At 29.1% G+C, this 144,179-nt stretch overlaps 2 protein-coding genes across 5 annotated transcripts; one reads left to right on the top strand and one right to left on the bottom strand.

Annotated features, from left to right (window-relative positions):
* The first annotated feature begins 73,737 nt into the window (after nt 1-73,737).
* On the top strand, nt 73,738-118,332 carry Nup54 (nuclear pore complex protein Nup54). 2 transcript variants are annotated; one of them, XM_087159341.1, is made up of 11 exons: nt 73,738-74,034; nt 107,514-107,614; nt 107,706-107,924; nt 108,049-108,120; nt 109,852-110,057; nt 110,141-110,328; nt 111,489-111,685; nt 113,393-113,541; nt 114,030-114,257; nt 116,667-116,774; nt 118,147-118,332. In XM_087159341.1, the coding sequence occupies exons 2-11, from the start codon at nt 107,557-107,559 to the stop codon at nt 118,261-118,263; spliced, it is 1,542 nt and encodes a 513-aa protein (XP_087015467.1). In that variant the 5' UTR covers nt 73,738-74,034; nt 107,514-107,556; the 3' UTR covers nt 118,264-118,332. The 2 variants fall into 2 exon arrangements, with proteins under 2 accessions (XP_087015467.1, XP_087015464.1); XM_087159338.1 differs by lacking the exon at nt 73,738-74,034 and adding an exon at nt 105,778-105,907.
* Nucleotides 118,333-120,537: 2,205 nt separating this feature from the next.
* Nucleotides 120,538-143,922, bottom strand: LOC107454734 (transcription factor YY2). Of its 3 annotated transcripts, none has more exons than XM_043042024.3 (7): nt 143,633-143,920; nt 139,186-139,293; nt 129,870-130,120; nt 128,768-129,040; nt 126,201-126,409; nt 123,632-123,746; nt 120,538-120,850 (listed from the first exon to the last, which is right to left on the bottom strand). In XM_043042024.3, the coding sequence occupies exons 1-7, from the start codon at nt 143,697-143,699 to the stop codon at nt 120,629-120,631; spliced, it is 1,245 nt and encodes a 414-aa protein (XP_042897958.2). In that variant the 5' UTR covers nt 143,700-143,920; the 3' UTR covers nt 120,538-120,628. The 3 variants fall into 3 exon arrangements, with proteins under 3 accessions (XP_042897958.2, XP_087015450.1, XP_015927500.1); XM_087159324.1 differs by having other exon boundaries at nt 129,870-130,126; nt 143,633-143,914; XM_016072014.4 differs by lacking the exons at nt 120,538-120,850; nt 123,632-123,746; nt 126,201-126,409; ... (1 more) ...; nt 129,870-130,120; nt 139,186-139,293 and adding an exon at nt 140,034-143,482 and having other exon boundaries at nt 143,633-143,922.
* Nucleotides 143,923-144,179: the final 257 nt, after the last annotated feature.

Below are 144,179 nucleotides of genomic sequence, written 5' to 3'. Positions count from 1 at the left end.
ATTTTCATTAATGCTTATTTCTGCTGATTTTATTAGTACTGGCTTTGATTATTATAATTATGTAAATAACAATAAAATAATGTTATAAACAATTGACACAATGTACGATAAGCATATAAGTGACATTTTTAAAAATGATAAATATTATTTACAATCGATCATAATAGTAAGGAATTTTCATTAATGCTTATTTCTGCTGATTTTATTAGTACTGGCTTTGATTATTATAATTATGTAAATAACAATAAAATAATCTTATAAGCAATTGACACAATGTACGATAAGCATATAAGTGACATTTTTAAAAATGATAAATATTTATTGCAGTCGATCATAATAGTAAGGAATTTTCATTAATGCTTATTTCTGCTGATTTTATTAGTACTGGCTTTGATAAATATTTTTTCTGTCGATCATATTATTACAGACTTTTATGAAGATTTATTCTGCTCGATTAGTACAAAATTTTATGAATATTCATTTATATCTATCATGTTAGTTTATTTTAACTTTATGAAAACATGCCATTTCTTGCCATTTTCATTCATTTATGAGACTAGTACACGGAGAAAAAAATTCTGATAAAATTACCGTGCAGTATAATAATGACATTTCTGCTAAAATGAAACATAATTCTGTCATTAAAAGATACTATATATGGTATTTAATCCATTCATTTGATAATTTTTCCGTTCATATAGTAACAGTTTATCAGAAATTCCGGTTTTCAAAATTCTAGTGTTTATTACCAAACACTTAATAAACATTACCAAACATTAAATACAAAACTGAGAAGTAAATTCAGCCGAATAAATGATTTTTATGCCATGCTCTAAGGTATCATGACAAAACTACCAAATTTTACGAAATTTAATCACAAATAGAAGGAACTATATGTTATTGTTAATTTTTCCAAAATCATTGCCAAAGTGTTCCCGGCATAAAATACCGAAACCTTTTGGTATTCAAAAAAGTCAAATAATAAAACAAGATAATATTCAAACTGTTAACATTGAGAAATATCGTTTATTGATTGTTTTCACCTTATACGGTTAAAGAACCAGAATTTTATTCACACCTTCCTCATCCGAGCCTTACGAAACCCTAGTTATTTGCAGTTGAGTACGTACTGTAGCCAAGAGAGTTAATCTGACAAGATCAGGACCGGTTGAATGGGGGTTCGAATCCTAGCCTTTACGCCACAAAAATCTTCCATTCCCTTAACGCATGCAGAATTTCCAGTGTCCGGCACTTGTCAATTGACTCTGGACTGACTATTGGAATAAGGAACTCTCATTCACACATATATGGCAGTATCATTGCCCATTACCTAACGAAAACCCTAACTCCAATGCCCAGTAAAATATCCTTCTTAGGGTTCTGAAACCATGTTAATTGAAAACGGTGACCGAACCGTGAATTTTCTAACCATACCAATTTTAAACGGTTTTAAAACCATAAGGGTAAAGAAATGTTCTTAATCGTAAACTTTACGGCTAATTGGATGGACAGACTACTGCCGGTTATTTTACTGTACTTTTAGAATGAAAATTCTAACAGTATATTTAAAATATTACACAGTTTCGAACAGTTCAAAACAATAAATTAGAACTTTTAACAATATATGAATAAAAAAAGATCTTAATTTCTCGAATAAGTTGAAAATATGTGTAATATTTCTTTCACTATAAGAATTTTCTTTTCTAAAAAATTAGTGATAACTTGTTAACTAAAAACATTTATCGATAACAAACTTATTTTACACAAATATCATCGTACAACACTCAATATTTTATATTTCTATTTGAGTTCTTGTCCTGTGTAGCCACTTCTGAAACAAGACTACAAAACTCCTTTTAATGTGTTTATTTATTATTCCATCAACATTTTGTATAATTCAAACAATCTGTCAACTCTTTAGTTAAGAGATAAAGAACCTATCTTTTCCTTATTTTTATGAGTAAATGCTTTATGATGCTTTTTGAATGCAATCCTTGTTTGTTGTGTAAAACTCATAACCCGCATGGATTATTGCTATTCGATACCTGGAATTTTGTGACCTCGTTCCACTAAACATAAACACATAGGAAGGTTAGATATAGAACCCTGACAGCCGGCGAGTAAAGTTCAAATTCAGGGACATATTTAAGAGAACTAAAAAGGTGCCGGTTGACTTTATTTTGGTCGCAGGTTTTGATATCCTTATTAAAAAACATAATAAGGATATCAACTTACCTGAATTTTCTAATCTGAATTGTCTTAAGAAATAATTTAAGTAACATTAAAAAAAAATAGTTATATGTTAAGCATGTATTTAGATTCATTTTGTCAGGTTGTCTTAAGTAATAGTTAAAGTAAAGTTTTAAAAAAAATTAGTTATGCGTTTAGGCATATATTTTGATTAATTTCGTTAAATTGTTTTGAATAATAATTTAAGTTAGGTTAAAAGATTAGCTATGTGTTAAGCACATATTTAGATTCATTTAGTTAGGTTGTTCTTGTCGTTTGACAAGTGCAGAAAAGTACAAATTTAGTTAGGTTGCCTTAAGAAATAACTTAAGTAGTGTTAAATTGATACGTTAAGAATTTATTCAGAATAATTTTGTATTTTTTTTTTTAGAAATGAAGGCCTAATTATGAAGGAATTATTTCGATTTATTTTTAATCGTTTGTAAAACGACTGGACTGATGATTTTCAACTCCGACTACTAATTTTCAACTCCGTAGCCCTGTAATTTTGAACCCAATCCAGAAGACAAGGGAACTCCTGGATCAAGTATTGGGAAAAATTTGTCTTCATGGAGTACTTTTTGATGGAACTAACCCGTATTTGCTTTACATAAAGAGGAAAAGCACGAAAACACCAGACGTCAAGGGTACTCCATGATCAGTCACAGAAGATATTTCACGTCAGCACTGTGGTCAGTGTGAGCGGAATTCGTGTCGACCAGTCATTGCTGGTATTCGAAACCAGGTCACCTAGAAAGGCTCAGATTATAAAGAGAAGCCTTATTTTCAAGTAGTCACGAAAGGGCCGGGCGGCTGGTATAGCCTGGTCAGTAGGGAACTGGGCCCATGTTCAAGAGTTCGTGGGTTCGATCCCAGCCGGCCGAAGACTCCCCGTGTGACTGATGCACGTTAAATCTGTCGAGTCGCGAAGTCCTCCATGTTCTCATAACAGACTCCCCGTGTGACTGATGCACGTTAAATCTGTCGAGTCGCGAAGTCCTGCATGTTCTCATAACAAATTAAAACCTCTGGGGGTACTGATCCAGGAGTTTCCATTCATGTTTGAAATAACATGTTTCTGTGTGTTGTGTTCCGATCTATCTTCTGAAAACTAAAGTATTTGTCAGGAATTAATAAGCAACAGTTTGATGAAAAAATGTAACTTTTGGAGAAAGTGTGGTTTATCATTATACAGCATCAAGCTCTTTACTTATTCTTTAATTATGTGTGAAAATTCTTTTTTTTCTCATTTTATTAAAAGTAATGTATCCTTGAACAAATATGAATTATTTAAATATTATATTATGTTTATTTTGTTTTTATCTACTATAAAATATGAATGAAAATTTTAAAATGCTCATGCAACGAGAAAGTAGTTCGTCCAATTTAAAGTACCACTGCCCGGTATAACCTACACTGATGTTTTTTAAGAGTAAGTTCCACTGCCCAGTATACTAGATTGTACTACATGCTATAGTAGCACCACCTATTGATCTGCACAGATAGATCGCATATTGGAACAATAGAGAAATTTTACTCTCTTCTCTCCTTGGTGTCTTAAAATGTAAAGTTTAAAAATTTATAAAATAATATAAACGTACTTCTGGATAATATAATATGGATATTCAACAAGAAATGAAAAGGAGAAAAAAAATTTAATTTAAATACTTAGAGTTGACTTATAAGAATCAACGAAAAAAAAATCAGCAGTACTATAAGTACAGTTAATTCTCTATTTATATCCTTATAGCATTGATAAAAACTATAATGAACTTCAAAAGGCACATAAAACCATTTTCACTGAATCGGAATTTCATATTGAAGATAAACATTATGAACTAAAACTAGTACATTTTGTTATACACACACTAGTACATTTAATAAACGGTGGTTTTTGTGCACAATTAGAAAACGCGAATCAGATAAAAAAAATTAACCAGCATTTAAAGAAAAATAAAATCCTATAATCTAAGAAGAAGAGCCGTGATGACTCAGGGGATAGAGCGTTCGCCCTCCAACAAGGCGCACCGAGTTCGGATCCCAGAGATGGCAGGTCGATACGAATTCCGCATCCAGCTTGCACCAACCACAGTGCTGACGTGAAATATCCTCTGTGGTAGACGGATCATGGCTTAGAGTCCCTTTGCAATCCGGCTAACCGTGGGAGTTTCTCCTGGTCTTCCTCTCCATATAACGCAAATGCGGGTCAGTTCCATCAAAAAAGATCCTCCCCGAAGGCTAAATTTCTCCCAATACTTGATCCAGGTGTTCTCTTGTCTTCTGGATTGAGTTCAGTATTACAAGGCTACTCAGTTGAACATTAGTAGTTGTAAACCCAAAATTGGGTCGTCTGTTCAACGACGATTATAATACAAAATGAAATCTAGGAAGAAGTCAGCAATAAGATAAATAGAGCAATAAAGAAAATGAAATCGAAGAGTCTTGAACGTTTGAAAGTATATATTCCACCCCCAAGTATTTCAATCAATCCAATCTCAAAAATGAAAAAATATGCCTCATTTCTTGATTCGCACGACGCATCTGCTGATAAATAAAGCAGTATGGCAACAAGTGAATCATTCGCCAGGTTGAGGTTGCTTGTGCGTCAAATAAAATAAAAAATCGCCAAGCAGACATCCGGCTTTGTGAAAGTACTTATAGAGAAGTAACAACATTAATAAAAAGAAGTAGGTAAAAATCACTCAGGTAAATAGATCATCAAAGATAGAGCAGCGGACAGCCTGAACCCACCCATGGTCGAGCGAGCGCCCTCACGGACAGGTGTGACCAACCTTTTTTTGTCTGCACTCCCACGCAAACTGCTAAATTCGACGGTCATGGGCGGCCAAATCGGATGGCGACTTTTTTCAAAATCAATGAGTTGGATCAGAGAAAGGTTTCTGACAATATTTTGAAATCGCGACGAAAATTAAAATAATTACGAGTCGTTATTTTAGGTGAAACAGTCGAAAAGGAAAGGAAAATTCACTAATGTATAAGAAAATATGTGTGTTACTTTGGGTTTTTTTTAAATTTATTTCTTTATATATATATATATATATATATATATATATATATATATATATATATATATATATATATATATATATATATATATATATATATATATATATATATATATATATATATATATATATATATATATATATATATATATATATATATATATATATAAATGAAGTAAACGTTACACGAATGTGACAGCAGTTTAGTAAACAATATAGTGGAGTATAGAGCAAAATTAATGGTTGCTACCAGTCGATATTCGACTAAATATAACAAATGCCGATTAAATAATTGTCTGTCAATGGCCACCCTATGACCATTTTCTCCATTAAAAAAGAGTCGTATTTTTAAAATTCGATTTCTGAAGAACTATTTGACCGATTTCACTTAAATTTTGTATTTTGCCGTGTAAAGTTATGTTCTTTAAAATGGTAAAAAAAAAAAAAGAATTTCGCCGCTATTATTAAAAAAATACAATAAAAAGTAAAAAATATTTACTGAAAGTTATTTTTTGAGTGGAGTTATCTTGTATAAACGAATTTTATAAATGTGTGCAATGTTCTGCAATTCGCTGAAAAAGTTCTCGAGATAGGCCGAAATACGCAAAACGTAAAATTAGCATTAAGGGTTCCAAACTTTGGACCACTCATCTGACCAAACTATTGGGAATATATTTTCTAGATTATGGCTACTTCCTATATTTACACTTATTGTAAAGTGTGTTTTTTCGTGTAAGATTTCGTAACTTAAAATATCGTCTGCTCTAATTAATCAGCATATTTGAGGTCACCCTCTCGAACTTTTAAGAACGTGAGGATGCGATCATTAGATCAAAAGCTATTTAGGGTGGTCTCTTTTATTTGAATTTTGCGCACTGTATATTGTATTATATTTTTTTAAAATTAAATATGAAACTGTGAATATTTTACAACATTGTGAAATTTAGTTTATTTCAAGCGTGTTTCTTAAAATATTTCTCCATTTTAGAAATTAACCTTGTAATGGTTACCATATTTTGAAAATGTCTTAAATTATTAATATTAAAATTTTTTAATTGTTTGAAATTTTCAATTTTTGAAAAAATAGTTCGAAATTGAAAAAGTGGTGACTTAAGAAAGCTATAGCTGTACACTGACTAGTGTCAAAATGTTCTAATTTTGACCTACACTGTGGAGTCTTTCTATAATGAATTTCATGGGCTCTTATTGTAAAATTTGCAATAAAGAAATTTAATTACTGAGAGGTTTGAGATATTTGCTCCCATTTCTTACTAACGTTGCAATCAATTCCAAAATTCTAATTTTTAATATCAACTTTTCGTAAAAATTTATAAAATCAAAAAGATAAACGTCTGAAAGGGTCCAAAAATGACGAAAATTGAAAAAGTAAACGTCGTAATTTTAAATTTTAAATTCATTACAAATTTAGCTATTAGTTATTTATTTATTTTTCATAAGTTCTTATTAAATTTAGTAAAAAATAATTAACTAGAAAGTAAATTTAAGCATATAAATCGTTTCCATTCCTTGCTCAAAGGTTTTTCTCTTTCCAATGAGCTGCACAATCGGTCTTGCCGATAAGCAGACCTAGTGCGTTCTCCAGAGGTGGTATCCACTCTTTCAGGACCACCACAATGGGTGAGATACCGTTGGTCATGTTAATTTGGACGTCTAGTTTCTGCCACACTAGATGGCAGCACCGAGACTCTATTTGGATGCTAAAGTGCACTAGGAATTTAATTTTGCCGGAAATGCCAAGAGCCAATAAGGCACTCCAGGGATCTTTTACATGCCGCATAATCATACGACATGGCCGCTGAGGATTTTCTGCATCCCGAAAATCCGGTGTCTTGGCCGGGGATCGAATCCGCAAACTTTGGCTCAGAAGGCCGATGACAAACCAACTGCGCCAACCAGCCACTTTGCTCAAAGGTATTATGACAGAATTTTCAATTTTATCACATTCAGTAAATTTCCTCCGCATTTTAAAAAATCCTATCTTATAGTAAATTTTATCAAAATCATTACCAAAGCGCTTCAGTAAATATTGTCTAGCTATTTAATATCTCCTTAGAGCCAGAAGCATAGTAAATTTTAGCATATGCTGGTAGCTTTTACCATACTCTTTTACTTTGTATAGAACTAAAAAATAATTCTCAAGAAAAAGTCACTGTATAATAGAAAAATGTCAAAGAACTTTGATCTTTAATGTGTAGGTTTTATATCTCTAAGTGGCTAGAAATGTGATTAGGGCATTATTTTAATTTGTGTTGATTTACTTTTGAGAGCCAGCTTTCACTATTATTCTAGTACTAATGAAAACGACCCGAAGAAATCGATTAGATGTGACCAACGATCTTTCTTTGCAAGTACTACTCTGTGTATCTAAGAAAAGTGCAGAGCGAAAAAAATAACATTTACAGGCATACTATTAAACAAGAAGTGACTAATAGCACACTTGTTCTCTATATAATTTTTTTTTTCTTTTTGAAATTGAAGAAAATTTTTTTTCGCATAAATAATTAGGTTATTAACATAAAAAGTAAACTATGAAAGCATTGAAAAATCAAAATCTCCTATGCTTTTTGTTGTTTCATTTTTAAAACGTGTTTCGAAATAATCAAAAGTTAAAAAATTATATTATCTATCAGTTTTAATTTTTTTAAGGAGGTTATGTGCTTCCAAACCATACACTGAGAAAAAAAATATGGTCAAAGCTGCCAGAATATCGTAAAATTTACCATGTTTTTGACTGTATGGGAATACCAAAATCATCGATAATGAATGATAATTCAAATGCTGAAGCTCTTTGGTAAAGAATTTTGCAAAATTAGCCATAAAATATGATTTTAATGGTATGAATGGTATAAAATATGGTATGGTTCATAAAATATGGTGTTGTAAAATTTGGTAAACGTGGTACTTTTATCACGATATCTTAGAGAATGGCATAAAAACGATTTATTTGGCTAAATTTAATTTTCAGTTTTGTATTTTGCTTCTAATTGTGTAAGAATTTTGAAAACCAGAATAACTGGAAATTCCAACCAAAATTTGCTAAATGAATGGTTTAAATACCATTTATTTCGGTTTTATTAATCAGATTTATTTTTTTATCGGGAATGTCATTATTATACAGTCCAGTAATTTTACCAAAATTTTTAGAATTACAGAATTCGAATTACTGAATAATGAAGAAGGGGGAATGAGTCAAAATAAATAGGGGTCAACTGTAGCAGTCAGTGGAGAACATGTGATTGTTCTGAAAATGGTGCTCGTTAATTTCGCGGGGGGAAAAAATACCCATAAAATTTACAATAAAACAATCCGACGAATTTTAGTAGAAACGGAATTATAGATTTCAGTTATGCATGATCCATTAGTAAATTTTTGTATAAGTTGTTTTCCCAGTTTTTAAAAGAAACGTAGTTTAAAAGAAATCACCATTTAATAAGACGATTTTAAAACTACAGAGCACAAATTAGCTGTCAAATTAATTACAAAATTTAAAAAAAAATAATATGCATTGAAAACATAAGAATAAATCAGCAACCGAAAAAATATAACCTTAAGTAAAAAAATCCTCCTCACGGGATGATGATAAAAAATATAACTTACAATGAGATTTAATCTGTTTCATTTTCAGGAAATATATACATATATAATATAAAAGAAATATAATAATAATTTAAAAGAAATTAGTCTCATAATATTTTCAAGTCATTTTCAAATGAAAGCTTATAAAATCATTTCAATCTACACCAGGAAGTCTACAAAAAATCATTTAAAACGAAAATTTCTCTTTAACCTAAATTTGTAAATGGTAATTCATAAGCATGGCAAAGAGCTTTTTTTGTAAAGTAAGAACTAAATGATATATTTAAAATAATTGATAATAGGGATTCTTGGAAACAATTATTTCATGCTTGACTCTAACTTAAATGTTAAATGAATTTGAAACAGGCTTGATATTAAAGTAAATGTTTAAATCAAATAATTACGGTTACGACTTCCGTATACTCAAGCAGTCATAGAATTCCCAAAGTATTATTTAACTTCCATGGTTTGGCAAAGGTGGTAGAAAAGAGAAGCCAGTTTTCCGTTGTTCTGAAGAATAATAGAACTATTAACCCCGTTTAATGTACTTAAGGTTTGCAGACTTTGGGCACTTCTTAATGTTTCCATATCAATTTCCTTTGGTCATTTTTTTTGTGAAGAGAAAAAAAATGCCTGACTTAATGTTTATATTAGAAAGTCGAAGACCTTTTGAAGGAAATTTAGTGCTTGCTTTAGGGAAGTTCAAGCAACACCTTAAGTATTTTTTCTATTTCAATCCCTTTTTATTCAAATTTCTGAAACTCACTTTTTTTACAATAGGGTTAATGCAAGCTGATGTTACTTTTTATAATTGATTAAGAAAAGAATTCAAAATTTTAAGAGCATTTAAAATATTAATTCCAATGGAAAAACGCGCAAAGCAGCAGTGAATCCAAAAGGAATTGAAACATAAGAAACAATGATATATAAAAAAATGGATAACTATGACAACCAAAGCTGACGTCTTGAGGGGGTAACAGCTCCGGAAGTCATAAAAGCAAAACCTTTCCCATCGAGAGACCAAGACAAAAGTCTAAAATTCCTTTATTTGTACCCCAAAGATTTTGCCAAAGCCTAGGAAAAGAATATAATATAATATAATATAATATAATATAATATAATATAATATAATATAATATAATATAATATAATATAATATAATATAATATAATATAATATAATGTAATATAATGTAATATAATATAATATAATATAATATAATATAATATAATATAATATAATATAATATAATATAATATAATATAATATAATATAATATAATATAATATAATATAATATAATATAATATAATATAATATAATATAATATAATATAATATAATATAATTTAATATAATTTAATATAATTTAATATAATATAATATAATATAATATAATATAATATAATATAATATAATATAATATAATATAATATAATATAATATAATATAATATAATATAATATAATATAATATAATATAGTATAATATAATTATAATATAGAGATATAAATAAATACATAATATAATAGACTTTTGTCTTGCTCTCTCGTTAGAAAAAGTTTTGCTTTTATGACTTCCGGAGCTGGTATCCCCTGAAGACGTCAGCTTTGGCTGTCATATTTATCCATTTTTTTTCATATTTCATTGTTTCTTTTATTATTAATTTGTTTTTATAAAAATGTTAATCAGATACTCTGTGAGTACTTCGTGAAAATTACACTGGGAAATTTTTTTTTGTTTCCGTTGCATGAGATTTTTTGCATACATTAGATATTTTGTATCGCTAGTTTCAAATCAGCAATCGGTTTCTTTCTCCAAGTTGAAACTTTTTAATGAAATTTTTAGTCTATTTTTGATTGAAATATGCAAGTTTCAAATTGTGAGTGTGAATGTTGCAACGAACTTTAAGGACCATTAGGGCACATCAGAATTAAAATCGCAAAGGAACCCATGCCAGAAAATGTCGTCATACGCTACTAGAGGAACTTCCTTATTATGAACTGTTCCTATGCAATTCACTTCATGTAATTATGAACAGTTCAGTGTAGAGAAGTGCTCCGAGACGCTTGGGACGAAATTTCGGGACATGGTTTCCCTTGTAGTTTTAATTCTGATGATGTGCTCGAACTCTCCCAGAAGTTCGTCACACCATTTGCAGGATCCTCAATATATAACATTTTTAAACTTATTTCGACAAAAAAAAAGGATTAAAAATGTCATTTAAAAATTGTCGTTGCTTTAGGGGCAAAACTAGTTTCTGATTTGGAATCCCCATTCTCGAATTAAGCATTTTTATAAATGAAACAAAAAAAAATTTCATCTCGAAGTTCAGATTCTATTGGACAAGTAAAAAATATAGTAAATAGCACTGCTTTTGTTGTCCTATAAGCGAAAAAAAATGTGGTAAATATTTATTTATTTTCCTAGATGTTGGTATGTTACTGGAAAAAAATCTTCTTTTCTTTTAATTACTTAAATAGTAGCAACAGCTAAATTTCATGAAATTACTATTAAGTATTGCGTTTAAATATAAAGCTATCTGCTTAAAGAAAAAAATGCATGGTCAAAACCAATGATAAGACTTACCATGTTTTTGGCTGAACATTAAAAACTACGGTAATTTTTGACGAAGTGCCTAGATTAATGATTGGTTAAATTAACTATAAAATATGGGTTTATAATATTTGACAGAATTTGGTAGATGTGGCAAAATTTAGTAATTTTATCATGATACTTTAGAGCAGTGTTTCTCAAAGTGTGATACGCGTACCCCCAGGGGCACAGAAACAATTTGGCGGGGGTACGCGTTCTTATGCGAAATATCTTGCAACAAGTGAAAATTTCAAAAAATTTTATTTAAAAACAAAGCTAGCCATGAAAATTTACGATTACGTATTTTTCTATTGGCTATTTCTTATAGAGTTAACAGTTAATAACTAAAATATGTTAATAAAAATAAAAATATTTTTAAAAAAACAACGGGTCACTTTCTCTCACCCCCTTTTTTTTTTTTTTTTTTTTTTTTTTTTTTTGAATCATTTAATGTTAAATCAATGTAAAAAGATTCTGGTAAACAGAATTTGCATTAAAATTCCGATGTCACTTTTCAAAATTTTGATCCTTCCATTATTCTTGACGGAAAGATTCGTGTGGAAGGAGAGTTCTTTAAAAATTCACATATTTCAAATTTGTAACGAATATATTAAATGTATTTTGCCACCCCAATAAAGTTCTTTAAAGTTTTAATAAATTTGTCACATATTTATATAATTTTTTTTTGCTGAATTAACTTTTCATAGCCGTAGATTATTTCTAATATGATTTTTTTTAAAAATCAAGTTTAATCCAAGCAAAGAAGAAAAAAAAACGTTTGCAAAAAGTGGGTCTTAAAGAAAAAGAACCAATCAATATCGGTCACCGACTCATTAGGTTTAATGAAAATTAGGCTAATAAGTCATTAGAGTCTACCGACCACTGGCTACTAACTGAAAATTTAAATTTTCAGGTCCATCAGAGCATAGCATGTAAGCCATTTAATCGGCTAAATTTAATTTTATGTTTTGAAATTTTTTATTAAATGTGTGGTAATTATAGTAGCCTTAGTGGTAATAAGTTTTAAAATCTAAAACTTTCGGTCACAGATTTATCTTTATCAAAAAATATTATTACGATATTTTTTTCTACTAGAAAAACAAGATAATTTCTGTTTGTCAGTTATTATAATTTTTAAAGAATTTCTTTCAATAATTATGAATACAAATGTAAGATTTCTAATTACTTATCAATTAAAGTTTCGTGTATTTTTTTAACTAAGTACATATTTTTTTTATCAATAACAGTAAATCTGTTGTGATGGAATTGCCTATTAGTGATTTATTTTGTATAAAATAATGGAAATTTCCAATCATCTAACCTTCAGGCGTCATGTAAGGTTTGTTTGCGTTGGTAGAGTTTATTATTTAAAATCGATCATAATAGAAATGGTAGAGTATTTTCATTGAAAATAGCTTGCTTTTTTGTATACTATTTACTATTTTTATGTAAAAAAAAATTCCTTCCCATAAAATAGGGCCAAAAATTATTTGTTTCAGTAATGGTATTTCTAACATAATAGAAATGGAATAAATCACATTTGATGACGAAATGAAAGGGAGATTTAGTTAAGTTATCTTATTAAAAAAATTTATATGAATGAATTGAGAAAAGTGGGTTTAATTTCTTTTAATTGCGGCCATTTTTAATTATGCTGATTTATAAAAAGCATTTGATCAAAACTTCATTTTAAAACAACATTTTAATGGCACTATTTTTAAAAGAAATGCAAATAACAATAATTATATAAGTTTTTTAAATGGCGTTTTGGCATAAAAGTAACATTGCAAGCTCGGTGATGACTAATTTAACAATGTCTTACAATTAAAAAAAAAAGAAGCTAGTTTTTTAAAGTTTGCATAACTTAAATTACAATTCATTAATTTCAACACAATCCAGTTTTTTTCTCACATAAAACGGTACTTCAATGTAATTTTTTTTCGATATTCTAATAAAAATAAAAATAAATGTTATAATATGTTGCACGAAGTATATCCTACATTGTCATTTTAAATATTTGGTAGCTGTTGCTAGAATTGTTTTCATTTTTTCGAAATTTATCGTTGAAAAAAGTAACAATATTTTTCGCGCATTGTTCAAAAACGAGAATGTTTTTACGATATCATGTTATGCAAAATATACATGATGTGAAGTGAATCACTTAGACGTGTGCATCAGAGAAACAAAGTAAAAATCATCTGCGAGAGGTAATTCATTACAATAGGAATAACATGGAATCCAAAATTATGGACAAAGTAATTAATACGAGGTTGCTCATCGCCTACCAAGAGGTAATTGATTCGATTCCCAGAGGTGGCTGGTTGATTCAAATTCTGTTCCCCCGACTTTAGCAAACCACAGTGCTGACGTAAAATATCCTCAGTGGTAGGCGGATCATGGGTTACAATCCTCTTGCCATCGAACTGACAGTGGAAGATTTGATGTGTTTCTCGCCGTGAAACAAATAATAAATCCAAGTTAAGTAAATAACGTAGACGAGAAAGAATTATACTTAAATTAATTCGGTGTGCGATACGGCCCTGTATTTAATTAACTTATTCGGAGAAACTTAGCTCAATTTTAACGCGCCATTTTGCTTATAAGCAATCAGCTGGCGTTGAAGTCGTAGGTCATATTTTTGGATACACGTGATCTTCTTCTTGAAGTGCAAGTACCCAATTAAAAATGTGTAAAGTATAAACACTTTATTTCAGTTCATTTCAAACTAAGCCTTGTCTATTAACTTTATTGCTGTTGACGTACTGCCTGTTTAGGCAGAAGGGGTGCGATTGTTCTTGGCCAAGAATCTATGGCCAAGAATTTGACTTCTGCCACACCATACGTCACACCCGTTTATACGTCGGACTCATTCATACATATCCATTCATTCATCCACAGATCGTAATTTTGACCTGAATCAGAGAACGATCGATGTCCAATCCAGTACCCCCAGAGGTATTGATTTGTTATGGGAACATGGAGGACTTTTGTGACTCGACAGATTTAATGTGCATCAGTCACTTTACTACGCGGAGAGTCTTCGGCCGGCAGGGTTCGAACCCACGAACTCTCGGACATAGGCCCAGTGCCCTACTGACCAGGCTATCCCCGCCCTATTAACTTTATTAAAACATCTAATTGCATTTAAATAATTATTTAATTACATTAAATTCCAGTTCAACAGCCTGAATAGATTTGGACGTTAAATTTACATAACAGATAAAGTGAAGATTTTTCTTTTTTAAGGCTTTTTCTGTCTTTTTTTTTTTCCTTTGCATTTTCTTTCGGGGGCTTTTTTCCGATGCTTTTTTTTCTGTGTTTCTTATTTTCCTGGGCAAATCGGTTTCGAATAAAACTTTAAATGATCAAGCGGAATACAGGTGAACACTACAACAATGTCAGACTGATTCTTGATTTTTTTTTTCTTCCAAAGGATGTAACAAAAACAGTAAAATGATCTAATAGCAATTTGCCTTGACACGAATACCCACAAATAGGGAAAATTTCGAAATAATTCAGTTTACAGCTCATTGCCCCGTTAGAGACGATTATCTTTAAGGGTCGGTCCTTGATGCAAAGGAAACATTAAAATATCTCTTGAAAAGAAAACTCTTGCAAAGAGCAACAGCAACCGTTGGAGCAATTCATTGCGCTCAATTAGATTACGCGTCGGGCAGTTAAAGTCAATGTCTCCTTGTTTTATTTATTTTTTTCACTTATTATTTTTTTTTACGAATGCAGAATTGTCGTGAAACGGACGTCTTAGACGTAAATCATGCCCTTTTTATGAGATAAGGAGAAAAGTGTGCGTGTGATACAGTTTTCGAGGAAAAGTAAAGGTATTAAAGGAGTAAATTGGACTGCTGAAAGTGTATCATGGACACATGAAAGTGATAAAATGATCTATAACTTTCATTCTTTTCTTTTTATAGAAAGTGAGGATTATTTTTTTGGATTTTTTTGGTTTTTTCTTCTTTTCTTCAATCATTCTTTTTTTCGATTTTCCGCTTCAAAATCTAGCATTGGAAGGAAGAAAACAATATTTTAAAATCGTATTATATTTATTTTAAGATTTAAAAAGAAACTTCTCAATTTGTCTCAAGTTAATTGCATTAGGAAATAAAACAACCTATAAAATTAGGAATATCAAATAAAGTAAAATGAAATAAAGTTAAATGGAGTTAATTAAAATAAGTGAAGTAAAATAAATCTATATATATATTTCTCTTACACGCCGACAAAAAAAAGCCTCATTACAACTCCCCGAATGGCAACGCTGGTAAATCGACCAATGATTGCCGCTAAAAATGTCACATGCCAAATCTGGCTGAGGTGACTATAGCGCTTTTAAAAACGGAAACTGATATAACCTTAAGCTAGGCAGAAGTGAGTGTCTTTGTCGATAGATCTCTATTTTAGAATTTTGTCGAAAGCGCTTTTTTTTTCACGAATTTATATATTACGAATTTATTTGGCGATTTTTGATTTATATCACAAATTTATTTGTTTTATTATTGTTATTAGTTATTCATTGAAAAATGAGTCTCAGTCGTGCTGTTACGCTTCAAGATTTTATACTATAGCACATTTCTAATAGGTTTAACGAATTACATGTCATTTATTTGAATTCAAATTTATTTTAATGACTTTGTATTTACTAAAAACTTTTTTTTTTTAAAAAAAAGTTGTTATATGGATTTGAATGATTGTTTTGAATTATTAGAATTTTTTTTATTTGCAATGTACCTAAGTTAGTAGCGAGCGAAGGAGCTTGGTTTGTGAAGCAAACCATATAAGAGTGCGTAGCAATTTTCGGGGGTTGGCGAGCGTTAGCGAGCAGGGGGCGCAGCCCACTAGTATAACAAATAACTGTAATAAAAAGTAAAAATAAATGGATAAAACTAAATAAAAGAATAAAATAAAATAATTAAAATAAAAATAATCGAAATAAAAACAATAAAAATAATTTAAATAAAATTAAATCAAAATACATCTACTAATATTTAATTGGTTTATTTTGAAATAGAAAACAAAATTTTATAAATTGATTCACTTTCTTAATAAAGGAAAACATAAGCATAAATTAATTTTTTTTTTAAATTTCAAAAGAATAAAGCATTATTTATATGAATTAATAAAACAAAGAATCATTCAAAAAGATTAAAAATAGTTTTTTCTCATTATTTATTATAGTATAATATTTTATGTAAAACTTGCTCTGCGGTAAACTTTTATAGTTATCTCTATTAAGCTAGACAATACGAAACTTATAAAAAGAAATAATCAGTTTTATGTTTCCGTTTCTTATTTCGATAAAGTTAATTGCTTGGCAGAATAAAATCAACTTCTAGACATATGTACATACAACAAAGATTTTTTCCCCATTTGATAAACTAAAACTTTTGTAAGATTATTTGACGACCATTGTGGTAGTCAAACAATACCTTTTACGGCTGCTGATCTTTTCATATCTAGCAGATATTATTCTTTATCCATTTTTAATCAGTTTTTGTGACTACTACTTTTTTCTCTCAGCACTAAAATATTTTCATGATAATGAAGTTCAATAAACTGAAAAGAACTGATACATAAATAATAAAAAAGGCATGATACTTTACTTTTCATATTATTTGGACAAAAAATAATGTCTGAGCGAACAATGAATCCTTAAATTTATTTCCAGAGAAATGAAATACAATAAAAGCTTTAAAATGTACGCTTTTCAAATGTATTAAAAAGGAGAAAATTAAACAATGATTCCTTGAATTCACCTCGAGAATATTAAATCATGATAAAAGATTTTACTATGTTTTTCAAGTAGTTTTAAAAGGAGAAAATGATTCTATTTTCTTTCGTAAGTTACTTTCATAATAAATATTTATTTTGAAAGTAATAAACGATGCATTTTTTTATTTCAGGTCTAACAAGAATAGAATAATTTTCTCTATTTTAGACCACTTTAAGAAGTAGTTTATAAAATTCTGTTTTTAATTTTATTTTGTTCTTTTTACGTTTAGTCTGTTTTTTAATGATATAGAAAATCTTGCAAAATTTCGATTAATGATAAAATGGAGCTTATAAATTGAGCTTGCAGCATTTAGAAAGAAAAGGTGCAATTGTTATTCTTCCAGGTCAGAGAGAAACAGAATAATTTTTTCTGTTTTAAAGTACTTGAACGACGTAATTTTTAAATTATTTTTTTTTTTTAATTTTGTCTTGCTCTTTTTAGGTATGGTCTGTTACTTAGTTATTTAGGAAAACTTGCAAAATGTCGATTTATGATGAGTGAATAAATAAAGTTTACAGAATGGGGAAAGTAGTCTTGCTAGTCGTTAAGCTATCAAAATTTTGAATAACGATAAAATAGAGACTTTCTTAATTTAATGTTTTGGAGATAAAAAAAAACTCTGTCGCACTTAATGCTATCACTAGTTTAAGAGTATGCTTCTTTTCATATATTGATTGATTAATTGAATGTACAGTACATTGTGCCAAACCAGAAGAAGGTTTTAAATTTAATTTTTGAGAAAATAGAGATTTCTCTACGTAAGATCATATTTTAGTCTTATTTGATTCTATTAAAGTCTTCAAATTTAACAGATTAAAATATGTTAACGTACTAAGCAAAACGTTTAAGTGTTTTCAGAGCACACTATAAAAAATACCTTGTCAAATTACTGTATAAAGTACCGGAAAAATCTGGTGCATCAGCCGTAACATACTGCAGTATTTATTAAATTAATGTGATTCAGCGATTTTATGATAATTATCACTGGGAAAATTGCGCTATATCATATTTTTGGGCTCCCTAACAAATTTCAGTAAAATGAATTTTACAGTAAAAAGTACCGGCCCCCTGAGTTCCGTTTATTTGATCAGTAATTTTTTCAAGCATAGAAGAAGATTCAAACACTGCCAAAAAAACGTAATGCCACTCAGAGTGCCAGTTCAAATTTATTTATTTTTAAGTGCAGCGATATTCATTTTTTATTTTTCTTAAATTCTACTAAAAAAACTGATTCTTGTGTAACACCTATAATGCATCTATCGAAAATGACATTTGAGCATTTCATAAAATCAAGATTTCAATGGACGATATTCAAAATTTACTAAAAACTTTCAGAAAGTTTTTTAAAAAAAAAATTTCGAAATTTAATACTTAAAATGTTTAGTGCTCATATAAAAATTAACTTGCAATATTTTGTAAATTATTTATGGAAAGAAGCTTAGTTAACTTTTAAATTTTGTTGAATGAGTATTGGTTGTTTTTCATTTTGCAGCTGAGAGTCTATTATCGGTCGGTCATCAGTTCATCACTATTTGAGAAGTAGAGGAAAATAACATCGAAGAAAATAAGACTTATCTTTCTAATACACTATATCATAGTTCTATGAGTTATATAATTGGGTAATTCATTTGATTGTTTCCTTGTTTCCTAAAAAAAAAACTTTTAGGAAATATTTCTAAAACATAGATACATTTTGAAAAAACTGAAAAGATTTGTAGAAGGTTTTTACCTTCATTATATCAGATACAATTTAAGCTGAACCACATCAGTAAGATAAGGCAAAAGCCATATTGACATAGTGAAAAAAATTATTTTAAGCAATGTATGTCATTGTGTTATGAAAACTGCATCAGATAGTTCAAGAAAACATTGTTTTCATTTTATCAAAATAATTTAATAGAAAAACTAACAATTTGTCACGTTTTACAGTTGAGGTAAAATAAAGATGGAATATGACCCAATTCTGTTCTCGGTGACAACTAGAAAGACTCTGGAATCTTTTTTTTTTTTTTACCAAGATATAAAACTAAAAAACAAATTTTTTTTTTAAAAACTTTTTAATTTTTTTCTTGCTCAGTAATTTTTACTTAAAAATTTAATTCAAAACATATGAATTTTCAGCTTTTTAATCATAAGTAATATGGCAGTGATAATTAGGTTTCTCACAAACTTTTTAAAATGAGGCAATTTTAGTATGTCTTAAGATTTCTTACCAATCGAAACAATCGAAAACAGCATTTTAAAATTCATATAGGAAATATTGGTTTTGGCCTTATACAGCTATACTGATAAAAAAAAACATGGTTCAAAATATCAGAATATGGTAAAATTTACTGTGTTTCTGGCTCTATGGGAGCATCAAAAAGCTCGGTAATTTTTCATTCAAAGCTCAGTAGCGGTTAGGTAATAATTTTGGTGAAAATTAACCATAAAATAAAGTTTCATAATATGTGATAAAATTTGGCAAATGTAGTAAAATTTGGTAGTTTTATCATGATACTTAAGAGCGCGACATATTTATTTACATTTCAGTTTTGTATTTTTGACTAAATGTGTGGTAATAAGAACTAGAATTTTGAAAACTGAAAATTCCGGTATCGTTACTATATGAACGAAAAAATTATCAAACGAATGGTTTAAATACCTTATGTTTTGGTTATTAATACCATAATTATGTTTTTTTTACTACGGTAATTTTAACAGATATTTTGACCCTGTGTGGATCCAACGCTTATTGAACTTTTTCTCGTATAAATAAAAAAATCTGTCCCAAATATGAAATATTGCTTTTAATATTTAAACCGTAGTATATGTTTCTTATCTTTAGAATCAAGAAAAAGCACTAATTTCAACAACTGCCGTGGCAACATATACCACCCACTTGCAAATGTCAAAAAGGGCCAGATGGGAACGCTTACGTCATTTTGGTATCAGATTTTAATCTGAAGCACGCGGTTGAAGGACTCAAGTGGCAGTAAAAACAGCCTTCCTGTTCAATTATACACAGCGTTGAAGAAGATATCGGAAATCATGGGGAACTGTGAAAGATAACATAGGAACGATAGATGGTGCTTCTGGCAGGACAAACACCGTCTGGGATATTTTTTGAAAATAAAAAGGAAAAAGACTTAACAATAGCAGGTACTTGAAATGCATGTCTGAAATCTTAAAAAGTTTTGCTTTCACACAATGAACTCCCGAAAACTGGTTTAGTAAATGAACAGTTTCCAGAAATATGTCTTGTTCAGTGATAATAAAACAAATTTTTGTTTAAGAACTGACTTTACGAGGCAGAATATATACTCAATTCAAATTACGATACCCTAATAAAGCTTAAAGCAATTTTGTAAAATACAAAAAATTATAGATTTTTATTTAATAAATTATTTATTTATTTTCTCCTAATGACGTGTCAAGAGATATTTATTAAAACCACTTTGAAGAACTCCCAAGTACGTTAAGATGATTTTACCATACAAATATTTTCTACAACTTTGTACTTTGCAAACTTTGAATATGCTTTTTTTTCCTCGAAATATCATTGCAAATATGAAGCTCAATCTAGAATATCTCGGTCGATCACAAAAAATTTTGAAAAACATCGCGATTTTAAATTTTTTTCATAAAGCATTAATCATTGCTCTTTCATGAAATGAAAAGTTCTATTTTTTTAATTTAAGTTTACCAACCTTTCCAGCAAATTATATCATTTCAATACTTTATTGGGTTTCATTAACCAGACGACCAAAAAAATAAAGAAAGAAATAAAAAAATAAAAAAATATGAAAACGAACCAGAAAAGAAAAATCTGTAATATTCTTTAGACATTATATGATGGTAAGAACGATCATCCAATAGACACAAAATCGAAGTATTCTCATATAAAAATTAGGGAAGATCTTGTTATCAAAACCCCATGAACTCTTAAATCAGATGCAAAAAGGGAAGTATTATTTCTTATACAGTACAGAACCCGTTATCCGGAAATCAGAAAACCGGAAAACCGAAAAACCGGAACGAAATTCGATACATTTTCTCGCCATTTTTGAAAAAAAAAATTTTTTCCTCATAAGATTTTACGATTTTTCTTTCTTTTTTTAAAGATGTTTACCTTACCATCATTTTGGAAATAATCATTAGTGTATTACTTCATCGTTTTTTCTTATTTTTAAGATTATTTCCAATTTTTTTTTTTTAGTTGGGCTTAACAATAAAAAAAACGGCTTTTTGTAGCGATTCAGAAAACCGGAAAAATCAGTTATCCGGAATAGCGATGGTCCCGACCGTTCCGGATAATCGGTTCCATACTGTAATTCGTTCAAACAATTGGTCGAGGGATTTTCCCTTCTCTTATGCTTGCTTAAGGGAAATAATTTAAATGTTAATTCTAGCACATTTTAATCTAAGCTAAAAGGCCAGATATGAATAATAAAGTGTGAAAAGGTGTTTAATTTTGAAAAATAAATTAAGACGGAGAATTTGGATAAAGGAATAACAAAGAATGATTTGTTAAAACTTTTATTCTAACAAAGAAGATAAATTATTAAATAAATAAATAAAATAAGACGTTAAGCATTTTTCTGTTACGAAAATAACGAATTCTGGGCCACTATCCTTTACGTAATTCGTTTTTACAGACAACTTAGGAGAAAAACACAGTTGATAATATTTTTCTCCTTAAGTTCAACACTCATTCACACTATACATTAACGTTTCCTATTTTTTTCCTCGGCTGTCTTAAAGCCTTGTCATGGCTGTCACCCAATTAATACCTCTTCTTTTTTTTTTTTTTTTTTTTGAACGGAAACGATTGAACCATTAAGAACTATCACATTGCAAATTGTAATTAGAAAGGCAGCCACGGAAATTCCTCATCACCCTCTGAGAGAAGTATAAAAAAAATGGAACCGTTATTTCAACCTTTCAATGAATCCTTTCATTTAGGCTATAAAAGGCACCCTTTACTATAAATAGCCTGACCCTAAACATGCCACAGTTGATGTAAAGAGCAGTATAATTGTTTGTAATGAACGATCATTTCAGAGATTAATCCAGGCTATATGTGACATTTAATAGCCAAGTGATGCGGCTATTTTCATGGTCATATTTCAACACCGAGTTCACGTGCAGTAGGAATCTGGCATTGTGTGTTTGTAGAGAAAGAGCAGGGTCAGCGTTTAGCACACTATTACCACTCCTCATTAAATTCGAATTTATAGCTTGTTGCAAGTGGTTCCGGAAATACGCCGAGGAATGTAACGATTGTTTCTAAAATGCTTTATTTTTAAGTCATTTGAGTTTTAATTGCATATAATGTAGCTGATTTGAGAAATTTAATCCCCATTTAACGGAAGAACACCTTCCGTCAGCATTTTAAATATTAAATGAAAATTTATTAGTGGAATGCATATTAAACCTCTGAGCTTTTACCTTTTATGTTTCAACGGGACTTTAAATACGACTAATATTATTCTATATACACTGTAAAAAATTCTGGATCAAATTATGATGAAAAGTACCAGCACACAGGGTATCGGTACTTTTTACTGTATAATTCAGTTTTACCTGAACATGTTACGGTACAAAAAATCTGATGTACCGTAATGTTTTCAGCTATAATTACAGTAAAATCACTGAGTCACTCTCTTTAAATGAATATTACTGCAAAAATCACTGAGTCACTCACATTAAATAAATATTAATGTAAAAATTACGCCATAATATTTTATGGTAAAAATGGTTTTTACTGTAAAATGGATTTTATGGATGGTGCTCCTAAAGTGCCGGTACTTCATCCCGTAATTTAATCTGAAGTTTTTTACAATGTAGCTTTGAAATGGAGCAAAATACCCCATTGGAATTCGTCCGTTCCCAGTAATATGTTTTTCCTTTTATCATTACTAGTTGACACAACACATGATTATTTGTAGTTAAACATCTCCAAGTTTTTGAGGTTTCGTTTCGAGGACACCCTTTTATGATTCCTCAATTTCTTTTCTCAATTATCAGCGTTCTAACTCGATCAGTTTTGTTTTGCCAGTAAATCTTTTGTATTTTTTTATTGATTCATCAACATTTTCTACTAGTTAATAAAAGGATTGAATGTTTCGCTTTAATTAAAATTTAGAAATGTGGTAAGTCCCAAATTAAAAATTTCATGACAAATTTCAAAATAATAGAGAATATTAAAGTAACACTCAAGTAGTTACTCAGTGTAAAATAGACATAACTTAATGAGACAAAAAAGTTTCGTACAGTTTTTGATAATTTTTTAATAATTTGGTAAATGAAGGATTAAATAGTGTCAGAAAATGCGATTTTCATTTAGAAATATGTAGCTGAGAAGAAAGAAAATTCACAAATGCTGGAAACCCTATTTTTGAAAGAAATACAATTAATTAAATTTAATTAGTTTCTTAGTTATTTTTAATTATTATGTAAAAAAATTATAAACATTAATTTTTGACATAGTGTAGAATATTTTCAAAGTATATTTTATCTCATTTTGGTCAGGAAACAAAATCTACATGATTGAAATAATGAGATAATTTATATGTTATAAAGCTGTCCAAAGCTTTGATTGAATCAAATTTCCTACCTTACTTTAAATTTTTCATTGTAATCAAAAACTTCAACTAACGCAATGGAAACCAAATTTTCTAATACTATCAATTATTCGTTAATGTTTAATTAATTTATCAATAAATGAATTCATTTTACGATATCTTTATAATTTCTTTTTTTATTTAATTTCTGTTTCCTTGTAGTATCCATTTTATATTCCCTCTACTTTAAATTTTTTCTGTAATTCCATTACCACTACTAAATTTTTATGTTCAAACCATTTTAACATGTTTCTGTTAATTCGTAAACAGTATGAAATCTTAATTATTATTATTTTTAATTTGTTTCTTGTAAATATATTTTATGTTCACTCTGTTTTGACATTTTTCTGCTAATTTATAAACAGTATAAAATTCCCATTATTCTTCTTTAAATTTTTGATTCTTTCAAATATCTATTTGTGTTCAGTATATTTCATTAGTTTATGAAAATATGCATGAAATCATTATTATTTTTATCTCTTTTTATGTTTCTTTTGATTATTTATTTTATAATTAATCTACCTTGATATTTTTCTGTTTTAATCCACGAAACCCTTCATTATTCTTATTTTAATTTCATTTTCTTTTGAGTACCGTCATGTGGGGCTACTTAGTGCTGCGGGGGCTACTTTGTGCAATTCGAATTTGGCACTTTTCAAGTACTGCTATTCAGTATTATGTTTTTTTCACGTTAAAAATGTGTGGAATTTGAAGATAGAAGTCTCCTCTATTACTACAAAATATTTTTCGAATTTTAAAACAATCTCAGAGTGTGTTTTGTTTATCCAATGTCAACAACTTTCCGAGAACGTCGAACGTCGAAAAGTGTGCTTGGAAACTTTAGCTGTGAAATGCCAAGACGTTGATAAAACAATTGTCGTAAGTGCAAAATTTTTTATTTATATATTAATAAACAACTATATCATGCTATCGTTAAAAAATTTTGAAAATTAATAACGAATAAACGGAAAATGAAAAAAAATGCACTGTGAGGCTACTTTGTGGAAAGTTTCATTCGTTTATTCTTCGACAGAAAAATGGTCAAACGTTATAAAAAAAATACCTGGAACGAGAAACTACCGTGATTACACTTTAGAAAAACGGCAACAATGTTTGCAAGCAGTTGCTGGTGGTATGTCGATTGCAGAAGCTTCTCGGAAGTACAAAATCCACAGAAATACTATCTCTAATAAAATTAACAAGAAACACTTGAAATGTGCTGGTAAACTATTATTTTTCTTCTACAAAGATTTTTCAATGAATTAATCAAACGATTTAACACATAAAAATATATTTTAAGGACATCAGGTGATTTTGACAGAAACTGAAGAGCAAGTTCTGTCATGTTCATTCAAGCATGTTATGTTCAAATTTATCAATATTATAAATGTTAATGAATATGTAATAATTATTATTTTTGAAATTTCGTCTATTTCAATGTTCAAAAATTTATATGGTTTCCTTTTGTTTAAACTCAAATGTTTTGAAATAAACATTCTTTTTAAGAAAAAACTCTTTATGAAAAATAGTTTTTTAACGCTGAAAATTATTTTCAAACTAAGATCTTTACATATCTTGATTTTTTTGTTATTAAAAATGTCAACAATTAACTTTTTTAACAATTTTATATCAATATTTTACTAAAAACATGATTATTAAACTGAATTCCTATCGCTGCATTGCGCAAGGTATGTTTTGCCTTATTATTTGTAAATATTACATACAAATAATGCCAATATTGATCAAATTCACTCGTCTGAGTCCAGTTATGAATATAATATCGATAAATTTTACTAAAGTTTGTATTAACATAGTTTTTTTGCATGTCAAAGTTCAAAAACTGCGAAATCCTGCACAAAGTAGCCCCACATGACGGTATCTATTTCATGTTTAGTCTATTTTAAATTTGTTAATCCATGAAATTTTCCTAATTCTATTTTAGTTTCTGATAATCACAACTACCATTTTTCATGTTCAACTCATTTAAATATTTTTTTGTTTGTTGTTATAATGATTTTTTTTAAAAGTTATTTCAACGTCAAGTTTTAACCTCTGTATACATCACCACTACTAGGTTAGCCTTGAGAAGACCAACTACATTCTTTTGATGTTTCTCAATTTTCCGATTGCATATTCCAAATTGTAAAACAAAAAACATTTCATAAATTCATTTTTTTAAAGATACTTATTTCATCATGAGTTTATGCTGTTCTGCAGTAATAGCTGTTTCTATTTGAATAGTTTAAAAGGCAATAACATAAACGGTCTATTGTTGTATATAATGACAATGGCACTCTATTAAAAGCTTATGCATGCTTCCCTTTATTATTTCTGCATCTTTTTCAATTGAATGAAAATCTTATTCAATAACAAATTAGTAGATCATATTGTATTGTCTTAAAACATTTATTTTGATAAAATTGATTTATACTACATCACAATTTGAATTTTGAAATTCATTGTTCCCTTTTCGCTTTATATTTTAGAATTTACTAATTGTTTCGAATAAGTAAAGCTGTTTTTAATTTTATTATTTAAATCAGGAATCCCCTTACTAAATTCTCCTGCTTTCTCCGTTCTCCGACACTCCTGATTACTTCTTACTCATCCATTATTTTTCTTTTTCTTAAAAGTTGTTATTTTAGAAATAAATAATTTTGTTATTTAAATATAAAATTATTATAATTTATGCAAAAATATTTCGTTATTATGTTAATCGTAATGAAATAAACGATAAGCTGGATTTGAAAAATATTATATTCAAAAATAAAATTTAAACTACGGAATTCAGAATGTTTGACACAATAAAAAGAAATAAATATGAAGTAATTCTTCTCGTTATCGGTATATAGCAATAACCTTTACATCATTATTAAGTTCAAATTGGAAGCTGTTTTTCTCTCTTTTGAATTAAGTTAATTTTTCATGTATTTTTGAAAATTTGAATATAAATGTTGAGATTCAAATCTGGCAACATCTAATCTTCATCTCTCTTTTTTTCAATGCTTGGCATCAACTCAATCTTATAAAATGAAGGTTTCAGAGTATGTACCAGTCCACCATCGTTAGTTGTAAAATACTAATGACCATTAAAGTCATTGCCATTTTTTATTCCTCAAAATTTGAGTAAGTATGCCAATCATTAATGACGTCATCGCAACGAAACACTTTTCTTATTAATTATAACTTCAAATTTAGCAGTTCGAATATGAGCATCTCCAAATTATTATTAGTAGTACCTTTAAACCAGCAAGACATATTGAAAGAAATTAACTTTATAGATTTTGTTTCATTTTCAACGATCGAACTAAGGGACGCCCAAATCCATGGGACATCCAAATCCAAAATTTGAGTTAAAAAAGGCATTCATTAATGACGTCATCACAAATAAACAATTTCCTTATACCTGTTAATTATAAATGTCAAATTTAGCAGTTCGAGTGTGAGACATCTTCACATTTTTATCAGTAATACCTTTTTACAAGCAAGGCAGATCGTAAGAAATAAACTTAATATATTTCGTTTCATTTTCAAGGGTCGGACTAAGGGACCCTGGAACATCCAAACCCCCACCCATGAAACATTTACATTTTTAAAATCCAAGTGTCTGCGTAGTTCCAAACTGACAGTTAAGACCATAGGGAAAATCCTTATTTGCATTGGTCTACCCAAGTCTATACGAGATATAATACTGCCAAAAATAACGCCAACTAATAAATAACTTGATTTTTTTAATTACTTTGCTTTTTTGACGTAATCGCATGAGACTTCAGCTCTCCAAAACTTAAAACAAACCAAGAATTTCAATCCGAGATAATCAATTCTTTAAAGCATATGAGTCTATTTTGTAGTTTAAAAGGAACCTATATTTTTGTCGTTGCTCAAATGGAATACTAGGAGATTAAAAGCCCTGTGTACTTAGCAATATCTACGCAGTTTAAAATTTTTCAAGAAAGACGTATTTCTAATGTACCAAATATTTCCGTGTGGTTACACTGTGCAAACAACGAATGTGAACACGTGATTTATTCCGGCAAACACCATAAAACCCAGCTATCCAAACAATGTTTCCAATTTTAATTTGGCTGCTAACTTTTATTGTCTGTTCACGTGTTCTCTGACTAATAAGGCTGAGATTTATAGAAAGTTTAAATACCGCAAACAAAAACCATATTCATTAGAGGCTTTAATCTACCGCTTGCATCAGAACCTTCATTTCTCTTTAGTTATCGGCTTTGCTAATTGGGAAAATTAAATTTAATCTCTCTTTAAAGGTCACACAGATACAAATCTCATCACTTTCCATCGCCTTGTGGTTAATCATTATAGCGTGTAGCTTAAAGGTGCGACAGTGCGTGTTAGAATTATGGCCGTCTCGGTTCGCAGCTGGAAATACAATCGTTACCTTCCAAATTGTTGATTGAATAGCAAATATTTTACTTCTTCATCATTTGAGAACGAAGGCTAATAACTCCTCAAATGTAGAATTACTCGTGTTTGCGTTCGTCAACAATATTTATGGTTCCCGTATCTTCTTTTTTTTTTCAACAATGAAATTGAGAGAATTCGTTTGAAAAAAAACATGTTGTAAATATATGCGTTGTATAATGTTTTGACAAATCATGCGAGAAATGCATACGTATGCTCATTTTTAAAAATTACTCGGGTAGAAAATTTTTTTCTGGACACTTAAAACGTCTCTAGTGTTCAGCTATACATAAACTCTGCATCTTTTTTTTTATAATTATTATTTTTTTTAATGAAAGTTATTAAAATCACCTTTCAGAAAATTCCTCTTAAACTTGTCTTCAGAAAGTTTGAATGAAAAATTTTTTCCATAGTTCCGGGGTACTTCTTTTGAGTTAAATGCTCCGTAAGTTTTGAAATACCGAAGACATCGGATTCGGTGCCTTTATTTCAGGAGATGGGCTCGTTTATTGAATTAGACTCATGATAAAATTTTCATAAACCTTTTTACTACTTTATTGCAAGTCATTATTTACTTAATCATTACTTTATTATTTACTTAATCATTACTTTATTATATTTATTCTTTTATTATTATCATTACTTAATTACTTGACTATTTGGTTCGCGGTTATTAAGTATAAATATTTAAAATTTATAAAGAGTAAAAAATTAGAGACCTGCTACTTCTGGATGGCGCTTTTTTTTCTCTGAAGGAAGAAATTGAAGATGAAAATTTGTTGACATGGTGGAAAATTACTTCTTTTCCTAATTTAGCTCTAACAGCTAGAAAAGGCTGTAGTGGCTCAGGGAATAGAGCGCTCGTCTTCAAATGATGTGACCCAGAAATGACCCGGCTGATGAAAAATATTCTTAGTGGTAGATGGATCTGGGTCGCCTTGTCGCCAGGCTAACCATGGGAGGTTTTCTTCTACATGTAGAGCAAATGTGGATTAATTCCATCAAAAAGTCCTCCTCGAAGGCAAATTTCTCCCAATAGTTGATCCAAGAGTTCCCTTGTCTTCTGGATTGGGTTCAAAATTACAAGGCTGCGGAGTTGAACAAGTGTAGTTGTTAAGTCAAAATTGAGACGGCTGTCCAACGACGGGTATAAAATAAAAGAAAAATACTGTGCATCACGGAGAGTGTTTTAGAAAAAAGAAGATGTAATTTAACGCCGGATTCTGCAGACTAGATACTTTTTTTAAAACGATATAGAAGACAAAAATGGAAGAAAATGTATAAGCCATTTGAATACTCTATACCAGTGTTTCCCAAAGTGTGGCACGCGTACCCCCAGGGGTACGGGAACAGTTCAGCGGGGGTACGCGTTTTTTTGCTAAATACCTTACAATAAACAAAAATTGCAAAATTTTTTATTTAAAATACAGATAGCCATGAAATTTCATGATTACGTATTTTTCCATTGGCTACTTTTTACAGAGTTAACAGTTATTAATTAGTGGTATCAACAGCTAGTCGCGATTTTTAACTTTTGTGCAATTTTTTTATAGTTAGAAATAAATTCATTTTTTTTATTCGTTCATATTTTTATTAGTTATTTTATTTATTATTTTTTTATTATAAATTCATTTTTTATTATTTAGTTTTTTTATCAGTTTTTTTATTAGCGTTATGAAAAATTTAGAAAGGGTACACTAAAGTCATAAGTTTGGGAAACACTGCTCTATACCACTACGCGCATCACTGTCAGTTATGAATATAAATGACCCCTCATTCAACTTGATAAACATTAAACATGAGCGAGCTAAGTATTACAAGTAATTATCTTATTCTTATATTAAATAGCGAGCTTTTTGTAAATATAAGGAACTTTTTATCCTTGACAAACTGCAACAGAAAAAAACCCGAATGAAGTCAGTCGTCTATAGTTACTGCTTTTAATTAATAATTAACTATTTAGTGTTACTACTTTTAATTTTTGAGTAGATTAAAATGAAACAAATAATAAAAAGGTGATGTGGTAATCGAGGCTTTGCAGACATGATCTGTTGCCGGGCATTCTCTACACCAGTGATTCTCAACCACTGTGCCGCGGCACTTTCGTGTGCCGCCAAATTCTTGAAATGTGCCGCCAAATATTAGAAATGGTACAATAAAAATTATAATGCTTTTTTTTATTATGGGTAAAGTTTAAATTAAAGAAAAGGTATAGATATGTATATTTATACTTTTTATAATTTTTTCACTCTTTAATCGCGTGAACATCTTTGTCGGCGATTGTCTTGTCTCTAAAAATCTTAAAATAAGATGGAAGTGTTTAAATTGTATATAACGCACAATTTTAAAAAATGTTGTAAGAGCTAATCAAAGTAAGCTATGCAATTAATAAACAAATTAACAAAGTATAACTAAAAAGAAAAACAAATATATGAAAAACAAATTAACAAAGGATAACTAACAAAAATTAAGCTAACTATTAATAATTAGCAAAAAAACTAGTTAACAAGAAATCACGAAAAAATAACAGTTAATGTAAAAAAAACTAACCGTTAATAACTATAGAAAACAAGCTAACAATTAATAACTAGCAAAAAAATAAATAACTGTTACAAAAAAATAAATAACTAATAAAATATTGGTCGAAAGAAATAATTAATCCCTTAATAAATGTGCTTTTGTAGTACATATTATTTTATTTCACATTCAAAATTATTATCACAAACAATTTAACGCAGTGTAAAATAGGTAATTAAACAACTTTTAATCTAATTTTTTTTCATAATGTGCCGTCAAATTTCGAAATCGTTAAAAGTGTGCCGCAACAAAAAAATGGTTGAGAATCACTGCTCTACACTGATAATCTTTTTTTTGAGGTTGAAGACCATTATCGTACTTACCATATCGCTGATGAATTTAACACGCATCCTAATGTATATCACTATTTATTTAAAAATTTATGAATATTCAAATCAACGAATAACTTAAATGATTTAAACATGTTTTGATTTATATCTCTTCGGTTTTTACCGGTAGAGTCTACGACTCTATTCATTTAGCCAAGACATCCAATCGACAACATGGATTTAAAAATTTTTTCATTAAATAAAATTATTTTTATTCCACTTTTTAGAGGCATCTAACATAATCTCTTAGCAAGAAGTTCGCCAGTGGCATCGAACGCCCCGACACGCCACTGGTTTTTATTCCAATCGTTAGATTAATAACTGCGTCAAGCGGGCGATTTGTATCATCTTGGCCAATTCAGTCACAAACTCTAATCTATTTCGAAGTGTGTTGCTCTAAACAAGCTTTGTTTATTTTTCACAAACAAAATAGGTAGGCCAAAACATAACGACAAGTAATTAATTCCTTTAAAAAGCTCTTTAACACCAACTGAAGTAGACTCAAACCGCTTATTACGACCAACGCAAAATGGCAGAGAATGCATACTGATTTGAGACCACAAGACATTTTTTATTACTTAAAAAACAGCCCCACTTTGACAAACATTTCCTGATTAGGTTTGATCTAACACCAAAAATGGCTGCGCAACAAATCTCCACGGGCACAGTGACAAAAATGACCGCAAGTGATTCACTTGACCTTGCTGCTAATGTCACCTCTGACTCTCCAAAGAATACGCCCAAGGTTAACATGGCTACATAAGGCACGACATCTTGTTTTGTTTTTTTAGATATGTGTTGCGTCAAGCCCATTCGACAAACAACGCGTAAATGATGAGCATTGTTCTTTTGGAAAATCCATCTTACTCTTTGACTCGTGAGCTGAGGTTTAATGAGATTCCTTTCTCAATGGAATAAAGAAACTGGAATTTTGATTATTGTTTTGGAACGCAATTAAAAACCACTTAATGAATTTTGAGATGCGTTTTTAATGGAAGATTAGTACACACAATAGCGTTAAGAGAAGTGCGTATGCCTGGGGCAAATTTTTCGAATGCCCTTACAGGAGAGTATAATTAATTACTAATCAGCAAAAAAAAAAAAATAATAATAATGAAATAATTCACTAAAAAAATTAAAAACATTATTATCAAAATCTAAATGTATCAAAAATATAAATACATCAAAATGGAAATTATTTTTCAGTAAGATATATATTATTTCTAACAAAATATGCGTTTATTTTTCTTAAATGTTAAGAATATTTAAATTCTGATTATCGGAAATCACTACTCTGTAAATTATATTTTGTTCTACATATAATATTTCGGTTGAATTTAATATTTTATATTTGTTAAAAATTTGATTTAATAACAAAAATAATCGTTCAAGTTTTAGTATCTTCTTTAGTCGTCGAATGGACACCTAATTTGGCTGGATACATAAGGCAGTTCCATTACCACATTCGCCATCCCCTTATATACGTCACTTAGGGGCCGTTCAAAAAGTACGTACATCCCGAAAGGGGGGGAGGGGATTTGCTATTATGTACGGTTTTGTACGATGGGGAGGGGGGGAGGTATTATACAAAGTACGTACTTTATAAACATACACCAAATTTAAATTTGACTTTATCCTACACCCTCCTTAAGTAAATATTTAATTTTATTTAAAACATAATTATTTTAATTTTTATGAAAAAGGGGGGTATACTAATAAAATGTACGTACTCTAAGGGGGGGGGGAGTAAGACCTTATGTACGGTAATGTACGAAGGGGGGGGAGGGGTTTAAAATTTCTCCATTTTTGTGTACGTACTTTTTGAACGGCCCCTTAGTACAAACTTAAGCTGCTGGAAAAAAAAATCCTGTTTTTAATTATTTCTAATTAATCTTGTGCTCAAAGCCATCGCTAGACTGAGAGAGGCCTTGGACAAAACCTCTTTGGGGGGGGGGGATATTCGATTTAGATTTGCAAATAAGTCTTTTTTTCCGTTTTAAATTTAATTCTTAAGAGCACAACATTGTTTTCTTAAAATGTATTTTATTTCACTTAGTTAACAATTTTTATTTAAGATTTATCTTCAAAATGTATTCAATCTTTACAAATTTTAAGTAATATTTAACACTTTAAAATATAGTAATGAAGCTGAATTTTGGAATAAAATAAAAAAAAATTATTCCAAAATAATAATTAGTGTCTGAGTAACTGATATTTATGCAATTCTTCCCAGGATAACCGCCGTAGCTCAGGGGATAGAGCTCTCGCCTCCCCATGAGATGACGTTCGAATCACAGCGGTGGCGGCTGGTTGATTCGAATTCTGCTTCCGGCTTGCATCGATCATAGTGCTGCTGTAAAATATCCCCCGTGATGATAGATGGATCATGAATTAGAACTTCCTTGTCATCGGGCTAACCGAGGGAGATTTTCAGGGTTTTCCTTTCCATTAAACACAAACGCAGGTTAGCTCCATGGAAAAAGCCCTCCATGAAGGCTAAATTCTCTCAATGCTTGATCCATGAGTTCTTTTGTTATCTTTGTTGGTTTCAAAAGCACATAAGTATCTACTACTGCCGAAATCTTCATAAATACTGCAATGAATTTACCTCCATCATATAAACGGAAACATACTTTCATTAACTAATGGAGTAAACTACCATCAAAATTATGGTTGCAATTCATTCGCATATTTTATGTCACCTAATTATATTTTTCAATCAAGTTTACATTCTTCGTTTGTTATTTTTTTTAAGTTATCCAATGAATGATTAAAAAAATCATTATTGAAACAAATTATTTCATTTTTAAAAGATTAAGATTTTAAACAATATTTAGATTAAAATATTATTAGTACAGATATTGGTAAGGAATAATTTTTATATATTTGCCTACTAAATTTTTTTGCAAGTAAATTAAGTCCATTCTTATAATATAATAAATTTAATTTTATTAATATAATAAAAGATAGTAAATAGGTAATAAACTGTAAATTTAGTGTAACCCTTTATAACAATTTTGTCACCGCATTAAAAATATTTAAATGTGCAGATTATTGAAAAAAACTTGATAAATAAAATACATCAAAAAATTGCTATGCTTAATTATGCGTTTCCTTTACGTCCTGTTGTTAAATTACATTCTCTCACATAATTTGTTTAAGACTTTTTAAATCAGTTCAGTGACTAATTGAAATGTTAATTTTATTTATACATAAACAAAATAATTTCATTGGGAAATTAAAAGTTTAATTTGTTCTAAATAAATGACAAAATGTATTTGCAAGATTATGAAGAACTAAAAGAAAATTTTAATCGAAAAATCAGCTTAATTGGATTCTTAATCATAAGTTGAGGAAAAAGAAAACTGAATTGGTATTTCGCTAAATATAGACGCTAATGAAACCAAGAAATAGATTAAACCTCATTAATTCGTTTTCCCCACAAGCAGGCTGCAGTTTATTGACTGAGTAAGATAATTGGAATAAAAATGATGTTTAATTCAATTAATATAAAAACGAGCACACGTGGTTAATTTTGACGACCACAAAAATAAATTGTTGGTTGTAAAAAAAGAAACAACGGGAGCAGTAAACGCAATTATTGTATTTCCTTGGAATAAATGTATTACGGACAAAATAGATGGTAATTTCTGTACGCAAATAGAACATTTTACGATTTGTTATAGTATCTTGATAAGTGGGCACGTGTATCAACTTAGGATTATAGACGTGAACTAAGAAAAAAATTCAATTGTTACAATGTAATACGTAATAAAATAGGATTAGGAAAAAAATTGAGAAAATTAAATTTAATTGGATATTTGTATAGAATGCTATTCTTAGAAACATTTGTTCTCAAATAATAGGATTCCAAGTTAAGTTAATTTGATTTTGCAAGAATAAAATTATTTTATTTTTTAAATAAGTACGTGAACTAAAGTGGAATTAAAAAAAAGGTAATTACTTTATCATTTTGCTGTAGCAATATTCATGGTTTTAAAAAATAGTTTCCTTTAATCCATTTATTACCTTATTAATTTGCAGGCTGTTGTCGTACCTGCCATACAAAACCATTTACCCTTGTCTTTGTAGAAATAATTATAATAATGAATGGTGAAATATACTCACGTTTAGGCATTTAAATATTTTATTATAAATTTTTTTGTTGTTTACTCCATCATTTGCTACACAAAAAATAGTTTTGAACAAATATGCCCATGGAATTCCTTTTTATTAAGGTTTAGGAACTAAGGAATTAAAATGCTTTATATATATTACCAACTTCGCCGTTGATTAGATGCCATTTTTCAGCTTTAAATAGTTTTAAAGTAATATATAGAATTTCTTCATACTAAAGTTTAGGTATTGAACATTTTTATTCTTTTTCTTCTGTTTACAAATTTTGTTGTGGCTTGCACGTCATTTGCAAAGCAAAAACGGTTTTAAAGTTAAGTATAGAATTATTTATTGTAAGGTTTAGCCATTAAAATGTTTTATTACAAATTTCTCGATTGAGAGAGAAGTAAAAATAGTTTTTTAATATACAGAATTTCTATAACATTTATCTACTTAAAAAGTCAATAAAATTTACAAAATAAAATAAATAAGTTGTAAGAACTGAGTTCCTATAACAAGGGTGATTGTGGACCCAACTCTAAAATCCTGAAAATTTCTTGAGTAAAATCATTAATGACGCATTTCAAAAAATTAATGTCTTTATAAATTTAAATCATTGATCTTTTCACAACATGCTAATAACTAAATAAATTATATGCAGCATAATTTGAATTAATAGTTTTATATAAGTCTAATCACATTTATTATTCTACCAGAAAAAATATTTACAAATGAAAGAGATGCCAAGTATAAATTCGAATTCTAATATTTTTAAATGAAATATACAAGAATTTTTATACATAAATGTGGTCAATGATTTCTAGAAACTTCTGAACCTTGTATTTCTGAAAATTTCCGCATCGCAATTCGAAAAATCCGGAATTCCGGATTTTTTCCGAAGCACAATCATCTATGCTATAACTAACATAGTTAGAGAGTAACTACGTAAGAGTAACTTGGACCGATTGTCTGACCTCAAGAACCAAAATTTTCCGAAAAGAAACAAATCAAACATTTCCTGGCAAACTTAATATGAATCATTGACAAGATATTTTAATCCAGCAGAATCTCAAATTTAAAAACATGTATTCATTTTTCTTTTAAAATTGATTTTAACTAATTATAATATCTATGACAGGTAAAAAATTATCGTTTAATTAGAATATATTTTGCAAAATAATTAGATTTTAAAAATTACGACAGCTGTACTTGGACTTTTATCAAATCATTTATGCTATTATATGCCAAAACAAACTGTTAATTTTCTGATAAAACATTAGTTTTCTTTCTAAGAAGTTATTTATAGTAAAATTTCTAGTAAACGAACTAAAGAGAAAATTATATTTTAATAATTAACGAAAGGAATCAGCTGATAAATAAATCTAATAAATTAGGCGTAATATCGTGTTTTGCTTTTTGGTTGAAGAAAAAAACGAAACTTAACGTAGCTAAATGCTGTTACCATAGCAACAAAGAAATTTCTTCAATGGGTACTATTTATTCACCTTCTAATTTTTTTCTATTGTCATAATTTAAATAACAATAAAATTGAAAATAAAACATTAACAACAGAATTAAATAAATATAAAAATATGCAACTGCAAGTGAAGAGCTTCCAACTCAGAATAAGAAGGTGAAATTTGAGAGATACCTCGCCAAATGTGGTAACCGTCTCAGCTACCTTTTTTTTGTTGCTATCTGTATTTCGAACAATTTTGTAGTTGTTGTCGTAACGCTCTAACCAACACCTCCTAGAAAGAACAGGAATCAGCACGGGTTACCATAAATATCCCTTAGTAGTCCAAACGTAATGACATATTTTGTATTTTCAACCATTGCGCAGATTAGTACCCCTAACGTAATGACATCTTTCTTATTTTTCGTCTACTGCGCAGTTAACCTCGTCACATCGGACTACTAAATTGATCCGTGCTGAGGCCTTTCTACTTCTAGGAGGTGTTGCTCTAACTCAGCAAGTTGCAGGGACTCTAGAAAAAAGAAATAAATTGCCATTTTATTATTCATCTTAACATCGTCATAACGACTTTTTGATTTCAGTATTCATCTACAATTGTGCGTTAATTGATAACCTAAAGTTATGTTTTTTTTTAATATTGTGTTAATTTACTTCCGTTTAATCTCGGATAGCAATATTGTCTCTAGTATTTATTTTGATTGCTTCATATGAGAACGTCTATATGCGCTTAATTTTTGCTGATTTATTTTTAGAAAGTTATTGCATTTATCTTCAGATCATCTGTCGCAATTCTTTTACTTTGATAATATTCAATCTTATGATTATATCATTTGTATATGATTGTTAACTTAAACATAAACTGTGAAAAATAAGTAAAGACGACATGTTTTACTTATATCTCTCTTGTATGAAAGCTTCTTTTATCATGTAATTACTTAAAATTTTATTCTTTCAACATTTGCTGCTCACACGCAGCTGCCGTTTCTTTATCTTATCTAGCTAGAACATCCTAATTAGAAGAATTTTATTGCATACATAGTAGAAACAAATTTTGTAAATAAATTTATATCTTCTGATTTTCAACTTTTCTGTTTTCATTCTACGTAAAAAAAAATCCAATTATTGCATTCGTAATTTTCTTATGAGATACCAGGAAAATTATATTAAAAATGCATTTTTTTTATTATGGGTTTTAAAAATATCCACTTTTAGTCAGTACTTTTTTTGTAACTTCTGAACATTACGAGGGTTGCTATTTATATGTCTGGCCTAATAATGAAAAAACAAACATGTAGGATCGAAATTGGCTTTATTGTTTTTCAAAATATTGTCCATGATGATCAATACACTTATGCATGCGTTTGAACCAATTTTCAAAGCACTTTTTCCAGTCCGATTGAGGTAACTCCAAAACATGAATTTTGAATGCATCAACCGCTTCTTCGGGGGTCGAAAATCGTTGTCCACGTAATTTATTTTTGATGTGTGGGAATAAGAAGTCATTGGGTGCCAAATCAGGGCTGCACGGCGGATGACCCATCAGTTCGATCTTTCGCTCCGTCAGATATGCCTTTGTTTGAGTCGATGCGCGAGAGCTCGCATTGCCATAATGAAGAATGATTCGCCTGTAACTGTTCTTCTGCTTTTTTGGAATTTCTCCGATGACTTCAGGCAAACAAATGGTCGTGTACCATTCAGAATTGACCGTCCTGCGTTGCTCTAACGCCACTGTTGCCACATGGCCGTTAATGCCGAAGAAACAGACAATCATTTGTTTCGATGTGCTTCTTCCTCGAACAACTTTTGTTGGTTTTGCCTCGTCTTGGAAGACCCATCATACAGTTGATTGCTCGGCTCATATGCATAGACCCATGATTCGTCACATGTGTAGATGTTATACAAAGCCTTTGATGTATCTTGAACGTATTTTTCCAACATTTCCTTGCAGCAATCGACACGAGTCTTTTTTGAGCGTTTGTCAGATTATGCGGGATCCAACGCGAACTAATTTTTTTTCGCTCAAATGTTCATGCAATATTTTATTGATGCTAGTCATGCTAATGTCCAAAGACGCCTCTATCTCACGGTATGTCATGACGATCTTGCTTTATCAGTTCAAGCACAGCATTGATCTTTTCTGGCACAACAATGGATTTTGGACCACCTGCACGGGATTCGTCCTGGATCGAACATCGACCACGATTAAATTCGTTATACCAATTTTTTACAGTGCTGTAGGATGGCGCTTTATCGCTGAATAAAGAATTAAGTTCATCGAAGCACTCTTGTCTTGACAATCCACGTCGAAAGTTATGAAAAATAATGGCACGAAAATGTTCACGATTTAATTCCATTTTTTGAAAGAGAAAACTTGCTGTTGCCAAGGCCAGAAATATAAATAGCAACCCTCGTATACTACTATGGACGATTCCATCGTAATAGATAAAAAGTGGCATTATTTTGTAAAAAAATGCATAAAAAAAACTGAAGAATGTTTACATTTAGTTCGTGAGTTGGAAGAGCAGGAAAATGCATTGACAATTTATAGAAGAAATTATTAAAATAATTATTAAAATGATGCTGTTGCAAACAAACAGAAATACTTCAAAACAATACGTATTTAATCCCATAAATGGTGTATTTCATTTTATAGGAATTCAGAAATATTATTTTTATAAAATTTAATAGTTGCCATTAAATAAAGGGAAAGAACATTTTCCCTGTAATACATCAACATCTAAGGGGAAAAACTGACATCATTTGTCACATGTGTGGGTATCAGTGATCTTCTTTTTCTTGAAGTGCAAGTACCCAATTAAATCACTAGTTTGAGATAAATTTTTGTGAGGAAAGCGGACGACCAAACAGCATCAGACAGATATTTTTGTAATAATCTTATAACATTGGTGAGAAATAGGCCTTATAATAACTATTATACTAACTGACCTTTATAACTAAACTTAACTATTTCTACTACTTATTAACTTTGCTACTAATTATACTAGTTCAACTTTATTTAACTTTATAGTAATCAAGTCTTAATTTGCATTTCATTACCATTGGATACGTTTTTAAGGCTAGTGTCTTCTTATGTAAAAATATAAGAACTTGTGTTCATATTACATCTTTTCTAAGAATAAGATCAAAATTAATTTTCGTTTAATTCCCTGTGTCAAATAATTCCTAACCTAAAACATACCTCATATGTCTTATTTTAAGCAAAATCATATTTAAATAAAAAAATATTCTTAAATTTTCCCATTTATAGATACGTCTGTTTAAAAAATTATTCTTTTTCGCACCTAAAAAATCTTTTTTTTTAATAAATTATTCCTTTTAATTTTTTTAGAGTTACTAATTCCTGAGTACACTTTTTAAGTAAATTTAAGACATATTTTTATATAAAATAAGAATAAATTTTTTTTTTCTACACTTTAACATTAGAAGACAACGTGCTATTGTCAGTTCCAAAAATATATTATCGTCCGTTAATGATGCAAGATTTCCCGTTCGGCAATTCACTTGCCACAGTCTGATATAATGATTTGTTTATAACTGTTTTCCAGGCAATTTTATGCTTTAAAAGCATTGATATCTTGGACAGTTCGTAAACTGTATATTCAGAGTCTGCAGGCACAGAGGAATAAAAATTCTTTTCAAGTCGTCTGTCATCACAGGTAAGAAATGCATGAAAATGCCATTTTGTTTAAGTGGTAAAAAAAACGATTTATCGAACAATGAATAATGCATTAGCCATTGTGAAAACAACCGCAATTGCTGGCCGAACGGATTGGACGAGGTCTGATGCATTAACACAATAGTGGTAAACAATAAAAGAATCGTTTTGCTTTCTGGAATGAGTATGAATTCTATAGAAACTTGGGCGGAGAGACCCACCACCACCTGCTGGCAGAGTTCAAAGCGAAACCAAATAATAATAAAAAAGAACAAGAGAAATGTTAAATATTACATATTTTGATTCAGTAACTGACAGACATGCTTTCGTATTTAATACAATAGATGTGGATTTTGTTCTGATTAATTCATTTGTATTCTTTGGAATGTTTATTTTGCACTGTTCTTTCATTCACTTAGCAGATTAACAACATGATAAATAACAATAATTAACATGCCTCTAATAACACGCATTGTAATAGTTAAAGTAATAGATTTCGACATAACTTTTTATACAAATTGTAGTGATAGTTCCACACAAAAATCCATCATTATAGTAATATGGTAGCGGGCACACAATTTGTCATGGTCTGTCTAAAATTTGTCATAAGTTCACAATAAAACTTTCTCATGGTTCTAATTCATATTTTTCCGATGGTTGAGGTAGTTAATGATAGAATGAAAAAGCGCCATAGTAAAAAAATACTCCAAACTAAACAAATTCTGAAGAAGTATCGAACAACTGATGTTTGTGTTTGATAAAGCATTTTGCAATCAGCTATACAAGAAACTAATTTTTATCAAACAAACGGATAATTCGGTATAAAATTGAAACAATCTTTTACTTTACGTACATATTGTATACCCCTCTTTTTTTTAATGAAAAAAATTGATTATACTACCAGCAGCAGTATAATTGTCATTGTTCCGCTAAGAAGTTTGAAGCTTTTAGTTCCCAATAGTTTGAATGAAAAATTGACACTTTATTGCTCTGCCATTTAGTACATATGGAATTTGCTTTTAATGCACATCACTTTAATTAACCCTCACCTTGAATGGCGACTAAAGTATTGACTAGTTCTCGAATATGTAGCATATGTTTTATGTTTCGAGTATGTTTTATAGCAATTATTAATTTTCTCAGGAAATTAGTTCAAAATTTAAATTTCTACAAGTTTAATAAAAAAGGTATTCGCGTTGTGAGTTCTAATTAGGTAGGTCAGATATGCATCGTTACATCAGTTTTATGACTTACTGGGGGACTAAGCTCCTGTGCTTGCAGCTCACCAATCCAGATGATTTCTTAGCAATAATTGTTTTTTTCTTGGCAGGAAACAGTTTTTTCTACGAAAATTGAAATTATTCACTTAAAATACACTCATGGACAAAAAAATTAGCGCACCAAGAAACGAAATTTTACATACGTAATGACTACTTTGATGTAAGTAAATGATTAGAAAATAAAAGAAAAACGATAATCTTTGATTTTCTAATCATTTATTCACATCAAAGTAGTCATTACGTATGTAAAATTTCGTTTCTTGGTGCGCTAATTTCTTTGTCCATGAGTGTATTTGAACTAAAAAGAATTCTGTTAGCTTACAACTGTGCCCCTAGGTCCAAATATTTCACTTATTATTTGATTAAGATCTAATAGTGAACGTAAGACAATATTTCAAAGTAATCATTTTCTTTTAAATAACATTTAAAATTAAAAGTTTATTGTTATAACAAATTTGGTGAGTTGGTTCGCTTACCAAACTGACGGATTCTTTAAATATAATATTTTCAGGCTTTCCAATGTGCATGAAGCTGATCATTAAGTTCTGAATCATTTAATGAATATCTTTCACTGTAATTTTTATCATTATTAATGTACTTTTGCTCAAAAAATAATCTATCTATCTATATTATATAAAACCCTAATACGTACGTATGTATGTATGTATCAATAAAATCAATGATATTTCTTTTCTCGCGCTGGCAACAGTTTTCATTTTTAATTGATTGGATTCGGCGCGCAAGAGCACGTAGTGAGCAACCAGATAACAATAACCAGAGTGAGCATTATCAGGTTGTTCAATTCAGATTCATGCACTAAAAACATGACAATATTTAATTTAAACTCAATTAGGAATTAATTAGTTGAAGTGATATTTTTCTACTGGGAGCTACCTAAACGTCTAAAAAACGTTTAAGTGTTTGTATTGAATGCATTGAATTTTTTTATATTTCGCGTTTATTTATGCATTGAATTTTCACGCTTTAAAATGCAGAATATTAGTGAAGCAATATTTGATAATTTATTTTGCTAATATGTTTCTTATTTAGCTAATGTTTTGATTTTTTCACCATGTACAATCTAAATAGCTAATATACTTTTTTTAAAAGCCAATAGGAACATTGGTAGAATTCTTCTACATAAGTGCAATACTATGTCTTTGATGATAAAATACTATGTCTTTGATGATAAAATACTATGTCTTTGATGATAAAATACTATGTCTTTGATGATAATATATTATGTCTTTGTGCTAGAACATTGTGTTCATTGGCGAGCCATGGTTCACGGCGTGAACCTTATAGGATTGCGTAGCAATTCTCGGGGGTTGGCGAGCGTTAGCGAGCAGGGGGCGGAGCCTCCTAGTAATTATAAAACGGTTAATAAGATTAGCCACCTATTTAAATAACCTTATCGTAAAATGTAGCGTAGAAATACGTTATGATAATACTAATAAAATATCTCTTAGTTTTAAACCCTTAATATAGAAAACAATCAAAATCAAAAAGGCAATAATAGCAGTGCAGATAAATACCGTTTTATCTGTACTAGTATTATTACGTATTGCTATTATTACCAAAATTATGGATGCTGAAATATTTATAGGAAAATAACAGTTTTATGAACTTTATTGATTTTCTGCTGATGACAACCAAAGTAATATGCAAATTAAAGTAAGAAAAATGGATCCTAATTTGCGATTTTCCATCCAATAAAAATGCACTGACAACCATGGAAAACTGTGTTAGACCATTATGTTTTTATGTGATATAGAGAATTTAGTAAACAATCAAAATCAAGAATGTAATAATAGCAGTATTTTTACCAAAATTAGGGATACTTAAATACTTATAGAGAAATAATACTTCTGGAATTTCATTAATTTCATGCTGAGGCATGAAAACCAAAACAATATGTAAATCAAAGTGAGAAAACTGGATTCTACCATGTGATTTTCCGTCGAATAAAAATGCACCGACAACAATGAAAAACTGCGTTTACGTTCTTATGTTATGTATATATAATTATAGTGTACGTTCTTATGTTATATTTTCGCACCAAATGCTTATGGCAAAAAATACTGTAATACAAAAAGCAAATATGATATTAATAGATCGATATCCCCATTTTTATATCCAAAAACGCATTTAACTACAAATAAATAAATATCGTATATTCGACAATTCATTTGTTTCAAGTCCGGTGTCAGATTGCATAATGCATTATAGGAAAACCCCGAGCAATGCTGGTTGCAGTTAGTGTTAATGACTTAACCTAGATTAGTCAGCATTATAAAAAGAAAGGCTTCTCATTTCTTTTATGGTAGGAGAGCTTTTAGAAGAGTGACAGTATTTAAAACCTGTGATCCGCTGGCCTGCATCTTAATAGGTGTCTTAAGAAAAGGTCAGTAAGCCACTTCCGAGTTGATGGATGCCGCTTTTTCCTTTGTCTCAACATCAACCTATTAATTTGCGCGGAATTTTAAATAATTAGAAAGAAAGAAAAAAATTCTTTTCCCTTCACAGTTGCGTGTAATTATGCGAAAGTTGATAAGACAAAAACAAACTCATTAGTTACGGCGAATTCAGACTTTGTATTTATTATCCATACTTTTTTCTTATTTTTGCGCGTGCGAAAAATATCGCGAGAACAGACTCTTTGACTCTGTTGGATAATAATAAAAGCGTGCAAAATTTGAAGAAAGGAAAAAAATCTCATCTGGGCTAAATGACAAGTTCGTTTCTAAAGAATGCAAAATTATCAATTAACCTTATCACGGGATTACTAATCTTGATTTTCGTTTCCTTGATATTTTTGTATTTAACAAACTTATGATTCCTTAGAGCTTATGATTTTGAATCTTCGCAGGCAAAAAAAAACTTGGCAGAAATAAAAATGTTAAAATAAAATAACAACGTTAAATTATTTCAGAGGGGTCTTTTATTATTTCATAGGGGTCTTTCAATACATAATTCCTCACTTCTGAAAGCCACTAATGAGTATACATAAAATATAAAAAGAATTAACAAATTTATAAAACGTGAAGACTATAATATTGAAAAAAAATATTAAGTTGTTTGTTTTAAGGAATGAAATTGCAAAAAGGAAAAAAATTAGATCCATTTCAATAATATAATAGAAATTACGGGATCCTAATTTGAAAATATTTAAACGGCCCAGTAAAAAGTATTGCTCGGGTCCTCGCAAATTCTAATGACTTTTCTGTTCTATCAATCCACAATGAACTGTAAAAGCTGTGGAAGACTAAATTGTATAAGTAAAAGTGGCGTTCATCAAATCAAAAGAAAAGAAACAGCGAAATGTCTACGATGAAATTAACCATACTATATAAAGAAAAAAATTATTTCCCAGGTAGCTTAACATCGGAATATCTTTTGTAGAGGCTAGAAAAATGTAATAAGATTACAGATTGATTTTATCAAAGCTACCTGCCTTCAGCTATATGGGATGACACTCAAAATGGTATTTTTAGATAAATAAAGCGTATTTGTCTCACTTTCCAGTTCAGAAAAAGCCTTTTAGATACGGTTTTTAACATTAAGAGATAACCATTGTAAAGCTCATAAGCTACTTAAAGTAAACTCGTGTTTTGATTCGCCCTCTTAGAACCTAAAACTTGTTTAAGCTTCGATAAGTTTTGTAAAGCGGCATTTTTCCTGTCGGGTATTTTTTTGCTCAAGAAATCTGTGGGAAAATGTCAAAAAGTTTAAAAAAGATTTGAGTGAGACTGATGTGGTCATTTATTATTCATTTATTATTCTGTATTCGTTGTTCGAGAATGCAAATATTTTATTGATGCGAGACCAAAATTATAATAAAAATAAACATTTAAAAAAATAAGATTTAAAAAAAAAATTTATTTATAAATTTGAGTTTGAACTGAGTGATAGAAAAGTAAATGAAAAATGTTGGTATTTATTGTTTGAGGGGTAAAAAAAAATGTCTGCTATTGCTTTTGACAACATGTTTACTTCTCTTTGATTATCGGGTTGTTTCGAATGACGCTTAAACAAGCTAAGCTTGTCACCCATTGGTCTTTTGCGAATTAAGTCAGAAAGGTATGTCATTCGTATGACCAGAGAGCACCGCGAAGGTGAAAATACGTCATAGCTCAGAACCCCATTGAAAGATGGCAGCATCACTCATTCGAGACATGGATCTGAAAGGGTAGAGAATATTCTTCACAGATCCCTGTGTACCCATGGTACTGCTCAGTACTCTTTGTATAGGATATCCACAGATTTTACGAGCATATATATCGAATGCACTCACCCTACAGACCTCAGCCCGATTTATAACCTCTGGGTTACCCTTGATTTAGGTAAAACTGTTCTTTCACAAATGTTAATAAGTAAAAAATACAAAACTAACTAAACAACCAATGTTATAACTACACTTGCATACTTTTACCATTGACAAAAACGTAATAAGTAGTACAAGTTTATACTATATGTTTATATATAGCTTAAAAAAAAAGTCGGGGATGATACAGGTTTTCAGTAAAAGAAATTATGTTTTAAAAGGAAAACGTATTTTTAAATTTTTCATTTCTTAACTATTCGACAGATTCCCATTGAATTATAGATTTTGTCACTTTAGAATGAAAAAGTTTAAAGTAATGTTAAAATTTATATTACAATTTTAAATTCTTTTTTTTTCAACTATTACTAAATTGAATAATAATGTAGTCCTAAAAACCAATATTTTACGTAAAGTTATTTCTTGATTTAAAAATTCAATTATTTTTTTATTTTATTTACATTAATATTATCAGAGATTATGAAGAAATATGCAAAATGTGAAATAAATATTAATGGGGACAAAGTTTCCGAACGCTGCAGTGGCTCAACTATCCACTGTAAAACTACTGTAGTGGCTACTACTGTATGAACTACTGTACTGTATAAACTACTGTAGTGGCTAAACCATACTTTCCTAATTTAATGAATAAAAATGCAAATTCGTCTAAAACAAAGAAGGTGTGTTTATTCCGAGAAGTACGCCTTTTTTGTGTATTTGTAATTATAAATATCATTTGAGCTAAATTTACTTATTTATTAAGTAATAAATATTAGGTCAATTTTTTGTTCATCTGTTTTTTGTTTAATTTTAGTTTATGAAATGAGTTTTCTTTAACCTGATTGGCTAAATTTAAAGTTTGTAAGTATTTTTAAAACTTTTTCAAAACTTCAACAATAACTTTAAAAAATATTAAAAAATACTTAAAACAATAAAATTTTAAGTTTGGTAACTCGATCAATAAAGCACATTACAATTAATAAAATGAAGCAAAACATGTTCAAAGATATTAATTAGTTACTTATTTTAACATGCAGCATATTTATTTTACATTATTTTTATCCTCTCTTGAATAAGAAATTCTAAATGAACTTACTAACATTAAAATTTAGATAGATGAAAATAGTCGTTTCATTTCATTGCACTATTTTGAAAAGTCACAAAAAAAAGTGCTTTGAATTGAAGCGAAAAGATTTTGCTGTGATACGAAATCTAGTAGTACATTTTTACATGAGTCAAAAAACAAAAATGCGGAAATGAAATTGTACAAGGAGATGCAGCACTGGCTTTGTATGATGCGTTATAATGAGCAAACAAGTAAAAAAAATATATATATATGTAATCCACAAAACATTGAATTTCATATGTAATTGCAGATTACAACTCAGGGATGGTTTACCTTTAAGGAGAATATTTACTCAAGTGGAAAATAATAAGCGGCAATCGACCTGGTAATTATACATTACAAAATGGAAGCAATGATAGAAGTGTATTATAAATTTTATTATGAATTACTAAAAACATGCATGTTGAAAATATGATTCTCTTATGAGTTATACGAAAATTAGAACCGAATTTTTAATAAGCGAAAAATAATTGATGGTTTAAATTTTATTGCAAATTTAAAAATGCACGATGTAAATTCATTTTTTTAATGTGAATATTAAACTTTAAAACATGAATATTGAGCCGTTATGGCTCAGGGGACAGAGCGTTCGCCTTCCAATGAGGTGGGCCGGGTTCGAATCCCAACGATGGCTGATCGATGCGAATTTCGGATCCGTGGCTTGCAGTGACCACAGTGTTGGCCTAAAATATCCTCAGTGGAAGTCAGATCATGGGTTAGAGTCCCCTTGCCGTCAGGCTAGCCGTGTGAGGTCTTCGTGGTTTTCCTCCCCATGTAACGCAAATGCGGGTTAGTTCCATCAAAAAGTTCTTCACGAAGGCAAATTTCTCCCTATACTTGATACGGGAGTTCCCTTGTCTTCTGGATTGGGTTCAAAATTACAAGGCAAAATTGAGTCGGCTGTTCAACGAGGGTTATAAAATAAAATAAAACATATGCATATTAAACTTCTTGGCTAGCAATTTTACATAGAAACTATGTCGTGTCTCTGGTTATTATTTGGTAATCCAAAATCGTAAAGTAAATTATATTATTTTAATGATGCGCAAAGCTTTTGCAATATTCTATACCTCACTGGCTTTCATAAATTAAGAAAGTTCAATGATGAGTTAACTTCTCACTTGTCAACTATGTGCCAAAAAATTTAAGTTGCAACAAATAACTTAAAAATAGTTTAAATGTTATCTTTTATTAAAAACATGCATGTCAAATTGATTTTTTAATGTAATATATGGAAATTAAAAAGAAATTTTTAAAAAGATAAATTTTTGTGTAAAATATTAAAAACACACATATATGTAAAAACGATTTTTAATGTAACAAACGAATATTAAAAACGAATTTTCTATATGCTGAAAATAAATAAAATTTCATTTCTTCATACATTTTAATAGATTTCATCCAAAATACGTATAATATATATTAAAAATCTAGTAAAAATTCGATATTCTAAATTATATAAAATTGCACATATGTAGTAGCTTTTTTTTTATACATTCTTTTGTGGTCTCATTTTCTAAATGGTACATGGTCACTATAGCTCAATGGGTTCGAGTATTAATTTTATATTCCTTCTTGTAAAATTTTTCACAATAACATGGTGTTTAGAATTTGTCATCTATTCATATGTGGATGGTGGTTTTTCAGTACGATTTTGGAAAGAGAGAGGGCGGAGAATTTTTAAAAAACTTGTAATTTTGCATCAGAAAGGGTTACAAATGTCAACACTTGTTGTCAATGTCACTAGTTGTCAACAAATATCACTTTTTTGTCAAAAAATGTCGAAATTGATTTGAAAATAAGTTTTGAAAAAATATAAGCATAGGAAGTTAGAACTGTAAAAAAAAAACGTTAATGTATGAACCCATAATTCAAATTAGCTTAAGGTTTATTATGAAAAAGTAGCAAAAGTTTAAAAGATGGCAGCAAATATTTTTTGTTTTTTATTTTATGCTTCATCTTTATTAAGACAACAACAACAAAAAGTACGCAAAAATGTAAACCTATAACTGAAAGATACCGTTAATGTGTTGAATACCTAAAATCCAGAATTCACATTGATATTTTTTGATTAATTTTGAAAAAGTAGTAAAAACTAAAAAAAAAAAAAAAAAAATCGCGACAAGTAAAAGTTTTTGTTTTATTCTTATTGCAAAACTAAGAATAAAAAAGTTTAACGTTCTCTTTAACCCAAAAAATGAAATATCATAAAAGTAATAATAATTAAAAATCAAAATTAGACAAAAATGGATTTTGTACAAAATTGACTTTTACTTTTTTAAAATCTTAAACCATCTATATTTTTAAAGTTATTAAATAAAAAAAGAAAAGAAAATTCAAAAACTTAAAATACTCTGATAACAAAACAAGAACACTAGTTTCGCTCATTTCTCAACTCATCTTAAACCATCCATATTTTTAAAGTTATTAAATAAAAAAAGAAAAGAAATTCAAAAACTTAAATACTCTGATAATAAAACAAGAACACTAGTTTCGCTCATTTCTTAACTCATCTTAAACCATCCATATTTTTAAAGTAATTAAATAAAAAAAGAAAGGAAAATTCAAAAACTTAAAAAACTCTGATAACGAAACAAGAACACTAGTTTCGCTCATTTCTCAACTCATCTTAAACCATCTATATTTTTAAAGTTATTAAATAAAAAAAGAAAAGAAATTCAAAAACTTAAATACTCTGATAACAAAACAAGAACACTAGTTTCGCTCATTTCTCAACTCATCTTAAACCATACATATTTTTAAAGTAATTAAATAAAAAAAGAAAGGAAAATTCAAAAACTTAAAAAACTCTGATAACAAAACAAGAACGCTAGTTTCGCTCATTTCTCAACATACACTGCACAACTTCGTAAACTTAATAGTTACGCTGGCTAAAAAAAATTTTTGCCGAATTTATTATTATTCACGGTTACTTAAATATCTTAACTCGACATCGCCAGTTTCCGATGCCGCTCGCCAATTTACCTATTAGAACCGCCATTACATTTTCTTCCCTCTTTGACCTCGTTCTATTAACCAGTTTATCTAATTCTAGCCGCCAAATCTCTTTACAGAAATTGCCCTTCTTAATCAACAAAAGATGGGTTGGAATGCGAGGAACAGTAATTTCTTCTTAAGGGGGATTATGACACATAATTCAGAGCGGTGGCTTGAATACCCTTACAACGAACCTTTAAAACTCAGATAAAAAGAAAATGCCACTCAGATTAGGCTTAGTTAGAAAGTGAGTTAGTCCAAAAATAGTTCAAGGATTTTTGGTGGAATTTGATTTAAAAAAAAATAATAATTTTTACATTAAGGAGCATTAACGTGCTCAAAAAATAAAATTACCATTCTCCGTGTCAAAGTAACTTAGTTTACCATTATTGGTGCTTTATAATTCCTTTTACTTTTTAAATTGAGAATAAATTTTACATGAAAAAAATTAATGTATTTTTTTAAATAATGATTTTTATAAATTTTTTAAAAAAATTATAAAAATCAGTTTGAATCTCTTAAATTGTGAGGAGTCTGCAAAAACCCTTGAAATTTTTGGGGTGTAGGGCTCAGCTCCAACGTCAGCTCCTACCTTTCTAATTCCATCCTTTTTATCGTCGAATATAAGTTTCTCAATCTTAAATTATGAAGGTTCTTAAACTTATTTCCCTTGAAAGGGTGAATAACAGCTCAGTACAAAATTTTCAATCGATTCTTTTCTCAAGGTAAAGAAAAGTGATCACCTCTAACCTCGAATAAAGCGTCGGTGATAAAATTACAGTTCTCATCCCCACTAAAATGTATTGCTTTTAGTTGGGAAACACCCTCTTCCTCTTGAACTTTCAACTTATTCAATGTACAAAGTGTCATAAAAGAGATAAAAGGTCAAAAGGAAGAAAAGGTTAAGAATTTTTAAAAACAACATCCAAAACAGGTATAGATACTTCAGAGACTGCTCAATTCATTTAGGAATCAACAATGTTTGGTAACTTTTAACTTTATTTTCATATAATAATAAAAAATAAGTTAGAGTGATACACTACGAATTAGTTTACACTTACAGTTATCAAATTTAAGTTAAAAATTATAACATTAAGTGTTGATCCTGATATACACCCGAAGCCCGATATTTGAATATTTCAGTAGAATTTTTTATGTGGAATTAGAAATTTTTTCCATAGAATTAACAATAGAGTCATATTTTTTTTTTTTAATTTAGGAGCTTTAATGGCACAGTCACCAGTTTTTATTGTTGAAATTTGTCTATAAACTAAAAAGAAATCTTTTAGTGGCTTGATTTTTGTTTTATTATTAAATTAATAGTATTTTGACTTATAAAACTATTAAATTAACTTTAAATAATTAAATTAGTTTTAAATTATTAAATTTATTTTGCATTACTGAAGTAAGTTAAAATTATTAAATTATTTTACATTATTAAATTAATTTTAAATTATTATATTAATAGCTATTTGAAAAGAGCTATTAGGCTAAATAAAGTACACATTTTTTTCATAGCCCCTTAAATGTATGTTAAATTTCTTAATTTTTTTTTCAAATTAATGCATACAGTAAAATACTGATTAAATTATTATATTACTATCAAATTAATATTAGTTAAAATTGTTGAATTAATATTGGTTAAAATTGTTGAATTAATATCAGTTAAAATTATTAAATTAATAAATTAGTTTTTAAATATTAAATTTATTTTGCATTAATAAATTAGTTTTAAGTTTTTAAATTTATTTTACATTATTAAATCAAGTTAAAATTATCAAATTAATTTTGCATTATTAAATTAGTTTTAAATCATTATATTATTAGGCTAAATAAATTATGCACTATTTCTCATAGCCCCTTAAATGTATGCTGAATTCCATTAAATTATTTTAAATAAATAAATACATACAACAATACTGGTTAAAATATTAAATAACTATTCAATTAATATCAGTTAAAATTAATAAATTAATTTTCAATTAGTTTTAAAATATTAAATTTATTTTACATTATTAAATGAGTTTTAAGTTCGTAAATTTATTTTAAATAATTTAAATTAATGAAAAAATTATTAAATTAGTCTTACATTATTAAATTAACTTTAAATTATTATATTAATAGCGTTTTGAGTAGAGTTATTAGGATAAATATGGTGCGCACTTTCTCCTAGTCACTGAAATGTATGTTGAATTCCATTAAAGTATTTTTAAATAAATGAATACATACAATGAAATACCGATTTGAAAAAAAATTACCATTTAATTAATATTAGTTAAAATTATTAAATTAATATTAAATTAGTTTTAAATTTTCAAATTTATTTCGCATTATTAAATTAGTTTAAAATTATTAAATTAATATTACATTGTTAAATTATTTTTGCATTGTAAAATTAATTTTATTTTATTAAATTAATTTTAAATTATTATATTAATAGCGCTTTTAGAAGAATTATTAGGCTAAACAAAATGCGCACTATTTCTCATTAATATGTATGTTGAATATCACACACAAAAAAATTCAAAATAAATAAATAGTTACTATAAAATACTGATTCAAAACAAATTTCAATACATACAACTACTAGAAACAATGTCTAGTTGTTTATTTAGTTAATAGCTAGTTGAATTTCTTGTTCTTTCCAGAAATGTTTTTGATCGTTTATTAAAAACATAAAAACCATTTCAATCTATGAAGAATATTTGTTTGATTTCACTTGTATTAAAAGAATAATATAAAAATTATGATACATGAGATTTTAATGAAAATTTTAATTTCGGTATAATGAAAAATGAGCACACTTAAAAATACCGTAGAGATACGCAAATACGAGAATACTTTTATTTACGCTCAAAGCATTTCATAATCGAAACTGTAATCGCTTTATCTTTGAGTGTAAAATTTTAAGAGGAAAAATGAATTGAGAGAACCTGCAAGAAATATGTCAAGGTTGCACTGAAAATTACTCACTATAAATTTTATTTCGATTAAGCATTGATAACGGAAGGCCATAAAATCTGATTTCATTTTATCAAGTCTCCAACCGTAAACCGATTACATTATCTTCAATAAAATCAACTGTAGAAGTTTAGAAGAAAATATCACGTTTTATAAGCTGGATCACGACGAAAAGTTCAGATCAGCTATGTTATAATTTTGATAGAAAGTTAACTATTTTTTTAAGAATTTTTTCAAGTTTTCATAATTTTGGGAAAGAGTTTTTTGTAAAAGGTTTTTGTACCAGGGGTTTCGATCATACCTCAAGTTTGATGGGGTCACCCTCTTCCCCCGGTAGCCGAAAACCTCCAGCACTACAGATTATTTTTCATCTAAGTTTCTCTTTTATTTTTGAAAAGCTAACAAACAAATGGAGAAAAAATGCTTAGACTCCTAACGTCTTTACACTTGTTTCTAATAAAAATTAAAAAGCTGAATTGAGAGAACAAAAGTAAATAAGATCGAAAATAAAAAAAACAACTCCAGAAGCATTTAGGGGATCTCTCTGGTTACAAACAATAAAAAGAACAAACAAACAAAGATAACAAAATTAAAAGTGAAAAAAAGAATCCTAAGAAAATTATCAAACAGCAGCGGTCGTCATAGCAACGCATGCAATGATGACGCATGTGCACTGTTTACTATTACTCTTGAACACAGTTGAAAAGTGTGATGACGTACAAATAAGGTGCGCAAGCCATCAAACCCAAAACAACACCCATTTAAAAATAATTTTGTGTTACTTAATTAAATATGGGATTATTCCATTTTTTTAGTATTGTATAAAATTCAACTTAAATTTTAACATTTAAAGTTATGCATAGTTTTTTAAGGAACTTATATCTTCACATTTTGCTACATGTATGTTAGATTAAACAGAATTTTTATAATAATAATCTTCGTCTAACTGCATTCAAGTAGCAGACAATTTTGGATTTATGGATAAGATAGTGGTGCATAGTTACTCTGTAAATTCTGCTACAAATATTAATAATTCTGCTAAATTTTAAACAAAATATGAAACATTATTCATTTAAAATATGAAATATTTTTAAAGCTAGTATTTTTTTATTTGAGCACAAAGCCAATTATTTCAATATTAGTTACATTATTACAATATTAGTTGTATCTAGTGTGACATTATTTTCAAAAGACAAAATTAACATTGTCAAAAAGCCAATTCTCAAGTATGATCAGTGGTACTCAGATGTGTGCGAGAATGCCTTACAGTGGCGTACGCAGAATTTTTTCAAGGGGGGTGTTCATAATTTTCTGAAACTACTAAGAGAAATTCGAGTCTGTAATAAAGCACTATTATTTCCCTAATTTAGACAGCTAGATAATTTTGACTTTTTATTTAAACAACATTGTTTAGTTAAATTTTGATTTGATTTTTTAAGTTTAAGAACATAATGTAATATTTTCTGAATAAAGTCCAATGTAGTAACACTTTGAGGGCCACTTTCACATTCATCAGATTTTGTTATGCTAGAAACGTTTTCTTCAACGGAAGTATCACATTTCTGTACAACAGAAAAACTTACATTGGTATTAGATGCTGTCACCTCACTAAGTTCAAGTCGTGATTTTTTCTCAAAGTAATTAAAAATTGTTAAATTCTTGCTTTTTGACATCTTAAAGATCCAAGAACAGCAAATATATATATATATATATATATATATATATATATATATATATATATATATATATATATATATATATATATATATATATATATATATATATATATATCACGTGATTTTGGTTTCAAAAGTACAACCCTATTATAGTAAATGTTTTTTCTGTATTCTGAGAAATACCATGTAAAAAAAAAGTAGACATAAGGCACATAAAAATATATAGTCTTAAAAAATAATACCTCGCATATTTTTTACTATTTTTATTTTTGCCATTTTGTCTGAGCTCAAGGGGGGCGTTTAAACCCCTAAACCCCTCCCTTGCGTACGCCACTGATGCCTTATACAAACTATCGTTAGTTAAATATCCCTGAAAAATGGATATTATCACTGAAAGGAACAAATAAAAACCTATGTATATGGATAAGAAAAATTTCATATTGAAAATTGACATATCGATCTAGAAAAACGGATGGGAGCCATTTGTCTCCTCTTGATTTTGTCGCTCTATAATTCTAAAAATAACTTACCGAAAGTATTGAGTTTTTCTGGCTTTTCATAATGTGATCCAATTTAAGTGCTTATTTATTTAATCATTCATGTGTTGGGCTTATAGAAACGTATATATAGGACTTTATACCTAGGAATGGCGGGAAGGGCCAGAGTGTTCCTTTGTGTGTTTTGGTGGGCATCCCATGATCTATCTACGGTAGCTTTGGGTAAGGGATACCCTTTGTTATATAGTGAAACCTCTCGGGAGCGACTATTCTCTGTTCCGCAGTAAAATGGTCGTTAATGGAGGTTTGTCGTTCTAAGGGGTTACCTCCATGATTTCAAAATGTTATCGAAAGTGCATGATATTTTGCAAACTATTCTAATTTTAGTCAGTGTCATTTTCTTGGTGCAGAAATGCCACTCGTGTTGGCATCTTAAAAACCGTATCGATGAATAAAACTTATCGTCAATAATAATGAACCCTAATTAAGAGTAAAGACAAATTTACCAGTTATGAATCATAGAATTATTTTAAATAAATACACAATTATGTCTTTTGTTTAAGTTTACATTTAATTTTATATCAGAACAATCTGGTAAGGGCCGAACTGGCCTCTTCAGTTGTTCTAGGTATACAGCAATGTTTAGTCTTTCTAGTGTTAATAAAACTCTAATTCCATACTTTAAGTTCACATTTTGTTCTAATTCCAGTAGAAATTATTGTAAAAAAAAAACTAGTTTAGGTTATGACATTTAAAACTTATTTAATCAGAAATTACTATTTTCGAATTATTATTGCATTATATTTTTTAAGCTGCTGTTTATCTTTATCGATTTTAATGATTCTTTTCTTGTGTCCCTTAAGAGCATATTCTGTGTCATTTTTCTTCTAGCTAGAAGTTATTAAAATACTATTTCGTATATACCAATTTTAATAAACTAAGTATGTAAAAGAAAAATATACATGTACTCAGCTTTCAAAAGACGGAAAAATGCTGAAATCTGAAAAGTTGCTTTAACAAGCGTTGAAGTATACCCCAAGAAACAAACTTCACCGAAAATGCAAAACTTTTGAAAACATGCGTCGACATTGATTGAAGAACCTTAATGAAGAAACTAGTTCCTCGGTTTTGTTTATTTACAAAAGCAAACCTTCCTTTTAAACGAGAGTAAAGAATGTCAACAATCTGTTTTCTTTTGCTATCTAAAAAAAGAGTTGACCAACAAAAATCACCATTTAGTAGGGTTTGGGAGCCTGACCCACTTCTGGGAGCATCTGTGTTTATGTTTTCATTCCAATTTCAGTGTCATGATCAAATGCATGAACCGTAATCGAGACTATTGGCCCCCGAGACATTAGCAACATTCTTTTTGACCTCGAACAATTTAATTCTGTTTCTATTCTTTTATTTATTTTTCTATTATTATTTTCTTTCTTTCTCTCAAATCATCAGCACGCGCCTCCAGTCACGTGAAATGTGTTAATGTCTTCCGGTTCTGGGAATTAAGAAGAGCCGACAGACACTAAAAAATTCCCCGTCAGCAACTTTATTACAAGCATTTTATTCAAAGCCAATAGCCGATGGAAGAAGTAATTAACATCTGACGGTCAGACAGGCATTTAAATTCAAATTAGACAGCTACTTGACTGAATTTTGATATCTTCAAATATGAGTATATAATAACAGCTGTCCGTAGTTTCTTAAAATACAAGATTAATTCCTATTATTATCTAAGACTGATCAACTTACTCCTAAAAATATTATGTGAATTGCTAGGTAGACTGAGCACCCCGTTCGCTGCCACCCACCAACCCCGATGATTGCTTGGCAATAATTGTTTCTTGGTATAAATAGTTTTTTTTCTACGAAAGTTGAAATTATTGTCTTTAGGGGTCCTTTTCGTTTTAGGGAGCTCGTGAAAAGTATCCTAAAAATGTAGACCTTCAGCAACTTTTATTTTATTTTATCTATTTTATATACATAAAAATTAAATAAAAATTAAATAAAATAAAAGTAATAAATAAAATAAAAATTTTAAAAAAATAGTTGAATTTCCGTACACCCATTTGTATAATAGCAAACCCAGCTGTTGTCTTGAGTGTAGGGTTTCCCAATTTTCTTTGGTTATGAAATGATCGACCTTTTTTTGATTTAATTTCGATCTCCTTATAAGTAAATTTTATAAGGAGAATTGCGAATATATTAACTAATAAAGGACTAATGTATTTCGAAATTTTTGAATGAGAGAATTTTTCATCGTTTAAGTTTGTTTTTATGTTCGACAGTTTAATTCGCAGTCCTGAAGTTTAATCTAGTCTAGCTAATTAAATCTATTTTTGGTGTATGTGCACAAGTAGAATTATGGTTTTCGTTGAAATGATAACACTGCAAAAAAAAACTGCCATAAACGTTAAACGGAGCTATCAGGGAAATATCTTTCTTATTAAAGCATTTAATTATTTTATTTTGATTTGAAAAACGCGATAAAGAATACAAATTCATTTTATTTTTATATAAATGCAATTTATTTTTTTTTATAATTTGTCATTGTCATTTTTTTATAATACATTGATATCAGAAAAATTATATTTTCTAAAAAATATTGCCAGTTCTTTTGCATTTTTATTTTACTTTAAATACAATAATTTGGAAATCAAAACATTAAATAAATAAAAGATTATTTATACTTAAACTTAAACTTTAAATGTAACTTAAAATTTCATAAAAAATACTTAAAAAAGTCCAAACTCTCGGAACCCTTTTAACTCTCCCACTAAACCCTAGGGCTCCGCGAAACACCATTGGGAACCACAGGTCTAGTGTCCTTTTAACTGTACACTCAAGTAAAGGATATTTACGTAAAAGGTTTTACGTTAGGTTTAAGTAACGAAACCAAAAACAGAGGGGTGACCATTCCCCCAAAATCAAAAATAATTTTCCATATACGAAAACAATTTAAATGTCCATAAAAGACAAAACTAACATAATAAAAACCATCGTCTTACATAGCATAATACTTTTTTCATAGATTGAAGAGGCATGGTATACAAATTTTTTTAAGAAGTAGTAAGTGTTAGCAATTGTGAATGAATTTTACTGTAAAAATCTGATTTATTTGGGAAATATATTTAACGGATTTATTTAAGTAGAACACTGAGGAACTCAACAAACAGTTTTCGTATTGTCCATTCTCATTATAATTAAAGCACTGACTATAAATGTGCTTTGCCAAAAACAATAGTGCATTTAAAGCCGCGATGGCTCAGTGGGTAGAGCGTTCGCCTTCCAATGAGGCGAACCGGGTTCGAATCCCAGTTGATACGAATTTCGCATCCGGCTTGCACCGACCACAGTGCTGACGTGTATTATCCTCAGTGGTTAACGGATCATGGGTTAGAGTCCCCTTGCCGTCAGGCTAACCATGGGAGGTTCTCGTGGTCTTCCTCTCCATGTAACGCAAATGCGGGTTAGCTTCATCAAAAAGTCCTGCACGAAAGAAAGTTTCTCCCTATAATCGATCCAGGAACTCCCTTGTCTTCTGGATTGGGTTCAAAATTACAAGGCTACGAAGTTGAACATTAGTAGTCGTAAACTCATAAAATTGGGTCGGCTGATCAACGACGGTTATAAAAAAAAAATAGTCCAATTAAACTATTGATTATATATGTGCGTTTATTATTTGCTTTTTTGTGCTTGTGAGGTTGTGTATTGAAGATAAAATGAATTAGACAAAAAAATATACCATCAAAAAAGATGTTTAAAAAAAAATCAACTTATATATCAAACAATATTCCATTAAATTATCCAGACATGAAACTTGAAAAAAATATTTAAATATTAATTGTAAGTGGTAATTTTATGTTAACTTGCCCCCTAACTGTTACTCCTGTGTACCAATGAACGAGCTTAGATCGTTATTCAAAAAAAAAAAAAATCTATTCATTCCAATATTTTCTCACAACAATTTCGGAGAATGAATGAGAAAATACAGTGAATTCGCGATAACTCGAATCTGATAGGACTGACGAAAAACTTCGACATATCGGAAGTTCGACTTACCGTTAGTTTCGGTTTTGGTCTTTCAAAATATTGTCGAATTATTTAATTAATGCTTATTAATTACAAATCTTCTAAATGCTTACAATATTTAAGATCATTTTTTTGACAAGCCATTTACGATAAGACTGTTTGAAGCACTTTATGATATCCTGGTCCATCGGCTGCAACTTTGCTGTTGTGTTTGGCGGGAGAAACTGCAAGTTTGCTGCTTTCAAATTAGGTAGATCACTATGCGCTGTGCATTTATCCATAAAAAGTATCACTTTTCTTTTTTTTAGCGAAGAATTTACGATCCAATTTTCTTACATAGTCTTCAAATAAAAATGATATCATCCAAAACTTTTTGCTAGACTGTTAATCCAAAGGATACGTTTTTACATTCTTGAAACATCGGGGATTTCGGTATTTTCCGATAACAAGTAAGGGCAATTTCTCTGTCCCAGACGCATTTCCTTCAACTAGGACAGTCTACCGTTCCTTGCTCATTTTATCCCCTGAGCATTTTTCATCCTTAAACATCATAGTCTTATTTGGAAGACATTTAAAAAATAAACCCATATCATCAATATTGAAAACATCATTTTAACTGTATCCTTGAAGTAAATTTGGTAACGTTTCATTTAACCACTGCTCACATACTTCAAGAGGGACAGCTTTAGCTCCTACATGAAGAGTGCGAAAGACATTGCGTGTGTTGCAAAGGAAGGGGCAAGATATCAGCTCCTAGGTTTTTTTTCTTGCTTTAAAAGATCCAAAAAAAAATCGAGTTAAAGGGAGTAAAGTTCGAGTAATCGAGAATAATTAACATGAAATTGAGGATAAAAGGGTCGGGACCCCTTAAAAAAATCGAGTTATAGTAATATTCGAGTTATCGTACTTCGAGTTATAGCGAATTGACTGTATTTTCAAATCAAATGTTTTAAAGCAATGTTTAAGTACACCTACATTTATATTTGCACATCCGGATTAATATTAAAGAAAAATAGCCAGACATCATAGCTTTTCAACCGGGCACTGAACTCTTTCATCTGGCCGGTATGGGCTACGACCTGCCTGTCACCTAACCGCACCTGCACCGAGATTACAGTTCTCTCTGGTTTCCCACAAACCGTACTCTTCCTGCTGGGCGGGGAGGCTTCCGATTTCAAATCAAATCTTAAAATCGGTTTCTCTTGTCAAACCTTTTATCCGCCTATAAAAAAATGATAATAGTTATTAAAGCCTGTGTTGAAGAGGCATTAGTTTATGCGAGATTGACTTAAAACTTCCTTAGAAATGGCGCAAAAAACGTAATTCAGTTCACCTTGATACTTTTTTTGAGAAATGTGCTAGTGAAAGTGGTCATTTTCTATGAATAAGTCGTAAAGGAGAAGTATACATTAAGGACTTCGGATAAAGTAATTTCATCATTTCTATGAAGTGAAAGTAATTTGTGTCTAAATTATGGTTTAACATACTAACTATACTTTAAACAGAATTGATTTACGTTTGTTCTTTTGATTGATTCTTGGAAAACACTTAACACGAGTGCAGGGATGCAGAATATAGAAAAATGTAGGAATCAATGAAAAATTATTTTTAAAGTATTCAATTTCTATCTTCTTTATTTCTTTAATCACATAATCACTGCAAATCATATTGACTTTTGCAACTATTTAGAACAGTGGTTACCAACTGGCGGCCCGCGGACCTCATCCAGCCCGCGAAGTCTTTTTTTGTGGCCCGCGAACCAAAATATATTAGCTGTCATTTTTTGCGGTCAATTTTCGTAGAAAATCTATATGGGTTTTAAACACTTTTAAGTTTTATATCTTAACAATTTGATATCTGTTGCAGATTAACTATTTAATACATAGATGCACATTAAAGTTATTGTAGGAAGAATTTTTTAATATGAAATTAAATATTTTTAAAGATCTTCTTATTTATTTTAATTTTGTAATTCAACACTTTTGTTAAATATCTGACAATATTTATTAAAAATCTGACAGTAATATTTAATGCTCATTCAGACATAAAAGAGTCCTATATAAAATTTTGATAAAGTTGCGGCCCGTCATTTGACTGGTGTTTTTAATTGCGGCCCCCGGCCTCATGTAAGTTGGAAACCCCTAATTTAGAAAGTCACATATAGGCTTAAAAAAATCACCTTCAAGTAAGCATCCGTTATAGTTTTCATCAATAAGTGCAAGTTATATCGCTATCTATCGATCTCCTCAAGTTATATCGCTATCTATCTTCTCTAAAGACAAATCACCCTTCTATTTACAGACGTACTTAAAAAATTTTTAAATAGAATTTACTCAAAGTTTCATAAATTTAAGAACGGATAAAAGGATCCTGCCTTTTTAAAAAACGTAGTTTTCAAAATTTTTCGTTATGTTTTACTTTATTCAAAGTTATAAAGCCTAAAATCTCAAAATAAAAAATAGGTACCTAATGTAGGAAAACGTTTAAACTATAAAAGAAAAGATTGAATAGCGAGATAGAAAAAGAAACAAATAATAATGAATAAAATAAAAGGCCTCATGGATCGTAAATATCTTTCTTATCATCATCAATCTCAACTGGGTTTGAATTTAATTGATTCTTGAAAAAGCAATCATATTTCTCATAAAGCATTCTCATCATTTTGTTTTCGACGTTAAGTTCATGAAAATTTTTCTTTCTTTAAACATCCTAAATACAATAAATCTCTGAATGACGTCAAATGTTTCATAAAAGTTTGTTATTATGGTAAGCAAATGAGCTTTTTAATGATATTGATTTCCTAGAACGTTTCCATAAAGAATAGCTTTTGTGGAAATAAATTTGGTCATGATTTATACGAGGTAAATAAATTAAATGTTTTAAGTCATTTTTCAAGAGAAATATTATTATTGGGGTATTTAATATTCATAAAATCAAAATAAGGAAATAAAAATTTGTCAAAAATATGTGTTTCAGAACTTATGAAAATAGTTAGAAGTTTTTTAATAATTAAACGTTAGTAAAAGTTAGACGTTTGTAATAGTTAGAAGTTTGTTAATTATTATAGTTTTAAGATAGACTGTTAGATAGTTTTTTTTTTCTTTTCGTGTTATTATCCTAATGAAAACATTTTTAAAATGTAAGAATTTCTGTTTATTTTTCATAGAAATCAGTTTACATTTTCTCCTTAGAAATTCAACGCAATTTAAAGCTACGCTTCCTCCGGGATTTATAGTTGTTATAGTAATAATAAAATTTATAATTGTTAAGGAGGAGACCTATTGTTCTTTACATCTCCTATACAATTCAATCCTTCTTTTCCTTTTTGTTTACGCAACATACTGAACTAATGTTATTTTATGATGCCGTTTCATTGCTGTTACACATTGAGAATATAACTTCGCGTTAGTTTGGCGCAGTATAGCCGGGTAATGGGGGCAAGATTCATAATATTAACTTGTTTTGTATGATTATCAATTATTTAAAAACCGTGATGGCTCAGAAGATAGAGTGCTAGCCTCCCAATATGGTGCCAGTGTTTAAATCTCAGCTATGTTTACTCGATACGAATTCCAACCTTGGCTCGCACCAACCACAATGCTGATGTAAAAATATCCTCAGGGGTAGACGGATCATGGGTTTGAGTCCGTGATAGGCGTTTTTCTCTTCATGTAACGCAAATGCGCGTTAGTTCCATCAAAAGTTCACCACGATGGCGAATTTCACTAATACTTAATCCAGGAGTTCCCTTGTTTTCTAGATTGGGTTCAAAATTACAAGGCTACGGAGTTGAACATAATAGTAAACTTTAAAAAAATGGGTTGGCTGTTCAACGACGGTTATAAAATCCTTATTTTAAAGAGAAATTCAACAAAGATTTCGTGGCAAGTACTAAAAAGCAATTTGAAATAATTTCCTGTATTCAATTATAAATAGACATACGCTTTATTTAATTTATTTATAATATTTTTTAAGATAATTTAACATTTTTGAAATCGAGATATCTGAAGCAAATATGACTCTAATTTTTTTTTGTGGTCATTAATTTTTTTTTTCATAAATTTTTTTCATTAATTTAATTTTTTTTGAACAAGGTTCTAAGCAATATAATTATTGAGTTTCCTTCTTAAAAGCTAAACCATTTCTTTCAAAGCTTATCAATGAAAACATTTTAAACTAAAGAACTTTTAGCAACTAAAAACTCTCCAGCAGCTGAAATGCTTTATTTGAGCCGAAAATTCTGATGAAAAAAGCTACTAGTTAGCTACTAAATATGTTGACTGTTTACATAGAAAAAAACAATCGCTTGCATTTAAACTTTTTAAATACTTAGATATGTTTATTTATTTTATATTAAATTTTATTTTGATCATATTTTTAATTGCTTGTAGGAATTCTTGGAGAAAAAAACAATTTTAAAATCAAACAATTCTTAAGAAAATCCTTTTATTTATTTTTAAGCTAGCTTTATTTCACATTTTTTAAAACTTTAATTATCACCAGGAAACTGAATTCTAATTGTCTGAAATAAATCGGTATTTAGTAAAATTTAGAAGTTTTCCCCAGTTGATGTAAAATTTTAAAATCAAATAATTTTATTATTTCTAATTTTATTATTTCTAATTTTATTTTATTTTTCATTTACTTTGCTTAATTTATCTTAGAACTTTTTAGATGAACTGGTTTCCTATGATCTAACATAAGTGCTTGTGATATTCAGTGTAACGTACTAGTTTTCTTCAAAAAGATGTACGATTTTAAAATCTAACGAATTTTATTTGATTATTATTTTTTTGTAACTTACTTCATGTGAACTTTTTTGTTTCCAAAAAGTGCTTTCCCATAGTAAAAAATGAATGTCTGTAGCATTCAACTATGTAATATTTTCCCTAAGAAAATGTTTCAACACCACCTGTTATTTTTAAATCCCCCTGAATAAATTAAACATGTTTCTAATTACATGATTGTATAGAGAAAAATTCAAATAAAAGAAATCAGTTCTACAAGAAGTGAAATAAACCATATTCCCATTGAATTCCTTTATTTATGCTTGTACACTTTGGGAAGAAGAGAAAAAACACTGTGAGGTAAAATCAGAATAACTAAACAGTAATCCTTTCAATAAATCTATCATTGAAATCTATGGGCGGTGAATTGTGTTCATAGTTTTACTAAAATGCTAAAGGAAGTTTTGAGATAAATTAGCATTACCTGACTGTGTAACCCTATTTTATCCTGCAGAGAGAGAGAGAGAAAGAAAAGAAAAATCTAGAAAATCGGGCGCCAGCCGACGTGTCTTTCTTTTTGCATAGAATTTATTTCGTCTATTTCGACATAAAAATTGAGGAGCTCCATTGATGGCATTGAAACTAGTCCATAAAACTATAATAGAAAAATCTGCTTTTACAGGATTTTTTTTTTCTTTTAAGAATAAAGATAATAGCTATGTTTATTGTTATTTTACATAAGTCTTTAAATTTCTTTTTTATTCGAATGTGGCTCCTACTGACATATGTTTTCTCGAGTATAGACTTCATTTTGACAAAACATTGTCTAGTCATTGATGACGTGGAAATTATTCCGTAATAAAATAGGGAAAAATGCTTTTAAAATTTCTTATATAGTTTTTCTGTTTTAGGATAAAGGAAAAAACCATGGCCATTGGTACATTTTATAAATTGGTACATTTACTGTTAGCTTAAACTTGGCACAAACCTAAATTAATTTTTCTTGAACATAAACCTTGTTTTGTATAAAAATTTACGAGCTTGTCTATCATTTGTAACTTTTTTTTAACAAGAAAAACGAATATTTAAATAAAAGAAAACATTTTCTAACCTTTAAAAAAAAAAAAAAAAAAAAAAGCATTGAAGTTTTACATGACCAGAAACTTGCTTTAACCCTTTTGTACAAACAATTAAGATATACTTTCTAAAACTTAGACATATAATGCTAAAAATTGCCTAAGTTTAATTTCATAAAATATTAGCCTCAATTATCATTAGATGCGCATAGTTTAGAGAAATTCATATAATCTCGTGACATCTAATTATAAATTTTCATCGATGTTATTTAAACAGCATAAATAAAATTTAAATATGACTCCTTTTTTTAAAAAAAAAAAGAAACTGTTAAAAAAGAAAAAAATTCGTTGTCTAACAAGAAATGGTAAATGGCACAAAATAACGCTCTGAAGGTCAATTGGGCAGTACTTCTTTTAAACTTAATCACAGGGCGATAAGTTTGTCGTTTAATGATCAAAACTGACACCTCCGATAATGAGGTTTTGGGCGACAGACTGTCAAATTACAAAAATTCAAATGACGAAAAACTAATTGTGACACACGTCAGCATTTAGGCGAAGAAAATTGATTGATCAAATATGAATTTGTGACAAATATCAGCTTGAACTGATGCTAAATAGTTCTTTCGCCAAAATTCTAGACTAAATAATTCGAAGATTCTTTTAATGGCTCTGACGCAAAAATTCTAGACTGAATAACTTAATGCTTTTTTTAAGACCCTCACGCCGAAAATTCTAGATTAAATAACTCGAATGTATTTTAACACACCTAGCGCCAAAACTTTCCAAGATAACTTGAATATTTTCCAGTGGCTATCACGCCGAAAATTCTTGACTAAATTATTTGTATATTTCACAATGCTCTTGAGCAAAATTTCGAGATTAAATAAATTTAAGATTTTTAATGGCTTTCGAGCAGCTTTTCTAAACTAAATAACTCAAACGTTTTTCTCAGGCCCTTGAGCCAAAACTTCCAAATTGAATAACTCTAATGTTCTTTAATGCCTCTAACGCCAATTTTCAAGCTAGATAACTCGAATGTTTTTTCAGTAAGCTATTGAGCTGAAAATCATTACTAAATTGAATGTCTTTCAGTGCTCTTGCGCAAAATTTCTATAAAAAAAATCATTCATTCGGAAGCTTTTCAATGGCTTTTGCGCCAAAAATTGTACACTTAATGACTCATTCTGCTTCTGAAGTTTTTCGGTCAGTATACATTGTAAAAATAAAATAAATCTTCTTGTCGACCAATCATGATGCAGATAAAAATAAATATATTGCAATCTCAGATGTCTGAAGGAAAGCATAGTATTGCCCAATCTCTAAGTTTTATTCAAGGTTTTATTGCGGTTTTTTACATCTGTGCTTTAAGGCTTTATCACGCAAAGGTTTAAAAAGGGGAAAAACACTTTTTTAATAAATAATATAAGAATCATTTCATTCAAACATAAAACATAAGAAGGAACAACATTATTGTATAAAATTTTTGTCTAAAACATTTAACCAAGTGATTTCCTGGGCAAGAATCCTTGCAAATTTATTTAAATTGCGTCTATTTTGTAGCAACAATCTATAACCTTTTATTGCTCACGAGTCACATAGTTTTAAAAGAAAACATTTGTAGATTCTTGTTGAATGTCATGATAGGTGTTGTGTATTTTTTGTCATATTTTCTGTGATTTTAGGAAGTTAATATACACCATTTAATAACTTCAAAACACAAGATAATATATAGGCGTCTTTGAGGTGAATATAGTTGGCGACCTCAGGTTCAAATCAAGTCACGACTGAAAAATATTATTTGTAACTTTGTGTTAAATACACCTGAGATGGCAGCCTTAATAATCAGGTAGCAATTTTTTTTTTCAAATTAAAAAGAAATGTAAATAGCCAATTCACAGGCCCTTTGAGGTTCAACAAAATCCTCTCTTACTGTTTATGATGATTTTATATGCAAATTTTAGCAAATATGACCTCATCACAAGACTGACGAAACACTTTTTTTTAAAAAATAAAGCATTTATAATAAAAGTTCAGTACAATTAACCTGTTTCAGGTGCGGTTTACTTGGGTTTCTCTATTTTTCCACTCATGAAAGGTATTTTTTTTTAATAAAAAAAGAAATACAAAAGTTTTTCAAACAACCAATAAAAGTATTTAATTAAAAAGAAAGAAAAATAGTGAAACGCAAACAGGAAATTGAGTTAAGAACCGGATACACTTTCTTCCACCAATCCTTACTGAAAAAGGACAATAATAGTAATTTAAAAATTAAAAAAGGAACATAATTTAGCGGAAATATGTCGTAACTATTACCAGCTCTTCACACTATACCAGCGATATCTATTCAGGCATATCCAATTACGATTATATGATTTATTTATTTTTTAGATGGACAATGCCTGTTCGTGAGATTGTGCCATACTTGTTGACGTAGTTTTCGCTTTCCTTCGTGATGCAAAACGCCACAAGGCAAACACGTGAATTTGTCTGATTTTTATTGAAATACAGTTTCAAAAGTGAAATGACTCAGGAAAAATGGCTCAGGTCTAGTGTTTTAACGGAGAATTCGTATCATAATCTTTTAATTACTGAACGCAGTGAAGCGTATAATACTTCATCTTTTAAGGCACTTTTGCCGAACCGAGAGATAATTCTATAATTCATTTTCTTAAAACAAGGCTGCAAGCTGCCAAATGGTTTTCTATAATAGATATCAGACGTTATTCTTATAAGACATTTTAAAATGCATTTGGTAATAAGTCTGCTTATCATTAGACATAAAATTGATTCTATATGCTTCCTGTTTGCGTTATAAAATAAATCCTACAAGTCTGTTGTCATCCTAAGGTTATAAAATATAACCTGTTGTCATTAGACACTTTAAAATGTATCCCACGAGTCGGTTGTAATTAGATATTATAATATACGATCAGTATAAGTCTGTTATCATTCGACATAAAATTGACCCTATATATTTGCTGTTTGCATTTTGAAATAAGTCCTACGGGTCTGTTGGTATTCTAAATTATAAAAGATTACCGGTTGTCATTACACACTTTAAAACAGGGGTGTCAAACTCGAGGCCCGGGGGCAGTATGCGGCCCGAGATGAAACTTTTTACGGCCCAGTCAGTATATCCGACGCAAGGTAAAAATAAAATAGAAATGTGAATTAGAAAGGAAACTAGTATATAAAATTATAATGTATTTTATTTATAAACCATACGGATCATTTCAAATTGTAAAATTCTAATTGGCTTGCGGCACCTGCCGTTCCAGGGATACTGCATGGTATCAAAAATACGCAGAAAAAATTTCAAATCTTAGAACATAATTTGAAACAGGGTTTAAAGATTTTAATCCTTTGGAAGACAAATTTTCTTTTCTTCGATTTTCTCAATAAATATAGACTCCGTACCCAGTAATATGCTAATGGAAGTGATTGAGATTGAGTGCGACTCAAATTTGAAGACAAAATTTATTGAAGTGGGTGCTCCTGAATTTTACAAATATTTACCGGCAAGGTTTAAAAATGCTCGAAAATTCGCATATGAAATTATTTCCATGTTTGGAAGTACTTATCAGTGCGAGCAATTATTTTCTGTTGTGAATGGAAATAAATCTCTTGTCCGAAACCGTATTGATAACGCTCACGTTGGGTCAATTTTGAACATAGTCTCAGCCAATAAAATTTACTCCTGAAATAGGAAAGATAGTAGCAGAGAAGAGATATCAAGTATCAAACAATAATTTAACTTTTTATATGTTTACTACAATGTACAAAATAAAAATATTTGCTTCGATGAACATTGATTTCTTTTTGTGGCCCACCTAAAGTTAAGCATTGTTTATTTGGTCCAAGTTAGGCTTTTAGTTTGACACCCCTGCTTTAAAATATATCCTATGAATCTATTGTAATCAGGCATTATAAAATGCGTTCAGTAAAAGTCAGTTATCATTAGGCATAAAATTGATCCTATATGTTCGCCGTTAGCGTAATAAAATAAATCCTGTAAGTTTGTTGTCATCCTAGATTATAAAATATAACCTGTTGTCATTAGACAGTTTAAAATATATCTTATGAGTCAATTGTAATCTGGCATCATAAAATATATCTTATGAGTCGGTTGTAATCAGGCAGCATAAAATATATCTTATGAGTCGGTTGTAATCAGGCAGCATAAAATATATCTTATGAGTCAATTGTAATCTGGCATCATAAAATATATCTTATGAGTCAATTGTAATCTGGCATCATAAAATATATCTTATGAGTCGGTTGTAATCAGGCAGCATAAAATATATCTTATAAATCCGATATCATCAATCAGTATATCCTGTAAAGGAGAGCTATTCTCTTCAAATAAACGTGAGATCCACGATTTAAAGAAATTGCAGCATTTTTTAACAGTTTTATTTTTGCGTCGAACTTAATTTACAGCATTACTTTTCTCTTTACTTTAAATACGTACCTTTAGACGTTTTGGTTACTGGCAATGAAGCCATTAGCCATTATTATACTGATTCACTATATACAATTCTACATTGCGAAAAATTCCATCTGGATCAGATTTTGGTATATAGTACCGGAACTTTGGATGCATCATCCGTAAATTCAATTTTACCGTAAAATATTATATTGTGAATTTTACAGTGATATTTTTTTAATTAGAGTTATTCAGTGATTTTGTTTTAATTATTACCGTAAAAATTGCGGTATATCAGATTTTTTGTCCCGTAACACATTCTGGGAAAAAGGGATTTGACGGTAAAATGTACCGGCACCCTGAGTGCCGGTACTTTTTACCGTAATTATATCCGAATATTTATAAAGTGTACACACAAGTGATTTAACTTGTTAGCTTCTTAGATATCGTATTTAAGAGATCTTGCATGTGTGTAGAAATGTGCGTTACATAGAGTGCAGGTGGGAAACAGTAACTAATCTGCGAAGATAGTCCCAAACATTATCGATTGGATTCAGCTCTGGAGATCAGGCTGGCAAAACCATAGTGAGGTCTATGTGACAGTGCGTTTATTCCATTAAAATGAAATCAGAACCAATTGAAGTCCTAACGAAAAAATATTTCTCCAAAAATAAGTCTGCAAGAGCACATGCTCATACCAGTCTCAGTACCTTTTTCAAAAACATCATAGTCTTTTGTCCATCCAGCATGATACCTTCAAATAATGCCTCATTTTTGGAGTATTTCCACGAAAGTTTCATACAAAAACGGTTTGGCACAATTTCTCTGACAAAAGACTTTTCTGCCGGGTGTATTTTTTGTAAAACATGTCTATAGTTAAACTTACGTAAATTTCTATGTGGCATTTAATATTAATTTAGGGCACATTTCTAACAAATGTTGTTTCTATCTTTACTCAACTTTAAGTAAAATAAGTTTTCGCTTTCAAGTAAACCACAAAAACAAAACTGATTATATCATTACTTTTGGATAAAAGTGTATGATATTCACAATATCTTAAAGCTATATAATATGAAATCTGACCTAAGAATGAAGTCAGGTATTATAAGTGTGGCATTTCTCATACGGCATACGTATAATTAAATAAGACAATGACCAAAAATAAACATTTTAGGGTCCGAATTTTCGTCTGCTTTCCTAACTAAACTATTAAGACGAATTTTTCGAATTCGCCGATATTCCCCTAGAATCTATATCCCTCAAAGAAGTATTTTTATTCAGTGGAAGTAAGTTTTCTTTTGCCTGATTTAAATAATTTTTTGCACTAATAAATAAGCATATTTAAGGTGTGTCTCTTAGACCGTTAAAGGTGTAACTTAGTTCGTGAAAATCCGATAAGATCAAAAGCTATCGCGTGTGAAAGTTGATAAGATAATTCTCATTTATTTCGTATTTAATTTTCAACGAATCAAGTTCGATTCAAAAGCGAATCATTTCCTTTTTAGTATCTAATCCAAAATCCACCGTATCCTTCTTGTTGAATATTTTAATATTAAAATTTTTGCTCATCTAATAAGCGTCATAGATACGGGATCAAGAGCAGTGCCGGTGATGCAATAGACAGTGAACAAGTGCACATCCTGTTACACGTATGATTCCGGACGCTGAGGGTGACCTGACAATGGACATCTAAATGACATTTATTGCTTACCTTTTTAACAACAATAGGGGCATTAATGGAGTCAATCTCCTATCTCCCTTTCATCTAAGCAAGGGAAACCACTGACATTTGTTTTTACGAATTTCGCGAAAAATATAAAATTGTTTTTCAAGGGTAGGTACTCAAAGTGATCGCCAATCGAACTGTTCACATAATTTTTTAGGTTAAAAAATCTTATTTTGTCTTTTTCAAAATTATTTTGTTTTTATTTCTAATGATACGTGGGCAAACCGAGCTCGCCAGCCATTGTCCTTGCAAACTAAGTCAGGAATTGAGCATCTTTTATTTGACAAGAGAGCACCGCTAACGTGAAAGTAAATCATAGTTCAGAACATCACGAAAAGATGGCAGCACCTGTCATTCTTGAGGCAACTTTGTCATTTTAGACATAGATGTGAAGCGGTCTGAAATTTTTTCCAGTTATCTGTACCGATGGTACTTGTCAGCGACCGACCACAGGAGTTTCGATGCCTCATATATTACGAGCACTTATATCGCATGTAGTCGGTGGATATTAGCTCAGTCGCGGATCGAACTTCGGCCCTTCTGGACCGGAGTCCTATTCTCTAACCACTGGGTTGTGAAGTTATAAATTATGCAAAAACAGCAATTTTTACCTTGAAAGCGTTGCAAAGTTATATTTATTTCCCACACTTTGAACGCTATATCGACTGTAGAAGGTTGCTTTAAATTTAGACTTTTCTCCTTGATCGGAAACGTTATTATTTTTGTTTTTAAAGGGGAAAAAATTTTAAAAAAATTACAAAATGTACATTTTGTATAGTAAATTAAGATTTAAATTAAATGTTTCAATTCCTCAATTAAATTTTTCTAAATTTTCTTTAATTTTCTTAATTTTAATTGTTCTTAAATTTTTTCTATATCGAATTAAATACATATTTATATGGGCAACTTTCACTATTAATCTTTTAAACTAATGGAAGAATAAATAAGAAAAGGCGTTATCGTTTATAATTAATATTCTTTAAAAAATGAAGAAGAAAAATTCTGAGCATCAACAGAAATTCATCCTTTGCAGTCTTGGTTCAATAAAATTTATTGGAAAAAGAACTTTTAAAACTATCTCAGTATAATTTGTTCATGATATAAATATACGTCAAAAGCAAATAAAAGCAAGATCGAGACACTAAAAATGCGTACCTTACAATTTAAGCATTTTTTAAACTCTATTAATATATTAACAACTAATACATGCTACCTTGTACGTGAGAATACGATGACCAGATCAAAAGTTAACTAAGGTGTTTGGTTTTTCATTTTGTGCACAAGTATACCAATGGTCAGAGTAGCAACCCTTTCAGTAGTCAACATAGTTCTTTAAATGTGATTCCTAATTTTATGAGCATGTGAAGAATTTTTTATTAGCATATCAATGCCATTTAACATCGCAATAATGTATATATTTGTATATGATTTACCTTGAGTTTGGCGCAGTATAGCTGCTATCAGCTCTCTAGGCTTTCTTTCTACATTTACATATCCGATTTCTACAGATATCATTACAAACCATAACCAAAAAGTAACAGAAATAAAACCGTTGATTCTACCTCACATTTTGGTTTTATATTTTAGGTTTCTTTACCATATTGTTATACTGTATTACATCAATGAATTATTTAATACATGCCAGCAATAACCTCCTTCAAATTATTTTTGGAAGTTGAAAGATTTGACTCGCTTTGAAATTCTAAAGAGAATAATATATTTGCACCGATACATTTACTTTTGGCTAAGTAATCTAATTCTGATTCTTGCGTCAGTAAACTGTACATCCAATCCGGACGCCCTCCTTCTTTGCTTCTGCATCTCCCACGCTCTTCTATTTCAGTGTCAGACATAGTTTCTAGCACCATTTGAATTACTCACCTCGAGTTGGTTTCTTTTACAAATTTTTAAATTTAAAGCATCACTGTATAGCTATTATATTTCACGTTAGATCTACTCTCATTTTATTATTAAACGGCATGCAAAATATTCGATCTTACTTGGAACTTTCGTTATTTTTCTAATATCGTAACAGCGCCCTCTTCTGAGGAACGCTTTAATTAGTCAACTGAAACTCAATTCTCCTGCTAGCCAGTCGTGGCTGCACGATTCTTAATGGAGCTTGATAGGGTATAAGCTATTTATTAATATTAGATAGATTATTAATTTAAAATTTCATTGCCATTATATTTGCCGTTAATTTGCCTTTGATAACCAGCGATTCACAAAACAAAATACATGATTCTATCGTATTTTAATTTAGTGCCACACAAACGGAAAGCTATGCCCGAAGTGCTAAATATAAAAATAATAACCACCCTAGAAATTTTAATAGCCATCTTTGCCCTCACTTCCCACGCTCTAGCCTTTGGTGGGAGTGGAGTACGACAATACCCATCTTGAACTCGGTTAATATGAATAATAAAAAAAATAAAAAAAACTGGGATGAATAGTACAAAGAAGAGGATCGAAACACAATGCTTCGGACGTGTGCGTTATTGTGTATGGAATGAGGGAGCTCGTGTGAAAAGTGGAAAGTAGTTAGAAAGATGGTATGAGCCTGAATATAAATTATGAATCAAAATTTGAAGTAGTGAATTGTGTAGATTTTATCTGATCTGCCACATGACCCTGACAATGTAAAGTTTATTTGCATAGAGGAGGGTTTTGAACTTCTATTCATAGGAGAACAATTCATTTTTGCATAATTTCTAATTACCTGATATTGGATTATTTTGGCAATTAATGGTAAATTGTGTTTGTATTTGATTGTTTGAATTATAGAAATAGTAGTATACTTTTGTGAATTATTATTTCACCCATATTCTTTTTTTTTTTACCAGTATTTTTCAATTTATGAATTAATGTATAAACGAATTACTAGTATTATAGAAAATAGTATATCTTGCCAATTTTTAATTATAAAATAAAACAGTCTAATAATTACTGAAAAAATCTGTTAGATTATCGGAATTATACTTGTACCGAAAAATAAAATCCAAAAAATGTAGTTTGAAAAAAATTTTTTTACACTCATGTTCAAAAATTTATCAATAATTGATTTTGTAAATCAAAGAAACATCAATGATAAGTAACTGTTTCTTTTATACTAAATAAGTGCAAATTTGGAAGAAAAAAAAAACAATTATTGGTTGAAAGTGAGCCGTTCAAGGATTTTTTCCTTAACACAGAAAAAAGTCAGTGGTATTTCATAACAACGAATTATTAAAATGCTAAACATAATATTTTTCACATATTTATGACATTTTAATATTTTTCACATATTTTCACTTCACATTAAATCAAAAACTTGAATTTAAACTTTCAGTTGCAATTTCTTTGGAAATCAGGAAACTTTTGGATTCAATTTAATTGATATTTTGCCACAAGACATTACACAGAAGTTGAACGTGTGTGTTTGCATAAATTATAATGGAATTGTATATAAGATAAAAATTGTTTTAGATATGGATACATAATAAGAATTTTTTTCTATTTTCGGTTTAACTAAAAACATTATTGTATATAAACCAATATTACTTTTTTCTACATTCCTTTAATATTTTAAGGAACACTCTCATGATTACTCGGGATCATTGACCTCGGATCCAGTGATTTTTGGGAAAGTAACAAACTTGTTACATGTATTTCTAACAGTCAAAAACTCAACATTTACAGGTCAACAGTATGTTACTTATATTTATAATTTTTGTTTCATTTTATATCTTTCTTTTCTGAGCTATTAATTTATTTTCATCATAAATATATTTACCGTTTATCAAGAAGAATTATTTCCTTATTTAACATTAATTAGATTTCATGACTTCAGATCTTCCTTACTTTCAAGTTATTTAGATATCTTCTTTCACTAGGCTTTTAATTATATTATTTATAGTTAGATATTGTTCTGAACATGCAGATGTAGTAATTTTATTTACCCAATGTAGTACGTATTTAATAACAGTTAAGCTACTGATTTAGTTCAGTTTAGTCCAAGCATTTGTGCATTTACAAATGCATATTTTTTTAATAATTTTTAAGGTTGGTAGAATTTAACTTACAGCTTAGATAGGAAAAAAGCTCACCAGCGATAAACTAAGTTAACAAGTGTTTACTGCACTGTTAAAATTGCTGACTTTTGCTTAAAATTGCCTAATTTTGCCACATTTTCTACCTAACAGCATGGTAATAAAAGCCATATTTTATTGCTAGTTTTACCAAAAGGTCTTTTGTATAAATTACATCGATTTTTGGTGTTTCCATAAAGACAGAAACACGGAAAATTTAACCATATTCTGGTTGCTTTGACCATACTTCTAAAAAATACAAAAGCTGCTGTTCTGTATTCATCTCCAGTAGTCAGATAAATATTACATAATTTTCGCAGGTAAATTCATATTTTAAAATCTTTATGTATAAAAAAAGCACGAGAAATTTAAATACCAAATAAAATAACGTTTATTTAATATTGAAGTTTTTAATATTTATTCGTAAAATATGTTGTATTTATATATGATATAGCACATTTGATCTACTACATTGTGTTGCTTAACATATTTGCTTAAATGGCCCGGTCACTCAAATCAGTACAAATACTTACGACATACTTACTAAACCTAGACGAACCTTACGAACCACATACTTACTAAACCTGGATTGAAAAACTCATCAAAATTATAGTAAGGAAAAATGAAGAAGTATTTACCAGACGTTTTGTTCTATGCAGAATCAAAACAAATCCTTTTAGATTAAACAAAAATATTGAGAGTAAAATCAACTTTTTTTTTTAATTTTCTGCACTAGAGACACCTTGTACAATATTTCATATTATATTTAGTTCATTTCATACAGAAAAGGTTATTTTAAGATGTTTGTTTTCATTTTAGTTAGTGAGAGCATTACTCCCTGATTTGCTTATATACCAATTTTTTGACAACAATGTACAACACAATTTACATATAGGATATAAAAAAAAAAAATTTTAATTGCGCATTAAGTATCTTTATGCCCCTAATTGAACGGTCATATTTATAAAAGTACTTCTTTTAACATCTTATCATTAAACGACAAAAAGTATTGTCATGTTTCGTGGCCGAAGCTTCGTAACTTCTACAAAAAAAAAAAGAAAAATATCGACCGAAGTGAAAAAAAATAAGCACGAAACACTCAAAATATGAATGTTAAAGTAAACAAAGAATTCAAAATTTAAAGAAACATATTTGCGAATGAAAAACAAACATTCTCAAGAATTGTGATAACATCAACTGGTAAGTGACCAAACATTCCTTCTCACGCTTAGAACTTTCAGACATCATATGGAACGCACTTAAGTGTTCCCAACCAATCATAATCCGCCGCTAGACCTGAGTCCGATCTGCAAAGCATTTAGAACTTTTTTTAATTTTTATTTTATTATTTTTTTTCTCAACTTTTATCGTCTGCTTTATTGTTCGGAAGGTAGACGTATAACTCTCTTTTTCCGACGGGACCGAAACGACATTGTGAGACTAAGAAAAATGCTAGCGGGGTGAGGGGTCGACAAATATGGGAGGGTGTATTTAATATCGTTTGAGAAATGCGATGGGCCTTTGTAAAAAGAAAAAAAAAAAAAAAAAAAAAAAACTTTGGAGCAAGAACAGGTATTGCATCGATTAAAAAGGAAATGTCAAGAAAATTTAAATTATTCTTCATCCTATTCTTCATGCTTCATGAAATGGGCAGTCTGTTCACGACAAAAAAGAAGAAAAAAAAAATACTTTGTTTAATGTAACGAGAGGTGAATGTTCCTTGCAGTTAATAAGCGAAGATATTTTTATCTTCACAAAATTATATTTTGAATTAGCATTTTACGAAGTACTGTTGTCTTTTAAAACAATATTTAAAAATAATGAAAAAAAATGAAAATGGCATAATTTATAAATTTTTTCCTGTAGAACAATTTTCAAACCAAAAACGGTTCTTTGATTTATCGTCAAAGAAGTACAAAAATTATTTCTCCTTAGAGATGGAATAAAAAGTTTCCACTTTTATACTTGATCATGTAAAAAGACGATGCATTTTTTTCAGAGCACGGCAGAACATTTTCCGACCAAATGTAAACACGCGGCTCCCCTCTGCCATTATAGGCTTAACTACTCATCGACGAATATTTTCTGTCATAAAAAAAGATGTACCAGTATAGTTTTATATATTTATATTGGTTTTATCCGCATTTAAATTATCTGTTATAAATTCTCACAATTCTATCTTAATTCAATAAGTTTTATTAAAACAAAACGAAAAAAAAACGTTTAATCTCAGAATTAAAGAAAATCTAATTGTTACATTGATAGAAAAAACACAGAAGTAAACAAAAACGTGATAGAGATCCTAAATTATAAAATTTCGAGTGTATTCTTTAAATTCATGCTGGAAGGGAACCTCTATGATTTGAGCGAAAAGAGGCTTAGATAAAGGGGTTGTGATGCCTTCATAGTGGATCATCCTGAGTATTCTTCGTTCATGGATTTATCATATTTATTAAAAATTATAAACTGAAAATAAACAGAATAAGAAAAAATTGTTTCTGGAATCGATTTAATAAAAATACTGATAAGACATCTTATTACAATGTACTTTGCATGCATTCCAGAGCTGTGAGAATTTTGAGACTCGAAAAAATCAGCTAAAAAAATTGTACGGGACTCCGAAGTTTTGACAATCACATTCAAGCAAAAAAATCCTAATAAGATGGGTAGTGAAGCGTACTGGCTTATGAATTTTTTTTTTTAATTCAATGAATGACAGTTATTTTAAGAGACATTTGATTTTTTATTTAACAAAATGCTGCCTTAATTTAAAAAAAGTTAACAAAAAGTTAAAAATTGTAATATCATTAGAATCATGTATTACAACAAAGAGAATATGACTTTACACATAATCGGAATGACTTTACAATAATCAATCGTGTAATCCCTGATTAAAACTCACAACCATCTAAAAAAAACTTGTTTTGCGACAAAGGCATTTAAAACTTCCGATAATTTATGTATTCAGTAGCTTTACATATTTCATCGGATATCTCAAGTAAAAATGAATTGATGTTAGTGGAAGGCGAAGGGCTAATTGAAAAATCTGACTCTTTGCAAATAGCCGCTGTGATTTTGCAGTGTGGCAGACTATTTAAAACAGTTATTACAGTAAGCCAAAATACCTTCGAGCTAATTATGAAATATTTCAATTACTGTTTAATCAGCCTTAATTATTTTGCAGGTAGTTTTCAATGAAGCCTATAGTCGTGAAGGTTTAATGCAATTAAAAATAATTTTATGTATGTGTAAGTAGTGGGCTATGTATGTGTGAGTCGTAATTAAGTAATCTGGCTCTTTGCAAGCAGCTGCTTAATTCCAAAGTAGTAAAGAATTATTGTAAAAAAATGATATTTTTAATAACCTTGCTAAAGATTTATTGCAAGAAGTCTACACAAAATCAGTCTGATACACACATTGGGTGATATAAGTCTAAGTAATATCAGACAGATAATGAAACACTAACGACTTGCAATTTCTCTGGCGCATTGCAAAATGCCGAAAGCATTTTCAAAGAGCCGAAATTCGTAATTTGCCAAAGACACGTATAAAAATAAATATATTTTTTTTCGTTATTTGAAATTTTCAAAACAGGTTACCAGTTAATCCCTAACATATGCTAATAAGATGATTTTTAATTAGGTAGGTATGCATTGTTTCTTAAAAATACAACTCTAACAAAAAGCTTTCACTTTTACAAACTGTTACTTCTTGAACGAGGTCATCGGAACAACTCCCCTTTTCCATAACTCTCAATCATGATCATCTGCGTGTTCCAGTTTCTTGAAAGATGTCTTTGTTAGAACATTCTCCGACACTTAGGGGGGTCTTACTTCATTGCATGCTTCAAAGCGATAACTTAGCTTGTTACATACTTTCGTAATACCCAACAGAATATCCGACAAAGGATTGCATAAAATTTTGTATCAAATAGTGGAATATTTTTCAGGTGAATGACATCATAACTTTTAACTTTTTTTTTATTCACTTCTTAATTTGAATTCAGACATGGAATAAAAGTGGAAATTAAAAGCACGGTTAACCTTGGCGAACACGTTTGATAGCTTACACGAATTCAGAAAACCGAAATCCTTCTTTTATATCGGACACATATTCTTTAATGAAACATTCCCGTACTCCAAACCTTTAGTACAGGATGTTTCAAAGACAACCGACGATTTTAAAAATCAAATATATGGAAATGAAAAACGATAGAAATATAAAGCTTTTAGAAGGTGTCCTGTTCAGGTGAATAGAATTTTATTCTCATCCAATTTTAAAATTAGCGATGAAGTAGATCAACAGATGCCTCTGAATAGAGCTGTATAGTCATTGTGTGTGGGTGGGATGGCAATTTAATTGAAGAAAAATAAAACATTCGAAAGTAAAATCCATACGTAAATTTTTAATTTATTTTTAGACAATGCAAGTGTAAAATATTCTAAGGTTATATTATTAAATAATTATTATTTCCAAGAAAATAGTCTAATTGTTTTGTTAACTGCAAAAAATATTTAAATTGTAATGATTAAACTTGTATATTAAAATTACATCAGAAGGTCATAATTTATCTTTCATGAGATATTTCATTTGGGGATATTTCCATATCGTGATCTGCCAAGCTTCTACAATCGCCAAGGCACTAAATTGATTTTAAACTGCAAATATTTAATGAAATAAAAACATATAAGTGTTTGTCGGGGGGTGGTTACGAATTATACCCTTCGAATTGGTCCCTTTCTGTGATGTTTATTTATTTATTTTTTACTTCTAGCTGCCCAGATTATTCTACGATAGATCATTATTCGGAGGTATCGCCTTTTACTTGAGTCAAATATTCACCTTTTAGAAGATTTAATTTAATAATAAAACTAGTAATAAACTTAAAGTTTACGTGTCTGTCTCCATTGGTAGGATTCCTGGGGTGAAACCCCCTTCACCCCTCGTTTCTGCATGCCACTGCAACTTCCAGACTATTTTTTATGCACCAAGACTTAAATCCTCACAGATCGTGCAATATAGCAATTTAAATTTTTATTAACGTGCAAAATCTAGCACGTTGAAATTATACCTTAAAGGTATCTTCAAATAATGCTTTTAAATCTTGACAGATTCCATTTGGAATTAAATTGTGAAAAAAAAATACCTGAACAATTGAAAACCTTGACATTCAATAAATAATTATACAGAGAGCCATCAAAATAGACTCGACTGCATAATTATTTGTTTCTTCTTTTATCTTTCGTAAAACAGAAACTCATTTTCCTAACCCTTGATTTGGCAGAAAGGTCAGGGTGCCTAGTTAATTACGAATGCGTTCTCAAATTTGTTTTGCTCGTTCGTAAAAGAAAGCAGGCCACTGCTGATACGTGCTTTTATTCTTTAATTTTATATCAACAGAAGAAACTAGGATCTTGAATGGAGAGTTTTCCTTGAACTTTCTTTAGGAAATAAAAAAACACTTAAGTTTTTCAAAAGAAATTAAAATAAAAATGCTTCTATTTAAGCTTTTTTGTTTTGAGAATTGTGAGGAAGACAAAACTATTTAAATGAATGTTTTGATTACTTTTTTAATAATATGTTTAGAAGAAAAAGAATTTAAAAAAAAACGAAGCCGATTCTTCTAAGTCTGATTTGTTCTATTCCCTATAATTTAACATAAATTCTCTTGGACATGTTCTCTCCAATGCGTTGAAAATTTATCAGATATTATTTATTTAGTTTGCAATCTCATAAGACGGTTATTAAAATTTTCTATAAAATATGTTGTAAATTTTGGTTTGACGAATGACTAATTCTATGAATAATTATTTTAAGTGAACAATTTTATGATATTTATTAAGCCGAGACTGGCTTATTTTATGAATAATTAATTTATTAAACTAATTTAATAAATAATTATTTTAATTGAATAAATGAATAATTTTAAGATTAATTATTTTAATTCAATAAATAGATAATTTTTCGAATAATTAATTTATTAAAATAATTAAATAAATAATTATTTTAATTGAATAAATTAATAATTTTAGGATTAATTATTTTAATTCAATAAATAGATAATTTTTTGAATAATTAATACAAGGGAATGTTTTTATGAATTCGCGATCGCATAGAACTACAGGGGGCATTGTTGTATGAGACGAATTTTAGCGGTTTCCATATGAACAGTCATTCAGTTCCTCTGGAGATGTCTTTAATGCTATGCTACAATAGCATTGTAGCGCGTAGCATTCTTCTTTATTGTGGCTTAATAAATTTAAAAAGGAAAAATGTTTGATATTCTTTCTTATGCAAGCGAAAACAAAATGGTACCTCTTTTTTTTTAGAGAAGGAACATCCAAAACACACCAGAAAAATATTTGCAAATAAACAAAAAAAAAAATATGTATCTTCTTAGTTGAAACCTAATGCCTGCGAAATCGTTTTACTAAATTTAATTATATATCATGAAAGGCCTGTTTAAACCTTACATTCTATAGTTTTATTGATCAAATTACTTCAAACATTAAAATAAGCAAAAAGTATACATAAGCTCATAATTTTATATAATTTAATTTTGCAAAAAAAGTTTTTTGACAGCAATTTTTATCAAAAATTTTAAGTTTCAATAAAAATCATTATTCAGAAACTAAAAAACGTAAAATAAAGAATGCTTACGAAACAAAAAAACGATTCTAAAAATTCCTCACATTAAAATAAAAAACTTTCATGTTTTTCTTTAAATTCATAATCGGTCGTAGAATACCATTCTGTAGAAAATTATCATGAAATAAGAAAGAAAAAAATATTTGCAAGTAAATTTTTTATTATAAAAATTATAACACTTACCTGCTTTATAAATCTGGAGAATTCCAAAATGATATGTTCTTCATTTGAAAACTTTATTCTCAAATAATATATACATAGATTATCCCTACATTACTTTAAGATGACACAATAAAATTTTATAATTTTAAGTTCTCGATATGAATTTCAATATGTAACTTAAAAACAGTATAGCTGATTTCTAATTGAAATTTATCATTCAAAATTAAAAAATACTTACCAATAAAACGATAAAAATTTATTAATGATCAGCATAAATGATATTATTTCAAGTAATTCAGATGATTCGTTATTGTTGTTTTCCGAATTACATAGATTCAGAAATATATACTATTTTATAACTATTACAGTTCTGCACGTTCTAAAATCCTATTTATTCATTTGAATAAACTAAGCAATGTTGACTTCACTTTAATTTGTAATGAATGGAAGACAAAAAAAAAAAATGTATTTTACCGTAATACAGACATCTGTAACAGTATGCGATCACGAAACGGGACGTTATCGGTTGCCAGCTTGTTAATAATAGAAAGGTAAAAATTATTGAGAAATTTTTCTTCAAATGTTTGGCGTGTTCTGTTTCAAAAAGATTTTCCAATGTTCTGGTTATTTTTTTTTTCTTCAAGTTCTACTGCCTTTTCCTTTAGGGAAATTTTGCTACTAAGAAAATGGCGTCCGAGTTTGACAATAATTATGGTAGAACTAAATGAAATCTTAATAAATAAATGCCTGATATTTTCAGGCTCCGCTAGAGGGCGTACTCAAGCGTTGCAATCGTGAATTGAACAGAGTTTCGAACAGTTTTATCAGAATAATTGACTTATTTTTTGAATAATTATTTCAATAGAATAATTGAATAATTTTTTAACAACCATTTAGTTGGATATAGTTAATATTTTTTTAACATTTTAGATCTGAATACATTTAGCAAATATATTAAATATCAATATCAATTATAATTGAATTTGTCTAGCTTAATTCATCACCGCTGAAACTTAGCATAAATTTATCATTGTTTTAACACTCAAGCTGATTATCGTATTGCTCTTTTTATTACTAATTCAATACTTTTCTGTGTTCTCTATTTCAACAACTTAAACTTTTTTGAATAATTTCGATCGAAACGGGATCATATTTAGATCCATGCTGAAAAAAAAATATTATAATTTCTGTGATCACTTTTATTTCAATTCAAAAAAAACGAAAGAAAACATGCAAACAAAAATAGATTTAACTGTCATAAACACTGACTAAATGAGCACTTTTTCAATCTTAATTAACATAATGTATAAAACAAACTATAACTAATAATTTGAAATGTCGACGAGGAAAATAAATTAGACTAACATTATCTTTGTTTCAAAACAGGTGTTGCCAATTAGCTACAAAAAAATTATAAAAAAGACATATTAAATTTTTCTTTTTGCTCTGCGAATGAGTAAGGACTAAATAGATAATTAGTTATCATGACTATTATTATTCTCTCAAAGAAATGTTGTACAGAAGATAATGTAATTTTGCTATTAACTTGCAGTTCAAGTTATTTTTGTTTCTTATTAAACTTCCTTGTTGTTGTTTTGCTATCGAGGAATATTAATCAAGCGGAAAATTATGTATTTTAAGTAAGAAAACATTTGTCAACAATAAATGGATTTTTCGTATAAATGATTTTGAACTATATATATATTCATGCTGTTAAGAATTATCTTGGCTTTAGAACAGACGAGTAACTTAAATATTTTAAAAATTATTAAACTTTTTTACAAAAAACTCCAATTTAGCGACATTTTCCCGTAAAGTCGAACCAAGTATACGCTTTTCATGTGTCAAATATCCCCTAGATGACGCTAAAGAGTTTCGTGCATGAAATAGCATTGTGATTTTGCTCTGGGATAGATATATCCCACTAGTATTTTTCAGTGGGACAGATATATCCCACTCGTATTCTTCATTGGGATTACTATGTCCATTCATATTTTTTCAAATGAACATAGAAAAAAGAACTAATATGAGTTGTCCAATGTGTAATGTCGGGTTATGCAAAGATTGCTTCACCCTGTATCATACCATGTAAAAAAAATTCCGTTTGATAAATTTTTCCGGAATGATAGATGTGTTTGTTGTAAGTCGATCACTACAGGTGGGACATATGTATCCCACCATTAAGTACGGCCGGGACATATAGGTTACGTTCTCTTATTGATAACCACTTGTCAGAAAAATCCCAAATACTAAATTTGCCTTATTTGTGACCTATTTTGTCCTTTTGAATAATAAACGGAACAAAAAAATCATATTTTAAAATTCGTAGTCAAAGGGTTAAATTAATAATTGCATAGTTTGATTTGAACAAGGTTGCATAATTGATTTTTATCATCCAATGAAGGTGCTATTGCGATAATTAGCATATTTTTTTTATGTTAGCATATGTTGTACTAAGCATTTTAATAACAAATTCCCCACGATACCATACGATCATGTGAAAAATTAACAGAGACAAAAATGAAATCCACTCTCACTTGAGCAATGTGAGTTTATTATATTTACATCTTGTCTAAATTTTTGACTGTACGATTTTAAATCTCGAAATACTTGAAATTATATTCATTTAAAAAGGTGGTCTAGGACGGCCTGACCGACAAACGCTTTTCATTTTCAAAAAACTGAAGCTTTTCTTCAAATTAACGTTTTACGCAATTTTTAGAATAAGCGCAGACAACCCTGGCTTTAGATAGGTTAAACCTGACCTAACAGTCATGGGTAACAGTTGCAAATTCACAGCAGTTATAAAATATCATATTCTTTGCAAACAGGCATCATTTCATATTACGACGGAGCCTTCGAAAAACAACCTTATCATCATCACCATCATTCATCAACCAAATTGTTATAGAAAGACTGACTATTCTCGGCATTAAAATTCATTTAAAATATGAATTATGATTAAATATTAAGGACAGTTATTAGATTCAATTCTTTTCTTAAGAATGCACAAATAATTCAATTAAAAAATTGCTGTGTAATTAAATTTGTATATGTTGTATGAGTTGATGATTTTGTTATTATTTTTGTAATGTGTGGCTTGTATTTTCTGTATGCGCTGGTGATTGCGTTATTTTTGATTGCTCCTTTTTATAATAAAAATTTAACATTAAAATCTGAATTATCTAGTAAAATTTGCGGAGCTGGGGCTTTATCTTGTTATCTAGAAACTGAGCTGAAGCTTGAGCATCTAAAAATTTTCGACTCCGGATCTCTGCACTGTAAAAAAAGAACCAGATCAAAATATGATACAAAGTACCGGCACTTTGGGTACATCATCCTTAATATCTATTTTATCGTACAATTTTGTACAGTAAAATATTACACAGCATTTTTTACAGTAATATTTATTTAATTAGAATGATTCAGTGATTTTACTGTATCACTGTAAAAATTACGGTATATTAGATTTTTTGTTCCGTAACAAGTTCCGGTAAAAATGGTTTTTACGGAAAAAGTACCGGTACTCTAGATGCCAGTACTTTTTAGCGTAATTAGATCAGAAGTTTTTTACTGTGTGGTGCTTGATTTCAATACATTTATGAGTTCAATACAGTCTTTACAAAAAAAGCTTTCACAGTATAAAAGCTTGCTGGATTTTAAAACTATCATAATGGATCTAATTAACACCTCAAAATTTTGATTAAAACTTCAATACAAGTTTACAATTGCGAAATGTCACAGATTAAAATTTCGATTTGCTGTTGTCAAGATTTAATTCGAAGTAATTACCATTATTATAGAAGACAGATAAAATTATTAAAAACGAAAATGTCTTTTTTGAACATTTCTTAACATTAGAATCTTATAGAAAATTAGAGTCTTATTAGAGTCTTATTAGAACATTTTTCATGCACAAGGAAATACATCCTGAATATATGACTCTCTCTACAACCTCTTGACCACAATAATTTTATAAATCTCTCCCTTCCTGTACATTTGAACCTATTCGATCTGTGTTTCTAGTTGATCGGTCGTTAACCAGGAAGAAAACACTTTTTTTTTTCTCCTTTCGATTAACTGATATTCGATGGCATAAAAATTCAATTGATAAAACTCAGTTGACTTTCTCATTCAGTTTGAACTATAAGCCTTTAGAAGGAAAAGGTGCTCATTATGAATGCTAGAAACGCGTTTTTAAAGTATCCTCCGTCACATAAGTTGTGAAAAAGAGGTTTCCTCGAGAAATATTAAAAACACGTTAATTTCTGAAAGGAAAGTTTATTTTTTTTCCATGAGCTAATTCTCATTTATCTTTAATTCTGATTAGATACTGGTATAAATATAAACAACGTTCATATACCTAAGCTATTAATGATATTTATTAAGAGCAATTTGAAATAACGTTTTTTGGGCCTTTCATATGCTGTTACAAATTTCTGCCTGACCAGAAGAGGGCGTTGTAATCACTCACAATAATTCTGTAATCACTTATGTGTCAGACAATGGATTGAACTGGATGGCTCAATGGCGAGCCCCATTTCGTATCATACCGTTTTATTGTATTTATTAATAAATTTATTTGTTATTGAACATGGTTTATTTAATTAATGCACCCATTCGCCACTGAATCATTCTGCAACATGGTACTGTTTTGAGTTCGCTTACCATAAATTTCCTTAACAAAATTTTTTCAAGAACAATATTAGTTGAAATATAAGATCAAAAATTTATACTTAGCAGTAATTTACAATAATAATAATGAAATGACTGTGCAATAATTAAGATAACAATATGAACGATCAATTATAACATATGGATATTATCAAAATATTTTTTTTACACATTACAATGAATATTTTTGCTTATAGGTTAATTTCTAAATTACTTACAAGTTGAACTGAGCGTCTGATTTAGGAGTTTTTATCAAAAGGGAACGAATGTTCCCATCTCGTCCCTGATACACTTCCAAACTTCTTCTAAGCATCCACATATTTCTGGGACAACGCTCATCATTGATTAAAACAATATCATTTACCTTAAATGATGTTATCTTATCTGGTGGTGAAGAAATATAAGCAGATCTTAGATGCAGTAAATATCCCTTCCTCCACCGATTCCAGAAATGATCCAAAAGTATTTCTTGATATTTATACCTTTTAGTTAATGAATCTCTATTTACAATCAAATTATTAGGTTCATACTTAACAACAGGTAAAGACATCAATCTTTTACCCACTAAAAAATGAGAAGGTGAAAGTGGAGAAGGCTCTGAGGGTTCGTTGTATAGATACGTAATAGGCCTAGAATTTTCATGGTTTCAATTTCCAAAAAGACAGTTTCTAATTCTTTAAGAGTTCGATAAGATTTACCAGTTATTTTCTTTAAATAAGTTTTAACCGTTAGTATCTGTCGCTCCCAGAAATAACCTCCCCACCATGGACTTTTTCTACAATAAATTTACAAACAGTATTTTTAGATGCAAACATATTTTTTACCTGAGGATCATTAATTTGATTCCACCACTTTTTAGTCCACTATTTGCTTTTTTAAAGGCTTTTGCATTATCTGAATACAAAATTGAACACAATCCTTTACGAGAAATAAATCTTCTAAAGACAAATAAAAAAGAATCAGTATTCATATTAATTACTAGCTCCAAATGCACAGCTCTAGTGACTGCACAGGTAAAAATGAGCAAATAACACTTATTACTAGAGTCAGTAATAAAAAATGGTCCAACGAAATCTACACCAGAAACATCAAAAGAAGATTGTTCTCTAATTCTGTCAGGTGGTAACGGAGCTACCATCTGAGTACCTGGTTTTACCTTATAACGTCTGAATATTAAACAGTTTCTCAAAACCTTTTTAACAAATTGTTTACCTTTGATTATCCAATAGTGTTCTCTTAATTGAGTTAAAGTAGAATCAACACTTAAATGACCCATTTTAACATGAACATCTAATATAACTAATTCAATTAATTTATCAGTAGAAGGAATCAATACTGGATGTTTTGTTTTCACCTATGCTACTTTTTTAACTGCTGTAAATTTGTAACAGTTAACAGTTATTCATAACTGTTAGATTAAGGTTTTCACATTTTTTCTCTGTGCTAATTATGAAAATGACGCATAAAGTCAATATTATAAAAAAGCCGCAGTTATGTGAAAAAGTAAAGCATTTAATGATATAATATTTTAAGGTTTGAAAAGTTAGTCTAACCAATAGGAATACCAACCAATAGAAATAGCAACCAATAGGAATACGTTTCAATTGGGATAGGAATACATATTGCCCAATAGGAATAACACATATGGAAAAGGATTGAATGATAGTGGAACATTGATCTACTTGGCCTCTGATTTGGACTTCTCTATATTCTGGATATTTCGAATTTTTCAACGTTAGTTAAATTGTTAATAAATGTTAATTAGTGAAGTTAACTAAACATAACGCCATATCGGATATCGAATTTGTCAAGATATTATTCTTTCTAATCTATCTATTTCATTTAACCTAAATTTGTTATTTGTTTACACATTTTATTGTAACCGTAATTACATTTGCTTTGTGTTAATGGCAACTTTGTTGCATAATTGGTTGATTCCATATGACTTCGTTCCTGTCTTTGTGTTAGGTAAGAAATAAACCAGATCTTTCTTTGTGAAAGAATATATAATGCGTCACTTAAAGTACTCATATTTGACTGGCTAGGCTTATTCAAAACCGAAGGGAAAGAACAGTTGCTAACATGAATGCCACGTTCAAACAGCTAATTAAGGTCCATATACCCAGGATGACTTAACTTGCAAGTATCCAATAGTCCATTTTTAACGAAGTTTAATATATTTTATTAAATATTTAAGCTCAGTCCGAATCGCCACCTTTAAAAATCCTTCGGGATCTCGGGCTAGTTGGAAGACCTCCAACTAGATGGCTGGATGACACTGTTAAAGATCTAAAAGTATTAAAGATAAACAACTGGAAAAAAGTCTCCATGGACAAGAGGCGTAGGAGGCTACGTGTGGTTGAGACAGCCAAGGCCTGTAAGGGGCTGTCGAGCTGAAGAAGAAGAAGAAATATTTAAGCTACTTGGCCGTTTGAAAGTGCAGACGATTTATTTTCTGCAAGGTAGTATATATAGTTTAAAATTAAAGCTTTGGTACAAGTAACTAAAAGACATTAAAATGGATAAACCATTGTTCAATAGAGAGACTTATGAAAACCTAAAGCGGAAGTTACAAATATATTACTGCAAAAATCGAATTTATGAAGATGAAAAATTACTTTTAAACTTATAATGTCCAAAAGTCACTTAAAGAAAATAAATTTGAAACATTGGCCTTGAGACCATATGTTTCTGATCCAAAATACAACTTTTATTACTATTTTTGTAGCTTAGCTACATAAAATAGTTAAAATCTTCAGATAACATCTAGATCTATTGATATCTAATGCTTTAAAAGGGAATTAGAAATCAGATATTTTTACTCCGAAATACAGTTTTTATTACTATTTTGTAATTTACCTATGGAAAAAAATTATAATCTTCAAATGACATCTAGATCTATTAATGTCTGATACCTTAAAATTGAATTCCAAATTAGGTATTTTTGTTCCGAAAAGAAATTTTTCTTACTATTTTATGCCTTAGTTTTGGAAAATATTATAATCTTTAGAGGACATCTAGATCTGTTAATGTCTGATGCTTTAAAATTGAATTCGAAATTAAGTATTTCTGTTGCGAAATACAACTTTTATTACAATATTGTAGCTTAGCTATGGAAAATAATTCTAATCTTTAGATGACATCCAGATCTGCTGATGTCAGATGCTTTAAAATTGAATTAAGTCTAACTTCCTAATTTTTCTTCTTCTTTAAACATGTCTTTTTTCTTTCTTTCTTTTTTTTTGGCAATTACTTTGAATTTCTTGATCTTCTTAAAAATGATGGAAATTACTTTTGATCTCTGAACCAGGAAGCGAAGACAAATCGTGTTAAAGGCGTAATGGCTTTATTTCGGTTAAAGTTATTCTTCAATTTTAAAAAGCGCGGAAATTAAAAGCTTGGAAAAAACGTAATAAAATGAAGAATTTTGAGCATTAACCTCGAGTTATTTTATTATCATAGGACTATTTCGAGAAAATTAAACTTTCCCGGAAATTTTACGATCTTTTTTTTTCCTCCTCAAGAATGGCATTTTTCTTATTTATTTTAGATATCTACTTTTTTTAAAAAAAGGTTCGTTAACCTCCAAATGAAAAAAAAAATATTTTAAAAATAAAATTATTAAATATCAATGCCTAATTTCAGCATTTGTAGGAGTTTGAAAAATTTATCAAGTACAACAATCCACCAAATTTCTGGACATTTATTAAGCATCACATTTTCAAGTAAATTAGGTATCTTTTCGATTTTTATTTATACTCCAGCTCTTTATCAAACGCAGTTTCCATGACGTCAATTTATTCAATAAAATTTTCTAATTTTTAATGACAAACTTAGTTTATAACACGGTTTAATTTTCTAACTTCGAGTAAGTAATTTCGTGAAAATTTTGCACAGATTAACCGCTTCCGACTCCTGCGTTATTAAACTCTCCATTCAATTTGATAAGGTGCAACAGGACGTTTTGTTTTCTTTTCTTAACGTTTATCCTATCCTTAATTGAAAGACTGTTTTATATTTTTGCAGGTAAATATAAAGGTAACTATGTGAAAATTTCCCAAAACTGGTTTAAATTTACTGAGACTATATTGATGTAAGTTTGAAAGATACAACCTTTTCGGCATTGACAAGCATAGAAATAAAATAATCTTTCGCAATTTTTAAGTAACTCTTTCTCATAGCAAAATTTTCCATACTCGCAGACACGATAACAACTTCAACTTGCATCCAATTTGCTTATAAACATTGCATTTACACTTTTAAAAAGGATTCTAAAAAATATATATGTTATGGGTGATCACCTTGTTTGTAAATTTTCTGGATGCGTTGTTCCAATATAAATGCTTTTTTTTTTAAAATTATATAACCTTAACATTAACACTCCACTAAAACACTAAACATTAACATACTATTTTCTGCTAATTAATTTTATTCTAACTCTTATTAAACCTGCCTAAAATCCCGAGCAATAAATGAAGGCAGAAAATTCCAAATCTTTCAGAAAGCAATTATTTAATATTATTTAGATTAAAGGAAAGTAAACTGATAAATGCGATAGAATATTCAAAAATATCCGATTAATTAAACTTAATTAACTCTGTAGGTATTTTTAATTATTACATAAAAAATCGTAACCTGTGGCCGTGGTAGCCCAGTGGTTAGAGAATCGAACTTTAGTCCGGAGGGGCCGGGACTCGATCCTCAACTCAGCTAAGACCCACCGTGTACATGCTATATACGTGTTCGTAAAATCTGTGGAATCGAAAGTCCTGTGGTCTGTCGCTGAGCAGTACCATGAGTACTGGGATCTGGAAAAATTTTCCTAACAGATTTACGTCAAAATTGTGAATGTGGCTTCACGAATGTGTGGCGCTACCATCTTTCCCCCGGGAGGTTCAGAGCTAAGACGCACTGTCTCCCTTGCGGTGCTCTTTTGTCAACGAAGGACGCACATTCCTGTCTTTATTTGCAAAAGCCAATGCACGGCGTATTTGGCTTGTCCAAGTGTCATAAGAAACAACAAAATGATAAATTTCAATTTTTAGCATTTTTTGTATCGTGTATTTCTTTATACTAGGAGGCTTCGCCCCCTGCTCGCTGTCGCTCACCAACCCCCGAAACTGCTTTCACAGTTCATTTCAGATTGCTTCGCAATCCAATGCTCGCTTTGCTCGTTCATTGGATACGTTCTTAACGTCTAGTTTTTGTATACTTTTTTGAATACTGAAGTTCCGAAAACTTTTCACTGTAGAAAATTCTAAACCTGTACATTTCAATATTAATTTGAAATTGCAAACAGTTCACATATTTTTCTTAATCACACTATTCTAAATTTCAGTTGTTGAGAAAAGTAACTGTTGTAAGTTTTGTTTTAAAGTCTTTCCCACCAGAGGGCTAAAGCCATGTGTTGTAAAACAATATGAAATAGTAGTCTGCCACTGAACGCCGGATGTAAAGCATCGGCTTTGATGAAGATAATTTTGTATTTTTAATTCTCTGAAGGGCGCCACCTTAATAATATGGAATTTGTAAAATAAATGTAGGGATTTTTGATTGTTGATAAAGCCCATCATTTTGTGTTTTCATCAGTGTTCAGAAGCAGAACAACTATAAGTTTTTTATTTTATCACAAAATAAAATGTATAAAAAACAAAGAAAATGAGTATAATCATAGAAAAAGTTAAAATTATAATATAGTATTTGTCAGTTAAAATAAAACTTTTTGTTTAAGTCATTGCTAACAATTCAAATTTCTCCGAGGCAATTCTAAAGTATAAATTAAGGTAGTATTGTTAAGTTGAAGCACAATATTTTTAGTTTTGATGTCAACAATACAATTCAATTTTTCACAAAAACGATTGTTTCCATTGTTAAGTTCAATGTCAACAATTCAAATTTTTTTGGGGCAACTCTTAACCTTTAAATATTATTTTTTTTATGTACACATTTCTAAATGTCAGTATTCAACCACAAAACAACTTAAAGTCCTCAAATTTAGCATGAAGTTGTAAAATGTAATGAAAGAGGGTCATAGCAATAATGAAAGTAGAAGTAAAGTTAGTACTGTAAAATTAAAACAATATTTTTAATCAGTGAGCCAAGTTCTTCAATAAGCAGTTGTAGAAGTAGTTTGTTGATTTAAAACTTTTTATAGAATTTCTTTAAGAACACAATTGTTAATTTGGGCATTTGGCGATACAACACCTTTAGAATAGAGCCCCTGAATTAGACAGGCCGACTCATCATCTATTTTTGCTCCAAAGAGCTAACATAAGCACAATACTAACATAACGTTAACTTGCGAACTTTTTTGCTCCAATATTGCTTGATAGGTCAGCTCTGATAGTATAGGAGCCTTACTTTAGAATTGAATGATGTGTTACGTCAAGCGCTCAGGTATCATAATTTTGATCTAGTTGCGCTTCTATGTCATTTTGATTTATGTTGCTAAGTTAACTTTCAAAAAATTCTATGGCTGGCAACAGCAATTTTATTTTTTAAATTGTTTATTTTTATTTCTTTTAGGATTCGTTATTTTTTCAGCGAAATGTTTTTTAACCTAACAGAATTCTTTGCCGACTGTTTTCTATATGAATGAAGAAAATAAAGTAGATATTTAACTGTTGTGAAAATAATCTTATTTAGTTGTACAAAGTACTTCAGCCAAAATTTGGGAGCCACGTAAGAGAATTATATATATTAGATCAGAAACACATCATTAAAAGGCAGAATGCTTTGGTGTCTTCAAAACAAAGCAAACGTTGCCACCGGTGGAAAAGAAATACAGCCAAAATTTGGGAGCCACGTAAGAGAATTATATATAATAGATTTTTGTCATGAAATGAAATTCAGTTGACATATTTATAAAACTGTCCAAAATTTACTTAAATCGGATATCTTGCCTTTCTTAAGATTTTTCATTATAATTAAAAACTCCGATTAACGAATTCAAATCCAATCATATTTTTTTTATAGACAATCGCTTTGTGAAAGCGTTCTAAAAGAAAAAAAATCATACAATATTTTTTAGTGATAAAATTAGATCAAATGTTGTCCAATGTATTGGAGGAAAGATTAAAAATAAATTAATACTCAATTTTCAAAACAATTCTATTGGTATTTCACAGTCAATTTCGAAATAAAATGACGTCTGATACCCTAAATATTAACCTCTTAACTGTGACGTTTAACTTTCACCTTTTATTACTCAACCAAAGAAATTCTAAATATAAAACGACTCTTTTGTCAAAATGTAGTCATTTTTATGCCCCGGTAATAAAGGATTTCAGGAATTTTTATCACTCCTTTCCCATCATTCGAATTAACTCTATAAAATAAATAAACTCTTCAAATTAAACTCATTGGTTAATCAATTAAAATTAATTCAAATCAACTAAAAGTGAATGAGCTTTTCAAATTAACTAATTTTTTTTTCACAGTCAGTCCCGAAATAAAATGTTTTCTGCACCCCTGAATAACTGTGATGTCTAACTTTCATCTTTTAAAACTCAACTCAAGAAATTTTAAATATAAAACGACTTTTATTTCAAAATGTAGTCTATTTTATGCTAAGATAGTAAAGGATTTTAGGAATTTTTAACATTCTTTTCCCATCATTCAAATTAATTCTGCAAAATGAATAAACTCTTCAAATTAACTCATTGGTTAATCAACTAAAATTAACCCAAATAAACTAAATATAAATAAGCTTTTCAAATTAACTCATTAGCTGTCACAGTCAATCTCAAAATAAAATGATTTTTGCACCCCTGAATAGAACTGTGACTTCCAACTTTCACCTTTAAAAACTCAACCAAAAAAATTCTAAATATCAAACGACTTTTATGTCAAAATGCAGCCATTTTTATGCTAAGATAGTAAAGGATTTAAGGAATTTTTAACATTCTTTTCCTATCATTTAAATTAACTCTTCCAAAATGAATAAACTCTTCAAATTAACTCATTGGTTAATCAACTGAAATTAACCCAAACTAAAAATAAATGAGCTTTCCAAATTAACTCATTAGCTTTCACAGTCAATCTCAAAATAAAATGATTTCTGCGCCCCTGAATAGAACTGTGACTTTCAACTTTCACCTTTAAAAACTCAACCAAAAAAATTCTAAATATCAAACGACTTTTATGTCAAAATGCAGCCATTTTTATGGCATGATAATAATAAAGGATTCCAGGAATGTTCAGCATTCTTTTCCCATCATCCGAATAAGCTCTACAAAATGAATAAACTCTTCTTAATCTATTTACGTCACATTTTGTTCTCCACTTTTGGCTCTTACAAATAAGGTAAGTGGCGACACTTGAGAACAATTACTGTTGACTGAGTAACTTTCAAATGAATCTAGTGCGTACAAATATGGAAGAGTTTTTTTCAAATTTTATTATTATTCTAGTAACATAAGCAGAAGTAAATTGAGAATGTTCGAAGATTTAATCCAAACATTTCTCATATTTGATGCAACATCCTTATTGCTTTAGGTCGTACGACATTTTATCAGCTAATCATCAATTAGTCACCCCAAAGGAGTGACAAAGGCGGTACCCAGAAAAAATCTGCTTGGAGAAGGAATTTTTGGTCATTTTTAAAAATTGTTGAATTTTAGTAATTATTCTGTCTCAAGTGAGAGTTTGATATTGTGAATTGTAAATTATTTTAGTCGCATGAGTTGTATAAAGCAGTGACAATACCCAATATTTTTTAAATATAATTCAAGGAAAAAGAACTGTTTAAACTTGAAAACTAAGGACATTTTAATTAATAGTCAAATTTTAACTTAAAAATCCTTCGCGAGGCAGAAAATTTGAACCAAAATTTTTGTCTCAAAAAGAGTCATAAAAACTTTGGCCATCGTATGCATGTCCAAAACAAAAAGATCTACTTTGTCTTTACATTTTTTAAAATTTAAAGTGGTAGATTAAAATCAAGACGCTTGGCGTGATTTGGGTATACAGAAAGAATGAATAAAAATATGGGGCTGAGAAAAATCTTAAATTGCAAACCTTAAATTGAACCTTAAATTGCAAGCCTTAAATTGCAAAATCTTCTATTGAACCTAAGGCCCAGAAGAAGACTTAAAAGGAGAAGGTTAGATGATGTAACTAAAGACCTAGACATAATGAAAGTTATCAAATTGAAATCGAAGGCTTAGAAAGGAAGGTTTGGAACGACATTATTCAGCAAGCCAAGGCCTACAGTCGGCTATAGAGACCCCAATGAAGAAGCGGAAGAAGAAGAAAGTGATTTAAAAAAAACAAACGAATTTTCAAAGATAAAAATTATTAAAATTGTTAAAATTATTAAAAATTATTAATTATAAAAATTATTAAAATTTTAGCGGTTTGTTTCATTGTCGGAAATAAGTGGGACATTTTCAAACTGCTCTTAAAAAGATGAAATTGCAGTTTTGATAAATTGAGAAACATATATCTACACCTTATTAAAACCAACTAGAAATCTAATTATACAGGGTGTTTTATAGTGATCACCCTTAATACAGATTTTGCGAACCCTTCTTAAAAGTAATTTCAACAAAAATATTCAACAAAATACAAAAAATGCTAAAATAAAGACAGATTACTTTTTATGTTATATTTAAAAACAACTAAAAAGTTAATTAAGACTAATTGATTGAATTTTTAAAAAAAATATTTCATCTCATTTTTTACTTTACTTTCTACAAAGCTACACATTTTCTAAGCAGAAATTGCCATTATTTAAAGCTCGGGTCTCATGAAGACACATCACTTTACTAATTTCATCTAAAAAACGTATTGTCATTTACATTTAGCGTAACTATTCTGCCATTAAATTCTACATTTCATTTAAAGTGTATGAAAAATCTTTCTTAATATCTTATGTAATGAGTCAATTACATTTTGCACAGCTATTATGCCATCAAACTCTACATTTCACCCAAACTGAATTAAAAATCCTCCCCGATATCTCATATAATATGTCATTTACATTTGGCATAGCTATTCTGCCATTAAACTCTACATTCCATTCAAATTGTATTAAAATTCTTCCTCAATATATCTTACAATATGTTCTTTACATTTAGTGTAGCTATTATTCAATTAAAAGCTACATTATTCCATTCAAATTACATTAAAAATCTTCCTCAATATCTCTTGTACTATGTCACTTACATTTGGCGTAGCTATTTTGCCATTAAAATCTACATTTCATTCAAATAGTATTAAAAATCTTCCTCAATATACCATACAATATGTTCTTTGCATTTAGTGTAGCTATTATTCAATTAAAAGCTACATTATTCCATTCAAATTATATTAAAAATCTTCCTCAATATCTCTTGTACTATGTCACTTACATTTGGCGTAGCTATTCTGCAATTAAAATCTACATTCCATTCAAACTATCTATTAAAAATCTTTCTCGATATCTCATACAATAATCTTAAAAATAACTGTTTTGTCTGCATTTATATCAAATTAAAGAGTCTCTCCGTAATTAGCTAAGTGCTTCTAGCAAAATAATGGACTACTTGATCAAAAAAAGAAAAAAAAACCCTAACTGTTAGAAGTTTAAAGCAGCAGCTATTGACCTTAATTATTGTCCTGAAGGGTTGAACTGAAATCATAACTGGTCTTTAAGATTCAAGATGGGAGAAGCAATGAAAGCTCGAAATGTGCCACCCTTGAGGGTTCTAAAGACTATATGATGCAGCAATTCCCCTCTCTCTCTTCAAATATAACTTAAGAGATCGTGATGTTTGGACGCGAATAATTGTGGCGCAACCTCCTTTCTTGGACAATTAATGACCAGAATAAACAACACTCTCTGAAAAGGCATCAGAATTATTTTTGTAAATACATATTATGCAATTAAATGGCTGTGTTAATTCATTTTAAATTCTACCTTCGCTTAAGTAAAATTTTGGTAATGTTTAAATAGCTTTATTGGTAGTATTGATAATAAAAGGAAAGTGCAGATATGTCTTGAATCCGATTTTAACACTTGATATATTTCAAAGCATAAATTAACTTAGATTTACTCAACGTATAATTACTTAAGTTCATTAACTTATGACTTGAGTGACTTACTATTTAAGTTATTTAGATATTTTGTGAGAAACACATACTATGTTTGTCTATTAATGTAAATTTATTTGTAAACTATTCTATCATACACTTTAAATTTTTTTAAAAAGTAGAAAGTAAGAAATACTGGTCTGAAGTTCCACATAGTGTTGTAGATTTGACCACCATATATAGTACCCCTAATCTATATTGGATGTTTTACCTTCTGAGTTTTGTTTATTGATTGAATTTTTAATATTCATGCAACTTAAACTAGTTATAGCAATATTCTTCCACTGGGTTTCGGAGATATTTAATCTCTGTGACCCTAGGTAGATGCGGTGCAGAATACAACAGTCTTTTCTACCCATCTCAAATATAAGATGCCAAATTCGAATAGGTTAAAAAAATAAATGCTTGGTAAAACAAGTTCACATGTGTAAAGCGGTAAAGGTGTAAAGCGGTACATGTGTAAAGCATGATTTGATTCGCAAAGATCAAAACTAATAAGATATAAGATGATAATAATAAATGAGATATATCATTTTTTATTTTTTTATTTTATTTTGAAAAATTAAAGAGATGATCTCAAACATATAGTTAAGTGCTTTGGAGGCACAGTCGGTTAAGGGCGTCTGACGCTGGTGGAGAACAGTTAAGTGCATATTGCGGTGCGTGCATATGCAGTAATTTACATGCTAAATCAGTCGCAGTAGATTCTCATAGGTCGTGAGGCGAAAATTTTGGAAAAAGAGCATCAGCTCAGAAGCAGTCCACGTTGTCTGACCAGGGTCGAAATTACGTGGTATTTAAACCAGGGCTTTCAAACGGTAGAGCCCTGGAAAATGGGACTAAGATCTTGACCATTGTTGGTCGATGTGATGTGAAGACACTGGATGGTAAAGGGTTAAGTCCTATCCGTCTGACAGCGGAGATAGCACGTTGGTACTTAAAAAATCTGGTCATCAGATCTAAACATTATTCAAAGTGTCGCGTACTTGACCTATAAAACTCATACTAAATTGCCAAATCATTTTTCAATTCGCAAGAAAGCTGATGGAGAAAAAAAAAACTTTTTAATTTGAATGCAGTCTCAGTTTAATGGTCTTAAAAAAATTGAACAAAATTAAATAAAATCACATTTCTTTCCAGTCATTTCATTATATCGAAATAAATGTTAACGGAAATCGGCAAAAGGTGAATCTCAGAAAAGTGTTCAAATGTAGTAATGTTTTTGCAAAAAGTTTAGCTCCTTTACGAGGTAAGTTAACACCTAAGAATAGTCATTTTAAAAAAAACAGTTTTTTTTTTCTAAAGAAAATAAGGTCTAGTTGTCAGCTAAACAACATTAAATGAACTTACTTTAATTATTCTTGAATAACGGTGGTCGTTGACTTGCGGTTTTTTATTTGTTTTTTTTCCCTACATACAAATAAATAAATAAATAAGAGAAAAAAAAGGTTTGAAATCTTCATGCGGAACTATTCACCGTTCGGAAGAATACACAAAATTTGTTTTGATGCGCAACGAAGCAAAAGGTGTAATTTTAACTTGATTATCCTACAAAGGAATTTCAGGTTCTGTTACTTTCAAACGCTTCTATTTGATTTTTCGGTTGAACATACGCTCAAATACTCTTATATAGAGATACAATTATATTTACTTAAATCAAACAATAAAAGATTGAATCAACAAACAAGGTTGATTAGAGATCAAGCAAATGTATTTCGATCAATTTGTTATTTTCGATTCTTAAATATTGAATGGTCAATAAATAATATGAGATAAATCATATGCCTGTTGTAAAAAAATATTATACTAAGCCTTTCTGCATTTTCCAAACATAAGAATTTAGGAATGGTTAAGGAATAAAGGTTTAGGAATGGTACAAAATTACTTCGTAATTTTGAAAGATTTTTCAAGAAAAGTTAGCCCTTATTATTATTTTTTTTAGAGAGTTAGAAAAAAATAGAATCTCTCAAAATTCATTAAAAACAGAGAATATTCTGCCTTGGCTTTTTGTCATAAAATATTAACGAAAGAACTTCCAATTTATTAAAAAATATGTCCCCCCCCCCAAAAAAAAAGAACATCTTACAACTAGAAAGCGTACAACAAAAAAGCAAACAACAAAAAGAAAGCGTATACAAGCATGCAACTGCATTATATTCTGATGAAACTAACAACTTCCCTTTTCATTGTTGCCGAAAAATTTTTACATTTCGAAATCCTCCTAAATACAATGATAATTATTTAAATTATAACTTAATTTATCATATTTGAACGTATCATTGATTTATAGATTTGATTAAATTATTATATTATTAAAGAAACTATCAGTAAGTTAGTTTCAAAAATAATTTGTTTAACTAAGATGAAAATTTAATTAAATCAATGTGCAAATTAGTATTATGTTTTCACTAAACAATCTTGTTCAAATTAGATTGAAGTGAGACACCCTAAAATATTGAGAACAGTCCTCGAATTTCATTGATTATTGTCAGAGACTTTTAAAACTTTAGTGGACAGAAAATGACCGAGAACTGTAACGTGTCTCCTCAAATGTTCCCGAATTTTTCAGAAAATTTATCTATATACAGTGAACTCTCATTTATGCTCTTTTCACAGGTCCCTGCTCATTATATAGGAAAATGATTATCATTCATATATGCCTCACAATGAAAATAAATTTGTGAGTTATGAGCCGCAATTTTTCATGTTTTTTCTTTAAATAAAACAAAATCAGATTTTTTTTCAGAGAAAAAAAAGTTTTGGGATTAAAAATTTAAACAAATAATCAATTTTTGCTAGAGATAAATAGAAATATGTTGCTTGATGCCGTGCAATAGTTCGTTTTTCTTCCCTTTGCAACTTTTTCTCCTTTGTTGTTTCTTGAAAGACGCTCTTTCTACCATTTTGAATAGAATGTCTTATCTGTTACACCAACCACATTGGCAAGTCGAAAAACTTTGCTGCTTTGAAAACCAGCCCCATCCACCAGATCTACCCAATTTTGCTCACATAAAAGTAGTGTTTTTTCCTGCACACTGTTCGAGTACAGGAAAACATTGATTCGTTGATATCTTACTAGAAGACGGCAAATTTGCTACCTCCTATATAAAAATTTACATTCTTGATGCAATGAATATATGGTATACTCTGCATGGAGAAGTATTGGAAATTCTAGCATAAGGTTTTGATTCAACAATGAAGGTTTTCCTTTCTCTGATGGAAATGAATATAGTGATCAAATCAACGAAGTTGAAGAAGATTGGGATATCGACCTTATTGATGACAAATGGCAAACATCGTTAGTGAAATGGTTGATAATAACGTGGATGATTATAATAATGAAGACGAGGAGAAAGTTCCTCTAATCATACGAAGGCGTTAGAAGTTTCATCAGGCACTACTCAAGACTATTTCCTGTTTAATTCAACAACTTAAATTATAAATTCTTAGTGTCCACAAATCGTAAAATGTTTCGAGGACGTTCCGCTAATTCGTCCTCAAATCAAGGCTTATAAATTTGGTCACCCTAAATGAGATGTTTATAAAAGTAAGAGAGGTCGAGTAAGATATTTACTGGCAGTTTTTTTCTTCCAATAAATGATTTTACAGAATTTCAATAATTTGCACAAATATATTTTTTAAAATTTATTTCCTCAATGATCAAAATTTGAAATTCGCATATAAGCCGGTCTGTGAATTGGAGTCGCAGTCAAGCTCTCAGAAAAGGCCGGAGTTAGAGTCGAACATTTAAACTATTGATTACAGAACACTAATTCAAATTTTTGTTCATCTCAATTCATCCCAAATTATCCATCCTCATCCTTCATTTTTCACATTTATGGTTAGCTCTGTGGCCTAAATGCCGTTTATGTTGTTCCTTGAGTTAACCTGGTGAAACAAATCAAAAAATATTTTATTATTAAAGAATCTGCAATAAATGACGTTTTTTAATTAAATCTAAAATTATATTTTTCAATTTTCGTAAGAAAATATTAGGAATTTCGGTTTGAAAGTCATGTTTTAACAAGCATATTTGAAAAAAAGCATTTTGAAACAAAATGTATTTTTTTACTCTCTCGATAACTCGTTCAACTACTATGACAAACTTCATAAATGAAAAATACTTCCGTGATGCTGTCAAAAATGTAATTATTTCAAATAATACATAACAAATATCTTTGAGAATATTTTTCTATGAATACGAGGAAATGGTTGGACATAGCATACTTCAGGTAGACGCGTAGATAGAGGAAAAATCTGTATTCCTTCGTTTAATAACTTCAAAGTTTCATCAATTTACTGAAAAATAAAGTTAACTTTAAAAAAAAAACATTAGTAGCATTTTTATTAATGTAGGATAGGAATTTAAAAACAAACAACAATCTTTGATTATTAGGGAATGTTTCCGTCGTTTCGTCATATTATCCTCATCAGTAGTATGTTAACACGGATCCGTCAGCCCCAGATATTTCCTTCCTTTTTAACGCCAGAGTTACAATAGAGCAATGATCACCTTGCTTTAGTACGCTTTGTTTTGATCTTTTACCGTTAAATTCTGCATTTCATTCGTCTGTAACTATATTAAAAATTAACACTACCTATCTTCTTCTAATATTCTAGTCTTCATAGAAGAAACTACATTTTGACAAAGTTAGGTGTCTGTTTTATACCATTGTAATCTCGTCTTTCATCATAAGAGGACACAGTTTCTTCTTTCAACATCCTCTTTTACCATCATTATTGTCTTTCAATTTTTTGAACTTACTGACTAGAGTATTTGATCTTGAAATCCCTTTAAAAGTTTGCTCTTGAACTTTCCTTATCATCGCAATAGCACGAATATTTATTGAAGAAAAAGCTTCTATCTGTTCTTTTCATGATCAGTTAATCTCTTTACCTTTGGCAATTTTCACAAAGAGCACCAAAACTTCGAAAAAATACAATAAAAAATGCGAAAAAATACATAGCAAAAATGCCCGGCAAATTTGCAAATACAAGTGTTTTTATGATCTTCGTAGTTGCCTATATATTACTAGTGACCTCAGTTGCCTAAATCTTACTAGTGGCCGTAGTTGCTTAAATATAAAGTTTTTACTCGGGCTAAATACTAATTTTGAGCATAAAATTTTTTTCTGAAAATTACGTGATTGCAAATCTTGTATGTAATATTATTTCTTAATAATATACTTTAAGAATGAAATAAAAGGGATTTAAATTGTATTTTTTGATTTTCTTAAATGTTTTTAATAGTCTGAAAGTTTCCACTCAGATGGTACTTTATGTTGTATTCCATTAATTGATTAGTAATTTTCTGCGCACTTAATAGTATTTTTTATAGAATTGTTTTCAAGATGCTTCGTAAAGACTACTACTTGGATAAATTTCTTGAATTCTTGTCACAAAAAAGTAAAAAAAAAGGATCACAAATTAACACATTAGGGGAGACAAAGAAAATAAAATATGATCAGTCATCAATTGAGAAGGTGAGATTAAAAATTTATGTTTATTTGCCGAAAAAAGCATAGCGTAATTGAGAGACACTTCAAATTAAATTCGGCAATCAAACTGGTTTTAAAATTTTAATTCCGTTTATCTTAATAGTGATTCTTACTACTTTCTTAACGTTTTCCCCTGCTTCTAAATGGTAGTTTGCGATTTCTAATTTGAATACTTTTTTAAACTTAATTCTTAAAGATGATTCTAAAATTATATATGAGGACGTAGATTACGGAACACTCTGCATCATAGAATCAAGATGTTTCAGTTTTCATAATTAATAATTATATATTGAATGTTAGTAAAAGATATTGATTTGATTGTGAAATATAATTTTCTTCTGTTTGATATCATGTTTTTGTCATGCATTAAGATATATATATATATATATATATACAGTCAATTCGCTATAACTCGAAGTACGATAACTCGAATATTACTATAACTCGATTTTTTTATGAGGTCCCGACCCTTTTATCTTCAATTTCATGTTAATTATTCTCGATGACTCGAATTTTACTCCCTTTAACTCGATTTTTTTGGATCTTTTAAAGCAAGAAGAAAAAAAACCTAGGAGCTGATATCTTGTCCCTTCCTTTGTAACACACACACAATGTCTTTCGCACTCTTCATGGAGAAGCTAAAGCTGTCCCTCTTGAAGTATGTGAACAGTGTTTAAATGAAACGTTACCAAATTTACTTCAATACAGTTAAAATGATGTTTTCAATATTGATGAAATGGGTTTATTTTTTAAATATCTTCCAAATAAGACTATGATGTTTAAGGATGAAAACTGCTCAGGGGGTAAAATGAGCAAGGAACGTTTGACTGTCCTAGTTGGAAGAAATGCGTCTGGGACAGAGAAACTGCCCTTACTTGCTATCGGAAAATACCGAAATGCCCGATGTTTCAAGAATGTAAAAACGTATCCTTTGGATTACAAGTCTAACAAAAAGTTTTGGATGACATCAGTATTATTTGAAGACTATGTAAGAAAATTGGATCGGAAATTCTTCGCTAAGAAAAGAAAACTGATACTCTTTATGGATAAATGCACAGCGCATAGTGATCTACCTAATTTGAAAGCAGTAAACTTGCAGTTTCTCCCGCCAAACACAACAGCAAAGTTGCAGCCGATGGACCAGGGTATCATAAAGTGCTTCAAACAGTCTTATTGTAAATGGCTTGTCAGAAAAATGAACTTAAATATTGTAAGCATTTAGAAGATTTGTAATTAATAAGCATTAATTAAATAATCCGACAATATTTTGAAACTCCAAAACCGAAAATAACGGTAAGTCGAACTTCCGATATGTCGAAGTTTTTCGTCAGTCCTATCAGATTCGAGTTATCGCGAATTCACTGTATAAATAATCCATGTTACTATTTCTAATCACCCAACTGTGCGTGGATGTTATATTGGGCTATACATACTGATTGTGAAAAAAATCTCAATTGGGTATAATATGAAAAAAACACAACTACTTCGATTTAGTAGGAACAACATATGACGCAATGCTAAACGAATGGAATTTAGTTGTTGTTTATTTAGTTATTGTTATTAGTAGTTGTTGTTATTTGTTTTAGTTGTTGTTGTTTATTTAGTTTCAATAACTTTTCTTTATAATGCAATAAAATCTGGCGAGCAGCTATTTAAACGATCGAACACTTCGTTTGTTTATTTGTGGCTTGAAGTTAGGCTCGCAGAAAATGCCGTTAATTTGTTAAATTTAGTAGGAACAACACAACATGTGACGTAGGCTATATTATACCCAATTGGAAATTCGGAGATGCGAATAAGAACCTGATTGATGAAATATCGCGAAAAACTCGCCAATCAGGTTCTCATTCGCTTCTCCTAATTTGCATTCTGCTTTTTTTTTTTTTTTTTTTTTTCATCTAGTGAAAATGGCCCTTTGGATCAGATTTAGAGTAGATAAACACCCGATTTCACACCGAATGCAGTCCCGTAGTGAACTGATCGCTAAGACACGGTTCTCAACAGATCACCGAACTCTAGCATCACTGGCAGCTGTCAGTGTGCGGGTGGGTAACCACTTGGATCAGTCTACATAGGGACCGAGGGTGTGCTGTATTGAACCTCGTTAAACTGTTCTACCGCAAAGTGCTCGACTTCGCACGCTGGTTGTCGGGCTACCAAAACAGGGGAGTCATCCCCTCTGCAGAGGATCAAAATTGTGATGGCATATCTTCGGATTATTCTCAGGGATGTTTCCTAGATCGGCGCCAATAGCCCATTGTACTACTCTAGTGCGACATAAATAAAGTACCGTAAAAAAATGGAGATTGGGTATCCTAATGCAGCATCCCCACTATACCGCGTCTCTTTTTGTCAAACTGAAAGCTCCATTGATGAAATCGGGAAATATGCTCAAGCATTGAACTGCACAGAAATAAGCAAACAAAAGCGTAAATAGTAAATAATTTCAAATTTTCATTTCTTTCTGTCTAAAATAAGCCTGATTATTACGCTTTTGAGGTAATATATTTTAATATTCTTTATTTATGAATAAAAACTTAAATGCGTTTTAATTTATTTTTTCTATTAATACCTCAAAAATTTATTTCCCATTCCATTATGTAGATAATGTCATTAACCATAAAAACCTTTAATTTGGAAGACTTTCGAAGAATTATGTAACTAACTTTTATATTAAACTTAAATTGTCAGATTCATCGCATATTTTATATTCATATTTTCAGCCAATGTAGGCAAATATTGGTCCTATATAAGACCAAAATAAAAGAAATCTAGACATCCTAAGTGATTCCTCGGTGCATATTCATAGGACCCATATTGAGTTCGTTTTAAACCCAACTGACAATAAGATAAAATTGTTACTAGGGTATGTTTATACCCTTATGGTATTTTACCTTTCTGAGGTCATTCATTGCCTTTTAGGACCTTCTTCAGTCCAAAATTACTCATAAACTGCCATTCAGTACCTTCAATCACTGAAATCTATAATATTTTATAGATCAGATATTAATAAAGACCTTTTGAAGATCAGATTTTATAGATTTCTAAAGTGAATGTTGCATAGTTAAATAAAACTAAAAAAGAAACTAAGAAATCTCACATTTTTTTTCAAAAATTTCACTTAGTTTTTTCTTTCACAAAGCTCTTCAATTTTTTTGCTTCCAAAATTTTAGTAAAACACTGTGACACTTTTAACTAGGACGGGAAATATTGTGATATTTTAACAACTGAGACTTTGTTTTAATTTAAGATTGCTTATTAATAATTATTAATTTGACCTGATCTATAAATTTTTAATGTAGATTAAACTCCAATTAAATATCTAGTCTCTCTTTACTAAAGTGAAGGCAAAAAAGCCTCCCTATTTAACTGATAATAAATCCCAAATAATCTTTATGACCAAGTAAAAAGAAGAAAAAAAAACCTTTTGATAAAATGTAATTTTTTTTATGAAATTTTTATTCAAACATTTTGACGTCATTTAATAAGTTTATGGAAATACATAACAGAAATTCTTTTTGTTTATTCATCAATGCTTTGCTTATTCTAAAATCTGTTATTTAGAAAGAGTTATATTTTCTCCTGGAAATGCTGGTTTTAACTTCTCTAAATCTTAATTTGATTTACTTTGTAAAAATTAACAGCTGCTAATGGAAATAATAGTAGCATCATTGGATGGATGGAAATAAGAACGTATGCAAAACCAACTTTTTTGGTTGCTTTAAATTTTTTGGGACTAGTTTTCTAAAAATATGATTTTTAAAATTCATTGTTCCTGGGCACGCAAGTTGGACGAATCCAAATTTTGCTGCCTTTTTAACAGCTGAATGAGATCTGTCCAATGTTCTATTCATGTTATTGCATTTTAAAATTGTTCCATTAAGTAGATGCAGAAAACTCTTATTTTTCGTTTTGAATCCCATTGTTACAAAGAATTTCAATTTAACAAATAGAATTTTCTGTGTCTGTGAATTCATTAAATCAGGGACTGACTGTATTTAAACTTGTGTTAATCTTTTGAAGTTTTCCTTTTCCCATTCCATAAGATTTACAGAAGATCTCATTCTATACCATTATTTCTCTTTACATATCTTTTGTATTTCAGATTAACCTAGTTGTACACTTTTGACTTTTTTCTTAACACAAACATGGCTTTTAGCTTTGGAAATCCTGTTAGTTCTGCTCCAACATTTGGTGCACCTTCAGGTCTGATTAATTTTTTATATTACATTAAAACTTCTATTACATTTAAAAGTTGAAAAAAAGTCATAGTTAAAATTATGTAATTTTTCTTTAGCCTTCGCTTTTGGAAATACTACGGCTCCAGCAAGTTCAACTGGTTTTTCTTTTGGAGGACCTGCAACCACTACTGCAGGTACAGGTTTTGCATTTACTTCAACTCCTTCTACACAACCATTTAATTTCTCTGGTATTGGAACAGCCACAACAACTGCCTCTTCATTTGGATTTGGAGGTTTTGGAGCTCCAACTACAACATCATCAGGATTCTCTTTTGGTAAACAAAATTCTAATCATTAAAAAAATTGGTTTGATTCTAAGGTTACATTTTCTTCTTTAAAAAACTTATTATTCAATTTTTTTTTTTTTTTTTTTACCTAAATAAGTATTTGTTATTTCAGGGCAACCAACCAATACATTTGGAGGAGGTAGTGGATTATTTTCTACTAGCTTGCAGCCCACAAATTTAACTGGTAATATTTCCTTTGTCATAATGAATCAAACTTTAACATTTTATTGTTTAAAATGTTATTAATTTAACATTAATTAGTTTAATTATTTTTATTGCTTTGCTCCTGTATTTTCCCCCTCAAAATTTGTGTTATTTATAACAGCTGCCCTTTTCCCATTGATAAGTGAGCTGCTAGCTTTTTAGATTTTTTTTTTTTTTTTGAAAAATAAATGTTGAAATAAATTGAAAATTGAGAGCAATTTTAGGCTGAAACTATCTAGTTTCTGTCCAGAATGACATATTAATTCTCTCAAAAAGGGCAAGCAGTGTCAAAAATCCCATTAAGGTTTTATTAATTTTAATTTCTTGTTTTTGAGTGTTATTACAGTTGTGACTACTAAGTGAATACAACGAGAAAATATTTCAAAATAATTAAAGCAATTAAAAACAATACTTCCAGTGGAAAAACACGCTAAGCAGCTGAGAATCCAAAAAGAATTGAAACAATGAAAAAAAAATATGACAACCGAAGCTGACGTCTTCAGGGGGTACCAGCTCCGGAAACCTTAAATGCAAAACCTTTTCTATCGAGAGAGCACAACAAATGTTTAAATTGCTCTCTCTGTACCTCCAAAGGTTTTGCCAAAGTCCAGGTAGAGAATACAATACAAAATACATAAAGCAAATACAGAAGTATAAATTCAAGACAAATACATAAGAATAGTACGCACAAAAGCTTACTTGAAACATAAATCCAAAAACCAAATTACACTACTGACCGCCAGGCAACAACTAAATTGAAATAAACATAAAAACAGCGCCCCTTAATTTGCTCAGAAGGAAGGAAAAAAGGACAGAAAATTTTCTCGCTCTTTATTCTGTCCTTTTTTTTTCTTTCTTCTGCGTAAATTAGGGGGCATTGTTTTTATGTTTATTTCAATTCAGTTGTTGCCTGGCGATCGGTAGTGTAATTTGGTTTTTGGATTTATGTTTCAAGTAAGCTATTGTGCATATTATTTCTATGTATTTGTCTTGATTTTATACTTCTGTATTTGCTATACGTATTTTATATTTTGTATTGTATTCTCTTCCTGGACTTTGGCAAAACCTTTGGGGTACACAGAGAGAGCAATTTAGACATTTGTCGTGCTCTCTCGATAGAAAAGGTTTTGCTTTTATGGCTTCCGGAGCTGGTATCCCCTGAAGACGTCAGCTTTGGTTGTCATATTTTTTAATTTTTCATTGTTTCTTTTGAATACAATGAGGTTACTTTCGTTATAAAATAATGTATTTTTAAAATTTTTTAAACATTTGTTTTTCTTTTACTTAATTCTGACATGTGTACATTATGTATATATTAGTTAGTGGGCCTCGGATTTTTAAATTTTTTTATTTTTTTTATATAAATTTGTGAAAGTGATGTTTACCACAACTAAAAAGGTTGAGAACTGCTAATTTGTTCCATTGTTTCCCAATCTGCTACCATGCATACTTTGATCTAAAAAAACTAACGATATGAACTAATTGGTTAAATTGATGTTCTAAATTGTTTTACCGTATCTATTAAAATATTTCATGTCAACCAGCAGTACGGCCAGGCCAGTAATATGACCCCACTAGTATGACACACCTAGAAGACTGGATGTTGAATAATTAATAAAGTTGAATAATTGAATAATTATAAAAATAATTAAATGAAATTTTCATTCAACTTATTTAAAGTACTTATTTTATATTTAACTCAAAATTTCAGGTCTTACAGCTCAGCCAACAGCAGTTGATAATGTGACATGTCTTGTTACTGCCCTCAATCGACCAGCATTGTTTGGAGATGAAAGAGATGCCATAATAGCCAAATGGAACCTTTTGCAAGCTTCTTGGGGAACAGGAAAAGGCTATTATTTTCCCAATGCTGCACCTGTTGAATTCACACCTGAAAATCCATTTTGTTGTTTTAAAGTTTGTTTAATTTTGATGTTTTATTTTTACTTGTTGCTAAATCCTTTTTTAATTGTTTTCTATTTTTTTCTATTTTCTATTAGTCTGTGGGTTACATGTGTTTACCAACTGCCAAACCGGAGGATTGTATAGTTGGCATTGTGTTTAACAAAAAAGATCAAGAGATAGTAGCTCAACAGCAGCAAGTTATTGATACCCTTCACAAGTGTTTTGGCAGTAAACCTACAATATCTGTTACTGTTGATGGTATTAAAGCTTTACCAGATGACAGGTATATATGCCATCCACATTATTTAAATATTCAATCTTCAACTTTATAATAAATGAAACAAAAGGAAAAAATTATTATATGTTATTTTTCTATTTTTGGACGCTTTTGTTGAAACAAGATTTTTTTTTTATGCACTAATTCCTATTCTTGTTGTTTTGCAGACAAAAATTTAAATACTTAATGTCATCTTTTTGGTAGAAATGGTTGAAATAATAAGTTAAATTTTTTTTATTTCCTACTTTAATCAGTGCAATACAGCGCCATTTTTTTTCTTCTTCGTGCAAATGTTTATTCTAAGGTGTTAGTTATGTCTACAATCAATTTTTACCCTGTACTTACTGCAATGCTTTAAAACCTTTTTTTTTTCCATACATATTTGGACATCCTGTATCAGTTGTTCATTGTAAAAAATAAAGTTAAATATGAACTGAAAAAACAAAGTATTCTTAAAATTTAATGTGTTATAAATATATTACTTAGACTTCATTGACAGTGATAAAACAAAATATGAACTAAAGATTATTGTTATGTTTTAAGATTTAATGTGGTTTAAATCTGCTTAAAAAAGTTATCCATTGATGATGATAAAATAAAATGTGAATGTAAGATTTTAAATATTGTTTTGATAATTTAAATCTATTACTTAGATAAACAGTTCATTGATAGTATTAGAATGCAATGTGAATTAAAGATTAAAAATATTGTTAAAATTTAATGTGCTCAATATATTACATAGATAGACTGTTCATTGACAGTAATAAAATGAAATAGGAACTAAAGATTAAAAATATTAGGGTTTAATGTGTTTTAAATCCAATACTTATATAAGTTGCTTATTGACAGTGATGAAATTAAATGTAAACTGAAGATTTAAAGTATTGTTAAGATTTACTATGCTTCACATCCATCACTTAGACTGTTCATTGACAGTGATGTAATGTCCTTACACCCAACAATGATATAAGTTGTTCCTTGGCAGTAATAAAATATGAATAGAAGTAAAATTGCTAACATTCGTTATTATTTTTTTTATAAATGGTTAGTTATTTGTTATCAATACTTTAAAATCTTCTCTCAATGTTTTAATACAGAATATGTGTTTCAACGATTTTGAAATTTGTAAGACATTTTAATAAAACTGGTGCATTCTTGAATTTTAGAACAGAAGTAACCTTTTATTTGTTAGAGAGGATGAATACTGGTCTAACCAGAAGAGTTCCTCCTACAGAGATTTGCAGTTACATGGAACAGCCGACTGTAAAGCCTCAACTTACAACTATTGGAATAATGTGCGTTGCTCCAAAAACTGCACACAGTAAAGAACAGTTGCAACAGTATATTGAAAATCCTCCAGCTGGTCAGTAAAATATTGCAGTTCTTAAATTATGAACTTATTAGTTTTTCATGCGGTAAATGTAGCGTTAAATCTTTAACTTTTTCAAATATTTTTATCAAACTGCTGATGAATCTTACTGGAGTCGTAAATCAATTAGTACAAAAACATAAACATCCTCGTTATCTTCCATGTTTTTTTAAAAAATTGTTTTGAGTAAAACTATGTATGAAACTATGAATGATTATGCTCCTATTGTAATTCAAAATCGTTGGAAATGTAATGGATTGCAATTTTTTTTAATACAAAAGTTGTCTTAGGAATTATATAAAGTTTTCTCTTAAAGTCCAATGTAACATGGGTAAATGCAAACTTTTTCAGTATCAATTACTAGTGAAACAACTTATTTGGCAATATTGGTATAGTTGATTTTCAATTGCAAAAACCTAATACTTTTAGCATAAGATACTAAATCGTTCATAATAATGGAAGTGATAAGAATAAAAAATTAAGTAAAATTTGGTTAAATTTTTTAATATGTTTTTATTTACCATTTTTTATTCATATAAAATTCAGATTTCTAACAATAAAATAAAACTGCAGTTAATTTAAATTGAATTACAAGTATTAGATTCAAATTAATAACATATTTACCATTTTTTTTATTTCCAATGGCCAAAGTTACAGAAAGACCTCTATTACACAAAAGGGGAGAAACAAATGAGAGCATAAAAAAAGAAAAACTTGACAGGCATGTCGAGAAAATAGTCTATGGACTCAATAAGTCTCTTGCGCTCCCGTAGCGGTCACACAGAGGTGTCATTTAGTGCCGGGCAATGGCGAAGGTGGCCTGCACCCATCTTTTCCTGAAGGTCACAGAGCGTGCAGAAAGGAGCTTGTACAAAGTGAGTTTGTTGAAGATGTTTAAGGAGGCAGTCGCGTCCAGTCAAAACTTGTTGACTGGTTTACGTCTTTGCCGCATTAACCTTAGAAATTATTCCACCAGATCTTTCAAGAATTTCCTTCTGTGATTTGGTTTAAAATAAGATCCTTAATCATTTTCTTGATTAGGTGCTCAGCATTGGCAAGAGGGACAGCTTTCCTTGATATTTGTAGGATAGAAACTCCTTGCTTTGCAAGGTAGTCTGCAGATTCGTTACGAGTTATACCGCAGTGTTCCGGGATCCACTGCAAGTCATTTTTCGTAGAGAACCCAAACAGGCGCTGCGGAAATTTTTTGCACCCGAAGATCTTAGAGGAAGCAAGAGTAGTCATATTTAACATGTGTTCATTAAGAACAACACATCAATGAACTATGTAAATTTCAATGACGAAATTCACAAATTTAGTCAGTGAAAAATTTGATTTATTAAAATTTAATAATGTAACAATATAGTATGGAAATCAAAAGTCACAGTTCAGAATTCATTCGAACATTATTTTATTTTATTTTCTGTTTAAACACAAATAATACAAGCTTATTCTTAGTAGCGACATTAAAACACTATTTGAACTACCTGCATATTTGGAAATAATAATATAATGTACTACAAAAGAAAAAAATCAAATAATATTAATGATAATAAGGATTTTCACATGTACCTTGGTTAAAACAAACCAAGCACACTGTTAGTTAAAAAATATATATTAATAAATTTTTTATGTGTTTTATTTATTGTTTTTATCTTTTTGATTATTTTTTTAAAAATTTTGTTGTGTATAATCTCTTAGGAATCGAACCTATAGTTTGGAAACAGGCAAATCTTGACAATCCTGATCCTGGCAAACTTATTCCTGTACCGTTGATTGGTTTCCAAGAGCTGTCTCGTCGTATGAAATTTCAAGAATATGAAACAAAACAACATCAAAAAAGATTGGATGTAATTTCTTTAATTTATTATTTTAATCAGTATAGCGTGTGCAATCTTATTAATATACGACATTTTTCTTAAAATTTTAACTGTTTAATAAGTGCTCCTTGAACTTAACTTTATTTTTGTTTGATTAGTGATCTATTGTTTGTTTTTATAAGTAAGGATTAATTTGTAATTATAATAAATTGTTTTGCACTTTTTATAAATAATCAGGGGTTTGCTTTTCAGATAATTTTTTTATTTCCAATTTTTATTGTCAGGCTTAGCTTATAACTGCATATAATTTAAATTTAGCTAGTTTGAGTACATGATATTATAAAGTTATAGTTTCTTTTTTGCCTTTGAATATAAATTTCAAACATTTATTTATATATTTGATTATTATTTATTTATTTTAATCTTCATCATCTATATACGTTTATATTTAAAGAGTTATTTTTTACTAACAATATAATTTTGCTGTCAGGTAGTAAGACTTCTTCATTTAATTACAGATTATATCTGATGATATAGTAGAACTTAATCGCAATCACACAACAACTGTTGCCAAGATTGCTGAACATAAGCGAAAACTTTTGGAATTACAGCATAGAGTTTTAAAAGTATTAGTGCATCAAGAAGTTAGTAGAAAAATGGGATACAGTATTCAAGCAGATGAAGAACAACTGCGAGTAAAACTGGAAGCTATTCAAGCAGAACTTAGTGCTCCAACTCAATTTAAGGTTTTAAATTTTTTCTTACTTTAAATTTAATAATTTTTTTTTCTTTTTTTTTTTTTTTTGAGAATTTCTTATTTCTATTAAATTTATTTTCAAAAATTAGATAAGTTTGAATTATTAATAGTGTTATATAACTAAACTCATTTATAATGAGGATGAAGCAACCTTGTCGATTTGAAGAAATAAAAGCTGTAATCAGGGCTTAATCCAGGTTTTCAATCCCAGTACCTATTTTTGTGAAAAAAATTATTTTTGTGAAATTTTTTTTTATTTTTGTGAAAATTAAGTATTGATAAAAAAAAAAAGCTATTTTTTTTTGTAATTGTTTTGCTCTTCAATCATTGGTTTCGTAGCATTTTTAATACACTGTGCCTCGTTATGAACTGTGACGGTTTTTTCAGACGGCGACTGTTGTGATGGTTTCTCCTCAGTTTTTTCAGACTGAAAAAATGTTTTAATTGATTTCGTTCCTATACTATCGATCATGCGTAAACGCTTCATATAATAATCGCTATTCCGTGAGCCACCCGCTCCACTTAAATTTCTTCCTCGCTTCATTATAAAAACTTTTCATAAATCTTGTTAAAAAATACGAATAGAACACGTTTTATGCTAAATCATAACAAAAACACTTGTCTGGGAAAATGAGTTGAGTTGTTTACGCGCTGGCTCAATTTAGCCGGTTGCCTAGTATAAAAACTTCACCACTCACTCCGATTGAATGGCGTATTTAGGAGAAGTGACGTCAGCATATCAAGCCTGTTTTCGAGCTAGTGCGGTTGCGCGGAACGCCGTCCAATGGCGTACCATACGGCGTTCACTGTGAATCCACTTTTCCGTGAACCGCTCGGAAAACTATTCAGCACTTTAATTCCTTCTAACTTTCTTTTTTATTTTCGTGAAGATGCGTTTTTTTTTCAAAGTTTGTTGAAGTACTGATTTTTTTTGTGAAGGTACCGATTTTTTTTAATAATTTTGTGAAGGTACCAAAAAACGGTACCAAAATCGCCCTGATGTAATGAACAAAAATTCTGTAAAGATATTTTAAAAAAGGTTGTCTTTTATTATTTTTTGTTTACACTGAAGGGGAAAATGTGAGGGTTTTGTTTATGATTTAACTTTGTGCCTTTAAAAATTGCTAGGCATCTAACACTTATAGCTTTAATTTCATTGTCTCCTACACTGTCATGTTTTGATAAAATAATGCAACAGTAAAAATAAAGAAAAGATCGGACATATGTTCACAAACATTTGTGTGGAAAAAAATAAGATTCCCCCACAATTTCTAATTCATGTGTCACATTGCTATAACGCTGTGCTTCTAAACAAGGCAGGTGAGGGACATTACATTGTATCTTTTCATTGCTTAGCTACATTTTTTTAAATAACTTGAATTAAAAGGAGTTTTTTTAAACACCTTCAAAGGAAAGGAGATTTTCAAATACTTTTTTCTGATAACATTAACAGAATAATTTTCTTGAAGTTTATGAAAAGTTTCTCATTAAATAAAGACAAAAATCAAAGAAACTTCATTTGCTGTAAATATTCTTTTTTAACGGTTTTGGTTAAACAAATAATCTAAACACTGTGAGTAAGTTTATATCTTCTAGTATTGTCTTACAGGATTGTTTTCCTTACCTGTGTTCAGACATTCAGGATAAAAAAGATTTTGAAATATATAAATCATATCTTATATGCATATTAATTTGTATTGCAACTAATTTTGTGTATAAACAGCAATATTTCCGAACTGTAAAATTACTTGCTTATTTACTGCAATATATTTAATACTTTTAATTTATAAATTGAAAAATTTGATATTTTTTTAATCTTTTCAAGCATAATAAATTTTAGCTTGTTAGAGTATTAAAAATATGAACATATTTCTTGTTACATATTAATATGTAAATAACTAAATTATTGGGTATAAATTACATATTTTTATTTCATTTTGCAAATGTTTCTGAGGAAAGGTTTCTGAGTTTCAAATTAATGTTAAACTTTTTATATTTACAAAGTCGAATTTCGTAAATTATGCTAATATTGCTGATCTGAAATGTGTAACAAATTAAATAACTTATTTTTTTAAACTATGCTGGTAAAAAGTTTTGGAAAGTTAAAGAACTTTTTAGGTATCAATTTGTATATAAAATTTATTTTGTACCTTTAATTATTTTATTGCATGCATATTAACTAATAAAATAAATATTGAAATGTATATTTTATCAATTAAATTAATACATTTACTTTACACATTTAATAAATTAAAACTAGATTTAAATTCGTATGCAAATTTTAAAAGAAATATATAAATTGTATACAGAGTTAAAAAGTAGGACTGTGTGTTTGTTTTTATCAGTTTTTCTGAAATTTCTAAATATTGTTTTATGACGTGATATTATTATTAATTAGGGCCATTTGAAGGAATTAACCTCTCAAATAAGAATGCAGAATCAGACATCAACGTTTGAAAGTGAACGCTATAGTATTGATGAAAGAGCCAAGGAAGAAATAAAAGAGGTAATAATTGATTCTCAAATTTTATATTCAACATGCTAATAAAGACTTCAAAACGATGATAGCAGACATAATCTTATATTTTGCATCACTGTTCATCATTTGATTAATGAAATCAATAAAATCCTATCCAATAGTAAAATATTTTATAAGAATTTTTTTTCTTCAAATTTTAACAGACATATTTGTATTTTAACCTAAAAACATATAAATTATTTTAATAAAAGTGTATTTTTTGTTTGTTCATCACTGTATTTTTCTGTTTTGTAGTGTGTAAGGGAATTATAATGTGTATGTCAACTATTGTTTTTCAACTTTAATCAACAATATTTTTTACCTTGCTTTAGACACCTGAGAATATTGTATTACTACAAAACTTATTTATAGTAATAAAATATTTTTAAGATTAATTTTATAGGCGTTTTTATGATAGCTCTGCATTTTTAAAAGCATCTCTGAGAAACATAACTTTTAATGTTTTATGGATAATTTTTTTCCTAGGAAATATTTTTTTTAGCATTAAAGTTTTTTTTGTTAAGTAAAAAAATAAGTTTGTTAAAAATTATTTGTAATTTTTGTAAATTTAAAAAATAAGTTCGTTAAAAATTATTTGTTTTAAAAAAAATTACCTAATTAATTAAGAAACACTTCTTTCCATATTCTTTTCGATAACAGATTACGTTCAGAACAAGGTAACGACGGCGATCACAAAGTCAGTCCCACTGAAAATAATCTACAAAAAACGATATCAAGTTGCGACAAAGAAAAAACTATGAGGCGCGAAAACGAACATGCGAGATTACGATATATATTCTCAAAACTATGGTTCTGATTCTACCACTCATCAATCAAGGCCATTTCAACATAACGAAACGAACATCATATTCCACAGTGCGAGTCGGTATCAGTTACAAAAAGATCCTTGCGCATCTTATATCTATACATAGTTTTGCTCTCGTTGTCTTTAGTCTACCGCTTAAATCAGATTTCTAATGTATCGCCTGTAACGAAAGTTGTGTATCGCCTTGCTGATATATGCATTAAATCCATATGTCGCGATACACCGATTTATAGCCCAGTCCTATTAATAACAATTACTGTTGGTATATTCCTACAAATCAAATAAAAATTATCCAATATCAATATGTTGCATATTTATGCTAATTCTACTACCATTATCAGAGATAAGGATATCTCTTAGTATTAAAAATAACTTGGTCCTGGTAAGAAGAATGCTTGAAATACTTTCGGAAAGTGTTGCATTAACTTAGTAACTGTTTATTTAAAATAATCACTTCCAGTTAACTTGATTTTGATATCTTCTGTAATTATTCTTTACATATTCAAATAAATATTTTAAAAACTTTTTTTATAGCAACTGCTTTCACAGCAAGAAGGTATTGCACTTCTAATAAAGATAATCAAAGAAGATCTGTGGGAACTGAACAAAATTGAGTCTATGATGAATGCAGAAAATGCTAGAAGAAGATGAAAATGTATGAGCATTTATTGTTTTGTAGGAATTGTTATTTAATAAATTTGTCCCTTTCATTTTTTAAAACTTTTTGTTTAATAATTTATTTTTTGTATTGTGTTTATATTCTTGATCTTTTTTCAGGGGGGGGGGGCTGAAAGTTTAGAGTTTAAAACTTCTTCGTTTAACACGTTGTTTGCCTTATATAAAAATGCAAGCATTTTAAACAGTACACATGCTGCTTAGAAGGATTGCCATGTACAGGGTATCCGCGCACCTGGAAAGTCATGAATTTTAGTATTGAACAAAATTTGTCATGAAATGTCATGATTTTTACTGTTTTTTAAAGAAAATCATGGAAAGCCATGGATTTAGGTCTCCGAAAAATCTAATTTTTCAAATGGAATCCCCCTCCCCAATTTCATCCTGTTCCAAATATCTGAATTTATAACAAAATCACCACTCAGTCATATTTTATTCGAATATAAAATGATTTTATCATGTTCTTTACAAATTTTGGTGTTCTTTCAAAAAATGAAAGAAAAAACATTTCTAGAGCGAATTATCTTTTTTTTAACTTCTGTGATTTAAGAATTTTTATTATTATTTTGTTTAATTTTATCAATTTAAAATTCTAGCTTAAGCAAACCAGTCATTGGCAAATTTTTTTTATTCCGAAATGAGAACAAAAAAATCAGGAGTATTTCTTTCCTTTCTGATGAACAAGTAAAGTATCTTTAGAATATAATTCTGCAGAAAAAAAATTTATTTTCATTTGTATTTTTTTTCCAGCTATCTTATTGTTTCAACTCTTTCTTTACTCTGTTTTTAAATTTAAAATCTATAAATATGAAGATGCAGAGTATGACTGTTTTTGGTTATAACTATCATTTCAATTAATGTTATTATAATGCTTTTTTAAATGTATTGTTCCGTTTTTGTCAGAAAAAATAGTAACTTCGTTAAGTCATGAAAAATTCTTGAAATTAGTCATGGAAAATCATGAATTTGAAAATCTAAAGTGTAGCAGATACCCTGCATGTAGAATTTCCATAAAAAATATGTGTCGTACTCAACATGTTAAATGATCTTTAATTTTCATACCTAGTGAATTAAAGATTATTTGAAATTATGTCTTCATAAAAATAAAATATTTACTAATCCTATGGTAGAAAATCTATTTTTTTATTTTAATACTGTACAGTGTGATTCAGTTCAGATGTTATAAATGTGGAGGGGGAGGCAGGGGGCAAATTGAAAGATTTGAGAATTGTATAATAACTCACGATTAGAAATGCTATTGTACCCCGCTACGGCCCTTCTCTTTCATGAACTTTTTGTTCACTGTTTAACTGGCACTTTTGCTTACATAAACTATCTTAGTTTTATGTTTTTAAATGATTGTTGCCAAAATTCTATTCCAATAGGCTTAAAAAAAACTGTTTTAGATAATTTAATGCTTTGGTGACTAGTTTGTCTAGTGCTCAATCACTCTGCACAAATTTTTTCCCTCTAAAACTTTTAATAAGAAGATTAGTTTATTATGGGAGTGAATTGTTCTTTTACATGAGAAACTTATTTCTATTGCTTCTCATCCTCATTGAAGTTAAGCAGAACAAATACAAAAGGAGTCTTTCCTTCCAGGGACAAATTAAGCAATTTTATAACTCCCCCCTTAGAGAATCTGAAGATAAAGAGATTTTCATGAAAACAATTTTTTTTGGAGAAGTTTAGAAATATAGCATAATCCTTAATTAGGAAATTTGGTTGATTACTGTCCGCATAAACTACGCTCTTTAGGAAAATTAAACTGTGATAGAAGCTAGAAAGCTTCTTATATACAAAAGTTAAGCAAAAAATTTTTTTTAAGTGAAAGATGATTTTGAATAAAGTTACACAAAAGGACATGCTATAGTGTCAGTTTTATAAACAAGAACTTTCTTCAGTGTCTGACCACAATTTTTTTTGTTTCTTTTTGAAATTTAAATTCTTATGTCTAGACAATGAGAAAGGCTCTTGTTTATAGAACTGAAACTATAGTATGTCCATTTCTGTAGCTTTATTTATATTTTATCCACATTGTTTTGCTTTATACATATGTGGCACAAAGTTCACATTATTTATTCTTGTTTGAATAAAGATGGTCACATTCAAATCTGTTCTTTGAATGGTTAATGAAAGACGCAATTTAAATCACACAAAATAGGATTCTTCAGTTAAAAAGTAATAATCCGAGAAAAAAGATGAGTATTTATTTGGTATGTATAATGTTTGTGCATTCATAGTCTTGAAAAAGTTTATACAGAAAATTTTATTAAAATTTCAAACCTTTACCACAACATTAAATACATGTCAAATTTAATTATAATAATATGATACAAAATTAAACCCACGATATATCTTCTTCTGATAAATGCGTTTTAGCCTCTCGAATCGATCTTAATAACCTTTGTCTGGCAACTTGTGGCAAATTCATCCTTATTTTATTAGTAGGCACAACATGCTTATTCTTTTTAATGACTTTGGTTGACTTCAGCTGTTTGTTTTGCTTGGAGCGTACTGCTATGGTTGCACCAGTTAGTGTAGAACCTGTATTTGAAGGTACCTGTAATAAATATATCAGTTAAAAGTTTTAATATAATTGATCAATTGATAATTTTAATCAATATAATTGGCCATTCAGGAATATAGCCAAAATTAAATTACAAGACAGGCAATAAATTAGTACCTAAACTGATATTGAATTGGAAATGAATGGATTGGAAATTTTTTTCCAAATTTAAAAAAACAACCCAATTCTCATTTTATTTAATTTTCATTTTCTCGAACCTCGGAATAAATATTATGAAGATTATTTATTCTTTATAATTTAGTTATTTATAGTATACATTCAAAGCGTATCTGAAAAAGTCTTCGCTCATCTATGACATGAACTGAATGTTAGTTTTATAACTTGTAGCGAATATGTTTGCAAAAAGTTTAAACAAATTTTTTTGAGTGATAGCTTTTTTACTGATTTAAAAACTAAAATCAAAAAGATGCTCAATTTGAAAAAGTGAATGGTGGAATTCATCAAAATGTTTTCTTTAAAGTGAACTGAAACTTTTTGCGGAGAAGGTTATTACTACTGAAGATTTCACAATGAGCATTTGTAAATCTTTGATATGTTTATTGGATCATCAAAACCAAATATTTATTTGCAAAATCCTACATTGCTGTATTTGACAGGAAGTTCCTGGTCACCCATTGTTAGAATCATTGGGATGAGGTGTTCCTTAATTCCACCTTCAAAATTTGATTTCAATGTCCAATATTTCTATCATTTTTAATATGGATATTATTTGTGCCTCTTTTTAATATCAAACAATATAAGAGAACTATTAGGAGTTTGACAAATTGAATCAAAACGTGGCCTCTAAATGTACTATGAGCATTAAAAAATACATCAACAGTGGGCCAAGATCTTTTGCCTCATACCTGCAACAAAAAATGGACGATTGAGATGATTAATGAAAATTGAATATTCGCTATGTAATAGAATGGTACCTTACTGAAAACGGCTCACGTCACCAAGTCAATATATACCACTTAATTTCATCTAATTGCAGATAAGTTATTTTGTGTATACAGAGGAGTGAACAGAGATAGCTGTTCTCGCACAGACTTTAACCCCTTCCTTCTCGCTTCCATGATATTGATGGGCTGGAGTGCTCAGAGTATAACTAATTCATTAACGCGCCAATAAGAATAAAACTAATTCATTTCTTTTGCCCGGTAAACATTTTATTTCTAATTTTACACACCAGATGGCAGTACCAGGATATTTTTAAGGTAATTGCAGATAGTTTATTTTAAACTAGATGTCATTAGATTAGATGATAGGCATTTTTATGGCCGTTTTCTTGAAAATTAACCAATCGTTAAGGGGTTAAGTGATATTAAAATAAGAATCAGCAAATGTATCTTCAAAACACTGCACATGGCATTACATTTTCTGTGCTTAGATGTTGTTAAATCAGTTAATACTGCTTCTTACTGTCATCTGTCTCCAGAAATTACACTACAGTATATTATTATTTTATAGTTTTATAGTGCATTTATGCGCAGTCTTTGCTTTGTAATGCTTATGAGGGTTTGAATACAGCACTATACCTTCCAAAAAAATGTTGGAAATAAAAATGTTTTTATATTAGAGTTTAAGACATAGTAACACTTTTAAAGCAATATTCAACTAATTTTGGAACTTCTGTGGATTTTATAAATTTGTGTGGGTAGTAATTTTGGATAGGTAATTTATTACTATAAATTTTCCTGCTTTAAGATATTTATTTTTTCAACAGGAAAGTATTGATTTGGATGCAACTGAAAATTTTTCTTATCAGAAATTACACAAAAAGAAAGACATTCATCAAAAATATATAAACAGAAAATTTTTTATTATAATGCACATTACAGAATCGTATTGGTAAAATTTTGAATAAAAAAAGCCAAAATTCTTTAATAATGATGTCTATATTTCCCTTAAAACAAAGGTTTTATTATATAAATCTCTTTTAAGATCAATTTTAACATATGCTTGTGAAACCTGGACCCTATCTTGTACAGATGAGGCTATGTTGGGTACCTTTGAGAGAAAGGTCTTGAGGAGTATTTTTGGTGGAATTCAAAAAAATCGTATGTAGCTTAGAAAATCAATTCTAGAGCTTTATCACTCATATAATTAACCTGATATTATTAACTTTATTAAACGACAACGAATAAAATGGGCAGGCCACGTTATCAGAATGGACGAAGACCGTACTACAAAAAGAGTTTCCAATGCAAGACCAGTTGGCACACGAAAAAAAAGGCAGGCTGAATTTGAGATGGATAGATGGCCTAGAGAAAGACCTTTTGGTCTTAAAAACTAAAAATTGGAAAACACTAGCAGAAAAAAAAGAAAGAAAAAAGGTTAGCCTGGAAAAAACTTCTTGAGAAGGCCAAGGCCCACCCTGGGCTGTAGCCATTGATGATGATATTTCCCATATTTTAATTGGGTTCTAACCTTATATCGAAAGATACGACCAAGTTCCCTCAAAATATCTCAAATCAGTTTATTTTTTAAAATTTAGTTGAATATTAAATATTCATAATTGAAAGGGTGAGTGGATACTATTTTCATGATATTCTTGTTACTTCTGTAATAATCATTTAAAATAAATAGTTTTCATAATCTAATTTATAGTTATTTTCTGTTTTGTAAATAAAACTTTATAGTTATGACTGTAATGAATTCGCATCAGCACTTAATTAAGACCTTCAGCTCGTAAATTAAAGATACTTATGAGCAGAATGTATTGTAATAATTTTTACTAAAAAGACACAATAGTAAATAAATGAACCTTACTTTAGTTTGTTTTGGGTTGACTTCTTTTTCAAAGTGTGGAGTATCTTTTGCTTGGTTACCATTGAGATGACCGCTGATCTGACTGTCAAATCTTTCTATCAGCTTTGCTTGCTTTCTGGGAAGAGGGATAATTTTGAAGTGAAAAGGCTTTTAGTGAATTACAAACTTTAATTTTTTGGACAACTCTGCCAATATCTTTCAAAGTTGTTACATTTAAAATGCTTTGTTTTAAATATGTTTAGAAAGTTGAATAAAAAAAACATACCCACAGAAAGATGCACAGGACCGCCGTATGTTTATTAATTTGCATTACAATTTGCGTAAATATGGATCATTACAAGGTAATAGGCATAGTGAGGGTAGGCCAAAAGGGAGTCGAACTGCCAGCATGGAACAAAAAGTGTTGGGGACCGTTTGAAAGCACCCAAGTCCCATGTGCTGTCGTAAGAGGATCTCGGAGTAGTGTTTGCAATGGGAAGGCTTACACCCATACCACCATCGCTCCCCACAGATCATGCTGCGCTTGTGCATTTAGCACAGTGGTACCTAGACCAATGTCCCCAAGATGCGTTCATATATATATACAGTGAAACCTCCATTAAGCGGACATTCAAGGGACCAAACAATTTGTCCGTTTATGAGAGTTGTCCGTTTACGGGAAGGGTACCCTAATAACGAAATTTAACACCGAAAATTGTTTTTAGAATATTCTCAAAGATGTAGAAATAATTAAATAATATCTACAAGGATACTGAAAATATCTACAAGAATATTTATTTAAACAATAAGAAAGATAAAAAAGAATATATAAAGAAGTTTGATATAAATACATAATTCTGGATGTAGCTACAGATAAATAAATATTATTTTCCTATTAGCATAGATACTCAAGTTAGACATATGATACCAAATAGAAGCGTACTGTCCTCAGTCCGTTTCAATTATTAGGTTCACATCCCCTTACACCTACTTATCATTTGATAGGGAACATGGATATTACCTTCTTGGAAAATAAACCTCCCATGATTCACAGAAAAAGTAATGCATACCTGTAAGTCATGAGGACTACAGGGAGAGGATTATTCACAATTGATCAGCTATCAAGTGTCTGAATAAATGTTTCATTTATATAAACACCTCAAAGATTATACTTCTGTTCTCTTTTTTTATCCCAGTTGTGTTAAATACAGTCTTCAAATTGATAAGAAAATTAAAGAAATTTTCAATGGGGAAGAAGCATTGAGAGAAGTCATTTCAGCTTGAGGGGTCTCATAACCTGTGTGGTCCAGATGAAAAGATCAAAAGATGCCGATGTCAGAATTATTTCAGGAGTGCAGTACCATTTTCTCTCCTTTCTTTACAAAGATAAGGCAAGCTGACAGGAGAAAGATTAATTTTTCGGTGGTGAAATAGCTTAACAATATTTTTAGTTATGGATAAGGCAAAAAGTTTTATTTACATGCTTTAAAAATGGGGAAAAGTTGCATTTTTTTATCTTGCAATTTATTTAGAAAAAGTAGTGTCCGGTTTGTAGAGATAAAAAACAACGTTTCAGGATCAAAATGACTGTCCGCGTTGCGGAGAACGTACGTAATGGTCTATTCATAGAAGATTCCCGGGGAATTAAAAATATGTCCGTATTGAGAGGCGTCCGTTTTGCAGGAGTGTCCATAACAGGAGGTTTCACTGTATATATATTATATTTAAAACAGATTTCTTTTTATTGCTTAATACACTTTAAAAACTTTAGTTTATAATGCGTTAAATTAAAAAAAAAATATATAATTATATTGGAAATATTATTAAAAAATAAATCATAAATATAAATTTGAAGTTATATTATTGCTTAAAATTGGTTTTATAATATATAATGTATGCAAATAACACGATTCAAATTTATTTTAAATGGAATAGAAAGTATTAACAACCGAAAAACAGGCCGATACAAATATATACAAAATTGAAACAACAAAATAAATTGTGCTGCCTTATACCTTATTTTAACTACAGGATGGCAAACATTTCTATTTAGAATAACGTTTCTATTTATTAAAAAAAATTTGCCTTACATTAAAATAAAACGTGGTTTAGAAGAATAGGTTTTTAAATTAGGAATTATTAATGTCGTATTTTTTGCAAAAAAAAAAATTCATATTCAATTGCTACTTTTTATATAAAATAAGTGCATTAAAAATTCACTTCGTTCTTTATGCATTTTTGAAAAAATCCAAAAAAGCTATAAGATTTTTAAAATGTCATTTTTCTAGACCAAGTACTAAATCAATTTTGCGAGCTAGAACTTATTTACACAACAATATACAACAAATTGAAATAATTTCATATCTTCATGCTTCATAAATGTCTGAATAGTGGATTTCATACAAAAAAAAAAAACTTTAATTTAAATCAATGATATATATCTTTTAAAAAAGTTGCTCATTTAAATCAATGAACCCTATGAAATATTTAAATAAAACAAAATTTAATCAATCAAAAATTTCATAATATTTAAAAAAATAATTAAAATTCAATTTTAAAATAAATCAAAGGAATACTTTTCAAAACTTACATATGTATTTCTGTCAAATCTTTTGAAATGTCTTTCATCATTCTTTCTTGAGAACTTTTCGTTTCTCTAGTATAACCCTTTTCTGCTAAAGAATTTGCACAATTCTGAGATACTTGATGTCTTGGCCCACATAGAGCTTTGTTATGACTTTTCATTTTTGCAAGGAGATTTTGTATGTTTGCTATCAAATTATGACTCTCAAATGCTGACTGTTAATAAAAATTTATTAAGTTAAAATATGATATAATTTATTATTGTTTTATCACTAAGAAATTTCAAAGCATTAGAGGTTTAAAAAATCTTTTAAAACATATTTTGTAGCATGAGTATTTTAGCCAAGTATTTAAAGAACTGATTATTTTTTATCATCTAATATTATTAACGAAGTTTCAACGATTCAATAAATGTGAATGTGATTTTCATATAATCATAACATTTGTATCTTTTAATAAAAATATCCAATTGCCTCTCAAAATAAGAAAGTATGGACAATTTTACAGGATTCATACTCGAAAAGAAAAGAAAAAATTCCCTGACTTTTTCTGGTAGATTTGTGTAAAATTCCTGTATTTTTATTTTAAAAAAATTCAACAAAATTTATATTTAATTAGAATCATACATCAAATCTCAACTGTAACAAAGCAATAATAAACTATTTTTATTTTTTAAAAAAATAAAGTGATTTTAACTATACCAAATCTGATTAGAAATAATAAATTGTCAGAACTATAAACGTCACAGAAAGGGATAGTAAGCCTAAGATTAAGTCTAATTTTTTAAAAACATTTTATAGATGGATATCACTTTTTAAAAGTCATACCATAAAAAAATATAAATTTATTTGTGAATAAATTAAAAATATTTGTCCATACTGCAGATTAATTTTTTGTGTTATACTAGCATAAATATATTTATAATTTGTTATGTATATTAAATAAATGAACTAGTTGAACAGTATCTTGAGTAAATGAGTTGAATTATTTTAAAAATATTTGTCCATACTGCAGATTAATTGTTTGTGTTATACTAGCATAAATATATTTATAATTTGTTATGTATATTAAATAAATGAACTAGTTGAACAGTATCTTGAGTAAATGAGTTGTGTATCTTGAGTAAATGAGTTGAATTATTTTAAAAATATTTGTCATTACTGCAGATTAATTGTTTGTGTTATACTAGCATAAATATATTTATAATTTGTTATGTATATTAAATAAATGAACTAGTTGAACAGTATCTGGAGTAAATGAGTTGTGTATCTTGAGTAAATGAGTTGAATTATTTTAAAAATATTTGTCCATACTGCAGATTAAATTTTTGTGTTATACTAGCATAAATATATTTATAATTTGTTATGTATATTAAATAAATGAACTAGTTGAACAGTATCTTGAGTAAATGAGTTGTTTCGTATATGTTTAAAAATATAGGACAAGCACTAGATTTTTCATTAAAAATAGAAAGGATTAGAATCAAGTTCTAAGTACTAATAAATTAATAATTAAAAAATTCTCATAAAAAATTAAAAATACAGCTAAATAATATACATATCCATATATATTGTCCTCAATTCAAGTAAGGAAACATTTAGGTATTTATTTTACTTTGATAAGACATTAGGAGAGTTTTGTGCACATAAAAATGAATACAGACAAATAGAAAATACAAAATTTTAGTCCAAATATACCTAGAAAATATTGTTATTTGTGTCACTAAATAAAGTGGGTTATTAAATATATTGGGTGTCTCAAGAATGACCACCAATGATTTGAAAACATTTTGTCATTTGATTCACATTAATAAGAAGTTAGAGAGTTTCATGTTTATAAAAATGAATATAGATAGATAAAACATACTAAATTTCAGTCCAAATACACCTTAAAAATATTGTTATTTGTGTTAATAAATAAAGTGGGTTAATAAATATATGGGGTGTCTCAAGAATGACATGATTTGCTGTTATTTGCTTCACATTAATAAGAAGTAAGGAGAGTTTTGAGAGCATGAAAATGAATATGGACTAATAACACACACTAAATTTTAGTCAAAATATACCTGAAAAATATTGTTTTTCGTTTTACTAAATAAAGTGGTTTACTAAATATTGGGTGTCTCAAAAATAACACGACATGCAGCAGAAAATAATGCTTTATAGTTTTTTTAGGCAGCTGTGGATGAGATTTGTCACTAATTTTGAAACTAGGTGATATTAAAACATTATCCCAAGCAGAAAGCAGCAAACTTTTTGTTTACCTTCTATCACTATATATCTTATTATCTGTCATATATAATCGCTATCTCTAACCTGTTATCTTCTTAACTGTCAGCTATCTTCTTTCCATTAAAAAAAAAAATATATTTTTCAAATTGTCAGCTATTTTTAGGATTCTTAATAAACAATAACAATACGAATGCAACTAAGTTTGATATTAAGTATACAAATGATCATTATGATTATTTGTCATTAATAATGATATCAATATAGAATAGTACACTAAAAAAGTGGTAAAAAATATTTTCAATAAGGTCTTCTTTTAAAAAATTTATAAGGAAAGGTTAGTTACCCCTCCTAAAATAAAAGGGACATCATTAATGTTTAAATGATAGTGCAAAGGAATATCTCTTGAAGAAGGTGGGGCACTTTCACTAGGTAACTGATCTTGACTGTTGATAGCATCCACATTTCGGGCACTTTCACTGGGTAATTGACTATGATTGTTGATAGCATTTGAGGCATTTTCACTAAGTAACTGATCATGACTGTTGATAGCATCAAAATTTGAAGTTGATACTTCTTTGGCAGGTGCAGTAGGCTCAGAAGCAGAGCAGGTAGTACACTAGCGGAAGAAAAGAATATTTTATTAAACACCTAAATAAGAACAACAAAACTGCTGACCTGAAATAGAAAAATCTGGTAGACTTAAAGGTAGAATAATAATTTTATACAGACTATAGAAAGAGAAATAAACACCATAATATATATTCTGGTATTTCTTATGATCAATAAATGAAACTAAAACATAAAAAAGAGAATTACCTTAAACACTAAGAATATTTTAAATTTGTGATTGACAAAATGGAATTAATTGTCAACTTTTTTGATAATGTTTTACCTTTTAAGAATTTTTTTATTTTAGAATACATAAAATAATTTAAAAACAAAAATAAATAAAATTTAAAGAATAAAAATTCAGTTAATTACAATAAGAAATTAGCATTTTTTTCTCATTTAGTTTAAAATTTATTTGACATTATACACATTTCTTTATTTATTAGTACAATTACTTAGTTAAATTTTCAAGTAAAAAATGACCTCAATAAAAAATGGATATTTTGATAGGTTTTTTTTCCTATTTGCATAAAAGCCAGTAATATTTTTTGATAAAAATTAGGGTGCCAGGAGAAACAGTCAAAATTTAGTAGTTTACTGGAATATCTATTAAATTTGAGTTGTCAGTATCTGACAGCTCATATTGATGTTCAATTTCAACAGCAGTGGATTCTGTTCCATCGCTTCTGGTGTTCCTAAACTTTAACCTTAAATATACTGAAATATCTAGTTGAGTTGACAGCTATGAAAGATAAGCTCAAATTAATAATAATAAAAAAGATCAAAAATACATAATCAGATATCAAATTATTTTCATATGGTTAGTTACTACTTACAGTTTCTTCTGTATGAGATGTGGCTGATTTTGAAAATTTTGTTGGCATAATTTCATGCAAGCTCATTCCTGTTTGAGTTTCTTTGCAACAATTTTGTATCTCAGTGTAATCAGTATCAGACAGCTCATATTGATGTTCAATTTCAGAAACAGTGTGCTCAGCTTCATCATCTCTGGTACTTCTAAACTTCAATCGCACATATTGAAGTTGTAGAGATAGTAATTTTAATCGGACATCTGATAAAGTAATATCTGGAACTAAATTTTTGTTTAAAAAAAAAGACATAATTCATTAAAACTCGGATACACAAATTATTCAAGCTTAAAATAAGCATACTATAAATTGAAGGAGAGCAAAAAAGATAATATGCTTCACAACAGTAAACAGCAGGGGCTAAATAAATTATAAAAAAATTTTTAATGCTAATCTATCTGATTAAATGAAAATTTTATTATTGAAAAAATGTTAATATCATCAATAAAATGGACTTTTTTGGAAAAATGTGAAAAAAATTAATGACCAAATTTTTGTTATACAAAGCAATACGTCCTTAGAAAAATAAACTGCATGTAAAAGAAAATCTGCCTAAGTGTTATAACATGTCCAATACGCCAAAAATAGTAGAGAAGATGCGAAAAAATTTAAGATGTATCCCCTGTGAAGCATAATACTCCAGTGCGCAAAGTAAAAAAAAAAAAAAATAAATAAATAAATAAATTTTGCCAACATAAGTGTGCCAGCAAACTTATGTTGGCAAAATTATAACCAAACTTTCATTTTTCTTCGTTAATAGTAGGTGAAGAGAAAATTTGAATAATCCTGAAAATTAAATATTGTTATATTTACTTGATAAGCCTTGGTTGTTGAATTACAACTCTGCTTGTTTTGAAATATTCTGTTTTATCGATCGATAGAATCATCATAAATATGAATAAAGAAGTAGAGAATGTATAATTTAAATTTTCCGCTTTCAGTAATAGAACCCAGAAAAATGGAAGTCATGGGTCCTAAAGACCCGTAGTTTCCAAAATCACTGCATATATACATGGAATCGCTGTATATATGCATAAATATTTTCTCTATAAGCAATAAACACTATCTTTGAGATAGAAATTATGTCGAATAAGAACTGAAATTTTATTAGGCTAAGAGATTTTATATTACAAAAGTACATATTTTATAAATGAAAGCCCTATTTTGAATATGTGCTCAAAATGCAACAGAATATAATTATTCGAAAAGCTGAAATACTCGTATCCTACTAGTGATTGAGTTCAAAAACTGATTTATATAGAAAGCTTAATTTTTAAAATAAATTATCACAAACACTCTGAATAATGTTGAATTGAAAAAGTTACATTTAAAAAATAAATTGAAAACAAGAAATTGTTAAAAAAAATATTTTGTACAAATTCATATTCTAATTTGAATAAACTAACAGAATATAAACATAATTTTTTACAAGAAATAATTGTTAAACATAATACTATTTACTTGGAACCTAATTGTTACCATGAATAGATTGGTTATTTTCCAGGTCTGTCTGGTTTTCTCAGGTTTTGGGTAAAAAAAAAACCTATGTTTCCTCATACTCCCCAGACTTCTTTTTTGCTTAAATAAAATTCCTCAAATCATCCCCATCAAATTTTGATTAAAATCACCAAGATGCTAGATGGAGCAAATAAACTGCACCAAAGGAAAGGGAGAAAGAAAAAAAAAAAAAAAAAACCTAAAGAAATTTTTTTACATTTGATAAGATCGAAATATTATTTAATTACATAATTTATTTAAAAAAAAGCTAGCTTTTTATTCCCCTTATCAAGCACACACAAAATAAAAAAAGTCACCCAATAGTTGTGCATAAGAAAATAAGTTACATAAATGAAACATGTTTCATATTCACTATTTTTCTAGTGCATTTTTCATCAGTTTTAAAGTAACATGCAGAAAAGGCTTGCGCTTGTCAGTAGTACTTAATAATTCTGATATTATTTCTTTGTAAATAAGTTAATTTTTGGTTTACTGATTATTGAGAAGTACATTCACATGTTCTCATTAAAATGTATTAGAAAAATAGATTCAGTTTCACATAAAAATTCAACTCTGGGATATATTTTGTGAACAATACCTAGAACATACTTGCCTCCACAATAATTTTCCAAAATTTCAAAATTTTTTAAAAGTAATTTCTTTTTTTTCTTCCAAACCCTTAAAAAGCTATTTTTTATTTAATAAAAAATTAGTTTATACATAATTTAATGAAATAATTTTAATAATTATCACGTTTATGTAAGTGTTATCTTGATTTTTTCAAATCTGTCAAAATTTGAACTCAATAATTTAAATAAAACAAAATTGTTAAATTATAATTATTTGTAATTTATGTAAAATAAATTTTTTAAAAATTATAACTATTTTCTATCTATTTAGTAATCATTTTTCGAGACACTTAGTGTATACTGCTATCAAGTTTAAGTATTTTTCTTTTTCATTAGCCAGGTGCAAGTAAATTCAACCAATTTTTTTGTATCTTTTAATTTTATAAAAAGGACCATTCTGTTTCATGTTTTAAAAAAAAGATAAAATTAAAAAAGTTGAATTTACTTGCCCCTAGCTAACTGAAAAGTACTATTTTTTAAGTATTGTTTTAACTCATTTTTATTTTATAGCATTAAACAAATTACAGCAAGTTTTAAAACTCCAGATTTGTATTCTTATTTATCCCAAGTATAAATTTGTAAGTAAAATTTTATGGATTAGTTATGTTTAATATTATTAAAATTTTAAATCAATACAGTTCCGTTTCATACAAGATATCCTTTCCTTATAATTATTTCTATAAGTAGTGTACATTTTTTTTAGACATGTTCTAGCAAAGTGTGTTTGAAATTAAATTTCATTATCAAATAGCTTTTAAGAATTTAGCACTGCATTTGGATAACCAGATAGTGTTGGATGCATAAAAATATAAAAAACTGGCTGTTAATATGAAGAAAAAAAATAATCTCCAGTTTTATGAGTATTCTTTTATCTAAGAATTACACTGTTAAATTATAAATACCCAAGATGATAGATATGATTTTTTCAAAACTTTTTCAGGTATAAGTCAAAATCAAAAAGATTTATTACATTTTGAATGCTCTGGGCAAAATGATCATGTCACTTAATTACAAGCCTGGATAAATTTATATAAATACTATTTCATTATGAATATATTTTGAGATAATCAGAATATTAATACATTTTACAATATTTTTCAATCACCCAACTGAGTTTTATTGAGGGGGAAATTGTATTTTTTTAAAATTCCTTCCCTGAATTTGGAATAAACATCACACATAACCTTTAATGAAAACTGATTAGAAACGAGGAATTTCGACAAGGCTCAGTTAATTTTAAGAACATAAAACACGAAAATTGAGACTTTTGATTGTTTCCCAATATGCCTTGAATGCAAAACAGTATCTTCTGTACCTTTCAACTCTGCTGTGATCAATTTATTCTTTCTTAACTGTCAGGTTTAGTAAAAGAATAAAACACTAAAAATTACAGTTAAAAAATAAATGTTTTTTTAAATATTTAATAAATATGGTGCATTTACTATTGAATCTCTGTTCTTGAATGCATGAAAATTGTTAGAGAAATCCACTTTGATACATGAAATACATTTATGAATAATATTGAGTGAAGAAAAATTGAACCAATGATTTGCACTCCACCAGTGCTTAGCGATGGTCGATGATAGTTCTGATTATATAGCATTGTTGTTCCTTAAAATAACATTTCAATCCAATTTAAGTTAAAAAATTTTAACAGTAAATTTTCTTGTTTTGTTTGTTGATATAACATGTCAATATGTATCATATCCATTCTTACTATCCCTGCCATTTATTCAGCTAATGAAGGTCCAGATGACTATTGATGTAAAATTCCTAAGTTTTAATGATTAAGTGTTAACACTCATGAACATTTACACAATGAATATTCACCAAGGTTAATATTCCAGGGTTCATGCTCTACTTTAGAAATAAAATTCAAGTACTTTTCAAGGACTTTTAAAGACTTATTATAAAATTCTCAAGGACTTAAATTTTAGTAAAAGATAGACTAAAATTTCACATTTTAAACTAAAATGTTTTGACGATAATAGTTAGTTGATGATAAATGCTAGACGATAATAGCAGTACTGAAAAATAAGACTACCATTGCTCTCTTGATTTCGGAAAGTGATCTAAGTATAAAAAAAGCAAGGGTGATTGGCATCAAGTCAAGAATAAAATTCATGATTCATAAAAACGTCAGATTTGAACTTTGCAAAAGGCCTATTTTAAGCTAGGTATACAACCTCTGAATAAGCAAAAATTCGGGCAGGACGGGGGGGATGTTCTATATAATACTGTGATATCAATTAGATATTTAAAAACAACTCGGCCGGGAGATTTTTATTTAATATTTAAAGTGGCAGAAGCATTTGGACAGTGAAATTTAAATTGTTCTTAAATATAATTTTGAAATTATGACCACTTTTCTATTAAAGAAAATTAATCAATTATTGGCTGTTGCGGCTTAATTATCATTTTAAATTTATTACGGGTCAACCATTTTGAATTGAATCAGTTGCCAACTTTCACCTCAATATCTTCTGATAGATTCTTACTAACAATTTTGGTCACTTTGACTGTGTTAATTAACCACTCATACTTGAATTAATTTTTTTTCCAGTAGCATCGATCATACGCACTTGACATGGTCACATGAACACGAATCGTAATGAGTAGTTTTCAAATAGAGTATAAATACGAAAATCGATGTTTGATATTACAACATCGATGTTTGATATTGCAACATCAATGTTTGATATTGCAAAATGCCTGAATACGAATAGCGACATTGGATTTTAAACTTGCGGAAAAACTAATCGCGATATTGGGGTTTAAAAACGCTTAAGTACAAATTGCGATATTAGATTTTTAAATTGCTTTAATGGGAATTGCAAGTACAATTTTTGAATCACGCGAAAACGAATCGCAACACATAGCTTTTAAATCAGTTTAATACGAACATCGATGATTGATATTAAAACTGCCTGAATAAGAATCGAGATTTTGTCAGAATCTGGCGCAATTACCAATATTTAAAATTCCTAAAATCAGTCAAACATACATAAAATCCTAAAATCAAACAGTACATGTCATCATCTGAAAGGCGGGAAAGTCATTCTCTCACACTTACGTGCGTCAAAAAGTTAAACACAGAAATGCTGGAAATAGGGCTGTTTTCCTGAGTTTTTTATACTTTTCAAGGTCATTTTGAATTTTTCAAGGATTTAATATCATTTTCAAGTACTTCTAGGGGCCCTTGAAAATCAAAATGAAATTCAAGTACTTTTCAAGGCTTTTTCAAGGCCGCGGGAACCCTGTATTCTAATTTTTAGGTATTAATAAATTTATTTGAAAATTTTGTGATTATGCATTTATTAAGTTTTATAAATTGATTATTAACCTTGATTATGTTGTAGTTATATTGATTTATTATTAAAATTGATTAAGTTGTAGTTACAATGAATAAGATTTTACCAAAAAGAAAAACTTCTTAAGTTGAATTTGTAAACAATAATTTAAACAATTTTACTTAGAATGGTTAAATTCTTTATAAATTCACATTTCTGTTCATATTATATCCTGCAGTTATATTTTGTGATTCTAAAACTGACTAACAAACTACGAAAATGCCAGAAATATACTTCTGAAGTGCAAAAATTTAATCAAGTTATAAGCGATTTCTTTTAAAAAGTTAATTGCATATTACAAAACACCAAAGTTATTTTCTCTATTTACAAACAATATAAGGCGTTTTTGAAGCCATGTAAAAGCTTATATTACAAATCGTTTCCTCACATGCCCAACTCCCAAAGGGGATTAAGTTAGATTTTAATGCTAATTTTCCAATACAGTAAAATTCTTTTGTAAAATAATAAACGCACAGAAAATTTCTGTAAAAAAAATGTTTGTTTTTTTGGTCACTTTATGAAGTGTTTGGATCATTATTCAATAACGCTATGAAGCTAAATTAATTCAACTAAACTGTCAACATAGAAAATGGATTATAAAAGTTTTGTTTTTTCTTTTATTACATAGGATAAATTCAATTCTAGATAATGGAGGTCAACTTAGATAGGTGATAACCTTGAGATTTCTTGGTGCTCAATTAAAAAAAAAAAAAATCTTTTAATAATGCTCAACACTTGCAAAGTTATAAACGAATTACTGTTAACAAAAATGGTGAAAGGAACATTTACACTCAAATCAAGTTTAATATGACACTAATTTTAGAGTAGAAAATCTCAAACAGTTGGCCCTCTGTTTAACAAGGCTACTAAATCGGAAAAAAATTACTTTTAAGGAAATTTCTTTTAATTCAAACTCACCTTTAGAAATATTTTAAAGTCATCAAGACTTTATGATTAAAAATATAATTAATGGCACCTTTATTTAGGAAAGTAAATATCTATTTATTCTATATATGTTAAGTATCGAAAAAGTTTGGCAGTTCCTGGATAAAATGCATAAAATGACTGAGATTTTATTGTTTTTTTACGAGTAATGCAACGATTTTATTACTAAGCAACATATTCAATGCTGTTGATCACATATCGCAATAAGCAAAAATTTAAAAAAAAAAGTCAATTCACACAGTGTTCGAAACCATTTGTTGTTCACTAGTTCGAGAAGATAAAATTCCCCTTGGACCTTTATAAAATAGTAGTCTATAAGACCACGAATGCATCTGCCTTGAATTGATCATAGAATAGACACAAGTTCATCTGTTTGGAATGGTATGATAAAGGTTACGGAGTAATGGAATAATTTTATGTGGCAATCCTGCAACATTCATCCTGTTTTCACTTTTGAGGTTTATAGACCTATTTATTTACAATACAAAATGCAATTTTCAGAATTAAGGGCTTTAATATTTAAAAAAATATATATATATTAAATAATAAAGAAAAGGATATCCCGTATGAGTAAATAAGTGAACTGTAGGATTTCAAAATCAGTGGTAGGCAAATTATAAATATCTAATGAGACAATGAAAAAAATTGGATAAATATGACAACCAAAGGTGACATGTTCAGGGGGTGCCAGCTCCAGAAGTCATAAAAGCAACCTTTTCTATCGAGAGACCAAGACAAAAATTGCCCTCTCTGTACCCCAAAGTCAAAGAAAAGAATACATAATATACAATTTAAAATACAGAAGAATACAATATAAAATACAGAAGCCAATAAAGAAGAGTAAAAATTCTTTTTATTATAGACCTATTTTTTCATTGTCTCAATTCCTTTTGGATACACTTCTGCTAAGCGTGTTTTTCCATTGGAAGTATTATTATTTTTAATTGCTTTAAAATTTTGAATTTTTCACTTAATATATTATTAATGGCTAGTCTGATGAGGGAAATAACAAAATATAATACACAGTATGCATTATTTAATATTAATGTAATTTTTCTGAATTTTATTTGGATATTAGCTGCTAGCATGGATAAGAAATAATCCAGTAGATTTCACAAAATATAAATTTCATGATAATTGTTGCATCATGTAATAAATATTTTATGCATAGGGAATTTTTATAGACATCAAAATGGAAAACTGTAATATTTTCCAGTCATGATTGACATTAAACATACTTAAAATTTTATGTATTATGTTTACTCATAATTTCGAATATTAATAGGCATTTAATTCATCAAACATAATTAACAGATTTTCTTAATTAATTTAAAAAGAGAGCTCTGAATAAAAATAAATGGAACATTTTAGAAAAAAAAAAAAGAGTTTTGAATTGATTTCTATAAACGAGGTTCACTTCATTATGTAGTTACACTTATTTAATTATTCAAGCAAGCAATAGTCGTTACAAAAATTCTATTTCAATAGGGATTTTTTTAAGAAACTTACTCAATTTTAGGGAATTTTCTAAAATGCACAAAAACCAGGAGAATTTTAAATAAACCAGTAGAAACTACCAAACTCCAGTAGAGTTGGCAGCTATGTAAGACCAATCCATTTTAATTTGAAATAAACAAATGTGATGTTAGGAAGCATGAAGATGATTTTAAGTGAACAAATAAAATTAAATTTTAAGCAGACCAGTGCTATTGTTTGTGGACCAGTACATAATGATGCTTATTGGTCCAAAGGAACAATAACTTCTTCATAATTTTTAATGCTGTTCACATACTTTAAATTTATGTAAGTATCTTTATCACTAAAAATTACAAAAAAAAAAAAAAAAAATTTTAAACATACATACCTTTTTAAATGCTTTTGAAAATCTTTTTGGTTTGCCTTCCCAGTAAATAAATTTTCTAAGTTTGTACTGACAAAATAGAATTAAGTCTGGATTTTCGTTATGTGGCTAAATATTCATTCACAGGTCACATCTCAGTGAGATACTGTTAATTGATGCAGAGCAAGGAGTCTCAAAATAGTAAGTGCGCCAAAAACATCGATAAAGTGAGCCAATGGGTGAGTTTGGCGAAGTTCCCTCTTGCTGTAGGGGTTGCACCCATTTAGGAATCAGTAGAGAGTATTGCAATCTTAACTTTTTCTTCCGGCTTTACAATATTTTGTATCAATATTATCAAAAGAAGGAAAAACTTCTTAATAATCTTGAATATGTTCTTAACTATTTTAAAGTACAAAACTAAGTTTCTGGATTGTCTATAAATAAGCTTTGCCACCTTTTACTAAAACTTTTTAGAACAAGAAAAATTTAATAAAAAAATTTGGTGTTTGAAAATAATATAATTGAAACATTACTGAAATTAGCTATTTTAGCACAAATTAAGATATATGCTTCATTAATACAGTATTTTGTATATGTTTAGTCAAAAGTAGTGTTATACTCTTTTTTGGTTTATAAGAGTTTAAAAAAATTTTTTTTTAAGGAATCAACCATAAATTAAACTACAAAATGGCCGATATGGTAAAGTTTTGAGGGCTGCATACAAACTGTGCAAGGAAATGTGATTTATAATAAAAATACCCAGGTAATAACATTGATACATTATTAGGTAAAAAGTCTGAGAAAATAGTTAGGTGGCCTGACCTATCAAGATAAAACACAAAAGCTGGAGAAAATTTATGACTCACAATTTTAGGCTTAACTTAAATTTAACAATAAGTTAAGTAAACATTTTGAAAACTATTAACTGTCTTAAAAAATTAGTATAAATTATTTGCATGTGGTATGTAACTTTCAATGTTGCAAAAAGTTTACTAAAATTTTATAATTATTGAAACTCTCACCTTCAGTATCAGTACTTCCACTTTTTGATGACATTTCTCTTTCAGAATTTCTTACCTGCTTAAGACGTTTAATTTTGGTCTCCAGTTTTTGAAGAGCTTTTACGATTCCTAACAGAAATATTAGCTATCAGAAATTAAATAAAAAAAGGCAGACAAAATAATAATAATAAAGAAACCAATGCTTCTTTAACCTTTTGCTCTTGAAACCTCATGTTGTACCTGGATGCACTGAATGGAAGATAATTTTCTGGGGATATATGTACAATATCTGGGGATATATGCAATCTTGTATGTACAATGTAGATTAAAGCAAAAGGTTAAAAAGGAAACCATTTAGTTCTTGAAAAAAAATTACATAATTCAAACTGCAGTTCTCAATTTAAATTTTCTGATTATAAAAATATTTTAAGAAAAGTTTTCAATAAGATAACCATAATTTTTATTGTTAAATAATTAACTTTATAAAAATTACTAAGATAAATAATACTTTTACTTAAAGTTTTATTATCGTTGGTATTAAAAATCAACTTAAGGTGCAAACTTTGTGTAAAAAAATAAATAGCTATTACTGAACAATGAGAAAGAATTACTAAAAAAATTGTTGTAAAACATACTTCTTTTAAATTTTAGCAACCATCCAAAAATTAGTAAGAAAAATTTACTGACTGAACTACTAAAATGGTCAAACCTAGCCTAAAAATAACTAAGGCCTTACCAAAACAATTTTAACCCGTTTGTACAAGATTTAAATTTAAAATGAGGTACTTTTCTTATAATATAAATAGGTTAACTATCATCATGAAATGAAATTTTTTTTAAAAAATCAATATAGTACTCATAAAGACAAGTCATTTGAAGATTTTTATTTCATAATATATTACCCATACATAATAAAATTTTTAATAGAGAAATTAATAAAAAATAATTACCAAGTTTAGGCTATAAAAAATTTAGTATGATTTAGGAAAAAAAAATAAATTTACAGCAAATATTTATATCAAAAGAATTTAAAGAAGAAAAAGGAGCATTATCACAACACTTCAAACATGTTAACAAAAATTACAACCAATATGGCATTAAATTTGCAATATGCAAAAAAAAAAAAAAAAAAAAAAAAAAAAAAAAAAAAAAAACATATATACAACAAAGAAAAAGCCTATTAATTGGGCTTTTTTCTTATTTTACATTGCAAATACACATAATTACAAATCAGTTGCAAACATATCTCTATGTAAAAAGTCAAAATAGTTCTATAGATCGTAATTTACAGTATGTATCAGATATTTAGAGACTATCTGTATCATTTAAATAGGCTATCTTAAGATTATACATAGTATAAACATTCTTCCTTATACAAACATTCCTTTATTTACATCGCTAGATTCTGTAAGTGATAAATATACATATGTATAAAGTCACTCAAAATAAAGAAATAAAACAGTACTTAACTGTTAATGATACATAGTAACATTTCCTACCATTTGGATGATGCACTCATTTCAAAACCAGCTACCCAGTTTAAATTCAATTGAAAAAAAAAAAGAGATTAAAAAAAAAAAGTTTTAATGCCTTAATCAATACTTATCAAAAGCTGTTTTTAACAGAAAATTTTTCTTTAGCTTTTATCATTTTCAAAAATTGCTATTGCTATATTGTATTGCTAATATTTAGAGAATTGGTGATTTTTATTCAACTAAAATCAACAAAAAATAATTATTCTGACTTTTTATATCAAAATATTTTTTTTGCAAAGTATTTAAAAACACTTATATGCCCATGTTTTTTTTCTTTAACCCAAAATTTCAAATTTTTTTTAACTAAATTTATGCATATTTATCTCTTTTAAAGCTGGCTCTGAAACCAAACAACCCACTTGTTTCGAAAAAATAATAAAACCCTTTCATTTAATAACATTTCAGTTATAGAATTTAATATACTATGATAAATTAAATCTATTTAGTTATGGCTACAATTATGTGTTCGTGTCAACTATAATCACTTAGGCAAAGGTGTAACAGCCCCTTGCACCAGCAATAAATTCAAATTATATATGAATATATATATTCATTTGTTCAAAGGTGGTTAAGAATAAAACTCTTTTAGTACACCCCCTTCTGTGATTTCTTTTTTAGTGTCTCAAGCTCAAGCAATGCGGCCTTACTGCAATTGGTGCTAAAAGTTGGCAACCATTTTGACAATTAAGCAAATATTTCCCAGCCCTCTTAATTTTTTCAGAAAAATACCTTTTTACCAGTATGCCTATTAGCAATGGCATTACGACAATGTCAATGAATTACCAAAGAAAACATTTTAAAAAAAATAATAATAATAAAAATTAGCAGTCAAATTTAAAAATTTCCTTGAAAAATTATTTTTCCACTCTGCTTGAAATATCTTAAATGATTATTTTTCCTAATAAAAGTTAAGACCATTTTTATGGATTTAACTATTGTCAAACAATATGTATAGGGAAGAAATTATTTCACAAATTTGTATAAGTTTCACATTTCCAGCACAAATTAATTGAATAGCTCTAAAAAAAAAATGCAGATTTGTTTAAAATCTCTTATAAAGAATATTTCTAACTTAAAAACTAGCAAATAAGATCTAAATATTAATAGCTCATTTAAAACAAACTTAGGTAGAAATTACCTTATCACATATTATCACACAACTAGAACAAAGAAGAATTAATTTTGTATTATATAAACTTTGAAATATTTTAGACTAAATCGAAAAAACTTTTCGACTAAAAGTTAAATTTTTTTTAGCATATCTACCTCTAAATTGTATAGAGAAAATAAACAATATCTACTAACAAAATACTAAAAACTATAGCTTTTAAGACAGTAAATGCATATGCATGTACAAAGCAAATTTACCAAAAAACGCAAAAAGTGCTCGAAATTTTCCACAAGATTTGCATTAGTTATTGAATATATTTTTCTATGAAAATTAATATCAGTTGGAAATTGTCAAAACTAGATAGTCAACACAAATGCTGTTAATTATAAGAAATTAGTATATATAGGTAATATCTATTTCATTAAGGTATTAGTATTTTCATCTGATTAATAATTTAATCATATGTATAAATATATACAGTATAAAATTCTAGCATACAGCATATTTGACAAAACTTTACAATTCACAGATGAATATCAGAAAAATTAATTTTACAACATAAGTGTAGAGAATTACTTAACAAATTATAATATGCCTATATAAATTCAACCAAATACTTCAAATTTAGCTTTCGCGTGAGTAAGAATATGGGATTTGAGATTAGTTGACTGGGCAAATTTTTTGTTACACTCATCAAAAGGACAAACATAAGGTCTGTCGCCCGTATGAATACGCACATGAGTACGGAGATTAAAGTCCAAAGAAAATCTTTTCCCGCATCCTTCAAAAGTACATTGAAACGGTTTTTCTCCAGTATGCACTAACTGATGTCGTTTAAGTTTTGAGCTTTCCACAAATGCTTTACCACATTCAGCACACACATGCACTCTAGGACCGTGAGTATGCAGGTGCTTCCTCATAGCAGAATTATCTCTAAACATTTTGTTGCAACCTTTATGAGGGCAGGCAATTGTCCTAGCAATGTCATCATTCTGTTTACGAGGCTTCATTTTGGCAAATTCCGCTAACTGCTTTGGATCACTTAAATCTACACCTGGTATACCACCAGGTAAAGATTTTTTTCCCGTCATGTATTCGGTATAATCTGGATCAGGTTCAGGATTAGTGGAATCATCTACAGATATACCTTTTTTATTGTCATCATCACTACCAGAGGCCCATACAGTAACAGAAAACTCTCCTTCAAGTGTTTTGATTTGAACTTGTTTACGATCCCATTTGCGGGCAGCTCGTTTATTTTCCGTGAGTTGTTCACCGGTAAGTTTGTTTTTACCAACAAGTTTTTTACTTTTTCTGCCTCGTTTGCTTGTGGGACCAGCACTGGTATCTAGCATTACATCAGTCGCCGACACAGGTATCTGTTCGTAAGCAGACAAACCTTCCGATTCCGAATCAGCACCGACTATTTCCTCTTGAGGTTGAAGAATAATACCTTGGCTAGTAGCATCCAGTAACGGTTGCAAAGATATAAGGGGTTGCTCTTCGGAGACTTCACCAGAAGCACTTACAGTTAATTGGGTTTCAACAGGCATACCGACCAGGATATCGGCGATTTCAACTTCACGAGTGTCCGAAACAACAACTTCGGACGCTATGTCAGTTGATCCCAAGTTACTCATGTTCATATTAACATTAGAACAGGGCACTAGTCCTAAGAGAGTAAAGAAAGTTTAAAAAATTGTTAAAAGTCTTTCAGAAAACCTTAATTGAGATATACTGCAAATTTGAGCACAGAAGAGAGATATATGATTGAAGTATCAGAGTCAATTAAGTCTCTGTTTTTACATTAAATCATACGTACGTTCGCCTTTAGAAGTTTCGAGCCCAGGAACACCATTGAAAACATACAGGCCGTTGTTGAAATCCATTCTACCAGATGTTTTTCTATTTCATTGACAGTTAAACTTCATCAGGAGACATCGAAACTGTCAGAACGATAGCTTTCTTATCTAGTTTATTATCCTTCAGTATAGCAACAATCTTCCACCATTTTCTTTTGGAGACAGTTGCCAAATTTTAAAGAAAAATATTTTATCAACAACATATAACAAAATGGCGGCGATGCATCAGATGCTTTCATTTTAGTTACGTAAAAGAGGAGAACCGGAACTTAACAATAAAAATTTCTTGGCAGCAAATTATAGGGTTATCGTGTTTTGGCTTAAACATTTTAGGTTTATCACCAACTTGGCTTCATTATTATTGTGATTTTCACAATTTATAGTTACTAATTTTAAAGTCTGTTAAAACTGTCTGTTAAGTATGAAGTACCGTAATTTATTTTATTGTATTTATAACTTATTTTTACTTTTTCGAATTCTTCGTCGTTATTTCCTTTAAGGTAAATA

Source organism: Parasteatoda tepidariorum, chromosome 1, assembly GCF_982258835.1.
Source record: "Parasteatoda tepidariorum strain Cologne lab strain chromosome 1, Ptep-v5.0, whole genome shotgun sequence".
NCBI classification, from domain to species: domain Eukaryota; kingdom Metazoa; phylum Arthropoda; class Arachnida; order Araneae; family Theridiidae; genus Parasteatoda; species Parasteatoda tepidariorum.
This window is presented reverse-complemented; position numbering and strand designations above follow the sequence as displayed.

Excerpts from the sequence above, each read along its gene's own strand:
- LOC107454734 (XM_087159324.1), bottom strand. The coding sequence starts at position 143,699 with ATGGATTTCAACAACGGCCTGTATGTTTTCAATGGTGTTCCTGGGCTC. Across the intron at positions 139,294-143,632 it reads CGAAACTTCTAAAGGCGAAC|GAATCGTAAAAGCTCTTCAA; the intron begins GTACGTATGATT and ends TATTTCTGTTAG. Across the intron at positions 123,747-126,200 it reads GATTTGACAGAAATACATAT|AAAGCAAGCAAAGCTGATAG; the intron begins GTAAGTTTTGAA and ends CCCTCTTCCCAG.
- Nup54 (XM_087159341.1), top strand. The coding sequence starts at position 107,557 with ATGGCTTTTAGCTTTGGAAATCCTGTTAGTTCTGCTCCAACATTTGGT. Across the intron at positions 110,329-111,488 it reads AAAGCTTTACCAGATGACAG|AACAGAAGTAACCTTTTATT; the intron begins GTATATATGCCA and ends CTTGAATTTTAG. Across the intron at positions 113,542-114,029 it reads AACATCAAAAAAGATTGGAT|ATTATATCTGATGATATAGT; the intron begins GTAATTTCTTTA and ends ATTTAATTACAG.